Source organism: Gobius niger, assembly GCF_951799975.1.
Source record: "Gobius niger genome assembly, chromosome: 9".
NCBI lineage: Eukaryota > Metazoa > Chordata > Actinopteri > Gobiiformes > Gobiidae > Gobius > Gobius niger.
This window is the reverse complement of record NC_136860.1, coordinates 23649523-23791862: the sequence shown is the minus strand read 5'-3', so window position 1 is coordinate 23791862 and position 142340 is coordinate 23649523. Positions and strand designations below refer to the sequence as shown.

Sequence of the window (142340 nt, the reverse complement as noted above, 5' to 3'; positions counted from 1 at the left end):
ATTGGTGGGTACCTAAATCCAAACCTATTTGATACCAAATTGTGTTTTTTGTGTTTTCAAGCAGCATATGTCACAGTGCACAGACTTCGTTTCATATGCATGAGCCATGTGCTATAGGTTTTGGCATATGTTTACAGGCTTCGGTGTTGTTGTTTTTTGGGTATTGGCGACTACTCTGAACCCAAGTATCAGTATTGGATTGGATGGGAAAAATTGCATGGTGTTGGAGCCAGATGAGTGAGAGCTGCCTGAGGTGGGGCCCTCGACATGGAGGAGCTCTATCTTTGTAACTTAGAGAGGATGCACTTAAGCCTTGGGACACTATGCACCAGTATGAAACAAGGACAAACAGTACATTCTGCATTTTATTCACAAATCAAACTCTTAAACTCTTGCCCAGCACTCTGTAAGCCTTTTTTGGGGAAACAGGCACGGAAAATTACAAAATCATGAAATGCAGAAGGTTTGAACAAACTGCAGTTTACTGTTGAAAAGTTGGCAGCGGCCCATTTTCGATTACATGAAACTTCTCATTTGTCAACACTTTAGGAAGAAATAAAGTTTGATTTACCAATGGAGAAAATAACAGGGTCAGATAATAAGCACTTTACACTCTATATGACTTAATCATGAGAGTGTCATAAGTGGGAGTTTTTATTTTATTTAAGTTTCGGGTTGCATTTGTCAATGTCAAAATATATCACACTGTCATTAGTGGCCTTTGTCCCGTAATGCATCCAGGACTTACATAGTTGCTTTGATTCTATAGAAAGTTCCTCTGTTCTTGTGGAGTATTCTTTGTATACAAGGTATGTGCAAATAAGTGCCTGGCTGTTGGCGTGTCTTGGCAGAACAAGTGACATTTTTGAGTCTATTGCATTTCCTAGATTTCTCATACATGCAGAGTACATATCAGGTCATGCACTGTTGTGTGCTTTGCTTTACAGGCAAAAGAAAAGTAAAATGAGGAACAAAAGTTGACCAATCACACATCCCCAAATGCTTGTCTAAGACATTTGGAAATACAAAACCAAACCGGAAATAACTTAATATTGACTTCCCGCCTCAAGGTGCAATCATAAGTGCACTCATTAAAGACAACTGCCAAGGAATGTGCAATCTTGTAAAAATAAATTCCAGGATATGTTTTTTTCTTTTCTTGGATCAGGTTCAAAATGTACCAGACATTTTCAAGGAGGTATTATTTTAGTAAAGTAAATCTCTAGATTTGGTCCAACTAGTTTTTAACAACCATGTTTCTAAGGTTAGGGGCCTTAGGAATAATAACAATTGAAAAAAAGTGTTTCCATTGCTTAAGTAAACTAAATTGACAAAATGTTTACTTATTTCATAAAAAAGTATGGATTTCACTCTACATTTAACCTCCAAACCAGGGGCGGATCTAGAAAAAAAATCACAGGGTGGCAAGCAGGGTCAGGGATCATAGGGCGGCAACACATTTTTCAATGTCAAATGCTTACAGCAGGGGTAAGTTTTGCTTGTGTGCCAGGCATTTTTTTCTGTTTAGATGCAGGCTGAGCCTTCCGAAATAATATACAAAGAGTAGCATTGTCCACAGTATAAGTAGGAGGTTTCTAACAACTTTATAGCTAAATAAGGAGGTACATTTTGAATGTACCTCCTTATTTAGCTATAAAGTTGTTATAATTGTTTGTCCTGTCAAAAGAGTACTAACTGAGTGTGAGCCTCTGTAAGCTTCTAGAGCAGATGTGAGACATCACATTTGTTAAACAGACCAAAAAACTATTAAATGAATCAGGCTTTGAAGATCTGGATTGCAACTAGTCCTTGAAACAATGCATTTATGAAGTGCCAAGTTGATGACTATACTAGAATTTAGCAGCTGAGGTGCCAAGACCTTTACTAGATTTGCCCCTACTCCAAACCCAAGTTATGTATATACATATAGTCCAAGCCTCAATGCTATATTTGAATAAACATTGTTCTCTGAACTATAATGAAAAGTGATGTGGTTTTTTAGTGTGTTAAGTGTCGTAACAATTCACTAAAAGAGAGTCTTTTAATTCATTATCTGACTCTATAGGCAACACAACTCAAACAAATTGCATTACAATTCTCTTATCTCACAAATCTCATATTTCATATCTCATATTATATTGCATAAAATCTTTATCTTCAAGTTGAAGCAAAAATCTTTCAAAGCTTGGTAGACACACTGTCAAGCTTGTCTCCTAGACCTAGGTGCTGTAACATCATCAACCGCTCATACATCATTAGTCAATGTAATTTCATGTTAGAGTTTTAAATTTATTACAGCTGTGGAAAAACAGTCAACCGTGCGATATTAGCGTTATAGCTTAGTCCTTTTCAAACAGGCGTGACTTTGACGAGAAGCAGGACCGGTGCCCTGTGGGAAGACAGAACTGTGTGCGAACAACAGGAGGGCACTTTACAGACACACTCTCATGTAACCGGCCTATTACATTATTAACGCAACGAGCATCAGGCTGTATAAAACATGCTGTTCATTTACACAATGTGTGGCCACCAGTGCAATCGAGGTTAGTAAATGCCACATACTCATTGTGTAAGCAACGAATGGAGAAAACCACACAGAACCGCGTGTGATTCAAATGCTTGCAAAGTGCTCCAGTAGCAATCCAGCACAAAAACATAAACAGTAATTTTTGTATCCACAGAGGCAGTTATGACTCAGAGCTTTGTCAAAGAATGATTGAAGATTATTTGTGTTTCTTTTCAAGGAATAGCTTGATTTTTTTATGTGTGTGTTGGGAAAGAAGGATATTTAAGAAAGTCATGATGTCTTGATTTGTACCACCCAGAAAAGTTATGATCATAAGGAAAAGATTAACCCTAAACAAGGCTATATTGGCTCCATTGGTGATACACATTGTCCTTTACTTTTGGCCTATCCTTCAATGACAATCAAACGATTGGTCAGGAGCAGTGGAACATTCATCATTTATCCATTTTTGTGGACGTGCTGCCCCTATTTACCATTTGACATTGCGTTTATTACAGCATTAGGGCTCCGAATGTGTGAGGTAAAAAAAAGGTGATCCCCTTTTGCATGTGCTGCTCGTTTTGCACATGGTTGAATGAGCGCTCAGCGACCTATCTTATAAAGCTCTTTCCCAGGAGTACCTATAGCTGGAAGATGAGGTCACTGTGCATGTTTTAGGCAAATGGACGAAGTCCCAAAACGAAATAGTTAGGCCTTTAAAAGCTATACATTGAAAAACCCCACAAGGTTTTGGGTTTATTGAGTTCTTTGTACCAGAAATGTCAACCTTTATGACACAGTATTTAAAATTTCAGCTCCAATTTCACATAAAACCAGTCAACTCATAACCAAACCCAAATCAATAAGTTTCATGTGGAAAATCATACCTCTGTGAAGCCACTCTTTTACTCTCGACAAGTGACATTGTTTTCATTCACTCCATACGATGGTGATAAGCTACCTATGTCGACTGTCCTAATGGTTACACACTGACCACCACAAACCACACCACTAACCCCAAACTACTTCAAATTTCTGGCCTGGTTTGGTTTGGTTAGCTTTTTAGATGTGATGAGATCAAGCATTCGCAGGTGGTATGGCTAAATAGTGCTATTGTATACCGAAACAAATATTTAAAGCCTGAAAATCACTTGACATAATCATGAGTAGTTGACACCTTTTAAGTAAAGCTATAGAGCCCCTAGAATAGGCATGAAACAGTGTACCTACAGAACATAAAATTACCAAATCGTCAAAACTTTATGTATTTAAGTGAAGCCACACGGTGGTATTTTCGGTTGCCATGCTTTTTGAGTTGTTTTAATGATAAACAATGTGGGACTGCCCTCCTCCTCCCTGTTGGCATCCTTCAGGCCTTGTCCGAACTGCCGAGAAGTGAAATAAAAGCAGCAGTAAAACGGAGGGGAAATTTGGCAGCGGTTTTGCCAAACCCTTCGGCCGGCGCTCCAGTCGAGAGACCTGAGAGTGCAGTATTGTTGTTTTACTATTGACTAATTACTCTGGTTCCTGTTGGGTGTGTGCGCCTTTGTGTTCAGGAAAAAAGCTTGGACCTTATAAGTATTTGCCTGTAAATTTGTGTATTGCACACACATTTCCTTCATTATAGCATTTGAGTAAGACTGTATGGAAGAATGTGTAAGTCCACTTTGTATAAAGATTGGTAAAACACTCTAATGATTAAGAAAACATAGCATGCCAAGCCTTATGAATACATTAATGCAATATATTCAAGATCAGATTTCCTCACCGCATGCTATGCAATTGCAACACCCACAGACCAATGCATTTAAAACACTGCAAGTAGTATTGCAGAGTAAAATCCAGTTCTTATTTTTAAAACTCATTCTAATTTTCACAAATCTAACAAAACTAATAATCTGTTTTAAATATATGCGCCTGACTTAACAAGCACACACAAACAATACTGGGGCCAAGACATTTTATACTGTTTTGAATCTGAAAAACGTCACACAACAGTGGGAATGTGTAAAACTCACTAAGTGTTCATGTGATCACATAATTCTTGTGATGCTTCCTGCAGAGTGAATCCTGTTTGTTTCCATCACAAGCTGAATGGGCTTCAAGGGGCAACATTTAGGAACCATTGAGCTTGGAATTAGGGAAGTATCCCCTCGGTTCAAATGCACTACAGTGACCATTTTTCTATACAAACAAAAGCCAATGAAGTGTTGCCCAGTCTAACGGCGGTATCGCGTGCTAAACACGCAAAAATGTGTGGAGGAGGGCCACTCACTGTTCACTCACTTTTCATTATATTCAACACTTCACACTTATTATACAAAAACGTTAAAAGTGTTTCTGATGTTTGACTTTCACTTGGCTCAAAGTGAAGCATTAGTTTAACTTTTGAGTCATTGCCCTGGCTTCTCCAAATACAGGGTGTGCTGACAGCTACTGTAGATAGATGTGTATAGGGAACTTGCATAACCCCAATACACTGTTTTTTTCCCTTTAAAGCTGATTACATAACAGTTGCATGCTAAAATTGTTTTCAACTCACTTACAAAGCCATTTCGAGTTAAAAATATTTAGTTTGCTTTTGTAAAACTGTTTATGCTTTGACTCACAATCGACAGAAAGATGTTAGAACAATGCAGCGTCCGAGCCAAAGAGGAGTCAGTGGAAGCACTAGGGAAACAAAAAACAAATATGGTTATTGTTGGTGATCTGGATACTGTCTGGAATCATTTAATTGGGTTTGGATTTGCCAGCGGCTTCGTTAACGGCAGGACTGAGAGTGTGCAGCTGAAGCTCTCGTGCTTGCTCTAACTTCCCGGTGAAATATGAAGTGGTGGAGCTGACTGTCAAGCATGTTTACATTGGTGGTTTCCTAGTGAACGGAGGAAACAGGCCCTGAGTCAGACATGTACGTTGACAAGGCTGAAGGCGTTACTGTCTCGCAATTTCAGGTGTGAAAAGCAGTACTGACTTTGTGCTATACGAACGAAGTGAGAGTGTAAAGAAAATGGGTGATAGGAATTTAGATAAAGACAGCTGCAGAGTATTCAAAACAACACAGAAAACAGCACAAGGAGAATCTAAATGAGAGTAAGTAGCAAAGTTTCCTGGCCGCTGTTGCTGCTTGTTACAGTTAGTGCTATTACTACTGAAACTTAACAAAAGTAAATTAGGGTAGTCGATTTTTAACCGCATCACACAGCAAAGGATTCAAACATGATCCACTAAGTCAACTAGTTAAGGTAGCTGGGTGGGGGCTTGTTGTTTGAGGGTTACCGCCCAATCTCAACGGCCGACTTTACACCTTGTCTTTGTAACACACCACAGTATATAGGGCATAAAAATACAACATTGTAGAACATCGTAATGGAGATGGTAATGACAACAGGGTAGACAGATTACAGAATATAACATGCATATCTAATGTGCCTATGTAAAACTGGTATTAATTTATAATGACAATGAGGACATTGTTATGATTAACAACAATAATTATCCCCGCGGGAGGTGTTCCAGGCATGTCCTAGTGGGAAGAGGCCTCGTGGAAGACCCAGGACACGGTGGTGGGACTATGTCTCCGAGCTGGCCTGGTGTCGCCTCGGGGTCCCCCCAGAACAGCTGGAGGAGGTGTGTGTGGATCGGGAAGTTTGGGCGTCTCTGCTGAGACTGCTGCCCCCGCGACCCGGCCCCGGATAAAGCGGAAGAAAATGGATGGATGGATGGATGGACAATAATTATGATGATTATTAAACAGCATGAGGTGAAAATGCTGTGAAATGAAGCCAAATGCTACTCTTTTGTCAATACTGCTAAATGTAAGGTAAATTCTGCTGACTGTATGTTTGATAATTGGAATTGCAAAAGGATATAGCCTATAGGTAACTCATAAATATGTACAGATATATAATTCTGTGTTTATAACTCGTATAATTTACGTATAATCAATGTAATGTTTGACTCTATGTAGGGTAGGCGAACGTAAGCTTTCTTGTTTCAGCCTAATCCTTTTGAGCCTCCATAACTGTTTAATTGTGAATTTTGAAGTTAACAGCTCAAATATAGATAAATACAAATAAGGTTAAGGTAATAATAATAATAATAATAATAATAATAATAATAATAATAATAATAATAATAATAATAATAATAATAATAATAATAATAATAATAATAATAATAATAATAATAATAATAATGCATTGGTGGCAAGTTACTATTGCAGCAACTGCTGCCGTGGGGTAGACTGACAGAGGCGAGACAACCAGTCTGCGCCATCGGCCCCTCCGACCACCACCAACCACTCCCTCACTCACTACATTCACTAGGCTTCCTGGTGTTACCAAATGGTCTCCCATCCAAGCCGTTCCCTGCTTAGCTTCCGAGGTCTGACGGGATTGGGCATAGCAAAGGCCTCCATAACTGTTTAATTGTGAATTTTGAAGTTAACAGCTCAAATATAGATAAATACAAATAAGGTTAAGGTATACTTTATTAATCCCCGTAGGGAAATTCATTCTTTGCATTTGACCCATCCTCAATGCCGCTTGGGCGACCTGTAGGAGCAGTGAGCTGCCAGCATGGGCCGGCGCTCGGCCAGAGGATTCACCTATTGTACATGTTTTTATTATCTGGTTTACAACCCAGCTTAAACATAAATACATAATTTGGACACACACTGGACAGTAATTTGTAAAAAGTTTCACAGCTGTGGACACGGAATTGAGTGATAAAAGTATACAGTAATACAGAGTTATTATGTGCATCAGCTAAAACCTACACACAATGGCAATCTGATGGAGATGACCGGTAGGAATTTAACAAAAACTAAGGAAGTTTGAAAAGAAAAACAAAGCAATCATTTCCAGCTATGTTATCTTAAGAAAAGCACCACTTGGAGTCAAAGTAAAATTAAAGCATTGATGTAATTATTGGTTGGTTTCTAAATTTAAAATCCTTAGTATTTCATCCAATATGCAACAGACGATGTTGCATAAAGTTGTTGTTAATTTTAGACTGGAAAGAAACAAAAGCAGGAATAGGGGCTCGTCCTTTGTAGATTATGTAGAGCTGTAATCAGCCATCTCCACCAGAACCTGTTGTTGCTATATCGGGCTAATTATGAGTCTGTCCTAATGGTGAGTCATTACTGTGTATCAGTGCACAAAAGAGGTCACGTAATGTTCAATGCCCTGTTTACATTCCTGTTGGGATCACAAAGATTATGGCAACAGTCGACGTCTTTAATATTTTAGAAGAGGCAGGATGCAGGTTGACAAGTACAAGCCATGTTATTTTTTAGAAGATGGCTTAAAGAGTGGATGAATAAATTCCAAATCACAATAGAGCAATATTTAATAATAATAATAATAATAATAATAATAATAATAATAATAATAATAATAATAATGGTATACACTTGTATTGCACTTTTCAAGCCTGTGTTACCAAGTTTCTCAAAGCACTACATGTAGTCAGTATTCATTCACACCATAGCCTACTTGGTGGTGGTAAGCTACTATTGTAGTCAGTGGAACAATCATTCAGTATTTTGGCAAAAACTATTTAGGACATTTCAAGATTAGGCAACAGATGGGATGGCGAGTTACTGGTAACAAGTACAACATATGGGTCAACACAAGTCGGCCTACAACACAGGGTCTCTAAAGTTGTTAGAAACAAGAATAGAAACAAAGATGTTCCATACTTTGATGTTTTCCATAGCACTGAGGTTCTGGTATGTCAGTTTAACAGGAAATGCACATACTGTTCATCTAGTCTGTCTGTTTTGAAAATGTGGGGTTGTATCTGACCTTTGAGAGATGAGAAGGTTTGGATCACGAAACCATGAGGTTTGGTTTAAACGCCACCTACTGGTGAAAGAATAAAGACGCAATTAACTTGCATAGCAGATATGCCTTTAATGCGTAATCAAGACTTAATAAGACTAAAGCATGTAATTACCACCATGAATATAATCAATTAAGAAATTTGTATTAAATCTAATTTAGTTGCTTCAATTGATATCCCTTCAAATTGAAATAGTCTGGAATTATGGTGGATAATAAGCATCTTAGAAAAAAGCATAGTATACAGATCAATGTTATGCAAAGGGCCCATAGACAAAAAGGGGACAGGAAAGAAGTTTAATACAATAGATCCATGGGAAAGACCATTGATGGGAAAGACAGACGCTGTACTGGTCACGTGTTTTGTACGTGACGCATAATGTGAAGGACCCTCTGCGTGTGACGCACAAATCAGTCGACAGTGCCTCAGTTCAGGTCAGTTTAGAGAGGTTTTGGAGGACAGACAACCATGGCCCTGAGGGTGATCCGTACGGTTATCCCTACTGGGTCAGCTGCACTCAGTTCTGTAAACATTGTTCACAAGGTAAGGACCAGAAAATGTACTTATGTTTGCATGTCTGTCGCGCACCAAATCACAAGGACACGTTAGCCGCACGTAGCCACCAGCTAGCATCTCAGGCGCTACCATCACAACAACCAGGATCTGTCTCTTCTGTTTATCAAAAACAAATACACAGCAATACGACACGGACAACCGTTTGGACTCTGTAAAGACTCGGCGAGGGACGTTCGAAGGGAAATGGGCATTCTCCGATTTTATTTTAGTTGTTTGTTTTTTTAGAATGAATTGAACACATTGGACAAAAAAAACTCCGTGTATTGTTCTGCCTACTGTTCGCGTGGATAATCTTGGTATTATGTTCATAGGTTCTTAATACATCTCATTAATAAAATAAAAATAACACCAGTAATGATTGTTTATTTTGATCTTCTAGGCCGGTGTCCACACGAGTCCAGTCCGGAGCCTGCGTTATGGCTGGTGGGCGTATGCACTGGGTGAAAGGACCACACCGAGACTGAACCGTCTCAGTAAAATCTTTGCCATCGAAGGAAACTTGGCCTCGGGAAAAGGAGCATTTGCTCAAAAGTTGGCTGACAAACTGGGTAATTATGGTCTTTCGTCTGTTTAAAGCCACTATAAGCTATTCTCAATGATTTTTTTTTCATCAGTCAGTAGTGAACCCTGCTCTGCACCTCACCTCACCTGGATTGGCTCCACGTCCTTCACTCGCCTCCAGAAGCTGCACTTATAATGCATTCAAATGGAAATGTAACGCATTGATCAGCAGAATAAATAAAATATGTAACAAAAACAACATTTTGATTTTGCTGAACAATGCTTTGTTATGCACGTCTCTGTTTTTGGAATTTAAAACAATTGTTGGCATGTGAGACGTGTTTTGGTGGTGCACTGTGAGGCGAGGGGGGTGTGGAGCTCCCATCTACTTCTGCCAGACAAAGTTAGCTGTTTCGATTGTGGTGCACCTTGTGACGCTATGTGGGCTTACAACAGTGCAGGGCTGCCATATTAATTTGCTTACAGTGGCTTTAACATTAACAATTAAATTATAAGAATTGTACTTAACATATCTGCCACATATTCAGGGATGTTGTATATGCCTGAGGCTGACACGTTCTACATCGACAAGATGAGTGGTGATAAACATCCCCTTCCTGTTGCCTTCAATGGTATGTGCAGCCTGGAGAAGTTTTACACTGACCCAAAAGCTGCAGACGGGAACAGCTACAGGCTCCAGCACTGGATGTACCTCATGAGACTACTACAGTATTCAGATGCCATTGAACACATGCTCACCACAGGTAACAACAAACTGCATCTTCTGTGACATTGGATTTTACAAATCAGCTCTTGTATTTTTATTGTAAAATTGTTGTGTAGGATATAGACTGTATCAAAAGTGATCCATATTATAAATTGTAGTTTTGTATCATTCTTAAATGCTAAATGAATGTGTGGTTTTCTTAAAGGCCAGGGAGTAATCTTGGAACGATCTCCATTCAGTGACATGGTCTTCCTGGAGGCCATGTTCAAACAGGGATACATCAGAAAAGAGTGTAAGTGTCCCTGTTGTAAATGCCCAATATACAGAATGACATTATCATGAAATGGGTAAAACAGTTTTCACTGTTTTTTATTACACAATGGTTTCCCCTTTGTTTCTTATAGGTGTGCACCACTATGATGAGATCAAACATATTAGTATCTGTGAGTTCCTGCCCCCACATCTGGTCATTTATGTCGATCAGCCAGCAGAAGAGGTTCAGAAAAAGCTGAAACAGAGCAGCAAGGTTAGGAATCCTAAATATCAAAATGTAGATTTACTAAATCATTGGATTAGGTTTATTTGATTGTATTATTTATTGCTTGTCATTTTAAAATAATCAAAATTATATTGAGTTGATGTGTTTAACTGTAACCTTACTTTACTTTCTTAGCCGTATATCCAAAATATACCTCTTGCTTACCTGAAGAGCATTGAGGATAGTTACAAGAAGTCTTATCTGCCTACTGTTAGGTAAGCATCTCAACAATATGTTTTAACTTTCATGCCCCTTCCTTTTTAATATTTGAATGTGCCATTACAGTGAAACATCTGAACTACTTGCTTACGATGTCGTTCAAGCACAAGACATTGAAAAAGTGGCAGAAGACATTGAGTATTTGTCATTTGAGAAAGGGCCGTGGCTGGAGCAGGACGATGTCACCTACCATCACATGAGGATGCTGTGAGTTTTCATTTTTCACATTGAAATAACAACATGTAAATTATAAACAACAATAATGATAATTATTATGATTTGTGTTACTTTATTATAATGTTTTTTTATTATTAACAAAAAACGTCTTGGTCTTGTTGATGAAGCAGTTGAACAAGATTTTAACATTTTGTATAATTATTAATTCTAATGCCTTTTTTTTTTTTTTTTGACAGTGTTGAGGACAAAAACAGTGTGGCAGAACTGACAAACATACCCAAGTTTCTTCCAGAGATAACCATTGGAGCCCATGATTTTGATGAGAAATACTACGCCTATCGATCGGTATGGTTTAATTCTGTTAGAAAGACAAACTGTTTAAAGTGGAAAAGTTATGCATGGGGCTTAACGATAGACTTAAAAACATTATTTTGGGTGCCACAGCACTGATATTTTACGTTCTATATTTTTGGGAATTTTGTCTAAGAAGTAAATAGTAACAATGATGAAATACAGGCACCAGAGCTGGTGAAGACTTCGACTGTGGCTCCTCCTCTGGCTCAGAGCCGATTAAGTTGAATTTGTTGGGTTTGATAATGTGGAGGACATTTTGGGTTTTAAAGGAATAGGCCACCGTTTCTAGATACTGAGATTAGTTCTTACCTTAGATATGTTCTTACCTTCTTACCTTCTTTAGGATTTCGGACTACTCCTGGTATTATTTTTATATTTATCACAAGGTGTAAGCAAACCACAGTGATTAAGGGTTTTTGAAGATCCTGGGTTTCAGAACCAAGTGAGACATTTCTGTGTGGAGTTTGTGTTCTTCAGTTTCCCCTACCACTGAAAATATGTACAATAGTGTCCTTTCAGGGCCAGAACTCCCAAGATCGAGTGCTGTTTCTTTGACACATTTCTAATACTAATTAACACACTGTGGTCCACCAGTTCCTCATAGACACTGAAATCTGAATCCCCTTCCTCCAATCTGCACCAAAGATTTGAGAGAATGATATGTCCATTTCTCTGTTAATTATCCTATCTTAAATTATATTCTACCTGCAAAATTAACCTTATGCTAGCCGGCATCTTTGAACTTATTACCATCCCTCACATACAAGAAGGCAAATGCCAGATATTGTACAAGCCTGCTGCTATTATCAGTCTTGCAGAGAAACATCGCCTGACCTTTTCTGTTTATTGACCGGAGACTTTTTGATGCAAAAAAGTGAGAGAGTATCACACAAGGCTCTGGCCTGACATTTTGTTCTTGAATCTTGCTCCCGGTGGAGAGACACGAGGTTACAGTCAAAGACGTGGTGTAATCTCTATCAACACTGTGGAGTATAGGAAGAAAAGTCATGCAAGGGCAGTGTTTGTTATTCCTGAGGCTGATTTAATTGCACATCAAATAAAAAAGTATTTCTGTATTGATTCCAGAGTGTGATGTGTGACTTTAACCAAAGTTTCTTCTATTCTTACAGCTCCCAGGGAAGAGGTACAGCCCTGGTTATAACAGAGACATTGGAGACAAGAATGTCCTTTTCAAGTGAATACTAACCTCAATCAATCTATTTTAAGGTAGTTTGTGGAACACATATTTGACTATATAATTGACCTGTCCACTGATCATATGTTGTACATCTTATATGTAAATTAAATACAGTTTTGAAACTAGTATGTGTTTTTCGTTTTTCTCTCTAGATAAAAGTATTAATAATTATTGAATATCTATGGACAATGGCTGAGGACCAGCTAGTAAAAGTCATCAATACAGTCTGGCGCATTACAGAGCATAGGGAAGTTCCACTTTGTTTCAAGGTGATATTGTTCCGTCCCCTTAGGGTATTGAAGAGTTCAGCTCAAGTTTTGCAGCAGAGCTCATGGAGCATTCGGCTGTAGCAGACAGATAAGGCAAAGTGAGCAGACCAGAGTCTAACCTTAAAAAATGCAAGATTTTTTTTTATTTCAATCCTCCAATCCGTTTGGAAAGAATGCGAGAAACTGACTTTTGTAGCACAAGGATTCATGCTCATTTTGACTCTCCTCTGGGGAACTTCAAGCTTGTTGTAAAAGGATGTTGCTGTCTCCTCAACAAACCAGCTTCTCTCTTGTCCTGTTGTGAACTTGGACATGTTTGAGAGCTTCCTGACAGACCCTTGGGCATGTCTGTGACTCCAGGGAACCTTTAGTTTTGGAGGGGAAAAATATATAACAAGATCAATTCTGGGTCCAGCATCTTTCAACTTCTTCCAACATTGTTTGAAGCTACTCTCTATGGACAATGACTTCCCTGTGGGGCAGGATACTTGCTGCTTAGTGTTGGCTGGAACTGAAAGATTGAGAACGTCTGTCGCACTGGACAGTCTTGTGAGGCAGAATGAAAGTGTCCGTGTCATTGAGCATGTCGGGCCCCAGAGCTCTGAGCAGCATGCTTCAAACCACAGGCCATTGGGAGCACCGAGCCTCGCTGTGAAAATTAGTATCCACTCATTTCTACTGCCAGGAAATGAAGGACTTGTCATGGCTAATTGCTACTTCAAAATTATCTGACACCATGGGGCTCTAGTGTGCATATTTATAGATGTAATAACACATTGAAATGAGTGTTTTCTGTGGTCTTTTCTAGTCGGTCTTTTTGCTGGAACCTTCACTTCACACTTAGGTATTCTGTATGGAAAATATGTAGAAAATATTGACAAGTATCTGGGATTTAAAAAAAAAAAAAAAGATGGAACTGTGCTTTGGTTCATGTTAAATCCAATTCCTCAGCTCAGCCAGCAGATGGCAGTGTTGTCATCCAGCTCGGAGATCAAGCAGATACGAACAGCAGTCATGTGTTTGGGCAGAGCTGGCAAACGCGTCCAGTGCTTGACATTTGGCATCTATTGTGTCAGTTCATGCATTTCAAAGGGCATTAGGGATACTAGACTTAATTGTTTTAACTTTTCACAATCAAACAGAGGACTCTCATACCAAATAACAGGATGATGTCTAAGCTGTCCATACTTTACATATTTTAGTCGACCCGATGCCCTTTTTTTGATATCTTCGGCGCATGTGAACAAAAAATCCCAGCTAACCTTCTGCGCGCTCATGTTGCGGGAAAATGTCATGGCAATATGGTAATGACGTCCCCAAACTTTCAGACAAAGTGCGGCCGTGTCACAGGCCGAGAGGCTGCTCGCGGCGCGCAGAGGAGGGTTAGTTGTGCAGAATAAAAGCAGACTGAAGTTACAAATGAGCGCTTGATGTGACCTTTTGGAGCCGAGTCCCTGGACATAATAATGAGTGGACATTATGTAGCGAGCCAAAAGGTGAGGCTTGTGCCCAAAGAACATTGTGGCAGTTCAGTGAAAGTGTGGTGGGGTGTTTTTGAACGGACAGGAAAAAGTTGTTTTAATAAATGTGTTTATTGTTGTATATGGCCCACAATAGAAAATAGGCAGGGAGTAATTATGGTTTGTTTGAGAAGACCAACAATTCTTTATCAACAATCAGAATAGTAATTGATTCACTATACCCGGAGATTGTGTTGATACCATACTGGGCTGATGCAAAGTAATAAAGTTCAAATAAGGAAAAATGTTGCTTGCACATATATTTATACTCACTTTATTAGCAGACCATTTCCTTCTCTTAATTGTCGTTTAAAGTCTCCAAAGTTGTCGTTCTACTTCACTTCATGTCGTTGTTTGATTGCCAGGCTTCCTATATGGGAGGCATATTCCAAAATAAATTATAATCTTGCTAGCTTTTAGTAAACTAAATGTTTAACCTCCTAACCCCCACCAGAACCGAGCACATTTTCTCCAGTGTGGCATTAACCAAATCTAAAATGGTTTGAGAAAAAGGAAAAAAAAAAGGCATAAAAAAAGGAGGATGAAGACACAACAAAAATGCATCAAAAAAGTGAGAAAAACTTGGTGAAAACACGATAAGATAGCAATGAAAAAAGCGATAAAAACAAAAAAGGGTAGCACTTTGTTTTACAGTACCCTTGATACATTGTACCTAACTAAATTTAGTACAATAATGCGCTCTGTAACATTGTGTAATAATTGGTATCTGGGTTGGATACACAATGGAATAATATGTATTAGTACATTGATGGTACATAATGTTATTCCATTGTGTATCTAACCCATTACAGATGGTTACAGAGCACATTACATTGTAGCCCACTAAATTTAGCTAGTAAATGGTGATAACCAAAAAGGAAACAAAACGCTGAAAAAGCAACAAATAAGTGACAAAATAGAGATGCAGACAACATGACAAAAAAGTTTCTATCACTTTTGTAGGTCTTTCAAATGAGGCATTATTACCCTCTAGCCCTCCAGTTGAGAAGCTTCTAGATTTGGGTAAAGCACAACAGGAGAGAATGCGCTCGGTTCAGGCGAGGGGTAAGAGATTATGGACCCAATTGACTAACTGGGTTCTTCCAGGGACACCCTTGGACGAACCACAGCAGATGTTGAGTTTAACCTTCTGTTGTGTTTTTTATGCAGCATCTATATGAGTGTAACAAGTCCATATGGTATAATGAGCAGAGCATTTCAGTTTAGAGAGAAAATGCTGTAAAATAGTTTGCAAAGAAGAAAATGTTGTCAGTTTATCATGGGTAAAACAAATGCCATTCACATTGTTAAAAACAACCTATGGATCTTATTGATTTATGTATATTACCTAGAAACACACCTCCCACTCAGAATCCATACAATGTACCTATTTGTACAGTGTCAAGTCTTATTGATTTGAGCTGCGCGTTCTCAGATGTAAAGGTCACCGTGGGCTCTCAAGTTTACCAGGGCTGTTGACATTCAGATGAACCGACAGGGGAATTAAACTGTTCACCATTTTATTTCATATTACCATCTTCTAGTAAATATTCAGCACATAGTTGTCAGAGATTCGTGATTGAAGTTATCGTGCACAGAGGGCCTCGACCCTTCAGAGCAGTGGGCGACTGCAATGCAATGTCTGAGGACCCACCTCCAGATATCGATTAAAAAAAACGGGGGATTATTAATGCCGCATGGTATGGGAGGCGCGACTAGTTTGGTTTTGCTGTTCTCCGAAGTCTCCAATGTGCGGCGTGCGCGTTTGTGATGGCCAGTTTTTCCTTTTCAAACTGTGCATACAGGGAGGCGCTGAATGAGAGCATGGCGGGCATAAATGCATGTTTTGTTTTCCTCCCCTGCGCTCCCCTACATCAGGGCTGCTGCAATCCATTTTGGTGCCTTAAGCAGAAGTGTTTGATGGGGACGTCTCCAGCTCGTCTCCGTGGAGATGTCGACTAAAGGCAGCCAAATATGAGATTTAAATAGATTAGGTCCTCATCCAAATCCATTCTTTAATTACCCACTGCAGAAATAGCATTTTCTGTAACTGGTCATTAGGAGCATCTTTTGTATTGGAAACAGTAAAATCCAAAATGTTAAGCACTGTCCCTTTACAAGAAAGTTTGATTGCTATAATGATTATTGCTTTTTAATGTAGCAATAATTATTACCAGTTAATTATGTAACTTTTTAAATGTGGATATTCCGTCAAAGGCGCTCAGGAAAGAAGCAGCAGTTGTAAATCAGGACAACATGCTCAAAAATAGCACATGCTCATTCTACTTACTCAATTTAGCAATAAGAGTGCAGCCTACATACATTACCTTTACTAACTATTCAGCGACAGTATAGTGGTAGTAGTAACACACATAATTAATATTTGTAGCAGAATTATCTCCATACTGTATTTTTGCCAGCAAGCGGCACAAAAACAAACGAGTCTCAATCCAATGTTACTATTTTTGATTTCATCCAAAAGCCAAGATTCGAATGGTGTCAAATCTACTTCTCACACTGTTAATTACACGGCTTCTTATAAAACTTTTTTCTCTTATTATGTGAGACTGTGGGTTAACTGTCAAAGGTCTGATATTTCTTTGCGTTGAGAGTGGAGCCGAGATTCTCCTTCATGCTTCCCGACAGCTGCTATAATAGTACTATTGATAATGTGTCACCTCAGATGCTTTATGTGCTGGCGGGGATCAAGTGTGATCTCAAAGTGAAAGTACCACCTACACTACATGTACACCTCTAGAACTCTTGCAACTACTGCTTTCTGCGTTTTAGGGACTGCATTGTGCCCACAAGTACATACTGTACAAAGTGAATATTGAGGGACTTTACGCTATGGATATAACTAACAATAGGTGAAGATTACGTTGGCATCTTTTGAAATAGTAACATTACATCACAAAGAGTATTTGTTGTAATCTTTTCAATGGCTCAACAGCATAATCTCCAAATGGGAAACACCGTCTTTGTCACACTTGTAGTAAATGTTTTCTGACACATGTCTCAGTCGTGTATTTCTGATGAAAGCAGTGGGACTCATGTGGAGAATGATAATCCTCTGTTACATCTTCCTTTGACCTTTTCTCATTTGTGTGAGACTCAGATTTTTAAAGAAGGTTGTGGGCATGGACCTGCTCTTTGCATCATCCCAAAAGAACAAAGAGGTTCAATGTGTTTCTGACAAGAGACGGACTGCAGTCGTTTCACTTGTTTTCAGCTCGTACTACAGTCATGTGATACATATCGCCTGCGTAAAATACATTTATTTAAGACTCTTAATTAAATGGACTAAGCTTATTGCTCATATGCTTTACAGTAAGGAACCAGTCACCCTCTCATTCGTTCACCAATGTCCGCAGACACTGGAGGCAAGCTGGGTGAAGTGTCTTGCCCAAGATCACTACGACAGTGTGCATTTGTGGGAGCTGGGATTAGAACCCACGACCTTCCGATCACGAGACGACCCGCTCTACCAACTTCGCCACCGTCTCCCCAATTAAGTCAATCAGTAATTGTAATTATTGGGCAGTTAAGACAATGGAAATGGATGAATACATTTCTTTAATAATGAGTAAATTACATTTTTGTGTGAATACGTAAGCTTAATATTTGGTGAATAGTGATAAAGATCTGTATAAACAGTAAACTGCATAAATAAACAGTAAACTGTATACATTTGATTTCCGTCATTCTCCGCTGAACTGGATAAATTGAGCTAGATACCTGTTTGCCAATGAATCGTTTAAACAGTGCCTTTAAAACTACAGTAGTTTTAATTACAGAAGTGCTACTTTCTCCTCACAGTCATCCCGTCCAGAAACCACCAGACACATGACCCCAACCAAGTTCAACTTCAGTAAAAAAAAAAGTGAACAAAAGTATGACAGCATGCACTGCAAGGATTCATCAAAAAGCCAAATATAGGTTCCTGCAGTTTTCAGAAGGAATAGGTGAAAAATGTGAATCTCACTGAACCAAAAAGTGTGAACCATGTGCAAACTGCTGGATCTCTCACATATGTAGCTGAAGGTGTTTTCATACGTTCATACGTTACTATTTTTGTTCTTTTGTTCTTTTATAACTCTGAGTTTTAGGGTGACTCTGTGGCACAACAGTGTTACAATTGAACCAGAATGAGGACCCAAAAAGAGACCAGTGGAGTTTTAATAATTTCTGCAGAGCAGATTGTATTGGAGGGGCTGAACCAAACCGGCGACTGTTGCAGCTCCATGATTTTGCATGATCTTGTGTGGCTACTTTGGTGATATATTGTGTAAGTAAATAATCAAATGAATACATAAAACATCTCATTAACACTCATATTAGGCAAAAATAAAAGCATCCTGTGTTTTGTGGTATCAATGCCTGTAGTCCCTTGGGCGGTGTGGGAGTCTGAAGCAGGAGAGAGCGAGAGCGGATGATGTAATGCTGAAGAAGAGATGATTCTCATGCTGGTTTGTCAGTCGACAGCCTGTGAGAGTAAAAAGACATTTAGATTCTCTACATGGGGAGCAACAGTTGCTAAATGGGAGATATGTCAGGATGCGTGGGTGATTTCTGCCCCATTGAGTTGGATTGGTACAATTAATTATGTATTACACTGTTCTATAAGCGCAGATGGGGGGATTGGAGATTAGGCTGAAGAAACTGTCAACACAAGTATTTATGAAACAAGAATGAACAACACAAGTGTTGTCTTGTGGAGTGAAAATATATGTGTGTAAGACAAGAATGGGAAACCTATTCAAATGTTACTATCTTTAATATGTTTATATGTTGTATGTTTTTTCTTTTTGCTGTTGTTGCAAGATTTGTCCAAATAGCTCTATATGTGACTAAGAGTGCTACCCTTGTCAGATATAAAAGTGAGAACTAAAGCTTAATATTGTGTTTCTGCCTTCTTATCATTAACTAATTCATATTCTTGCACTAATTAATACTTGATCTGATTATCACCAGTGTGACTGGCACAATGAATCTCTGACACCTTCAGAATCCAGCTGGATTCACGCTGTGCGTTCCTCTTTTTAGTTCCATTTTCAGCTCGAGTGGGGGATTTGACTGTAATTACAGGTAATTTCAAATGGTAAATTATGTGCAACATGTCCACAAATAGCTATTTTCCAGTTGCATTGCCATTTGTTATTTAGCCTGTCTTGAAAAATGACCCCCTAAATGTAATTATGGCAGGTTGCTTTCCTGGTGAAAATAAGGGAGTCTTTTTTTTCCTTTTGCAAATACAGGCAGTATAAAAAATAGAACCGGTATATGTAAACGACTTATATGTTAAAGCAGTATAAACAATTTGTGTGTGAAGGCATTTTAAATGGTGCTTTCAGAAGACATTAGCCCATTTGCCGTCTCTTGTCTATATACTCACTTGCTACTTGCATTTACAGTAACACCAGATAATCACATCCATCACATTGTACCAACGCCATTCCTATTCCTGTACAATAATGAATGTAATTTATCTGTAACCTTATGCCATTGTTAAACCTGTCAGCGGCTCCAAGAAAACCATGCGTAAATTGGCATTTACTTGTGTAACACCAATAAAGCAGGCTAACAGAAAAATAATGTGAACCCTCCGTCCTCCCACATCAGCCAATAAAACATGATTGTGAATACAGTCACACCACACTGAACATTGTCAGTGCTATTTTCAACCAGATGTAAAGCCACTGTGCGTACTTATGACGACTCTGCTCTTTATGTTGCGTAAACTAGTGCGGTCTGTTTTCTAATAACTTTTGAATTTGCAAAGTGTCTAAAGGTCATCACCGTGTCTCCAAGGTGAGCTACTTTTACATACCAAATCTATCTGCGAGCTTTATGCTTTGAAGACACTTGTGTAAGTATGAGACAATGAGTTCACCAGTTCAACAGAATCAAAGATATTGACTTGAATTTTGTCCCTATCCTTTACTTTATTTGCCTAATTGATGCAGATTCTGTTCAAGATGTTCAGAACAAAAATGAAATACATCTAAAACGTGACTTTGCGCGTGTAGAAGTGTAGAAAGCTTTTGGCGAGCACCCAAAAACGGCTGGAGAGCTTCTTGTTGGAGATCCCTGATGTAGACTGTATCTTTAATAGATAATTTATTCACACTTCATTGTGATATATGTCGCTCCGGAGTATAAGTCACACCAGCCTTGGTAACTACCTGGGCAACTTTCTTTTTAGATCATAATCATTTTCAGTCATGAGTCATGGGTCATTTTCAGTCACGAGTCATGGAGAAAAATGGCATATTAATCACTGAATTTGTACAGCAGTGAAACCTTTCATGTTTTGAATAGTTACTATTCAAAGTAAAATCAAATTCAAAAGACTTTATTGTCCATTGGTATGATTCATTTCTCTCAAGTCCTTGGTGTGGGTCGGGGGGTGGAAGCACAGGGAGGCCAGGGAAGGGAGGGAATTCAGCCTCCTGATAGACTGGTGGATAGAACTGTTCTTCAGTCGACTGGACCTGGACCGTGGATTGCTTCTTTTGTCCAGTGATGTAGTGTTGATGGCAGGAGAAGTTCTCTGTGATGTGCACAGCTAGGAACTCAATGCTGGTCAAAGACTCCACAGCAGCACCGCTGATTGTTAGAGGAACATGCTGGACTCTTCGAGAGTCCACGACAATCTCTTTTGTCCTGTCCCCATTTAGAGAGAGATTTTCACTTCTGTAGTTTGTATCATGTGATGTCATGCCCTCCATTACTACCACCTATTACTTTTCTCCTAATTTGTCTTATTGTTTTTAACCAATTTCATTTTAATATGAAAAAAATAAATAGATAAGGTTCCTGCAGTTTAATTACCGCCTGGTGTAATGACTTAACCATTGAAAATAAGACTTGGCAAAACTCAGATCTATCAGTGTTTTAAGAGTAGTATTGTTGCTGCTTAAAAGATGTTCCAAAAAAAGCTAAACATTTCTTGTAACAAATTAACACTGGTTTGAGTATACCATGTGCGGCTTTCAGCAAATACTCTGGTCTGCACTGTATAAGCGACTGAAGTCAAGTCACTGACAAACACAGATAAACAATATGTTTTCTTTTATTAATAAATTATACATCTATACAATATATCCTTAATAAAACTGCAGCTATACAAATCATTGAGAAGTACCACATGTTAATACCCATTTCATTACAGCTAAAACACTCAAAGAGGTATGTTCATTCAGAGATAAGGGCCATGAGCTGACAATCCCTCTGTCAGATAGAAAGGACATGCTTAAGGAAAGATCCAAACCAGACTGCCTTTTGCGTGTGTTGTCCCATTCGATCCTCCGCGGTCTGTCCACTTCTGTAGTGCACTGCCAACATTATGAATGAAGAAAAAGAACTACAACATATAAGCAACTTAACCATCATGGCATCTTCTGCATACATCAATTCAAGAGAATATGGTGGAAAAGTCAGATTACTTAGGTTACTTAAGTAAGCAGTTTAGAGTCTGAAATAAATACAAATGCATTCAATTTTAGAGCTGAAAAACAGTAGACCTGGAAGGAACAGATGCTTTCATTATGATGTAGATAATCTATGGCAAGTGTGACATTTAGAGTTAGTTCGGAATTGACCAGTTCATCATATTCCTCCCAAAACATCTTCTTGTTCTTAAGTGTTTAAACGTGTCTTGTTTTCTAGAAGGCAGGGGAAACGTTGCATTACCGGTATATGCATCGAAAAGGGAGATTTTTCTGGACTGTACTCTTCAGCTCATCTGGTGGCAATGTGCTAATGGAATATAGAAATGAAAAAAGGCACTGACTCTTCATAGAAATACAAAAAAAAGTGATTTTTTAATTGTCTTGTCCCCCACACTTTAATGTATGTAAACGCCTCCTCTTCCCTCAAGTCTGTCTGATCCTTGTTCTGTTATTTTGTGATCTGTATTGTGTTATTACAATAAAGTATAAAAGAACAAAATGAAAAAGGCACTTTCACGCTTCTAATTCTGGGACGCTTGAGTGCCTCTACTTGTTATGGGCTTCATCAATAGGCCTGCATGACTACCAAAATTAAAACATTAGCACCGCTTTTTCCGATACGAGAGTCTTCAAGGACTGATGAAAAATAATGCTGTCTACAGAACACTGTGTTACTGCTCTCGTATCCTCGTGTCCTATCATAGCTGTGATTTCTATTTCTATTGAACCACAGTAAGGCAAAGTCGATGAGTGCAGCTTAGCATTAGGAGCCTTTGCTGTTGTGTAGATATGCATGTGTGTACAAATGCATGTACTGACAGTTGTAGTATTTTGGCGATATAGCATGGTAAAATAATTCAAGCCTAGTTTTTTAAAGTGAAGATTATGGAAGTAGTGTCCTATTTTCTTCAACTTTCTCTAACTCATAGGATACTGTAGTTATTTACATTGATATTTCACATAATGACTCAACACTCGGAAATCAAACGCACGCCTTTAATGATTATAACTATCTGAGCTAAAAAGACTTTTCCACAATATTCTGCATTGTATATTGACTGTGTACAGTATTTCTTTCCCCCCCTTTTAAGCATATTTTGTTATTTCTGACTTTTCCATGCTTCTTGAGCACTGCACTGAAAACAGCCTATTGAAATATATATCAGAGTGAACCATGGCTAATGCTTAACGGGCAGCTGTCGTGCATGGCTGCAAAATTCAAATTCCTTGTTTCGATGCTGTGTGGGTTGCACAACAGAATGACAATAAGCTTCTCTATATGTAAATCGGCACCGCCTTTGTGCAAATCACACCAATAAATTCAAAAAAAGTTGAAGTAAAAACTTTTATGCATATTAGGCACTCAGTATAGGCAGTTTCAACCCCGATTCTTCCATCTATCTTCTTACAGCCATCGTTGGAAAATCTGGGCACCTGGACTATATAGTACATTTCCTGACTTGCGATCCAACTTTGCAAAAACGAAAATCAGCACATTGAGGGGTTCAAACACAACACTAGATTTGTGCGCATTCAAATGTGATAGGTTATGAATACACCAAGCAAAACATTATGACCACTAACAGGTGGGATGAATGGTTATTCGCAGGCCAATGGGGCTTCAACGTCAAGTATGACAAAACAAAAATTGTGTGGGACTTGCATTTGATTCAAACAGGCACCCTGATTTTTTTTTCTTTTTTTAAACGAATGACATCGCTTGATTTCTTTGCTCCATAATCCCATTGAAATGACAAAAATGCCAATCAATCCGCTGTACGAAAAGATTTCCTCAAATAGTAACCTGTTACTATTCAATATCCACATTTGTAGCTCTGTCTCTGTGGAATGGTTAACGCACACACATGTTGCGTTTGAAGCCTTAAAATATTGTACATGGAGGTTACGGTGGCGTTTAATGTATTAAATACGAATGACTAATGAAATAAGGCGACTTCTGAGCGTGAATGAGGCTGCTGAGAAAACAATCGATGCGTGGTGGTCACAAAGTTATGCCTAGCTGGTTTCCAAGTATAACTATTTTTCGCTTGTTCAACCTTGAACATACAAAAACGAATTATACTTTGTACACAAACCTAACCCTTTCCACAACATTTTCCAAGCAACAAGTTTCATACGGACCGGAATCCTATAGCAGTTATGTTCACCAATGTCAGGGACACGCAATAGCTGTAGAGACCCTTCTTTCTTTATGGGAAATAGGAAATTGTAGGCCACGGACGTTGTGCAATGTTCCTGTGTTACTTGCAGGGCACATAGTATGTATCTAGTCTTGCGGGACGCATCAGGCACGCTGCATCCGTTTGTCAGTCCATTGAGGAGGTATTTTGGTGGATCCTGAAGTCATATGTAGTACTCCTTCATGCTGTCCCGTACCGCGGGGTGCAGGTGCGACTCTGTAGGGGCGTAGTCCGTGTACATGGTGTGTCTGTGCTCCTCCTTGATGCTCCTTTGGGCTCTCCTCTGCTGGTACAAGAGGCGGGTGACCACTGCTAAGGCGCACACGGCGATGAAGACCACGGCTGTGACCACACCTGGCGAACAGCAAGGAAAACGCATTAGCGGGTGTGAAAGCTGCAGGCGAAAACAACAAACAACGGGTCATCTTTGGGAATACATTTTGGCCCCGGGAGATTTACACAGAAGGATAGTGTAAGCTACATAGTGGTTTGTATATTTCTGCTTTGATGGCAAATGGGACAACAATACCTTGTATGAATGTGCTACAAATGGCCTGGCTATGTGTGAATCTGTCACTATAGTTATGGTTGGCAGTAGTTTGTTAGATTTACATGGCATTAACTAAAGAAGCTTCAAGAACTTGCTTTATTGACTTCTTCACAATTGCAAAATATTACCATGGCCAACCAGACAACGCGCTTTTACATTGTGTCATTGGCAGTGACAGGTGGGTTAACCATTGAGAGAAATGCACAGTCCATCAGTACCAAAGCAAACATGACTGCTTGCATACAAAGACATGAAAAAGTACAATGACAAATCACACAGCAGACTGACAAACAGCACTCATACTTGAGAAGTGATCAAGCTTTATGCATTAGTGATTGGATCAATAAAAAAACATATAGGGAAAAGGATTGGGGTCCCAGATGCTCCTGCTTTTGAACAGGAAATAGAAGTGGCTTACTGGCCAGGCAGGTGAAATATTTGAGCATGACAGGAGATAAAGATAAGATCCATAACGGTAGCACTTTATTTTACTGTACCCTTGATATTGCACCTGCCAAATTTAGTACAATGTAATGTTCTATGTAGCAATGTGTACTGCAATAACTTGTACTTATGGGTTACATACACACAATGGAGTGATGTGTATTTGTAGTTTGGATGTACATAATGTAATAAGACATGAGACCCTTAAGGTTAGGGTTGAGGTTAGGGTTTTATGTCTTATTACAAACTACAAATACACATTATTCCATTCCATTATTCCATTCCATAACTTTATTGTTATTCAAGGTACAGATAAAGAACTGAAAAAGGACCCCACATGCATGGTGCCTAAATTATGCTACATAAGTGCTAGCATATATAAATAAATACATTGAAAAACAGCCTTGGTAGATGTCTGTGCACTTAAAAAAAGAAAAGAAAAAAGTTGCATCTTTGTTTCATTCAAAAGTACTGAAAGAGCAACATAACACGTTGGCACTCACAATTATCCTCTTCCTACTTTGGAAATTGGACAACCACCATTAGCTTTGTCAGTCAAGCTTAAAACTATTTGTTACTTAATCCTAATAATATGGCTGGTCGTACAAGGAGCTTTATCATAAAAACAGTACAAATCACTTCAAAGCCAACGACTTAACGTGGGGGCCAATTCCCCGTTTCAAAAGCAGACTCGTATCCTTTTAAAAGATTAGCCTTAAATTCAATTCCACACATAATCGCCAAATGTGTCTGTAATGGAGATGAGGTAGAAGCAAATGAGTGGAATAAATTTTGCGGACTTACAAACAACATATAATTTCAATTAGGACCAAAACATAAAATGCAAAAATAGTGAAGGCAAAACAAACCTGCTATTACCGCCATATCCTTCTGGGTTCCATTACCATTCTGCATCTCTCCTTTATTGGCAGCGCCTTGATCTAAGTCAAACAGAAACACGGCAGTTCATTAACACATTATATAGGCAGAAGACACAATCAATTTTCACAATCAACTTCTTAAGCTTCTTCTGTCTTGTTTGAAAGCATATTTGTATTCCTTTAGCACTTCGGCACTTCTGAAAAAATCACGTTCCATAAATTTGCAGTTTTATCCCCAATATAAATGTCCGTCCACAAAATTCATCCGAGTCTGACCCGCAGTAAAGCCCATTGGGGAAGAGGGTAATGAAGTATGGATTTGAATTGAGTGGATCTGAATAAAGCGTGTTTTATGAGGGGAGAAGATAAGGCCTGGTGGTTTCATTGTTTTCTGTTTTTTTTTTTATTGGCAGCAAAAGTTCAGTGATGACAAAGCACTGAAATGATGACATTGAACTATAGAAATGAACTGTTTTTATATAACATGAACATTATTATTGTGTGTGACTGGAACAAATAAAGTGAACTGAACTAGACAAGATAAAAGACACTGCAACTTAGCATGCGCACAGTAAAATATGATAGAAATACTATTGTTCAAAATTACCTTAGTGACTAGTAAATTAGCATACTTTTCCTAATCCTCTGACTCATGGCTTAATTAAAGGGACATTATGTCACTTTTTATGTGGGGAAAAAACTGTTGAGTTGTGCGTATTTGACCTTGTAGTGACCCAGCGGCTGTATGTGTTGTTAGCATGACGCCTTTACTTTTGATAACGGTGGTCTTTACAACGCTCCAGGATCAAATTGTTTTGTAGGTTTCCTGGTGAGAGCAGTGAAAACCTTCCAAACAATTGATCCTGGAGCGTCCGAGAGACCACGTTGATAGAAAGTAAAGGTGCCATGCTGACCACTCGGCCTCTGGGTCACTACAAGGTCAAATACACACAAATATCAACTTTTTTTTCCATATTAAGAGTTACAAAATGCACCTTTAAGATATTTTTGGCTAAATTGAGATGTTTGTTTCATTCGACTTTCCAAACACTGCTGCATCTATAGATATCACCATATCCTAAGCTCATTTGAAAAGCTTGATAGAACTACAGTCATCTTTATGAGGGTCCTGGAGCAAACCTTAACCTCTTAACCCCCACCTGAACCGAGCAAATTTTCTCCAGTTCGGCTTTACCCAAATCTAAAAGCTTCTTGAACAAAGTGTCAACACAGCAAAGCAACAAAAGAGTGACAAAACTGCAGCATAAATGCAACAAAAACGTGCGGAAAAGCAACAATAACACAATGAAAAAGCGCCAAAAAGCAATGAAGAAAGCAACAAAAAATGACAAAAATACGACAAAAAAAGTGAAAACAAGACTAAAAAAAGAAACGAAAACACCTCAAAAATCGGACAAAAATGTGGCGACAATGCAGAAAAAAAGACACAATCAGTTTTCTTAGTCTTAGTTTTCAAACGAGCCTTACTCTGGCTTAGAAGTTGCAAGCTCCAGTCGAGCTTGCAACTTCTAAGCCAGATTTGAGTAAAGCCGAACTGGAGAAAATGCGCTCGGTTAAGGCAGGGGTTAAGAGGTTAAAATGTAATCAATTTTACTGGAGGAAAACAAAATGCAACACCTTAAATACTATGTGGCCACAACATTATCATGCCTGAACCGTCATTTCCAAGGCTTTGAACCAACAATGACTTGACAAGTATTAAACGGCTTCCTTTGAATTGCACAACTTGGGCTATAATAGCATAATGGCTAATATAAAATATGGTAAGAGTGGCCTCAGAGAAGCACTTGAAAACAGGGGCTAAGTGAGCGGGATCCATTAGTCAGGCAGGTCTGTGCCTACAGGTGGACACCAGGTGGAGGTCAGCCTTTGAAATGCTAAACAAACGGTGAGCTGTGCCACACAGCAGCTTTGGGACGAGAGGTGAGGGAGGAGAGGTGTGGACAAGCAGAGACTCAGCAGAGCACTCATCTTGAGTGCCTGCGTGTAGTTAGCGATGTGGTAAAGTGAGGAGGGATAAAGGGAACAGAACTGTCCTGAGTCTAAAGCTATGGATAAGTATATTAGTGAAAAGAAGTTGTAATATGTTATGGTCATAATCCATTTTAAGTGGACAATGATTAGAGGCAAAGTACTTTATTAATGAAAGAGGCTTATCCCAAATAATTGCACATTAAACGTGATAATGTGATGCCATAACCCCAGAAAGGGAAACAAAAATCAACCTTTGACAGTTAAAAAAGTCACACTGCAGAAAATTCAGGTTTACACTGATGCAACATGTAAAAACAGCAACTAAATTGCGGTAAAGCTCAAAGCATAAACCAAACATGTCAGCAATCCCAAACATGCTCAGCTAGACACCAACAAAACTATTATTGCAGTGGGTTGTAAAATGAAAGCATCATCTCCTACATGCAGGTGATATCTCATTCCCAGCCAAGTTAATAAAATAAACACTAGTATTTTATACTATTTATTGGAGTTTAAAAGGTTAAAATGATGTATTATGTATTTTTCCTCCCCCTACATGTTCCAGCAATGTCCTAATGTGTAGAATGTGCCCAGACCTATTCACCACAACCGCCACTAAAATCCTGCACCGTCACTCAAACAGTTGTTAATTCGGGTCCGAAGTGCCGTCATGCACGAGCTTAATATAGAAACTGCAGTTATGGGTGACACCTGAGGTGGCAGTAGTGAGTATAAAAATGCCTACTTCCATCTAATCCCTATAAGTCAGAGCGAATTTGGAGAGACATAAATTTCTACCTCTCATTGTATGAGACGCTGAATCTGCCAGTACCCCACAGTTGGACTGGACGAGCGGACCTCTGATAGTGACCAATGAGCTTCCTCTGTTGGTCAAGGCGGCCTTCAGCGGGGCCACGTGATTGAACTGAACCGAGGACAGACACCCCACGAACCCTCGGGACGCCGCCTGCCTCACCTCCTCGCTGAAGATCTCCTGTCCTGCACAGATGGAGGACACAGATATACACAGATAAGCACGGAGACAGGAAATTACCAATACTTCACACCGGGGGTAATAGGAGAACTTACTGATGACTTTGCCCAATGTCAGGGATCTGATTAGGAGGAGCTCTGCATCGGATGACAGCGTGTACTTTCTGTGCACGTCCTGGTCGATCTGGTTGAAATCAAATAACAAGTCGGTTACAAGAAACGCACGCCGAGATAACAGCTGCCGCGGCATTTCCGAGACGCTATAGATTAGGAATTGTGTTGATGGCGAAAACATATCCCCCCACAGTTAGCCATTAAGTGATTTAGAGCGTTCTCTTCGCATCGCGCACCGGCCCCTGATGCATCACTTGACACGATGACCCGCAATAAAGCGCGGCGTGATTACATGCGCTGATGTTTAATAAGCGCCGGCCGTGGTAACGCCTATAGATCAGCTTCTGTGGCGGCAAGGAATGGATTTCATTTCAGCGAGAAATTGATTTCAACCCGGGCTGCATACAATTCATTTAACTGTTTAGCTATTTATGCCGTTTGGATAACAAGCCTGAGATTGTAAACAGGTGGGATGTTTTTTTTTTTTTTTTTATTGCGCCAAATGAGATAATTCAATATAGGAAGGGTAACAAGATTTTTCTGAGGCATATATTTATGTGTTCTCTGCAATTTAAATGTGAATGACATTTTATTGCAATGAAATTATTTTGCTTGCCTTGACTCTCAGAGGTTATATTCGAGGCCTTGATCTGTCATGAATGGATAAATAAAACATATGGTATTTGAATGATTTTCTTCAATGTTCCTCCAGCTACCCTACAGCTAAATAAAACTGCTTAGGCACAATATAACAAGCATACCCGACTATAGTATTTCATTTAGCAATCCTGACCTTTTGCCTTCACAATGACCTTGAGGAGGTCCGGGATTTAACTTTTCAACTTGTCAACGGTTCTCCACTCAGATGACATTTACTTGGCCAATCATCGTAAATTCAAAAGCAGAACTAAGTGACTCATGCCCCTAGAGGCCATAAGTGCCGCTGCAGATGTCGGAGCAGGTTGCATTTTTATTACTCATTAATTAGGGATATTGTACATCCAATTACACAATGGAGATATTTTTTTTTTCACTCCAACTTGGCAAATACTGTTTAAGTGGTGCTAGCCCACAGTTAGCTTTGCCTCTTATCCTGTTAGCATCTTCTTCGTGATTCCATTAGTGTGTATTGCGCCTCCGACCCGGAGGCAGGGAAGTTGTAAGGGTGGTTTTCTGGCCAGAGACACTGGGGGAGATGAAAGACCCCCCAATCATTATTCCATCTACACTTTTATTACTCCCAGAGGGACTACGAAAAGGATTTATTAAGGTAAACAAGTTACTTAGTTCTTCTTTAACTAAATATGAAAATGATTGACCTAAGTTTTGCAGTTTTTTTAAATAATATTGTTGGTCTTTATAACAGGCTTTGAGACTAATCCAACCGATATCAGCCACAGGAGGGTCTGCTTTAACGGTTCTATTGCTTTGAATCTAATTTGTATCACAAGTGGTGAGTCAGCAACAGTAATGTCCGGTCCCTATTTTTCCCCAATTTTCCCTTTGTCTTTCCACTTTCAATGTGGTGCTTTTGAATTTACGCTGAACCGCTTTATAGCAGAACTTTTATTGACACATTATGAGTTTGGGAGAGTTGTTTCCCACCTGTACGTAAACATTGCTGCTGACTCTGTTGATGCGGATCCTGTGAAGTCGTCCGTCTGCCAAATTACTGGAGCTGGGGCTGAGCACGTCGGGATGCGGGCTCTTCTTCAGATGATACCAGATCTGCAGACTCCCTGGACATAAAGAAAGACAGCAACTCACATAAAGCTCTTCATAACCATCTGTTAGCTTCTTTAAAATAAGTTGATGATGAGACGTAAAGATAAAATTACTCCTGTCCTCATATGCTTCCAGCACTGCACAAGATCCCATCGACTGGCTGATAGTATACTGGAGCTCAGGATTGTGTTGTTGAAGATTTCTACTGGCACGTTTCATGATCAGAAGCCAATGAGATAAACCTCTTAACCCCGACCCCAAAACGCAAACAAAAGAGCGACGAAAACGTGACAACAAAGTGACAAAAACGGCACAAAAGAGCAACAAAAAAGCAATGAAAAGAAATGTCAAAAAAAGTGGTGACAACACAGCAACAACGCGAGGAGAAAGATCCGTTCAGATCAGTTTTAAGGTCTTGAGGAGTAACACTGGCCTATAGGCTGTAAACTTTTAGATATGTGTAAAGCTGAATTGGAGAAAATGCACAATATGTTATATTCAGACTAACATATAACATATTGTTGACTAGTGACACAAAGTTGAAAAAGAAAGAACAAGAACAAGAAATGTGGCAGATTTTGAACAAAATACTCTATTTGATCCTGATATCTATAGTATGATGAAAAAGTCTAGGCAGTTGAGAGCGGAAATCGCTTTATTTAAGGTAAAGTAAGGTAAGGCAAGGTGAGGTGCACAGTATTTATAGTCCATCAGCGTGGTGCTGCTTCACATAACATGCACACAGAGAAAACAGACGGAAATAAAACAGACAAGTAAAGACTTCAAAAATCTACTAAAACATATGGAGGAAGGAGTTCAGAATATCCTGTATTTGCTTAGACTGCGACTCCTACAAGGAAATGATGACAACAAAGACCTATCTGACCCCTAACACTTGTTATTCAATACAAAATAAATAATGTTTTTTTTTTACCAAACTATGTTACTATGTTGGATTATTGTGTCAAATACTAAAGGCACATCTCTACCCAAAGATATTCTTCATTTCATAACCAACCCTATGCACATTACTGTATGTCTGTGCCTCGTCCTTATAAATAGCCCTCCTTATTCACGCCACTAGGGTCCCTGCTTGAGATATAAAAATATTTATCTCCCCGCTCTTCACTCTCAAGTCAATATCTACCCAGCGTTCCTCCTACACACACTCAGAGGCAGATCAAAGAGTGTGAAAGCGCGCATTGTCAAGCGGCGATGGGTCAATATTCGAAATGCACAGTCAGTGTGTGCAACGCCGAGCCGCTTCTGTAGAGGTTTACGGAAACGTAGGTGGAGCTATTGAAGCATTATTGTACACTCACTGTCAGGATGTCTTGGTACTCTCTGGTTTATTTTAATAGATACATCGCAACCAACAGGAAATCTGACAAAAGGAGAATGGCTCCAAGGCAAGACACAGTTCACCTGGTGGCCTACTTGGCAATATCTATCCGTCTATCCGTCAAACTCAGACAGTAAAGATGAGTCAATCTGTGCTTCCATCAGAGTGTATTTGTGACTTGTGTGTTGGATAAGGTCAGTGTGGCTATAGTACAGTATAGCAAGCTTGTACTCTAACTGCAAAAGCAAATTCACTCCGTGCATAGCTTCAAATCATAACAACGCCGACCAAGAAGTGACTTCCTGTTTCGATCCAGCACACCAAAATAAAAGCACCATCTTATTCATTAGTACAGCAGTTCATTAGTTCAACTTTCTTTCTGCCAAACTATTAATAGACAAAACACTTAAAAATGTGTGTATTTAATTATATTCTTGTAATGTTGCTGAACTAATCAATGAGACGAGCTGTGTGCTTTTATTTTGGCGTGCTAGATCGAAACAGGAAGTCACTTCTTGGGCGGTGTAGTTATGATTTGAAGAGTCAATTACAGGCAATATTACAAACAATATGTATGCTGGTCCGTGGCATAAAACAGAAAAAGGTACAATGGGAGGCAAATCAATGTAAAACCAATTAAATTCATATGCAAAGTTTGCTATGTCTTATAAGCAACAAACATGCATCAATTCACATTTATTTATATATGTATTGAAAACAGATGGTAAGCATGCTGGTGTGACTATTATGCCCTGACACCCTGAACCACACCTGTGTTTTTGCATAATTTCAATCTCTAATTCCATCAACAGCTACAGTCATCTATGAGTCACCTATCAGAGCAACAGAGTATCACTAACAAAACCTCCAGAGGCATCAACGGCTTTAATTTTCATACACTAAATATTTGAAATGTCACTGTTCGCAATTGTGTTTGGCACTGACAGACAACTACCGGTGTATAAACAAATGCAAGAGTTCAAGGTCTCATTATTGAAGCCTGAACAAAAGAAAAAGCTGCAAATAAATGATTAATTGCAAATGCATAATCTGTTACTGTACAAACTGTAAACCTCTTTTCACATTTCAAATCCAAACACGAGATGAGTGAGTTGAATTCTGTATTAATTAACACTTTGAACAACTTTGTATGTTTCACCAACGCAGAACAATCTCAGCAAATCTTTATAATAAGGTCAAATAGAGTTGATGTGCGGTGTGCTCACATAAGCATTAATTAAACAATTCTTCCTCAGCAAGCCACTTACTTATGTTCTATTAGAAAGTGGTTGATTTCTGAAGGTTTCTATGAGCACCACTCTCAAGCATGTTTAAAACCATTCTTATGTGGACAAAATCTGAACCTCAGGCCAAAGAATCACACCAGCAACCTCTTGGAGAAGCAAAGACTACTCCACACAACTATGACAGGTTTGGAATTAATAATTTGTCAACCAACAAGCCAAATTACGGTACATTTCTGTTTTAGCAGCCGTTGTTAACAACTTTTTTCCTCTCCACTTTGGTAAGTTGAATTGAATTAGGTGTAATTTTGTAGCCAATAAGAGAAATATTGTAAGTTATACCAAGTTTTTGTTTTATTGTGTATTAATCTACATATATATGGGCTGCAGAATATTCCAGGTTATGTGTCTAGTGAGCAAGTCCTGGTGTGTACAGTGCAGTTAGTAGAGTCTGTGTACCGTTCTTAGCCAGTGTGACAGCGATGTACTGCTGGCTGTGTGTGCTGAGGGTGAGCAGCATGGCGGGAGTGTGCGTCGTGCTGAAGCTGAAGGCCATGTCCTCTCGGGCGCGGCTCAGGCTCTCCGTGGAAACGCTGGAGGCCGGGGAGTTGCCGTTCTGCATCACGGAGAAGGGCTCCTGGAAGGCGTAGGTGACGGAGGACTCGCGGTCAAAAGACACCGACACTTCTGTGCACATGAGAGCGGAGAAGTACAGTAAATCTGCAGCCAAGATTAGAATAAAAACATGGTTTTATAAGAAGAAAGTAAAACACTGAGGCTTTACACAGTGTATGGTCCCCAAATTATTATTACAATATTAGATGATGCAATATCTATATCGTAAAGTCCTTGAGGTCTGACTGAGATTTATCCTTATTTACGCCTAAAAATAAACAACATGGCAACTTCAAAATGTGTAAAAGTCAAGTTTTAGACATGATTGCCTGAAGTCACTTGCATGTTTTGTTTTTTAGTCTTCTCTTGACACAAGTTCAAGAGAAAAAGAAATCACAGTGAGTGTTTTTTAATGGAACATTATTGTGTTGAAACGTTTTAGGTCACCAGTGCAATAATTTAGTTTGCAATGTTTCAATATTCAAGAAGGTTGTCAAATATAACTATCTTATTTTGAATCTGTGTACCCTTAAACCATTGGTTATTCTGTTTCAAAATAAAATCTGAAAAGCAAAATTTCAGTTTTTTTTGTTTTTTCCTTTTCTAAACTTTAATAAAAAATAAATAAAAAAAAACTTAATTTGAAATCTCAATATTTGCATGTTGGCTCCAGTTGTTTTTAATTCCTAAGAAAATCGTGGCATGACTATGATTTAGTTTTACTATTTGCAACAATGCCTCCTATACACACCAGGCCACTGTGACTGAATGACATTGAACAGTATTTGCGCCGCTGTTTTGTTAATGTAATTGACACAAAACTACTTATATTCATTAAAGCCACACCGCGTAGAATTTTGCCCACAAATTAAAATTGAAATACGGGCATTTATTTTATCACATATATTTTCATAATTGAAAAATATCTCATAAATATACAAAGAAACATGAGCCTTTGCTGTGAGTGGCTCAGCTCTCTTAAGACATGACTGTAACTTTACCAGGAGTGGGTACGCCTCCAGCTTGTCTCCATGGAGATGTGACTAAAGTCAGCAGAATTTGACAATTAAACAGGTTAGGTTCACATCCAAATCCATTCTTTGATCACCCACCGCAGTAATAGAATTGTTTGTGTCGAGCTGCTCATTAAGAGCATGTTTTGTACTGATGGCAATAGTATGGTCCAAAATGTTACGCGGTGTACCTTTAAGAAAAGGACGAGGAGCAAAGGAAACATGTGCCAACGTGGCCAACGATCAGGGGAAAGTTCACACACACAGGCATTGTGCTGAAGTCTTTGTTCATCAGATAAAATATAAAACAATCATCAGCAAACATAAGTTCTGATGCCCCGACAGAGAGTTAGCAGCAGTGTTCCTGTAATGTTCTCTGGAGACAGTCACAGCGGAGAGAGAAAGAAAGACGGCACAGAGAGAGAGGGGGAAAGACATCTGCGACTTTGCAACGCTATTGACCAATGATCAGCAGCTCGATTCTACTCCGCACTTTCACTAACAGCGCTGTGGGGATGACAAGCCAGGGGTCGGGGACACGAGGAACGGACAAACGGTTTGGAGCAGAGTGCCCGATGCAACCCTCTGCACAGAGACAGCCAGATGTGCGTCCTGCATTCAAAGCCGCAGGCCCCGCAGCTGTCTCTGTCCTGGTAGAGGCAGTAAACACTAAATCATGCGGATCGTCGGACCCACCCAGGCCCACCCGTTAAGTCGCGTATGATCTGCCATAAATGGTAAAATGGTCTCAACTTATATAGCGCTTTCCTACCTTCATTAGGCCCAAAGCGCTTTACAGCAAGGAACCAGTCACCCACTCACACTCTCCTTCATACACCAATGTACGCATGACCAATGACCGAAGGTATACTTATCAAAAATATTTTTTCATATCGTACTGTCCTAACACTAGACATAGTGTAAACATTGACCAAACTGTATTTCGATTGTCAGCATGTTCAGGTAATTGCTACTGAGTATGTATTTCTGTTGTAATTACCTTAATAGCATATAATGACAGAAAATTGTTTGACCAAAAATATGCTCTTTATGGATAAATACATCTCGTTATCTGCAGCGAAAACATGTTACAACACAATAGAAATGGAACTGCGTGTTTGCTTTAGGAATAATATGTGACTGAGTTTGACAATTCCGTAGTTTTAATCAACGGCTTCACACATTTCTAAGTAGCACATGGACCTGCACATGAACAAGAAACAACTCCAAATTATGTGTTTATACTTACATCTTTTCAGCACCTCCTTTGACATCAAACTTTTATCTAAAGCTTTTATAGACTGTGGTGAGGTTCACTTTTTGAGAATAGTTTATTGATGATTTCTTACTTTAATTCAAGTAAAATTTTCAAAACTCTTAAGCTTTTTGACCTTGGTGATAGAGAGTCTTGAAGCAGTAAAAGCACTATAAATCCATATTATTATTTTTAATGGTCTGATTTAGCCTTTCAGGGTGATTTGACAAGATCTCGTGTAGCTGTCACTACCCACACCCTCTCCTACACAATCAACACATTTTTACAAAGTCATCTTCACTATTTTTTCCATTTTGCAGCCAGACTCTGGTGTGAAAGCTGTGTGTGTGTGTGTGTGTGTGTGTGTGTGCGTGCGTGCGTGCGTGCGTGTGTGTGGGTGTGGATTAGCCGTCCGCACGTTGTTCGCCGATAATCTGGTCTAATGCATTTTAAATGTTCTCCGAGTCTGGAGCCCGGACAAGTATTAATTGCCTCTTGCATTTCTCCCATTTCCCTCGGACAGGCCTAACTGAATGACCCAGACAGTGATCGATGCTTTGTTTGCCATAATCAGCATTAATCTGTTCAAATAATTATATGAAGTGTGAAGCTGGAGCAATGCCGCTGCCTACCTTGAACGCAGGTGGTCGCTTTATGTGCCAACTTGGCAAAAGCCAGCTTAAAGGAGGCTATGGATTATGGGTTGTGTGTGTTGACTTGCTGGACATGCATATAACATTTTCAATTACACGTGAAGTTATGGACTAAAAGACATTAATGCAACCTGGGATTAATTAAGAAATAAAATAGAAACTCTGTATTATTATCTGTATAGGGGTCAGCAAAGAAAAGTTGAGTTATTATTGCAAATTATTGCATCCTAGTTAAGTGAGCTAGTTCTTTGTGATTCAAACTGCACCTTAAGTAAATAGACCCCTAAATATTCCACAGAGATAAAGCCAGTGGGTCTCACCTTGATCGCAGGTGGTGCCTCCATATGCCGACTGGGAGCAATCACAGATGTAGCCGCTGCTCTTTTCAATACACCTCCCTCTGTTGTGACACAGGCTGCTGGAGCCGCTGCAGTAACCCGGGCAACCAGAGCTCACCCCGGGCGTCATTTTGGCTCTCTCCTCAAGGTCGAAGTTCACACCGTTGACGATAAGGGTCCGAATGCAGCCCAGAAACCCTCTCTGCTGCGACGCTGTTCCTCCTGAAAAATAAATGGTAGGAATCACATTTATATGGTGCGTTTCTACCACCATTGATTCCGCTCAGAGTGCACGTTTTAAACACACATGGGAGTTTAACATTTAAGAGAAGACTGAAATATATTAACAAATACAAGAATCACGTGCATTTGTGTGGACTGTTTGCAAGAGGTCTATACTACAGGGTCAGCATCTTTTAAACATAAGACCAGACCCCATGAAGTCAGGCTTTGTTGGTTGAAAAGGAAATTGTACGTAGAGAATTGCACCCCCTGTAATTTGCTAATTGCTACCATTGATACTGTGATTTTGCTTAAAGCAGTACTAAGTAACTTGTTTACCTTAATAAATACTTTTCGTAGTCCCTCTGGAGGTAATACAAGTGTTAATGGGACGATTGGGGGGTCTTTCATCTCCCCCGGTGTCTCTGGCCAGAAAACCACAATTACAGCTTTCCCTGCACCGGGTCGGAGGCCCCAATACACACATACGCACAAATGGAATTACGAAGAAGAAGCTAACAGGCTAACAGGCAAAGCTAACTGCGGGCTAGCGCCCTTTACACAGTATTGACAGCCCCGTTTCAGTGGAAAAAAAAGAAGCGCAAAATGCTACGATGTGGGGCTCTAGGGACACGAATTACTTAGTACTGCTTTAAATTGCAATTAATTGTTTGGCCCTGTTGCACACTAAAAGTGTTTTTATATCAAGACAGCATTCACTCAGTCACACACACGCATTCCTACACCAATGAATGGAACTAGTGATTTTTGGGTCATTGGGTTAGCACTCACCAACTGAGCGACTCATAGAAAACCTGATCTGCGTTCCTCCCACCAAGTGCAGCAGAGAAATATCTACAATAACTTGCACAGGATTAGGATTTATGTGAAGTGCTTATTTAATTTGATGGTGGATCTTGGGAGGAGCTGGCGAGACCTCATTAAAAATAAATGCACAATTTGGACTAATGGTAAGCTGAAGAGCTACACCAGTGTCACAAACTATCAACATGAGTGTAGCTTATGGGAAGATAAAGCAAGCGTAAATGCCTTGTGTGGTAAACTGCGCGCAAAGCAAAAGCAAAAATGGATGCCACGTATAACACTAAGGCTGTAATTAACTATATGCAGCTGTAGAATCCATCAATGTAGCAGGAACTGGAGACAAAAAGGCTGCTTGTCTGTGCTTTTCTGCCAAGTACTGCACTTTACACAAGAACCGAGCGCTGAAGTCATAAATAAGCTGTAACTACAGTGATTTGAGAACCACACAAAAGGATGGAAGTAGCCAAAAGGTATCACTGAAGCCCCTATAAATATAATTGTTCTGTTGCTAGGAATCTCGGGATGTGTGGATTTCGTAATGACAAGCGATAAAACCCACGGCTCTATGACAACTAGCAGCTTTTACATACAGTATAATAAGACCCGTTGAAGACAGGATATTTTGTTGTTTGCAAAGGATATTTTACAGCCTAAATGAACGCAGTCTTTTACCGTACTTTCAAATAGTGATTTTCATCTATTTTTTTTTACACTAGTTCATAATAATTTTTATATGAATACAAAATTAACAGATGACATTTACATGATTCCCAAAAGCTCCAGATTGCCCGACAGTTAATTGCAAACTAAATGTTCTAGCCTCTTCTATATGACAGTGACAGTAATTTGGTCATTTGCACATTTTAAAATACATTACGCACTGCCTAAAACTGCATTAACTTGAATTGATTCAATCCCACCCGAGGCTCGCTGTGACATATTCACACATGGATATTACATTTGCTTTGTGAGGAAATAGATCATCTTGATAGACTGGCACCTTAGCACTTCCCGCACACCAGAAGCAGATAACTATTAAGTTTCACTAAATTATACGTTACAGAGAGTATTTTCATTTGTCATATACATGCTCCTTATGAATTATTTTTCAATACCAATGAACTGGTTGAAAATTGCAATCACATGAAAAAAACAAGTCTTTTTACTTCGTATCTCTGTCCCTCCCAGTGTTTTATTAAGAAGACGCATTTAATCAAAGGGGAAGAGTGTGCTGCTAGAAAAGACACAAGAGACAGTGGAATAAATTAGTTTTAGCCAAAGGCATAAATGATGGCCATAGAGCATGTTTTGCATTGTATTAAAAACACATTTCATATCACGAATCCAGAAAATACAGTTGTACAATAATCTAAATACTGGCCACCATCAAAATCACCCCCAAACAGCTGCTAATATCTGTGAGAATCAGAATGCTGTAAGTCAATATGTTCATCTGATTGGTGTGTTTGTTAAAATAGGGAGTTTTTTTCTTGTGCTAAAACATAGTTGCTGCTGTCTTCAAAAAATATACAGATTTGATTCACTGTCTGTTTTTCAGTAATTGGCATAAGTAAAGAAAGCACAGACACATAGTAACAGATCAAAACAAGCGTTAGGACTTAAACAATGTAGATTCTCTGTCATCCAGGTAGCTATGTCAAACCATCTACCAATTAAAACAAAAACAATTGGACAAACATGAGAGTTGTTTCACGCCCCATCGAGGGAGCTACATTGTCAACTCAATGACAATGGTTTTGTTTTAATTGGTAGAAGTTTACAGTTATGCTTTATTATCTTCATGAAGTGCACGGTGTGACTGTGTTGTAATGAATAGTTAAGTGTGAAGCAATAAAGTACGGGTAGTACGGGTAGAAGATGTACATTTTGGTCAATTAAATTTAAAAAGCATAGTAGAAATTTTGATTGAAAATGGATGGTTTTATGTCACTAGATGAGTGGTCACCAATCAACAGCTCGGAAGCCACAAGAAGCTCTCCAGCCCCAGTAGCTGAACAAAAGCACATCATCTACTGTATACATAAGTTCCATGAAGCATATTCTTTCTTTTGCTTTTTTATCTGCAGGTATGCTAATCAAAGTCTGCAAACATTTGGGTGAATAAGCCGAATGCCCATCTCGACTGCGCATACGTGGGTCAATCAGGCTCCTAATTTCGGCTACCAAACAAACCGGGCATTTACGGGCATGTGCTTTAAGACTATGGGCCAGATCTTGTTGTTCATAGCGCAGGCTGTAGAGAAGACGAGTGCGCAGACAGGTGGCGCTCCTTGCAATCTCCAGTGTCATACCTGACGCACAAAGTGGGCAGGACAGGAGGGGGGACAGACTCGCAATTGCGATGTTGTGGTGCCGCCCCCTCCCCATGCTTTCCCCAGACCTGCGGAAGGCGGTGGGTTCTCCTGTACACGCATACCATGTATGATGCAGCGCGCAATGTTTAATAAAGATTAAAGAAATAAAACTGTTCCTCCGCTGCTGCAGCCACTCGCTGCAGATCATGATGAGCGGGCGGGGAAAGAGAGGCAGCAGCCTCGGTGTTGGACACCGTTCGAATGCGCAAAATTACGAAATGTACAGGATTTGGAGGCTGTGGAGGAATTGCAGAGTTATGCAGCAGTTGCAAGAAAACTGTAGCGTATTGGAACATTTGCGCTTCAGCTGCAGGATTCTTGGAGCGGCTGAATTGGAAAGAAAAAAAAGTTGTTATGCGCCCTGTAAAATGCACTTCTTTCTTTTGGACTGAGCTGTGGCTACACAAGGAGCATCATCAGGAGGTAAAGACTGACACACGATGGAAATGTGGCACTTGAAGGCGTGTGTGGTTTATTTATGGAAAACGGTTGTTGTTTTGGTGTTAGGGGTGTGCGCCTTGAGCAACTGTATCAAAGTAGGCCCATGCGTAACCTACGCTCAAACAGACTTTTCAAGGCAAAGGCAGCGCGATGTAAAGAGGAACATAATGTGAAGGTTGCCACAGAAGAGTAGCACAAGTGCTACTTGTAATGAACCACGCCTCAGACGGCCTCTCCCTAGAGCAAAACCTGCGCCACATGCAAGATCGCGCGTGTACCACGTTGCGTTTAGAGTTGTGCACGGACTGCGCCAGTCACAAGATCTGGCCCTATGAGTCTCAAGTGACATTTCTTGCAAATATTTATGTTGTCAATATCTTGAATGCGAGGGAAAAGTCAAGATGGCGGCTCCGTAGGCAGGAGCGGACCAGAGCGGACCATAGCGGACAGGGGGACGACAGGACCTGGGATCAACCTGACACTGACACAGCCACTTTTTAAATCATTAAATTCGTCTTGAAATCGCAGGGAAAAGTTTCAAAACAGTGTTGATGTTAAATGTAGTGGGTAAATTTCCGTCTGTCAAATTAGCGATCGATTACCCATGTTGTTCACCATCAGATCACTCGTAAAAAATACAAATAAAGTCAATTTAGACGGCATAGCCTATATGTGTACGTGGATTTCTAATTAAAAAAATAATATTTCATTTACTGTCCACCCCCTTATTGACATTTTAAATGTTCTGAATATCGGTGACATGAGGCCACAGTTTCAGACCCTGGACTTTGTCCAACAGTCGCCTTCAAGGGTCAGAAATGTTTTTCTATGTGAACAAGGACTGGTCGTCACTTTTGAATCTCTACTGTACATATGAACGGCCGTTCAGTTCTTTCAGTTTCTGTTTATCTCTGTACTCAGCCCTTGTTGTAAAAATAGACGTCATGCTAATATCGTAACAAGCTCCACGGCGACGCTAAAAGCACTTTATATCATCAACTTTCCAGCGGTTAAAACGGTTCAAATCAGAGCTTTCTTCGTTGCTTTACGCTAACTATCAATACTGTTTGGTAGCCGAAAGAAATTGCATTACCCACAATGAAACGGGTGACCCGAGATGGGCATTCGGCTTATAAAGTCAAGTATTACGAGAAGTTTTTAAAATTTTTGATTCCATTTTACATTTCAGGCTGCATGTTCAACCTTTTCAACATATAAGACTTTCTCTGTGTACAAAATCATCAAAGGCTTATATGTACGCTATGATATTCATATAAACGACTGTTATTCCACATGGCTTCACACTTGAAGCCCCTTAACTCTCGACAAATAGCCTTTCCAGTATCATTAACATGCAACATTTTGAAGTTTGACAGTCATCAGACATTTATGGACGCTTGACCAATGGCGCAGGACTAAATGGTGGAGTCTATTTGGGGAACAGTCATGGAACACACTGCCAGCTATTGAACTGTGGCACCTACAGTGCTCAACCTTTAAAATTTCTCTGAAAGATAGTTGAAAACTCACCAGACTTGCTCACAGCCTTAGGACCAGAGCTGTTTTTTTCTATACGCAGACTAGGCAAGTTGCGTAGGGCCCCAGCAGCCGCAAGGGCCCCATATCTCAGTCAAATTGCGGTATTATTCTTATTGGTAAGATACAAATAACTGTGAGTTGCAGGTTTTAGTTAATTTTAAATCAGTGGTTCCAAAAGTCGAGGTGAGAGAATGTGATTATTTGCCATTTTAAAAAGTTTGGGAAAATAGACTAGGGTTGTCCTAAATCTAAGTCTGACAGTGGTTAGTGGTGCTAACACAGTGGGGCAGGGCCTGAATTGAGGTCATTATGTTCCACTTCTGCCCTGCACTACTGCGTGTAACTGTTTTTGACCATAAATGGGATCACTCTTCGTCAAATAGCCTTGGGATCTGTACTGTAGGGCCCCCAGTGGATTTTTTGCATAGGGCCTCAGAAAGGCCAGCACTGGCTCTGCTTAGGACAACGTATTAACATTCACTACTGTGCTACTTTCTGCTGAGATGTTGATTAATATGTATGTCCTAATTCAAAATATGAAAATAAATAAATGTACTCCACCTAAGGCCTATTTACTGACGCTTCAGTATCCTCAAAACACAGTGAAAATAGCCCGCAAGAGAACGTTTTTTTGAAGACCCCTACATTAGATGCCCAGCTCTACCCAGCACTGAAGTCTATTTTCACACAAAACCTTTCGAAGGGGTTAACAGTGAGTAAGGAGTGAATTCTTGCTGAACAATGCAACATATTTCACCCCAATGCTTCTATCTACCATCAATCTTTTACCTGTCTGAAAAATCCGAGCAGACAAATCGATGTCAGACCCACCCACAAAGAGCTGGCTGCTGAGGCGGAGGCGCAGATATCCCTCGGCTGGAGCCTCCATGAAGCGCAGGGGCAGCTGGTCCACCTGCAGAGACGCCTCCTTCACGTTGCGCTCAGCCCTCACGTAGTGCCACTGTCTGTCGTTCAGAGGGAGGTGAGACTTTACTGACAACACTGCTGGGCCGTTTCCCACGTCAAAGGAGAAGGTCACCATGGAGGGGGCTGGAGAGAGAACTCAAATGTCACGATGATTGAGAAACATTTTGTATTTCAGTAGTGGAGCACTTTTATCACAACACACCTATTACCTATTCTTCTGTAGAGTGGTTATCGGTAACACAATTCTTACTTCAGTACTTAGCTATTCTTTCTCCAATTAAGAATAATATTGGGTCTTTTTTAAAGCAGCATGCAAACGTACAGCATTAAATTGGCACTTTAAAACAAAAGGCAAGCTGAGTTGTCATATTCCTTGGAATCAGGGCTTGACATTATGGTTTTGACTTTACTTTTAGTGTTTTGCATTGGGTTACATGCTTATATGAAATGTTCTCTATGATTAAAAGGTACAACAACAGCTATTATTACAGTATTATTATTATATATTGTATATTTTTTCAATGGATATTGTTAACTGGCCTTAGTCTTAAGATCTTGCAACCCAAATCGTGAATCGTGTCATGTGACAAGCACTATAGAAATAAGCCTCCCTTCCCTTTTCCATGCTCCTCCAACAGACCCATTGTTACAATGGGTGGGGGTTAATTAATTTTAAAAAGTGCTGCCTATGGAAATATTATGTAAAGTACTGAAAGATTGTTAAAAGTAAAATCAATATCTGATTTGAATATCTTTACTTCATATCTTCCAACACAGACGTGATGATATTTTGTAATGATGTTTTGTAAAAACTCACGCATATCTCGCCTTTAATATAAAACAATATGTTTAATTATATTGGTAATGTGTGGGTGAAACTTGTAGGTTCAATCAATAATTAATTACAGCATTGTTATAAGTCAAGTCTTCAAATTCAGTAGCTGAACAAGGTCTAGCATTTTATTTCTACTTTTTAAATTACTAGCCAGGAAACTTTTAACTTGGAAGTAAACTTTACAACACTTTTTACCAACTCTCTTCACCTGTGGTTTAAAGCCTTTTTTTCCCCTTTTGTCATCTCTTTTCTGATGCAATGTGATACAATGCTGCTGGGAGTCAGTGGATGACCTGAAAAAGATGTATGAGTGGGGTTGGCCCTGACAGCTTGTCAATATTACATGATGGCTGAGTAAAACACAAAAGGCTTTAAATATTCAAGGAAACTGACTGCTTCCTCATCGAACATATTAGCAAAGTCTCTGCGGCTATGAACACCCCAGACGATCAATATCATAATGCAGACGGGAATCTAAAGCAGTTAATCAATCCGCTTGTCTAAGTACATATTTACAAACTACAGGGAAATCATCGTATTATGACGTCCAACATTTTGGACACAATTTAAACATATCTGTAAGAAAAGGCTTGATAAGCCATTGAAAAAGGCAATTACTGTGTAGTGTACATCACTTACTCTTTTTTCAGATAAAAAAAAACAGGTAAAGTGTCAAGTGTTTGCTATCATTTTAATTGATTTTGTGATATGGAAAAATAAATGACATTAAAACAACATTAACATTTCAAGCATAAAGGTAGGCATTTAGGCATAGTATTTATTTTTGTCAGTCTCATGACAGTGTCAAGAATTATTATTATTTTTTAAGATTTCTTTGTTTTGTTTTTCTTTGTTTGTACTATGTTTCCAATAGTTCAAACGAGTCCGCGTAGGTTTCCTCTCCTACTGGTTGCCCTTTACCTGAGAGAAAAGATCTCGAGAGAAAAGCATTCTCGAGATCTTTTCAACAAAGATAAGAAATCTTTGTTGAAAAGATCTCGAGAGTGCTTTTCTTTGTACTGCTTTATGATATGTGCTAATTAAGGGTTTTTCCCCTGCTATTCCGCCGAAAGGAAACATATTTACTTCTCATATGACAGCACCGCAGCAGAGAGAAAGTCATTTGGATCAGAGTCATGAGACCACACTGTGTAAACCTGGCAGCTATTGGAAATTAAACTGTCAACTGCAACCCGAAACTTCAATCATAATGGGGAAGGGAGAGGAGTTCTTATGAAAACACAATGCACTTAATCTGTGAGTAATTATGTACAATTAGGACCATTGCCATAGCAAAAAACAAAAACCAAATCCAAACTACTCTATTGTATCCTTCGAATGCTGAAAAATCCTCAACATGATGCCAATAACAGCTAAAGTCAGCTGAAACCCAAGAATCGGAAAACAGTCAATAATGTGTGTGAAATGTGTTGCGCTGTCCAATGTGTTACTCACTGCTCAGCTCCACTCGGATGAAATGCTTGAGGCCCAGGTTTTCCAGAAAGACCCCAGATGGCGAGCTGGTCTTGAAGTAAAAGGAGATGTCCGAGGCCAGTTCAGCCTGAAGAGTGGGGAAGTACAGGTATGACGACTCCTGGTAGAATGAGGCGGCGTTCCACAGTGTCTCTGAGAGGAAAGGGGAGAGTCATATGGAGCTTCTGCACTCATAATGAATCTACAGGTATTATGCATATATAGGCTGTAACCGGTAGGATATCAAAGTGATTTTTTTTTTTCTTTTTAAATAAGTAAATTGTCTACACCAAGTCTCATGGGCTTCAGAGAATCACAGTAAACACGATGTTAACATAGAATTTTGATATATTAACAATGCAATTACAAAGAGAACAATTGGCAAATATGTACATTTAAATAAAACTGGTGGTTAGTTATCCAAGTCAAAGATGCTTAGCTCTAAAGTCAGTGTGCAGCTTTTTTTCTTACAGCGCAGATGTACTACAACTGGCCACCGATAAGCAGCTTGATATTCTTTGCCCATTGCTAGTGAAAAACTCTTCTCTTCTTTTGCCCTAAATGCCCCCATTTAAAGTCCCTTAGATAACATCATGTTGCACTTATTTTGTCATTATACCCAATACAGCAGTGTTAGAATACTGTTGAAATTATCCTGAATGAAGTCCATTTTATAAATGGCTAACATTATGCAAAGTGCAATGAAGCGAGTGTGTGCACAAAGACTATTTTATTTGTCCACATGGGAGCCAGGGCAAATAAGGGTTGTCTTTGTTTTTTTTTCTGGAGAGGACACAAACCCCTGAGCTACTCTTGGATACTGAAAGCAGAATAATTTGAGTGGCACTTCATGATTCAAGCAAAAAATATGAGTAGTCCCAATAGTGCTGGCTTTTTCAAGGACATGGTTACATCAAGAACAGTGTATAATGAATATGTATGTATGTAGTACTAGGGATATAGGTATCACTCAAAATGTGGCCTATGTTGAGAAATATAAAATGCAGAGCTACTTTGAGAGCTACTATGAGACTTAGGTGTAGTATTGATCTTCTTTTTTGTTTTGATCTTAATGGAAATTATGCGTCAACGTGAAATAAATGTAGTTCTTTGTTATTTTCAACTATTATTTACCTACACGTGGAAGGTATATTGTGTTCACAATTCAAACAAGCAAGAAGTGAAAAGGCATCTATAAATGTGACTTGACACATACATATTAGTTGTTTCATGTAGGTTTACTCAAAGCAGTGAGTAAACCTACATGTCAATCTGTAAATGTTGAACGCATTTGATTAACTCTTGGTGGAGTTTTACTGATGACTCTCAAATAACAGGTTGGAAACCCATCATTTACTGTAGATTCATGGGTTTGTTCTTCACATGCCAATCCAAATAATCACTTTCTCCCCCTGTCTTAGAGAATTTAACAACTATATATTGTATGTAACTATGTATTTAGTTTTATTTAATCTTTATTTATCCAGGAAAGTCCTACTGAGATTCAAAATGTCATTTCAGGGGAGTCTTGGTTCCAAAGGATACTTGTAAATATGTTTGGTGGTAGAGGAAACTGGAGCACCCACATGCTCTACAACACAATTTTACATAATGTCTCTACTTAGTTTTCCTCTCCTCTCTCAAAGCATCTCAGAAAATATTTAACATTCTACGGCACGGCAAGAGGAAGGAGGAGCCGATCAGTGCAGGACACCACGCTCTGAAACAGTGACAAACTCAAGAGGCGGTGCACCGTTTCAGAGGAGCACTGAAGGCAGCCAGCCAGGTTTCCTCCAGGTACTCCGGTTTCCTCTACCTTCAAAAACATGCTTGACTAAACCAGATTTAAAAAAAAAAACGTGTTACCACAAATATTAAATTATCTACACTGGGTGTCTATAACCTTCCACTCACTAACTAAAAAAAGCTTCTTTCTGCTTTGAAGCCACTCGTGTTAGTTGGAGTTAATGTTCATTGCCAAGAGGAAGATACAGTATTTCAACACTAGATATTGACATGAGATTCCTCTGTGTACTTTAAATGTTTGCAGATTGTGTTCAGCATGTTTACAAAATGTGCCTGTAACTGTTTATCTTTGTTCACTAACTCTCCATCTGATCGTGTCTTTATGCCTCAAGGACTGAGATGATCACCTACTGTCTCCATAGCACCTCAGCGGCTCGACGTGGAGGACGGCCTGCGCTCCGGTGCGGTTTGTGTCTCCAATCACTATCTGGGTCACAGGCAGGTGCTCCTTGTACGAGAGCACCCCTGAGTCGTTCGCCCTGTATGAGAGTAAGGATTAAAAAAATGGATGAGTATGTGAGGGAGACGCTTCAGGGCGCTGCGCTTTTATTATGAAAGTCCAGATAAACGTGCCCATTCCTCCACATTAGCCCCGAATGCTCCGTAAACACATTCAAATGAGCACAATCTATCACAAACAGACAAGAGCCGGTGGAAATATGCAAACGGAGCTGAATGGGGGGAAGCCGCACAGTGAATTATCATCCTCTCAATACAATACAGCCTTTGTTTTTTCATTCAATGCGATGAAAATGTGATTAGTTTAAATTGAGCCATAATGCACTGTATGTATAATTAAATTGACGGCAAACACAAGAATATAGAATTAAAGACATCATGGTCCGTGATGTGGGGTCCTTATGGCAGATTAGGAAAAATGTAGTCACTGCAACATCACACAAAAAACATGATTTTTGGGAGATAATATACTAAAGCTAAGAATGGACTGATTATTTGAATTTGCATGTGCCCACATATGTTATAAAATGTTATGAACTAACCAGTAATAACTAAGCTGTTACTGTCTTGATACAAAGAAGAGTTTTTGGATTTGTGCTTGGTGTACTTTTTTAGTGAGCAGTGTTGCCCAAATGTATGTGTAAAATGTAATGAATAAAAGGGTAGAGTCCTATAAGTTATTACTATCTGCTTCCTACCTGCTACTTTTAAGCAGCACCACACAGAATATTTCTGCTGTTCTGAGTATTGTTTGTCATTGATATGTATACTACACATGTATGCACATCTTCCTGTTGCTTTTTACAGTTTGCAAACGCACATGTAAAGACATTGTCAAAAATTGGAATTTGCCCCGTTATGTTGAGAAAAAAGACCAAGAAAAATGAAGCAAAGAATCTCCTTCGGGCTCTAAGAAATGCCTAGACTATTTAATATTCTGAACTCAGCCATTGTGTCCAGTGTGCTTGCAGTAAAAACCATGTAGTGTCAAAAGTGCCCGTGTTGTGCAGCCTGCAGTCTAATTGTTAAGGCCATGTACACGGAACAGTGTTCCAATCTTAGCCTTGTGGTTTTATGTCATGGCTCCAACAATTTGCAGAAAGTCTCTCCCCTCTCTTCACACCCTTTCGCCCTGTGCTGTCCAATCCAATAAATCCTACAGGCCAATTTAATAAAAGTACCATGTGTCTCTGTCGGCGTCGCAGTTGCAGAAGTAGTTCATGTCCACACAGTTCTCCTCCAGGCTGCAGGAGCACTGCTGCACTCCGGGCAGGAAGCCTCCCCAGTAGCTCCGCCTCTCCCCACTGCGGTCCAGCCACCAGGACAGAGGGCTGCCATCTGAACACAGCACGAAACAAAACCACATATAATCCAGAGAGCTGTGCCAGACATTCACTCCAACAAAAAAATAACAACAGCATCAACATCAACTGTCACTTCTGAAGTTGTGCAATTGGTTTCAGTAGAAAATCATGTTGTGTTGAAATTAATCATTAATAGGGAAAATAATAGTTGAACTGAGAAAGCCTGTCAGATGGGAGACGTAACACTTTCTATTTAAAGCAATCCTATAGATGACAACTCTTTTTCTACGATGGAAAATTACAGTGTGACTGAGAGCATACACAGACATTATGAAGAACAGCTCTCTAATACTGATGGCCTCGACATGACTCACAAAAACACCACAAAAGAAATGCTTGAGTGTGTATTTGTAAAAACAAATTGTTTTATAAGAAACTTATTCACACTCAATATTGAGATTTTACAGAAAATTCCACCCTCCATGTCTTCAATTAGTTGTTTATTTGATTGTAAGCCTTGCATGCATCTTTCTTTATTTTGGCTCTAGTCCCAGAACAGTAACGACAACTCATGAAAGATCTTTCTCAAATTTGGCAGGAATTGCAGGTGTGTGACGATAAACAAACTTGGCCTATGCCTCATCTCCTCATTCAGTGCTCGGCTTTGTCATAAAGTGGATTAATGTGGGTTTTCATAGCCACCTGTCACATACATTTACATGACATTTTCTATATATGTTAATTCTTTTGTTTTTGCTTCCTGTCCTCGTGACTGGTCGTGGGATTTGTTCTTTCAGAAGAACATGTTCAGTTAAAAAACAAATCTAGTGAATCCCAAAAATGATCCTATTAAGGCAAATGTGTGTGGTTGTGTCCTTCATGTATTGTGCCCTCCACCAGCGACCTCATTATAAATCATTTGTGATATTTTTCACTTACATCTGCGGGTCCTTGTAGTCAAAAATTCAGGCTTTACTGCACTCAAGCAAGATGAAGAAGGCCATATTGTAATTCATGTCGTTGACCTTTCGAATGAAGTTGTCGGAGTACATTAATTAAAACTGTAAATCTAAACACCAGTCACATGCAAAGAGGGCAAATACAGTCGACTTGGATAATAGCATTTGAATAGTAATTAACAAATAAACTCCGGATGATGATTAAAAGTCATCCCGCAACAGGAGAGCTGGTGCCGCCTTACAAAATCATTCCATTTGTGTTGAGCTGGGGGAGTGAATCGTAATGTGCAATTTTCACAACAGATGAAGTCTTTGTTTGTGGCTTGCGCGTGTCTGTGTGACGCCTGGCTGCCTGTAAGTGTCAATAAGGCTGCCGAGGAGCTATAAAGATACGATTCATTAGCTGCACTATGAGCTTAAGTAGCCTGGCCTCAATCATCTGTCACACCGCGTGCCCCTGCATCGCAGATGAGGCCGACGAGCAGGAAGAAAGCCATTACGCGACATGCCACTATACATAATCAAGTGTCATAGGGCTGCGTCTCTCTCTGTAGATGCCTCCCAGCATACATTACTGCTGCATTAGGGTAACTTTATGTATGGAAACGCATCTGCCTTATTATTGTTGTGCTCCGAGAGAAGGAACAATGACCCGTTTTTTCAATAATGAGCTATTTTAGATTCCGTCATATACAAAGTTATTTGGTGCACATCACACAGCGCGGTGTTCCTAAACAGAATCTGATAGCCGCCCACTAACAAGCAAACCTGTTTGAAATGAAGTGTATATTTTTGAAGACAGGTGCGATGACAGGGTATGTGTTAGCAAGAGAGGTTTGTTTTTTTCTAATTTGCACCACCATATCACAGGATTTACAGGTGGAGAAGGCTGTTCGGTTTGGATGAAAAGGACAGCATCATAATCGCACATGTCACATTTTTAATGAGCTGCACTGATTGTTATCGCTCCATTAACATATCGTAAACGGCCTCAATTTAAAAAGCGCTTCCACATCAGACACTCAAAGCACTTTTACAACTTATCATTTACAGAAGGCAGGCTGATTTGAATGAAATCAGCAGTATCATACAAGGTGCAATCTATAGTTTTATTGCAAATTCAGCCACGGAGAAATTGTTTCACCCTTAAAGGAATAGGCCATTGTTTTTGCATACTGAGATAAGTTCTTACCTGAGCTTAGATGAGTTGATGCGTACCTGTCTGGTCTTTACGCGTGCGCTCAGTCACGCAAAAACACCGAACATGTAGCCTCTCCTCCTATCCTCTATGGACCCAAACGGGGTGAAGTTAGAAGTGACCTTCCATATTTTCCCTATTTAAATACGGTTACGCGAGCGCTAACACGATCCACACAAAATTAAACATGTCGATTTTCTAAGCGGATAAAAAGGGGTACTATATAGGCGTAATAATACTTGAATGTCAGTGCGGTAAAATCGAAGTGCTCCTAAGGTATTATTACGCCTTACAATATAGTACCCCTTTACTGCAGAGGAGAGGCTAAATGCTAACAACATGGTCGGTGTTTTTAAATACCAGACAGGTACGCATCAACTCGTCTAAGCTAAGGTAAGAACATATCTCAGTATGCAAAAACGTTGGCCTGTTCCTTTAAACCTTTGGTGCAAGTTGAATGAAATCCCAAAATACATAGCGGTACATGAAGTAGACAGGTAGTTACCGCTGGATATTCCATGTGTATCTCAAGCTTCTATTATAGCATTCTGGGTAATGTAATAGGAAGGATTTGCTCCTGGTTTGCTTTGCCCGTGCAGGTGGATCAATAATTGGAAGAAGGTGGATGGCCCTTGCCAACATTTTAACCTGCCTTCTCTATGCATCCACGACAAACTGCTAGGAGAACTATTCAATCTAAATCAGCCTTAGTGAAAGGACGTGGGTTAATGGTCCCCAGTGTATACAGTATCTCTGTGTCAATTCTGTGACTAACTAGGCGTTGTTCAGGGTTACCTCGCATTGCGTTCTTTTATTTATTTTTTTGCATTTCACATATATATGTGCAGCAATTTCAAAACGTTTTGTTAATAAAATGTGCGATGAAAACAAAGCGGATTGGATTCTCGAACCTGACAAGGCCTCCCTTCGTCACATAATTATGGAAAATATGTTGGTGAAATTGTTCAAACGGTACTCTTTTTTTCTCCTAACAAAAAACAAATAAGACAAGCCCTTGAGTTGCCTTTCCCTCTTTCCTCTGTCCTTGCACCAGCCTCCTGCTCTTGTTTTAGGGCTCCACTCAGACGGCGCGTAGGTTTACAAATAAGAAATGTCAATCAATACTTTGCGAATTGGAGGCTGGTCCCAGTCTGTCCCTCAGATCGTCTAGATATTGGCAGAACCAACGAGAAAACAAATACCTCTCACTCTGGTGTCAATCTCCCCATTAAAAATCTGACATGGCCTGTTGTTTTATGGGCCCGCATTTTATCATTTCTGTCACGTCTTTAACGTAAGATTCAGGGGTAACCGGGGAAAAAACCCAGCCTCAACCCCAGCTCTCGAAGTGAAGCAAAGTCTTTGAAATATTAAATTGCTACACTACAACCACACTGTAGCATAGTTGCATCACTACTACCACATAGCATAACAGTATCAATTTTTACTGAACCTGGACCATTTTTTACACTATATTTTCTTTCTCTCTCTCATTGCCTCTCCCTTTATCACACATTTTCCTGAAAGTACCGTCTCTGTCTTTTATTCTTTTACTGGATGCCAAATTCTAGTTGTCATACCGTCAAGATCACAGCTTTTTAAGGCAAGACCTGAGCCGTAACAACCTGGGGCTGGAACGTCCTACATTTACCTCCCGATGTGCTTTTCAACTGCAACAAATGGTCACTTTTAGAGGTCCATGGAACTCAAATCACATAAAAGGATGACAAGGTGAACTGGAATCGGACGTGTTAAATCAATCAAAAAGACAGGCAGATAATCAAAGATGCTGGATTTTCTACCGCTGAGTGATACAAGAGGACGCTGTTCATCCATGTGTAAAATGCAATCCCAAATAAACTGTCAACTTACGGCATAATCACTGCCTCACGGAAAACTTAAAGTAGATCAATGCAAGTAATGTGAATAAGATGATACATAGGAAGATAACGTAGCGCCGTGGATCAAAGATTAACAGCCACAAAGAACTATTACCAAAGTACCAATGTATTTTTATGCTATGTTAGAACAGTTATAGCTTTCACAGGCAGCTTTGAGAAAATGGCAATGTAAAGCTGATGCCAGTGACACCCATTGTGACAAACTGACAAACTAAGGCTAAAAGTTGCAAAAGCTTTATACTAACACCGCCGTGTTCTCACTGTTGTGACAGCAAAGCAGATAAGAATACACTCAACATAGCAGGCTGGTTTAAGATCATTTAAAGTGTTTTGGCAAGTAATTGGCCCATTCCTAAATAATGAAGAGGACTCTGAGGTTTATTAGGCCTTGGTGAGATAAAAAAAAAAAAAAAAATCACGATTGTTTTCCTCATATTGATTGATTTTTCAATAAGATAACTATCTATATATGGCATTAATATCATGGTTCAAGTGACTGATGAATGACTAATTACTACAAATAATTAAACCCCACCTGAACCAAGTACATTTTCTTCAGTTTGGCTTTTCCCAAATCTAGACGCTTCTTGAACAAAGTGTCAAAACAGCGACTCCTGCGTTGCTGTTTTTAGAATGCTGCTTTTAGACTTTAGTTCAGTATTCAACACTATAATCTCACAGCAGCTAATACACAAACCTCCCCACCTGGGGATTAACACATCACTGTGCAACTGGCTGCTGGACTTTCTGACGGGGAGGCCACAGGATGTACGTGTTGGCGGCAAGTCCTCCAGAACCATCACACTGAACACAGGGGCTCCCCAAGGCTGTGTGCTGAGTCCCCTCCTGTTCACTCTGCTGACGCATGACTGCACTACAAAGTACGACTCAAACCTCTTCATCGAGTTTGCAAATGACACCACTGGGAGACGAGTCAAACTACAGGAGTGCGGTGAGCAGTCTGACCGTGGTGCACACAGAACAATCTCTCTCTAAATGTTGAGAAGACAAGAGAAATTGTTGTGGACTTGCGAAGAGCGTGGGTCCAGCATGCTCCTCTAACAATCAACGGTGCTGCAGTGGAGAGGGTGACCAGCACTAAGTTCCTGGGTGTGCACATCACAGAGAAGCTCTCCTGGACCATGCACACTACATCACTGGTCAAGAAAAGTCATCAGCGTCTCTACTTTCTCCGCAAGTTGAGAAGAGCCAGAGTCCCAGCCTCCGTTATGTGCAACTTCTACAGAGTGCCTATAGAGATCATCCTGACAAGCTCCATCACTGTGTGGCACAGCACCAGCACTGCATCCTGCCGAAGGAGCCTCCAGCGCATCGTGAGAGCAGCGCAGAAGATCTGCGGAGCCCCTCTCCCCTCCATTTAGGACATGTACTCCACCCGTCTCACCCGCAAAGCCTTCAGAATCACCAGGGACCCTATGCACCTATCACACAGTCTCTTCAAGGTAATGCCTTCAAGGAGGAGACTGCGAAATCCACGGGCCAGTTCCAGACGACTGAAGAACAGTTTCATACACCAGGCTATCAGGAAGCTGAACACCCTCCCTGTCCAGCCCACCCTTACTCCCCATCCCCCGCTCCATCCACAACAAGGACAAGAGAATTAACTATTTCGATTCATTGTGAAATTAATCTAATTGAAAACGAGGATGAAAACAACAACAAAAGTCACTCACAGCAAGGTTACGAGCGAGGTGTAAAGTGTAGGTTTTTTCCCCCCATAAAACACCTGCATGCACTTTATTCTTTTTAATGGGTGAAATGTTGCGCAATGGCTTTAATTGCACCACCCTACAATGAACAATGCCTTTTTAGTGGCCCGTGTGTCTTTGAACCTAATTCAAAGCGCTAAAAGATCATTTAAAACACCCTGACTGGCCTCTCCAGCACAATCTGACCCCAAACAAAACGATTAATCAACACACACAACAAAACAAAGCATCCATAGCTGATGTAACCGTTAAAACAAGCACATTTGCAGTGTTTCTGTTGCCTCTAAAACCGAACAAAGCCGGGATTTAGTATTTGCCTTTGGTCGATGAAGGTCATGAGCCACACCAAGGCAGCGGTCATTAAGAGTGACCACAGGGGCTGCAGCTATTTGTAGACATCAATCAATAGCATGTAAACCATCGTTAGCACAGACATCTCCTTCATTATAGTCTCACGTGTCAGTAACAGATGACCTCAGAACTGAAAAAAAGAAAATAATAATACATAGAGTGACCATGGCTTCCAATTGTAAAATCAAGGTGCACAAGTGGTGACTTGAACCAATGAGCTGCTTTAACACGAGCTACGATGCCCCACACCAATCAGAATCATGAGAATATACTACAAAGTAATATCATTTGTGGCCTTTACCTTTAGTGTTGAAGAGACGAGACCTCCTGCAGTTGTAGACGACTTCCTGCTGGCAGTGCTCGGAGCCCTCCACAATGGCCTGCAGTTGTGGAGAGGTGGTGCTGTAGTTGAGTTTCACAACGTGAGGTTTTAGGACAGAGGAGCCTTGGATGGTGAGAGGAGCAGTGCTGTTGTGGGTTATGACTGTCCACACTCTTTCCTCTGCAATACAAGTGAAAATGTCATTCTTCTCAGTTATTATTTAAAAACGTCAATGAAAAAACAACTTGGGCATACTCAAATAATATAGTATAGTATCATATAGTATAGTATAGAATAGTATTGACATAACACCGGAAGGTACAATGTCTGTATATTAGCTTATACAACACAAAGATGATGTTGCTTAGTGGATACTTTACTGAACAGAACATATAGGTAACCTCTTCTCAGGTCCTCTACCACTTTTCTGGACTGACATGTCTGATGCCTGGGATCTATTGTAGTCACTCCTTAGTTTGGGGATTACTGCCCCGAGTGCTTCAATGACCATGGCCACCACTGGTGGGTTAAATAAATGTAATGACATATACATATACTATAAGTAATTGTACTATAAAAACAAACAAGGATCACCTGTGCCACCATTGTTTCAGCATAAATCTACGGGCAACAAATCTATGGGTAAAGTGAAAAGAGCAGTCATAAAGAAAGTTTTCTTTTTTAGATTGAAGCACTAATGCTACAGGTTCGAAACATCAGAAAAACTTTGATCTGTTTTGCCCTGAGTCAAAACAAAACACAGCACTGAAAGTGATTTATTTATTTTTTAGCCTATATTTGATTTTGTGGTGTTCTTACTTGCACCTGTGGCCATGAGTGTACCCTTGACAATATCAAAAGTAGTTTGTTGCTGGGATTGAAGTAAGAGTTCAGACCGGTTGCACACTCACCACAAAAAATGCTTGGCTGATGTCTTTTGATGTGAACCCAATGACCTATTTTGCCAGTACAGTTTGCTAAACTGTCTTTTTACACTCCGTGGCATTAAACGTATGATGCAGTTACACTGATATCTGTTGTCTGTTCTAAGCTTTACAGAACAGAAGATTGAGAGGATTCTATAATGAAGAAAAAACAAATAAATTCATACTAAGAATAATAAGAAGGCTCTGGGTTTGATTCCCAGATATGTGAAATACTTTTTCAACCTGTGTGCGTGGTTGCTCCAGTAGCTTTGAAGAAAAGGTCAAATGCAGAGGTCAAATCTTCTAACGGGAATAATTAGGATTACCTTAAACCTCCAGACTAGTACTACATGCCTCTGCACTTGCTATAAATTGATAACGGAAAATTCTAAGCCGGTTTTGAAAATAGTCTACAATGCTACAGCAACACGCAGCAAAGAAGACCCTTATTGAAAGTGCTCACATCCATTTTAAAGTTTGGTCATTGTGGTGAAGAGTCCTCCACTTTGAAAAGAGCGATTTGATGAGACTTCCCATTTCCTCTTGTCCTTGGGGTGTCACTGAGTAAATCCTGCCTTTACACCTCAATGCCACCATCACTTTTCCTCCCCGCATCAACTTTTTAGCACTTTTTGAAATTGGATGGCAGTGAATGGCGTGGGTTGGAAATATAGAACAGTATGGACGCTGTCAAAAGTTATCAAGTTCACACGTCATGGAGCATATCATTGCTAAGAAACCATGAGCGCCGGGGAATATAATGATTCCTCAGTGGACGGGAAATTGTCAGCAAGCTGTTGTGGCCGTGGATCAATGCGGCTCATGGTGTAAGTGAACGGACAGAGGACTTTGAACTCCCTGAACTTTATAATGAGGAAAAAAATAAGTGACAACCCCAGTGGTAAAGTTGTCTCACCCGTCATGTTGCAGTACACCTGTGTGGGGCCCAGGGGCCCGCTCCCATCAGGATCAATGGAGTAGAAGCCAGATGAACTGCCGATCAGTTTGTACGCCTCACATGACGCTTCATAGATAGCTGTAAAACAAAGTGAAAAAACAAAAAAAACAAAAGGAAACTACATTAGGTGTGTACACCTAAGTGTGGGCACTTATTGGCAAATAGGAATAGTGTGCAGATTTGAGAGCTATTGTTGACAACAAACTCATTTAACCCCTTAACCCCCACCTTGATCAGCACACTTTCTCCAGTTTGGCATTACTCAAATCTAAAGACAAAAATGTGTCGGAAAAGCAACAAAAGCACAACAAAAAAGAGTCTAAAGAGTAGGGCTGAACGAAATGGACAAAATTTCATGTCTTGATATTCATGCCAGATATCTCGATATCAATGCAATACGATATAGCTATGGGTTAGGTGAAAATCAAGCATTTTTCAGAAAAATGAAAACATCATACAAAAGAGTGCAGTTTCATTGATGAAAATCTATGTTTATATCTCGATATCAATACGATAACAATATATCGAGGGTAAAAAATGGATAAAAAAGTAATGTGTTCATTGTTTGGATGTATTTGCCCGTCTAATTTATGTTGATGAGACAGATTACACACAAAAAAGAAAAGCATGTGTATTTTCCCCCCAAATACATTTTCTCCTCCAGTATTTGGATGACTTTTTAAAATGCTTGCGTTGTAATGATACTCTTGGGTACAGTGTCTGGCTTCTGTGGAATAAAAAATCAATCTGCTCTTATGCTGCTTACAGAACATAATGACTGCAAAAATGTTCCCATTCACAAAAGTAAGAGCTAGCTCTTTTTCAGAGACATTCTGTTAAGTACAGATGATTGCTCAAAAGCAGAATCAGTCACACATAAAAAGGTAAAATTGAGCTTGTCTGCAAGTTAAAAACGCAGCAACATATTTTAATCAGGGCAGTTTTTTGGAAATTGCCTGTACTCAATTCAAGAGACACTCGTGATACGTCTCTGACTTGCAAATGGGAGTGTGTTTGGAAGCCTATAAACAAGAAATCAGTATTCTGGGGCACCCGAATCCAGCAGCTGTCTCCACCGTGCATATCAAGGAGAGGCGGGGTACATAAGTCACAAAAATGACACCCGCAAGGAAAAAACCGACTGCACGCAAAGTCAGTGGAAAGTCATGGTAAAAAATAGATTTGAAAATTTTATAGCAAGAAATCTGATGATGTTGAGGCCGTGTCAGGTGAAAAAGCAGGGACACGATGTTTTGCCTCGGAGAGTAAAAAAGCGTGTCTTTGAGGGAAGACAGGTGAAGCTGCGCGACGCTGAATCGAGTTACACGGAGGCAGAGCGGAGTCGGCGATGTGTGGGGAAGAGCGCAGCGGGTTTGAGACGAGGTGACGAAGTGCAGTGCTCACAGTTATGACAGGTGGCGCCGGAGTAACCAGTTCCAGAGCAGTCGCAGGAGAAGGAGCTCCACGTCTGAGAGCATCGGCCGCCATGTTCACACAGATTTGGGAGGCACCTGCAGGACGGAGTTAAAGAGAGAGTTATATGACTGTAATAGAAGAGCTAATACAAAGTCCTCAAATGTGATTACTGCGGAAAGGTCTATAGTTTTAAGGAACGGAAAATAGAAATGAGCCAAATTAAATACCACTTTATATACATGGTACATTTTAAAGCAGTACTAAGTAACTCTTGCCCCTAGAGGCCATAAGCGCCACTGCAGGTGTCGTAGCATATTGTTTTATGTTTCATGTTGTGGTTTTTTACTCATTAATTGTCTGGGAAAGTAAACACTACGCTGACAGAAAAGACAAAGGGAGAGAGGGATATTGTACATCCATTTACACAATGGAGATAATTGTTTTTCACTCAAACTTGGCTGTAAATACCGTTTAAGTGGCGCTAACCCACAATTAGCTTTGCCCGTTGGCCTGTTAGCTTCTTCTGCGTGATTCCATTAAAGTGTATTGGTGGCTCCGACCCGAAGACAGCAAAGTTGCAATTGTGGTTTTCTGGCCAGAGACACCATGAGGAGATGAAAGACCCCCCAATCATCCCATTAACACTCATATTACCCCCAGAGGAACTACGGAAAGGATTTAAGGTAAACAAGTTACTTAGTACTGCTTTGACAACTAAAGCATTTTCCAAAGTGACGCACAGAGAAGGAATCACATTTAAACAGTGAAAAGAACTCCTAAATAAACAGTAGCCCTAAAAAATAGCAATGGAGGCACATAGTCCCAAGCTAAACCACTTGTGGTCAGCTTTTTTATGAGATGTGTAAAAAGGCTGTACCAAAAAAAGTAAGTAGTTCCTCTCACTGCTTTAGTTTCAATCCCCTGTAGCTCCCTGAAGCTAATTTAGTTTTGAATTTGCTAACACCCAAGAAACGTCTGACTGCCAGCAGCACAGAATGAAATTAATTTAGTATTTGTAAACACTTGTTTTGTGAAGATATGAGACAACTCATAAATTGTGTGCTGCGATGTTGGAAATATTTGTAAAGCATAAATTACCACAATAAAGATGATTAAATCTAAATTGCTAGTTCACGTGAAAGCTCTTAAAAGTGTTGATTAAGAACTTCTGACATATTATGCACGCTCTGTAAAATGTATTTTCCGACCTTTTCCTCTGGGTTCATTGGTTGCATTGATCATTTATTCATGAAGGCTGCTGCTTTCTCTTGTTTTCTGCGCTGACATAAACCCCGGCTTGGACCCTCATTGTTAAAAAAAAAAGCCATTTGTTGTTTATTATGTTTTGTGAAGCTGCCTCCCCCAAAAAGCATGGAAAATGGCGTTTTATACTTGCGTTGCCCTTGTCACCATTTGAAATAGCTGACAAATCTGTCTCTGTCCCGCTAAAAATAGTCTTCACTGTCACCTTCAGCCTGTTTATGGGAGATTCGCCACAATAAGCGTTTCGCAGAAAGTCCACACCACACTCGGCTGATTAATAGTCCCTTCCTCGAGCCTACTTGAGTTACACATAATTGCCGGCCTTTCAAGCGTGCATCTATAATTTCATACACTTTGGGATCTCACCTATTAACTGCAGCCGAGCCCGCAAAACACGGATAAGGTTGCAGTCACCAGTTTAATTACCATCAACGCTATTCTGTGTTGTGTTGCGTTCACGGGTCAGATTTGTGGGTCGTAAAATACCAGCGCCATCCACCATAAAGACAGTAATTGAACAAAGGCAATATATTTCTATGAATCTATAAATACACGCTCGCATTGTGGTCATTGGCATTCATAGTTTGGAGATTTGTGGCTTGATCAATTGGCTATATGGAGCGGAAAATGCCATGGAAACTGGTGGGACCCCCGCTAAGATTGGTGGGGTGTTTTCACAGTGTGAAGGGTGAATGCGTCGGGGTGTGAAATTTTAATTCACTTTACATAACACAATTAGCCTCAAGTTAATTTATTTTCAACTTAATGAAAAGGTGATAATTGCTTTCCAATAGTGACTCTACATTCCGAGCAATGATTAGTCAGAAGTATTTAAGCCCCATAAAAGTACGCGCCGGACCTGTACGTAGTGGGATATTGTTTAAATCATATGGCTGTGTTTGTACAAATTGCAGGGCTGCTGTTTTGTCTTCCGTAAAGGCATGTTGGCACCAAACCATTCAAATGGACAGCACCTGTGACTCCCCGCCCTCCTCTACTCATGTTCGCACCGAAAAACATTGGCAATAGTACAGTGGCTCGACAACCTGCCGCTCTGCTCGGTGAAAATAACTTTTGGAGCTTTAGGGGTTCACAGACGTTCGTTTATATGACTGCACAAAGAGGTTCACCATATTTTAAAATATATTTAAAAAAAAGTAGAGTTGAAATGGTTGTAAAATCAGCAACCTGAACATGGCGAATAAAATTGAAATGTAATCATGAGGTTCTTCGAGCTGCCTTTCCTCTGTTTTATGTAAACATGCCACCGAAGTGTCTCAGACTGGACCCAGCAATCCCAATACTCTACTGTCTGAAAGTGCATTAAGGGGCTTGCTATAAAACAACTATAAGAATGGCAAAATGTTCCTGGGATGCCAAAAAGCTACAGGCTGCAGTATACTGACAGCTTTAGATCATGAATTTAAGAACATTTCTTTCCCAACTATCTGACCTTGATCTTGCCTGAGAGTGAATTTCATACTGAAGAACCCTTTCTCCTTATTCCTGTTTTTGACAAAGCACGAAGCGTTCACTATAGCATGCATTTAGAAAACCTACCACTTCTAAAAATATAGATAGTTTTCCAATGTGTCACACCAGTTGCAGCAATCAAACTAGGACCACTCAACATAAGGTACAGAGGGTTTTAGAGACTTTCCTAATAGGGCTGTCTCTGAAGTGCCCTTCAAAGCCTCAGATCCATATGCTACTTCATTTATCTGTTTTCAGCACTACTTCAAAAAGTGAAACAGAACCCCCAGTTGCCATGGTGATGAAATTATTGACTCATCACGTGCCAGAAAATTATAGCCCCTTCATTCAAAGCATTAATTTCAGATTCTCTTTTCTGGGGTGGCCACAGCAAAAACAAACAACTTCCAATGTGCATCAATCTAAATATTGGCGTGTTACCGATTTTACCCTGACTGTCCATTCTGAGTATTTCTATTTATCCAGGTTTACAGCTGGCAAAAACTGTAAACAAGAGCCTGGTTACCTGGAAAAAAAAACTGTACAATGTAACAATATAACAAGATAAGCTGAAGCATTTCTGTGACTATCACTCAAGCCTGAGTTCAGAGACGGAAATAAAACTGTATCTTTTCCCCTGCATCAGTGCTGTTTAGCCCAGTGACAGGACAGCTGTTGTGTTACACTGACAGTGAGCCGTCTGTGCTGTAAACAGCCAATGTTGATATGACAACAGAGCAGTGGCCTGCAGGCACATACAACAGGCCGTCTGCTCTGCTCCCTCTCCATGTGACACAGACACTGTATGGAGATTGCAGCTCTGTCAGTTGTGTTTACAATGCCCAAAGCTGTGCAGGGTAATGAGGGTTAGCATGGCATGCAGGACAGTGGGGAGCAGCTTGTTAGCATAGTCCTCTGCCAGGGTTGGTGTTACCAAGTTTCTGTTGCAATTTAATTGGACGATCCTGTCAGTGTGTTATTCTCTCTAGGACAAGTTGTCAGTGACTTTTAGGCGGCTGTGCAGACAACACACTGTCATCTCCGAATTAACAATGTGACCACAATGACTTTCTGCTGCCGGCTCAAACACAGCTCTACAGACATCTATTTTTGACACCGTGACTGTTTGACTGAATGGGAAAACCTTCACTACGTTTTCTTTCATTCTTCAAATAAAAGTTAATCCGACTTACCTGTCTCGGATATTGCATGTGTGAAACTGAAGCTCATTATAATTTCCCAGCAGCCCTTGCTGTACGTGACTGAGGTCCATTGTCTGGTTGTTGATGAATATGAGCTGCATACAGCCCTGAAAGGCTGGAGTGGAGCGCTGACACTCCACAGCGGGGCAGCCTGAGAGAAGAAAAATGTACAAATGTAAATTCACCAGATGATTATAATTTGTACATTACCATTTACAAACGGAAACACAGAGAGCTAATTACTTTACACTTTGCATGGAATGAACAGTGCTGAACAGACACACACGCTCAAACAATCACTTTAAAATAACCTAACACCTAAAAAAACACACCTAAAAACACCGTCTTGAAAATAAATGTTTATATGAATGCTCAACATTCATCAAAACACTTTGAAAAGCTATCGAATGACTTAATAATTATTATAGTAGTTTAAAAACTGCACATTAGTCAGATATTCACTAACCTCCAATGTATGCATTGCCCTTGATTTCGAGTTTTTCCCACAATTCCACTGTGGAGGGGGTCTCCTTGTCCACTGATAACGTGATCTGCAGGTTCTTGGTGTCCAGACGTACAGCGTGCCAGAGTCCGTCGTTGAGCGCGTGACCTACAGGAGAAACAACATAAAACGACTGAGGTGTGTGGGATAATTCAAAGCGCTTGAAGCCATGATGAAGTGCTCTTTTGCCAAGTATCGTTCAACTGCATGTGGAATCATTTATAATTTTTTTAATTACTGCTACTCCTTAATCGACAACTCCACAACCTCTTGTGGCAATACCAGTTCATTGTTTTAACTGCGGAGGTATAAAATGGGTTCTAATTTGTCCTAAATGGTATTGGGAGGAAAGCATTTATTAAAGTTTAAGATGAAGGGCCCGATCTTGTGTTTCAAAACACAGACTATAGTGTAGCATTTTGCGCTAAGTAGGAGCGCACTTTGTGATCTTGCAGCTTCAGACTTTAGCATTTAAGTGGGAAATACGTTGGGTGGAGAAACGTTTTTCCCTCCAATCAGACTCCTGGGAGAGAGAGGGGTTGTGGGGGAGTGGGGAATGAACATGTGCATTTGTTTTGTTTTGCGTCTTTCTCTCAAGAACATTGTTTAGCGAGAGGCCTGACCCGAAATGTCCAGCATCTCATTAACTATAATAAGAGATAAATTCAAATCAAATAGATAACAAATATTGATACAGGAAAATACTTTCTTTCCATATCGCCAGGCCCTATTTTACATCATATAAATATAGTATTCGCCACCTGCTCCCTGTGATCACTTCTTTTGTCAACAACACAGAAACGGCTTCCGGGCGTGTAAAGGTTGTCGTACTAAACAAGCGTTGGAGTCATTTCAGAAAGTTTGCTTTTGAATAAACTTTTGAAAGTGCAATGTACTCTACAGACATAATTAATGTTTTGCTTCCTCCGCTGTGAAACGATGTATAGAGTAATTTCCATTTGAGATGTGCGGCACGTATCCGAGCACTTAACCTGCGGCCTGGGTGTTTTATATCTTTACACATACAAATAAAATCATAATGATGCATAATGGAATGGATTGCAGATCTGTGATTTGAATTCCGATGGTAACTTTTTCCATTGACTGTGTTACTGCTGCATGTCGTCATACCACTTGCTTTTAAGTCCAGCCAATCGTCCTCTGTTAATCCCTGTGGAGCAATATAGCTCAAGGATTCTCTTACAAATTGTTTAAAGCTATCCTATTCAGTACGATTCAGTAAAAAGCCCAAAACAATAAAGTCTAGAAGCTCAATTCATCTGAGCCAAAAGGCATTTATTTTTAATCAACGCTGACAACTAACCTCGCAGCTATCAAGAGGACAACGGCATGATAAAAAACCTGAGCCACACTTGTGCACAGACTAAATTAGCATCTAAATGAGGTCAGGCTGTAGCTCCCAGACTGCACACACTGGACATTTTTTACCTAAAAAAAAAGCTCCAAAGCTCCAGGGAAAACTTGGGATTCTCACTCAGACAGCGCTGATGCCTGTCGCTTACAGCAAACTCTTTTATCCCAGGAGGATGTTAGTGCCAAAGGCATTTCTTACACAGCTCATTGACTGTTTCATGGAATAACTACAGAAGCCTCAAGGGACGACTGCCAGGCGTTGCTCGGAGATCCTCGCCTTCTTAAGGTCATGGATCTCTCGCCTCTGTCCAAACTTGTCAAATCAACATGCCTAATTTGCTTTTCAAAAACGATCCCCCCAGTATTGCATGTAAATGTCTAACACAAGCTACAACACATTCATCTCGTCTGCTGCCTCCAGGAAATTCACATCTGACAGTCTGTGTGCTGAGATGTTAAGTTTTTATACCTCAACAATCATATCTGTGACTGTTGATTCTAGTTTATTTGAAGCAATCAACTCTTGTCTAGTGATTCTCAAACAATGCAGCTTCTTAAGACACAGACAAAATCCTAACCTGAAAAGCTTCAGATTCCTAAACTTTTAAAAATGATTTTATCTTGTGCAGTGCCCGTTCAACACAACAAATAAAGGGTCAAGAGAGAGCTTTCCAAACGCAGACTACTGTAGACTAGATGATTGTGCAGACAGGTGGCCAACTTCAGCTTCATACCTGGCACAGTAAGTACCTGGCGAAGCTACTGCGAGGGTCGCATGTGCCGGTGAATTGCAGACAGAGTGGAAGGAGTGCAGGCCGCTCGTTGCAAAGTCAGATCCAAGAAAAGCGTGAGGCGGGCAGGGAGAGAGAGACAGCAGCCCTCGCTGAGACCTCACTTCAGGCTGAACCAGCGGAGCCGACACCGCTCGAATGCACAAATTTAACACATAAAAAGGATTTAATTCTTCACTGTATTTGATTTAATTGGAAACTGTCACTTTAGTTGGGGAGAAGTTGTATAGTTATGCAGTAGTTGCAAGGAAAATATAGCTTATGAGAACAGTTGCGCTGCAGGATTCTTGGAGGGGATTCTTTGTGTTTTCGAAATGCACTCTAATCTTGGATTTTGGATTGAGCTGTACACGAGAAGCAGCAATGCAGAAAGGAAACACGAGGCTTATTACGATGACCGCCGCTGATTCTCTCCATTCAAATAAAAAAAGTAAAAAACCTAAAATAAATGAATAAATAAATAAATGAAAAAAGAGCTGGACCAGAGCACAGTCTGATTGCGCTCACACTACACAAACGAACCGCACTGAATGGGCTTTCTGTGCTTGGCTACAGTTCGGTACAAATCAATGGAAGGCTAAACACTTTGGAATTAATTGATTTGAGAGGGCTCGAGGTTATGTGTTGCCATGATTGATGTGTCCTTGGTAATTGATTTGAGGTTTGTGAGATCCAGTTGCTTTAACGTGACAATTTGACACTCTTTAATTAGGCTTCAATTACAATTCCCACACTCCAGTTTCAAATAAACGCTTGAAATAATCACAATTTGAAAAGACACTGCAATAATGACTATTACTATGGCTTATTATGGTTTTATCACCGACATAAAACACTTTATCTAATGTCCTTTCTGACAGCTGCAACTGTCCAAAAGTGCTGGTCAAAACAATCCAATCTGTTACAAATCCTTCTATTTGTAAGCTGATATGAGTACAAATAACTGTATATCCTGTGTGCCAGATTTCCATCCTCCGCCTTCCCCATCTATTGTTGTATGTGTTGTATTGTGCTTTGAGGTGGATCAGAGGATGAGATCTACCACCTGCTACTTGGACATTATTCCATTCCATTATTTGTACATTTTTCAACAGCTCCATAAGTTTAGGGTCTGTCCCAACTGTTTAAGCAGGCCTTTCCACTAATCAAACAGCCAGTTCTGCTATTTTCTGGTCAATATAACATTTTCAAAACAATCCAATTTGGCTTTAGAACCTGTCAGTCAGGAGTTATGAACAACGATTTCTACTCATGTCCAACTTTCTGTCCTCTGGTGTGCCACAAGGTTTCATCTTGGGCTCTGTTTTGTTTTCCTTTAACATGTTGCCTTTGGGTTCAGTTATTTCAAAATTCAATGTGTCTTTTCATTTGTATGCCAATGATTTACAAATGTAAATTATGTTTAGAATTACTTATAAAGTTGCTTTATAATAAAATGTGCCTCTGGGCTCACAAAGGAAAACGAAATAGAAAACAAAATTGTGGTGTTCTTAAGGATAATAAAAAAATGCAGCGCACTCTTATGTGTAGGCCATGCGCTTGTTAAGTTTTTGGTTTTGCTTTCCATAGACGGTCGTTAAAACCTGCACAGAGCAGTGCAATTCATTTGAGGCTCGTGTCTGGGCTGTTCCTGGACATTATGCTCGGACTATTTTGGAAAAAAAACTTATGATGGCAGGATTATGACAAAGATTTGTGCAGCGGAGCTTATAAATGATAAAAAATACAGGGTAAAACTTGCATCGTCACTTTAGTACAATGCATATCGTGAGATTTGAGCACCGCGATGCATCATGGCACGGTGCATTGTTACACCTCTCGTCCATCCATATGGGTATAAGGACACTTTGCTCTGACAGACTAAATTAAACCTGATTCTAATCATCTGGTCCCTCACCTCAGTGGTTAGAAAGTTGGGAGTGAAATGAAGACACTAAACTCAAATTCAACATTTAAAGGAACTTTGTGGAAAGCTAGCATGTTTCAGTTTCACCTCTTGTCCAAACCCTTTCTTTCCCAGAAAGCCATCCACACCTTCTTTAGCTCACATCTATATTATTTTACCACCCTGTACATTGGACTGAATCAGGCCTTAGTGCACTGCTTGTAAATTAAGCAAAATGCTGCTGCCTGCCTCCACACCACAACTCGCAAACATGACCATGTCACACCTGTACTGTATTTTCTCTGCTTTCTATTCTACATCAAATGTATTTGAAACTCCTGCTGTTTGTCTCCAAGTTAATCCATGATTTTGTCTCCGTCCAACCAAAGTAACATTCTGACCCTTCAGCACCCCCGTATAGAGCCAAGTGTGCCAATCTAATCAATACTTGCTAGTGGTCCTACAGCCAAGGTGCAAGAACTGGGGTGATTGTGCTTTTGCAGTAACAGGGTTCAACCCTAGAACTGTCTGCCGCTTGAGTTGCTGTTACCGCTCAAAGCCCAACTAAAGACTCACCTTTTCGTAATGGCTTTTACACACTTGTACTGAGACTTTTTGTATTGACAACTGCACTCTATGGGGGTCATTTATGAAGACAGGTGCTAAAAAGCAAGTGCAAGCTGGAAAGCATGTAGCATGTAGCAATTTGTGGGCACGTTGCACCTAATTTACCATTTGAAATGGCATGTGTCGCAGTATTAGGGCCCCAAATAGAAAGATATACATTTCAATAATAAATACTGGTCAGATTAAACTAATGAAACTTTCCACCCCAGTACTTTGTAACACAAAATATTCCATTCCACAAAGTTCAAACAATGAGCTGTAGGTGTCACTGGACAGATCTGTCCGTTAAAAACCACCATGCCAATAGCTGTGACTGATCATAGACTTAATCACTGTTTGATTAAAGTTTGATTAATTGGATAGTCCCACTCTCTCACATAGTATATTGAGCTATATCGAATAAGTCTGGGCTCCATTTGAGAAAAGTGCTGCACTCAGATTAACCTTACACTTTGGTTTTGTCACTTTTCTAACATAATACCAAATTATCCACTGAATGTCAATTACAATGCATAAAATAAAACCATTTACAGCCAATAAATATTTGATAGCATACCATTAGAGGCACTCATCGTCGGAATATATGAGTGTTGGCATGCATTATTAAAGCCTACAAGTGTCCATGAAGCCACAGAGTGTACTGACCAGTGAAGATTTCTGACTTCTGCTGCACAGACGTCTGCAGGGTCAAATGGAGGCGAGAGTCACTCAGGCGCAGGCCCAGTCTTAGGGGCTCTGGGTTCAGGGGCACAGACAAGAGCAGTCCGTCTGCATTCCAGGTCCTGAAGTGGAACCGCACTGAGAAGTCTCCCGGAGGAGCTGTTGCCGCGGGTGACGGGAGCGACAGGAAGCTGCTGGTGGAGCTCAGGAAAGTGCAGGCGCCCAGCTGAGGCAGAGAGCACTGGAAGGTGACGTTTCCCTGAGGAGAGAACACCAAACCAAGCACACCAAGTTTTGAGTGAGGGTTTAGGGCAGGGGTCTCCAACTGGCAGACCTGGGTCCAGATCTGGATATCCAGAGGCTTGAGTCTGGACCCTAAAGCCTTTCCATCCTCTCTATATACTTAATATCTCAGGCTGAATAAACAATCATTTAAACAATATTAATAACATTGAAATAAAATAGAAAAATGATTCATTCATTGGTCATCTCTGCTATGTAAAAAGACAAACTGCTCATGTTTTACATTTTCAAGAGCAACTACTGCACGGACCCTGAACATATGTTGAAAGTTAAGAAAGTAAAGTTTGCGGACCTCGAGCCGATTTAGTTGGGGACCCCTGGTTTAGGGGATCTATCAGATGAACATGTCTGAGATTCACTGATGGTGCATGTGGAGAATAGAGGGCTAACTAACCAGTTACTTTGTTGAAGTGTTACAAAAAAAATCAAAGCTCTTCAATAATCTGAAAAAAGAAGTCCTCCTCAATTGAAATCCTCTACATGTTGAAAAAGTCTTACTTAATTTACTTCAGCTAATTGTTTCAGCCAGTGCTGCAGTGCCCGTTGGTCTAAAAGTTTAAGCACAACAAAAAACTACTACAAGACCTGTTTAAAGTTTATCCTGCTTTATACAGCTCAGTTTGGCCATTCAGGTACAGGCTTGGTTAATAAAGTTTTGTCCAATTTGTCCAACGTTGACTCATGAAATTTCATTGGATTTGATTTTCTACTTCATTAATAACAGAAAACATGTTTTTGTATTCTAAATTTGGTGTGATGCTCAATATTATTGTCACAGGCACACGTCACTCAGCAATTTTGTTTCTAAAATAGGACTTTGAAAACAGCATTTTATACATGAATAATGAGCAAAATGTACCACAGTGGACTTTTGCTTTTTGCTGTACTTGGACTCCCCTGACAATGGCATGAAGGTTGTACCTGACACACTCAAACTAAATCAAGCCTTTCTTGTGGTTACATTTGTCCTAAACTAACACATTCACTTTAAAAGGTAATAAAACTTTCATTCAGATGTCTCCGTTTAATTTAGCGCAGAGCAGAGGTGGTATTAGGTGTACATGTGCCAAAGGCTGAGGTCACAGTCCTATCAGTGCGAGGCCTAGGGCAGCACGAAGCAATCACCACTGTGTGCCTCTCAATCGGACTCCCTTCCTCTCCACCTCAGGGAAAGTGTCCCATTGAAATTCCATTACAGCCTCCATCATGGCCGCCGCCCGCGCCCCACCTCCTCTTGCAGCTGTCTGTAAAAGTCCTTTTTACGCAGCAATCAGACCGGGAGAGGTAGGGAGGTGTCTCTGTGATTAGATGTGGCTTGTGGCACTTTGAATGGTCCCTGTGATTTTTGTGGGCTGCTTAAACCAATCCATTTTCACAGTTAGTGTTAATGTTTCTGCTTGAATCACTTTGGGCTCTTGTCTTTTGTGTTTGTCATAAGTTTCAAAAATAGAGCAAATATTAACATAATATAATACGGAGTTAAGTGGATGCTTCATAACCTGAGCCACTCCACAGAAACAAAATACACCCAATATTAGAAACCTCCGGAATATAGCATTTTTCCATAAATACATCATACGTTTACTTGTGCTGAGAAATCTATATCATACAGTGGAGGTCTATTTAATACACTTGGACCTTCGAGGCACAGCTTTAAAAAGAAGCTTGGCTGAATTTCAGATGTGCACACAATGTGATACGTAACCCTGTTTGGACGATGGAGATGTTATCATGTGGAGTTCAACTCACCACACTGTGTATCTGTGGCTTGCGTCTCTTGGCCAGATCGATGATGTTGATTCCATTGTAGTATAGGTTCTCCATACAACCGTGAAAGTTCTTTCGGAGGAAAGTACCAGGCTTGCCGGGAAGAGGGATGCCACCAAAACTCAGCTGAGAACAGAGAAATGCAGGAATGCATCAATGTAAGACACAATCGAAACCAAGAATGTACCTGTACCCGTATATGAATACAATCTAAATTCACAGTTAAAGGGACTAGATGCAAGTTTGTCATTTTTATTCTCACTACTGCCAACTCTTATGCGTAACTGCAGATTCTATATTAAGCTCGTGCATGACGGCATTTCGGACCCAAATTAACACCTTTTTTGAGTGACAGTGCAGGATTTCATTCAGGAGGCATTTTTAAACCCCGTATAGTCCCTTTAACAGATGATTGCAGTGTATTAATATTCAAAAGATGACAGTACACACACGCAGAGAGCAGTGTTAAAATTGCTATCAGCTTTATGTCACAAGGAAGTGTTTTTGCTGTGAAATTATGCTCTGGAAGTGGAAGAATTTTAATCCTCACAACTGATTGCATCCATCACAGGACTGCATATTCAGTATTAGGTAATATACACAGTATATACCACATGTGTCAAGGTCAAGGCCCGTGGGCCACATGCGGCTGTCGAGATGATTTAATGTGGCCCTTTGAAGAGCATGAATTCCTGAGCATGTCAAAAAAAAAAAAAAAAAAGTCAGTCTCTAGCCCATTCTTGTGCGGAGTTATGGATTTTTAAAGACATAACCAGTTTGTTCACTTCAGCCACTAGGGGGCAGCTTAAATTAAAAAAAGGAAAGAATTCCACCTGTGTCCAGCAGAGGGCACTGACATAATAAGAGATCAGGATATAAACAGCATATAATAGCCACGTGGTAAATGGCCAGTCTGCCCCAAGGACGGCTGTGGCTACAATAGTAACTTAATGCCATCATATATGGAGTGAATGAATAATGACTTTATGCAGCACTTTGAGAAGCATGTGACACAGGCTGATGAAGCACAATAAGTGTGAGCTCTTATTTATGAGGCCAGTCCTTTACAATATATGCGGCCCGCGACCCGCCGTGGGGGCTGAATTTTGAATTTATACGGTAAATAGTGTTAAGACAATATTTAGTCCTTATTGTATGGAATTTTTTGCTGTGAATGTGTGACTTGATTATGATTATTATGTTGTATTGCACAAACTGAACCTCACAAATCAAATGACACAAATTAAATTACAAATTGAATTGAATTGAGTACAAAATCAACCTAAACCTCTTCAAACATGTGCTACATGTAATTCAGGCTTAGTCAGTCTTCCTAGTGATGTTGAGAAATGTAAATGAGTTCAGATGTGCTTCCAGAGTGCATGAACTCAATCCTGGTTGTAAAAAATGAAGTAAAAAAATCAGAGAGACCAGAATGAGCCAATTTGCACAGAGGAGTGATAGGGATGCTTTGAATGATATAGTATGAGGATGCTGAGGTCAGAGCAGGCATGTGGGGTGGCACGGTGACTGAGTGGTTTGCGCTCTTGCCTCACAGCTAGGAAGTCCAGGGTTCAATCCCCGGCCTTTCTGTGTGCTGTTTGCATGCTCCGATTTCCCTTACCACTAAAAACATGTTGGTCAGGTTGTCCCTACATCTGATCTCCACAATTCCATGGTACAACTGTATAATGACAAATAAAGTGCTTCTTTTCTTATGCTTTGTATGTGCAAGACCTACATTAATGACCTTAGTGAGAGACCACAAGCAATCAGTTGATGGAGGAAAAATGCAGAGGCTGTGACTAAATGGAGGCCATGTACCTACTGTAGATGGAATGTAATCATACGCGTTTTCCCTTTAACCCTGAAAATTCAATGCTGTTGTGCATTGGATTAAGCTACACAACCCTGTATTTCAAACATCACCAGAACAAACAAGCAGCCATACTAGTGTTTTACCCTTTCCTCAAGGCGCAAACGACTGAGAGAACACACAGTGGGAGGTGATCTTAAATGTTTGACCAAAGCCTGTTTTGGCTTGAGTTAAAATCTAAATGCTACAGTAGACCCCAGTATTTACCCTGCATGCAGCGCAGCGGGGAACAGCAAAGAAAAAGTCTGTCAGTCTGTCTGCACCAGCTCTCCGCAAACTGCACCTACTGTAGATGCTAAGGAAAACGACCCATGGCTGCCTTGCCCTTACAAAATTAAGAATCTGCGTAATAGACAAAGATGAGCCACAGCAGGTAATTTGTGTCCTCATATTGAAAGATTTGCAACAAACTAGCTCAGTTTATTATGGTTTAGGGAAAAAAAATGCATCACTGATAATTTTTGTAGGCCAATTTGTCCTTGAAATAGACAACTTAGGGAACACACAGAGGAGTAACACACTCCATAGGGACATTTGTTCTACATCATATTCATTCAAAGCATAGAAAATTGCATTGCCACAAGTATTCCTTCCAGTAAGCTATTTATAATATCATGGACAAAAGCAGGTCTAATCTGTTACGACCAGTTGTGTCCTGATTTGAATTGAGAGCGGCTGAATGCCCTGAGCCCCCCACCCACACACTCCGCCTGGACCTGAACACCCTCTGTCCTTAACACCAGCTCCGCCTCATTAATGCCTCGGAGGCCAAACGGGAACGAATCCCAGCAGGCAGCATCCTTCTCCAGTGTCCTACAGGAGAAATGCAGCCTCTACTTGCAGCACTTGAAACTGCCCTTTAGATGGTCAGTCTGCTCTGCTCTGAGTGTTTCAGCATTAAGGTTAATAACAATTCTGAAGAAGCTGTGGGACTACACCATGATTGTTTGCATATCCCTGACACAGACAATTATAAGATATACATAACAATGCTAAAAGTAAGGATTCCCGTATATTAAATGTCAGCAACACATCTCAAATCGCGCAAATGGTTCAAACAAACGGGAATCTTTAGACATCCAGGTCGATTTACGATTACAAAGTCTGATCAATCGAAACAGCAGGACTTTTCTGCCTTTTAAAAGCAGACGCTCCATTAGATCGCACTGTGGGTAGCGAGTGACACATGACGGCATATTGGGTCAGGAAAGTCCAGCTGTTTGAATCGACTGGCCTTTAGAATTGCAAATGTACCGAGATGTCTTAGGATTCCTGTCTATTTGGTTCAATTAGGTTCGATTTGGTAGAAATGGCCTAATTCTAAACATCTGTGCGCTGCCAGCTGTCATCACCCGCGGGTAAATCTGGTGCAGCTTCAGTCGTCAACACAGCCTTGAGGAAGCTGTTTGGATGGGCAACAAGTGGTCAGGAAAGTCCAGCTGTTTCAATTTGATCGAACTTTATCATCTCATTGCATTCTCAACAAATGCACAAAGAATCTTCATCCAAAAAATAACAGAAGGAAAAATGAATAGAAAAATTGTGGGCAGCCATTTGTGATATTTCAGGTGTGCCACCCGCTTTACCTGAGTCAGTCATTACTGAACTTGAATCACTGAACTTGATAACCACTAAGATCTAAGGGAAGCTTAATAGATGGAGCAGACCTGTCAGTGCCTCCGACAGATAAAGGGGAACAGCATGAAAACAACAGTCTCTGGATTCATAGGTTCTTCCTTGTCTGGGATTGCAAACAAAACACAACATTCAATAACAGACCATCCACCACTTCTTCAATCTCTACTTCACCAAAACATGTTTACCAGGTGGCTTGGGACATCAATGTCTTCTGTGTGACCCAACGCTCCCCACAAAATGCTATCCAATGCTCTCCACTCAGCCATTTTAGATTTTTTTCCCCACCTCCAGCCAAAAATACATGGCATTTAGTCCATAATGAAGATCTACATAGTCTTTAGATTATGCCTATTCATCCTAAATTATGATAGATGAAAGTCTAGTCCTCCAGTGTGAAAGCTGACTCGCACTTCAGTTTACAAAAGTTGTTATGTTTTGTTGTCTGTTTGTTAATTAAACCAGGTAAGTAAACCAGGGCAGGTTTACTCATCTTTCAGGCAGCTGCCATCTAGCATCCATCTGTGACCATGACCTCTCACTTTAGCTTCTCTCTTATTAGCTCTAAAACGCTGTGAGACCCAGCCCTCCCCATGACCCAACCCACTCCACTCGCCCCTACCGCTTTCTATCTTACTGCACTGAATACTTCCTTGCACTCACTTTCAATTGTATTGTCTGAAACGATACGAGTCATTGACACGGCATCATGGGGTCAGTTTGCGCGCGTCTTCTCCTGTAAGTGATTCTCTCTGCTTGATAAAAATCTCAATACAGGCTAATTGAAGAGCTTTTGTGTCTATTGACTCAACATGCCAACTCTTTCTGTAGGAATATTAGGTTTCAGGTTGAACGCTCTACCGAGGATTGTATTGTTGAAGAGCAACCTCCTTTTCCAGTAAAGGATGACTGTGTTCTTGGCAGTCGACTGGTCCTCAGAGACTTCAAAAATAACTTTACTTCAAGGTTCAGACTCCCCTTTGTTCTACGGTAAAAGGTTCTCTTCCCATGAACTGAAACATTAATTGCTACATGCACATCTTTAAACAGGTTTTGTAGGTCGAAGCCTGAGGTTATGTAACTCCACTCGCATGTACCGTACTAACCAAAGGTGAAAGACTGAGTCCAGACCTATACCGGCAAAGTACGACATACTGCGCTTTATAACCTTAAAGCCACACCGCGTAGAATTTTACACAACAATTGAAATTAAAGCATTTATTTTCATCATTGAAAAAACACCTCATAAATTTACCAACAAACATGTGCTTTTGCTCAGCTCTCCTAAGACATGACTGTAACTTTGCCGGGAGGGGGTATGTCTCCAGCTCGTATCCATGGAGATTGCCCACTGCAGCAATATAATTTTTTGTGTTGAGCCGGTCATTAGCAGCATGTTTTGTATTTATGGCAACAGTATAGTCCAAAATGCCTTCAAAAACCTCTTACCCCGCCTTCACCAAGCACATTTTCTCCAGTTCTGTTTCAACCAAACCCAAAGCTTCTCGACTGGAGTTTACAGCCTACAGGCCAGAGTAATCCCTCATTTGAAAGCGAAGACCAACAAAACTGAGCTAAGACTTTTCCTCACATTGTTGCTGCATCGTTGCCACTTTTTCAGCTTATTTTTGTCGCCTGACTTGCTGCGTTTTTGTAGCTTTTTTTGCTGTGTTTTTATCCTTATGTATGTCTTGCTTTTGTTGCTATCTCAACGCTTTTTCCAAGCTTTCATATTTGATTAAAGTCAAACTGGAGAAAATGTGCTCGGTTCAGGCGGGGGTTAAGAGGTTAAATGAAAAACATTTAAGATAAAGTTACGGCTTCCAGTTTCAATTACAATGCAATTACTGTTATACTACTACTATGAACAACCTATCACTCTGTAAACTCTAACAAACAGAGCTATTAACGTCCTGATTAAGTATGCATGGAAATGAGACGGACAGGACGGAGCAGCACTGTGCTGTATTTACAATGTAATTAGCTAGCTACAGACTTTCTATGTCATTACAAATTTTGTTGTGACGTCAGTGTGGAAAATCTGCTTTGTGTGGACGACAAGCAAGACTGTCAGCAACAATGACAAACTGTGTCCAGCAAAATGGATGTGTGTCAAGCAAAAATCAATTTTTAATGCAGGCTACTAGTTACAATGGACATGCGCTAGCACCACTAAACTCTTCAAATAAAAGGACAGCATAAATAAAAATAAAAAATCTCCAGAAATCAACAACACTCTGGATAACTTGGAAATGAGACCCTATGTCAAAAATCCTGAAGCATCCCTATAATAAAAAGCTATTACTACAACAACAATAACTTTTTTTGTTAAATCGACTATGACTAAGCTATTACTGCTACTCCTAGTATAGCCCAAATCACATTGCACCAGCCCCTTATGGCTCCTCCTGCAGGTGGTGGGTCCACGGGAGGACGGCCTGGTTCTAACCCGGGCCTGTTGGTCTCTCATAAGGAGCTTCTGAACCACTCTTTGTCTGACCCGTCACCGAGGACCAGTTTGCCATGGGAGACCCTACCAGGGGCAAGAAGCCCCGGACAACAGAGCCCCCAGGATCATTCGGGCGCTCAAACCCCTCCACCACGTTAAGGTGGTGGTTCCAGGAGGGGGCTTCTGCTACAAGCATTTCTAAATTATACTGTAATAAAATGATCGAACATCAAGAATATGCCACAACAACTGCAATCACCACGACTGCGCACTATACCTACTTGGTACATAATTCATGTTCTCACCTCATAGTCCACCTCTAGAGACTGTCCCTCCCCCCTGGTGGCGAAGTGGTGTGTGTGCGAGTCCACGCTGAGGTTGACTTGTTTGTTGAAGCGCTCAATCACAACCGTGTGCCAGTGCTGGTCGTCCAGGAGACTGCCCACTGTCACAGCGACACGTCTGCTACTGCTGAACCGCTGCCTGCCACTGCTGCTGTCATCTGGAGAGCGAGGGGGAAAAAAAAAAGAACACACCCAGTGAGGCCTGGACATCACAGAGGACGAGCAACACACATACCGAGGTGTGAGAGAGCAGCTGTCCTCACAAATGATGTACAGTGAAGTGTCAGATAGACCTAGGCGCGACCATATGGGGAACGCTATGGTGGAATACAGTGGAATTATTATTATGTGCTTTCTGTAGACAAGAAAATGAGCATCAAGCCGTCAATCAAACAAGTAACTGCTAAATAGTCACATAGTCGTATCTGCCGGTGTGTTTAGGGTGTCTGTTTGCAACCATGTTTATTTTCTGAAGCAAAATATATCACAAGTGGTAGCTATAGTGACACTGGGTTTGATTTGTAACATAAATGATTGTGCTGAAAGTACTTTTAATTTGCCTCAACAAATGGATATGAGCATTTCTATTTTTCAGTTTCTGTCAATGTCAACACAAAAGCAGAATAATGTTTTTTGTCTCTCTATGTTTTCAATCATCTCCCTTTCATATGACTTGAGAACAGACAGACAAAGGAAAACATATCCCTAAAGATAGAGTGCCACTAAGAGTAACAAACAGAAGGATCCTTGTTGTAGTGTTGAACTGAATCATTTAAACTTGTATGCATAATGAGTAAACAAACACGAAAGCAGCAATAGCTTAGTTTTTGCAGCTCCACAGTATAGAGACAATGGTTACTTTTTTACTTCCACAGAGTCTAGCTTAAGTACCTAAGTTGAGGTAGAAGTCGAGGCGTCCGCGGTGCAGCTCCAGGGTGATGTAGTCTCCTCTCTGCCCCTCTCCATGCAGCAGCACGCCCTCGGCCTGCTGGCTCTTGAAGCGCAGAGAGATCACGTCCTTCACAGTCGACATGGACTTCTGGTTGAACCGATACAGCAGCGAGCTCCTTCCATCAAAGTCGGCCACGTACGACTCTGCAACAGTACAGTTTGTGGCTAAGATCAATAATCTCGAAATGTTCTCTGCAGGTGTCAGCGGTTTTTACGGTCGATTACGAGACATGTAGCAAAGATCATTTATTCAGAATACAAATCAGGAATAAGCCATGTTACATTTATATTTTTCCAGCCGTAGCAGTAACTTTGCATTAATATATTATCATTATTTTTTACAGAAGATTTCTACAGAAGTTGATACTACTACAGAAACTAAGTTATAATAAGTTCAATCAATGTTTCATCGAGTTGGCGTTCTAAGTAAAGCTACAGGATCATCATTGATGGCTTAAGTTAACACAACATTTTTGCTGTTGGCTTTCAGATATTTTGTACTGAAATGGGAACTTGTTTTGCCAAAGCTGTGGGCAGAAAGATCTGGCAATGAAGATGCCAACAAACAAGTAACTGTATGCTGAACAGTGATAGGACAAAGCATAGAGAAAGCATTAAATCTTGTCATTTCGAGCCAAAAAATCTGGGTTTGTTGCCAACAATGAAATGTTGAGGCACAGATTGCAATGTACAGACTCAAAGGAGAATGCGGCGTGTTCAGCTTGTGTCAAGAAAGACCTTGCACAAGTGACATGCTAACAAATCCAACAATCTATATATTGTGTATTTTGAACGGCGGCCAAATCGCCATGAATAATAACAGACTAAGGCAGGCTAGGCTGACTCCCAGATGCAGAATCTTGATGAAAATTATTCGAACTCTGCTTCCTCCAAGTATTTGACAAGTATTTTACTCTGAGGAGGCATTGGCAAATATTCACTTTCTAAAACTTGACATTTGTTTATAAAGGTTTATTACTGCTGCAACTTGAATATATCTTTCCTAACAAAAATATAAATATTCATGTCAGAATGCTAAATGTATTGTTCTCTCCTGGGGCATGACACTTTGCTGCCTTACTTTGCTTTGCTTTCGGCGCGGTGTGTGAGTGAATAGTTAATGGTGGTCCGAGGGGTCTGTTGGTGCAGATGTGCGCAGGCAAGATTCTGTGCAAAGCGCAATACAAACGCGTTTTTTTGTTGTTGGCATTATTGGAGGAATGAAAATACATTTGATCGATTATTTGAACATGTTTAGAAAGTATAATTTTACTGTCTGAACAAACACTGCTCAGAACACAGCACCAATCACAGCATTTAATTGAGCGCTGTCTGTTCCCTGCTGTTGCATAAAGCTTGCAAGTACTCCTTTTCATAGAGACTTCCAGCAAACAGTCAATCCCTTCTGGTAACTCTTTGACTGAAATGAGATTTTTCTATTCACGACAATCAAACAAAGCAAGCCTGTTTAACCCAGTGCCTCTGACTCCTGCCTGGGGAAGCTGCAGGAGCATCCATCTCTATCCCAGTCTGCTGTGGCTGCGCTAATCGAATGTGTTCACACTGCGGCAGGTCTGAGAGCCAGACCTGTTCTCCGGGCACAACCAGGAGGGCCGTCTATTTACTGTCTTTGCACTACTCGCGGCACACAGCAGCACATCTCCCTGTCAGACTGGAGCCGATATCAACCGCCGCCTATTACTGTCCCCTTTTTCACCGTCTCCTCATTTAAGGACAATTGATCCAGAGGAGAGATGGTATTAGTGTGGCGCCTTTTAGCTTCAACTTTATGTAATCCGACTGGAGAGCATCGATTTCAAAACAATGGCAGACTGAGTTACAAGCATAGCAAGAATTTATCATCATTAGTCGTGTTGCTTCAATTAATAATAGCACCACTGCTGAAACCGAAACATACTACTTCAACATGATCCATTTTGCTCAGAAAATAGAATAATCTGCAGGCTTTTGCTTCATCACTAGTGTTTTTATTGGTGTTTTTATACCTCAAAAACAGGCATCCAAACACTCCAAATGCTTTATTTTGATAACCCATTGCAAAAGATAGCATTGTCCGTGTCTATTTGAGCGTTGGGGGCACGGTCAGTATTTCAGTTTAGTTGCTGTTGTGACATTGCAGTAACATTGTGATCTGGATTGTTCTGTGATGAGGCTGCAGAATACAATTCAACTCTACAATTCAATCAAAATGTACCATATTCACAATGTGAACAGTGAACATAAATGAAATAAATAAATAAACAAATAAATAACTACAATACAAAAATATGTAATGTTTTGACAGTGTAAAAGCATTTCAAAATACTTTAGTCACATGGCAATGCTCATCCAGGTAGAATCATAATAAAGAGTCCGGTGAATCAATACAGCTGGATATTTCTAGTCATATGCTTATTAGAATTTTCAGCTTTTGGTGCAGGGCTGTTATATTTATCGTATTTATTCATCCTTTTTTCTTTCTTTTTTTTTGGAAAGACTACACTTCAGCAGTTATGAGTTATGAATATCACTCGTCACACGGAAATGAAGAACTGCGTGTTTTTATCTTGCAAATTTAGCAGCCGTCTTAAGAAAAAGAAAACCATTTTCAATGGTCCCCTGCAACATTGTCACAGGGCTTCAGAGTGAGAGTCAGGCCTCATAAAACCTTGCACCGTGGGGTATTTGGGATGGTCTTTTATAGAACATTAATTCAGCCGCTCTTCAGTTAGTGCTGCTTTACAATGTGTGAGAGCTGTTCCACTCACTCCCCATTAAGCATACTTTATTCACTATTGTTCTGAATATAATGCTGGACATACCACGCTGCCAGCACCTCAGGATCCCATACATAGAGCAATATAATTACACTTAAATCCCTTTGTGAATAAGCTATTAATACATATCCTGAGTTCCAGCATTAGGGACATGTGTCACGCCTCCGCATATTGTTACGGCGAGAAAGCTCACCCGCTGAACACACTGGGCGATACGTGGCTAGGTTCAGCTGAAGACAGCACTTCCAGAAGTGGGTGGATAATAACAGAGAAGAAGTTTGTATATGCAATACAGATAATGAGTGAGTTTAATGCAATTCTATATAGCTTATGTTTGTGAAGGACAACAATGATTACATTTCTTCAAATCTATTGTTATTGTATTTGTTATTATCAAACAAGTAGGGCTAGGTAATATGGCAAAAGTAATCACTATTTTTTTTCCTAATTGGTCCATCTTCATTTTCAATTCAATTTGTTCTTACTGTAAATGTGTAGGTTTTACAAATAGAATTGGGTTGGAAAACCTAAAAAACATGACACTATTTGTCAATATTATCAGGTTCCATCTCTGTGGCTTGTGTGCATTTGTCTACCCATGAGTAAATAACACGGCTGGATTATGTTAACATGAATGGTCAAACGCTCATAAACCAATGCAATACTCTTGATGAAAAGGGCACTTATGTTGTGATGGAACCCAGAATATTACTGTTTTGGACACATCCAACAACTGGCCCATTTTACTAATGATCAATCCCAGCAGCACAAAACAGTACAGGAAGTGTACACATGGACGCAGCTGAAGTGTGCTCTCAGCTCATTGACAAGCCTGAGCATCATTATTGTGCAAACACAGCAGATGGTCATCGGCGTATCCAGAAAGTTCCATTATGAAACTCCCTCTCCGCTTCTGTAAACTACAATGTCTGTTTTAGAGTGGATTTAACCTGTACTGTATGAGTGGCAGAGTAGAACTTAGACGTGTTAGCTCTTGTTTTATTCTCATTACGAGTGGAGCATGACCCAATAACAATGGGCTTTGATGGACATGAACTTTACATTAGATTAAATGTGCAATAATCAAGTATAAATAAGCAATGGAATGGCGATTAGTTGCTGACAAAGCTTCTTGAGGTGAGAGCCAAAACAAAAATTAAAATTATGAAGAAAAACAAAAGCTATAATCACTACCTACCTCCTTTAAATAAGCAACAGTCTAGTCAGCAGCTGAATTTCAACGCCACTGCTCGTGCTTTCAGCTGTCATGCTCTGCTGAGATTTTGTAACTAACGAGAGCTTTGAAGTCTGAGTGGGATTTGACTGATGTGTGATAGACAGCTCCTCTGTGTGCAGCCAGAATCAGGATGTCAGCAAGCAACCACTTTTAAAACTGCGCTCTTGTGACAACACATGGTGCTTCAGCACATCCAAATTTGTGAGCAAGAAAGCTAATGATGTCTTTTCCAATATATATATATATATATAGAGGCCATAAGCGCCACCGCAGGTGTCGTAGCATGTTGCGTTTTTTTGACTCATTAATTGTCCGGGAGAGTAAATACTTTCACTCAAACCTGGCTGTAAATACTGCTAAAGTGGTGCTAGTCTGCAGTTACCTTTTCCTGTTAGCCTGTTAGCTTCTTCTTTGTGATTCTATTAGTGTGTATTGCGCCACCGGGCCGGTGCATGGAAGGTTGCAAGAGTGGAATTCTGGCCAGGGACACCAGGGGGAGATGAAAGACCCCCAATCATCCCCTTAACACTTGTATTACCCCCAGAGGGACTGCAAAAAGGATTAATTAAGGTAAACAAGTTGCTTAGTTCTTCTGTAAGTGCTGTCAATCAATGATATATAAAAAAAAAAAGTCTGATTATTCTTTTGAAATTTGATTAATCACTACTTAGCCCCTTAATGCGTGTGTTGCTAATTCACGACATACCACTTCCTGCATGACTCTGTCGCTTTAAAAAAAACTTTTTGAATAAAAGTGCCCCATCATTTAAAAAGGCTGGAGACCCCTAGCTTACAATATGTAGTTCATAATGTAGTTAATGTAATGTGTGTGCTCAGATCCAGGAGTGTGTCTGGTCACAACATATATGAAGCAATTAATTCATGATTAATGCACTAATTATTATTTTTTGATTAATCATGAGTTAAAGCTTTAACTTTGAAAGCCCTAAGTATTAATTCCTAATTACGTCCTACATTTTACTGAGCAGTGCTGTATAAATTAATCACTGTAAATCACTGTAAACTTATTCAAATGTGTCAATCAATTCAAATCAAAGTTAATTTAGTCGAAGCGTCGAGTGTTACTCACTGTATGCGCAGCCGTACACCTCCACTCTGAGGCCCATCCAGCCACTGGGGTTCCAGTTGAAAGGAACGAAGCGTAGAAATCGAGTTTTTATGGAGTTGGTCAGCTTGTTCACCACCACTGCCTCTGAATTCACGTTCCCGGAAAATCTCTGCAGGAGAGACAGAAAGACACACGGTAATGATACAGTTAAACTAATGTGAGCTAATGCAACGTGGCCAAGGCTGCAGCCAGACACCACCAATCATCAGATATCTACAAAATTCACGTTCATATTTTCTCCTGAGAGCGAGGGAGTGAGCGTTATTCGGCCAAATGCTTGAAACATAAGAAGATAGAATACACTAAATCCTTGAAAAGCACATGAGAAGCCATAATGTGCTGACAGGGCAAACCCAAGGGCACTATCTTTCCCCTATTTCTTACCATACTATTGGTTTAACGTGATAAGAATCGGTGTGTGTGGTGGAAATATGAGCAGGTAGCAGGCAGACAGAGGAGATATACAGTACGAAGTGGACAAATAAAGCTGCAGTCTATTCTCACAGTAAAAAATAAGTACATTTGTGAGCCGTGTATCCACCTACAACAAGGAGAAAAGAGCCTCATTTCAGCCACAATTTGAGGTTAGAGCAAATATGGGTCTTAAGGGGAGTGCATCCATGGAAGGAAGAGACATTCAATCTCCAACACAGTCACTATTCACAATACAGATATACACAGGCGCATTGGTGTAACAAATTGACTGTCTGTCTTACTGCAATTGGTGTTCATAATGCTGATGAACCACCAGCAAATAATTGTCAGTTGGCAATAATTCAGTTCTTTGTGAAAGAAGAATTAACACTTCAGAGAAATTACTGCTGAACTAATAAGAATCATGCAAATCTGTTGCTCGAAATCTTGAATATTTTGTTCATAATAAAAGAAAATCAGCGTGAACAAAGACAGGATGACTATAATATCATCAGGAGGATAGTGACCTATCTCCCCAGATCAGCTTCCAAAACTACACAGGCCTATGATGATATGAAAACGATGCTAATATTAGTGAGAGCACTCAACATTTTGAAGGGACATTGGCTGGTGTGTTATTTACTACTAAAGCCAGAGGTTTGCATCTATTGTCCAAGCCATTGTACAAGCATCATGCAAAAAAAAAAAGCTCTGAGCTAAAACCGCAAAATGGTGATGTGGCATTTCTGTCGTTCTCTCCCCAACAACAGGAAAACTCATGTTCTAAGCCACTGCGTGACTGATGAGCACACTCTTAATAATGGATTCCTGGCAGGTGACCGCAGCACAAGGAGTTGCAAGGAGCATCACTGACAGCGACGCTTCAAACCTCGACGCATATAAAACAAAGACAGACATAAGGCCCATAACTCCAGCAGTTCCCCATAAGCAACGGAAACGCATTTACAGTACAGCAGGGAGAGGCGGAACAAAGGCTGTCCAATGTATTTGTAACAAGGCAGCAGGGGCGTCATTAAAAAACACCGGGACAGTGCTTCTTGGTAGATAATCAAGGGAGCAGTGCGACTGTTAAAGCTATAATTGTGATTTATGCCACCACTTTCCTGTTTCCAGCATTTTAACAAGAGCTGTGTGGATGAATCTTATAACAAGTACAAGCTACAGTATAAGCTAATTTATAATTCACATCTGCCACAGAGGTGTCCCCAACCCTACTGGGATTTTCAGTTTAGGGCAAATCCGATGCACGCTGCTAAATTCAATGCCTTCAACCAAAGCATGAATAAATCCCTTATTTTTGCTTTACAAGACTAGCTGTACAATCCAGATCTTGTGCCTGGAACAAGGACAGCGCGAGCTTCAAACGCTATGGTTATCTTCCATGTAGCGCAGCTGTTGCGCTATGTGCCTGCGCCGCTTTCGGGGTTTATTACAAGCAGCACTGAGAGCGGTGCTCTGATGGCAGCCTCACATTCTTTTCCTTGTTTAGATCGTGCTGCCTTGTGTCTTCCTTAAGCGTCATAGGCTCTCACAGGTCAAACTAAAAACTTTATTAACCCCACTGTTAGCTGAACAATGTTCGTGTCCCGAGAGAAAGAGATGTCGCCTACAGTCGGTCCCGCTGTGATGTGGGTCAGCACCTCCTCGGCCGTAATTGCGTTAACGCGACCAAAACAAAAGCACATGTTCACCCCCCACTCCCCCACAACCCCTCTACCTCGCCCCTTCCCAGCCAAGGAAGTCTGGTTGGAGGAAAAGGCTGTTGTACATAACATCACCATTGCCCATGGGTGCTTCTCCGTCCCGTGTACTTCCCACTTAAAAGCGCTAAGTTTGGAGTGGCATAATCTTAAAGTGCGCACCTACTAAGCGCAAAATGTTACACTATAGTCTGCGTTTAGAAATACAAGATCGGGCCAAACGTGTCTCATTTTTGTAACCACATTATAGTCTGTGGTTAAAAATGGTTGTCCTGAAAACAAAAGGCACAGTCAACATGAATATTTGATTTGGTTCTGCCGTAGCTGTATTATGTAATAGTGGAGCTGCAAACATGTATCACTGCAGTGTTGTGTTCCTCTATGATTTCATAATGTTACCCCAATTACAAAACAATTATTTGGGGCTATGTGTTTTGCAATTCTAATTGTATCTAATCCTGTTGTTCATCTGAAAGCCACAAAAAGCCAATGACCCGGGACAGCTTACTTTATCCCACGGATGTTCATAACTAGCAAGCATTTTCTTGGTTTTAATGTTGGCTTGGAGCAGACGCGCATCATTTAGCACAGTGGTTCTCAATTGCTCTGGCCTTTGGGTCCCACCTACAGCCTTTCATGACAAGCTGTGACCTAAAAAAGTATATTAATTTTGACTTATAATAAAAACATTACTCAGATTGACCTCATTGTAGTATTTAAAGCTACACAGCGTAACATTTCACCCAATAAACAGAATAAAACACAAGTATTTATTTGAGAGAATATGTTTTTTATAGAAGAAAATAAAATAATAAGCAAGCATGCGTCTTTGTTGTGAGCAGCAGATCTCTCCTAAGTCCTGACTTTACTGAGAGCGGGATGTCTCCAGTTTGTCTCCATGGAGATGCTGACTAAAGACAGCCGAATCCTTTCTTTGATTACCCATTGCAAAAATACAATTTTTTATGTCGAGCAAGTCATTAACATGTGGATCAGAAAACGTCACTGCATTAAATGGTCTAATCAAGTCTTTGTGGCTTAACTTCAGCATCATTGAAGTATAACTTGCTCAAAATGAAGTCAGATCTTCTTTACCGTAATGTGCTACTGTGTGTGCTACTTTGTATGTGCAGAGCGAATGTTCCACATATCAACATTAAACATTTACCACTTCACCTGCAGCTGCATTCTCCTCTGTATGTTGTTTTTCTGAAGCCTAATCCCAATGTGCGTCTGGAACATGATCAATTAGGACTATTACAGTGTTCAAAAGTTTGAACTCTGTGCTTTCTATAATAGGTTTTGGAGTTGAGTCACTGACTTTAATTCTGCTTGTTTTTTTGTTATGTTTTTTTGACTGCTTTGGAAGAAAAAAAAACTAGCAGCTGAACATCTTGTGTGTTCCAGACGAGAGACGCGGCTCTAAATAAAGACCTGAGGGTGCTGAGGATTTTCCATTATGTATCCTGCAGCGGGCCGAGGTCTTGGTCCCTTATCCACGCAAGCAGGCCTAACCCCATCGTGACTTCATTATGTGTCTGCTGTCGCTTTGCAGGCTGCTTCCCCTCCTCATTCATTAGGACTCTTTACTCTTCCTCTGCGGTGATGAGCTCCCCTGTGTCACTTTTCCTTTCTGTTGCATGCGGCGAACAAGCCACAGAGGTTTATTCTAATCTATCCGCTGGAGAATAAATCCAGCTCCGAGCGATACAGAGGCAGCACTTTGTTCCAGAAGGTCAGAGTAACAGCCTAAAGGTACAAATAATGAAGCTATGGCTGAGGGAGCAGCGCTGTGAAGAGTGGACCATGGAGCAGGGGGCGATGACCGGGCGCTACTCAACAGAGCACACAGAAAGAGACAGAAAGAGAAGCTTTTGTCAGCATGGACAGTATCGGCTAGTTAGTTCATGTTCACACAAAGCAACACAATGTTGGACAGTGTTGTTATTTTTAATATGGGGAGTATAGAAAAATGTAAAGAGAGACCTGATGAAATGATGATGTTTTTTTCCAGTATAAATCAGACTTTTCACACAGAGTACATGAATAATTTTCAAGTCCGGATATGGAGCACAACCATACCTGGTGGGCAGCCATACCACAGATACAGAAATGCTATTATAAACAAGACTTTTGGTGTTGTAACTTCATTGTAACATGCTAAATAGAGCATGAGCAGTATTTGACATAAAAGTATGTTAATGTTATTCATTTTGCTTCTAAATAAACAGTTCACAGCAGGCCAAAAATGGCTGCCGATAAATTGTTTTGACAGTTTTTCACAGTTAGCATAATGATCAAAGCTTGAATTAACACAATCCTGTGAGGAAATTCGGTATTTTCATTTTATACATAAAACTGGGTCTTACTGCCATTAATAGTTTTATTTGGGGAATGGATGGTCAGGAATTCCTCTGAATGAGGAAAAGACAACAACAACAAAAATCAACAAAAGACTGTTAAATAGTCTTTACCATTTTGGAAACAGCTGGGAAAAATGTTGCTGTAATTTGGGATTGACTGTATGCATTTCTTTCTTTTTTTTTACATTTAACACTGGATTGTTATGTCATCCAGAGCTTCCAGCCCTACATTAGGATCATATTTCCAGTTGCCTGACTTCTTTTCGATGCCATTTCCTTATTCCTTGGTTTTATATTAAAAGTCTGGGTGCTACTTTGAATAAGGTTTTTAATCCAGTCAAGACTATAGGTGGTTTATTAGTGGGTGAAACTTCAAGGCTTTGTTTGATCTGTGAATAAAGCCAGCACAGCGAGTCAGACAGCGTGTGGGAGCTTTTTATTTCTATGTTTTCATGAGCGTAGCCTCTCTCTTTCTAATAAAAAGACACATGAGCAAAGGGTTCCTGTATTGACTTATTCCAGAATATAATTTTTTATCTTATCCACATGTCCGCACAAAACTGCCTTCCGCAATAAAAAAAAATCGATAATAACAATCATCATCATAATGATAATAACTTTTCTGTACAGTCAAAGGCTTCACATAATTCTTGCATAATTAATTTCCTCCATTCCCCGTGGTGGGAAGCTAATATCGTAGCCATCGCTGCCCTAGGTTAGAAGCAAGGCTGCCAATCTGCGCCATTGACAAATGATCTGATATCATCCAAATCAGAGTGATTTACCACATGTCTGATTCTGACTATGTTCAAATGTTTCTTCAGGAGTTTTCTCTCCGGGTGTTAGTTTATAGCAATATTCATTAAGAATAGAAGTTTTGTTGTCGTCTCTTTGGATAAGAAGGACTTTTTGCAGATAGACTTTAGAAAAGTAGTGCATGGAGGTGAGCATCCAATCACAACACCTACAGTCTCTTTTCTCCCCTCTTTTCCAGGCTTGCAACCTACACCAATAGATCACATAACACTTTTTGAAAAGGAAAATTTGTGAACCAATATGCAAACCAACGGGTGGAATTCATAGTCATCCCTCATAATAAACCCCTCTTAAAGCCCATAGTTGCTGGGAAAACCGGGAATAAGTGGAAGCATTACTTTGTCCATTTTTAACCACTTTCGATCTTTGGTACTGTGCACAAGTCCTAATTAAATCATGGGACTAGTATCTTTCAGTCTGAAGCCATTTCATAGTTACTCATTGAGTGCCATCAGGGAGCCCAGTGGGCTTGGTGATCATTATCTGTATTTGCAGCGAGCCAATTTTGCCTCTTCGCCAATTTGGTCTGGGCACTGGCTCTGGTTGGCTCCGTGCTGCAGCGGCTGCTCTGTCATTACACCCTCTCAGCGAACACTTACCTTTGAGCTTCACTTGTAGCAAAGCCAAAAGATGGATGCGCCCCTCCCAATAAAAGCCAGTCTTAGTGAATGAGAGCCAGTTTCATTAGACGTGCTTGATATATTAGCTGCCATCCATCCAGCGCCATCTATAAATCCACATAAGGAGGAACTGCTACAATCTATAGTTGCAGCCAATAAATTGTGTGTGATTTAGAGGTAAATAAAATCCAGTCGGATCGGGTTTGAAAACGTTACCCACAGGTGGGTTTCACAAATTGTCTAGCAGGGCAGCCCACAGAAAATGTATGTGAATCTACAATAACAACATGAACTGTCACATTTAGCAAATTACAAAGACAGAACTTTACAATATCCTCGGCAAACAATGAAATATCCAATCTCCGTCTTCTTAAGTATAAAACTTATTAAACCTGTAGACCTCTACAAACATGCTTTGAAATGCATGGGGTTATTGTACTGTATAATTGTATTAGTTTAACAGCTCATATCTTCACAAAAATGTTACTGCGCTTAGAAGTGTTTAAAATATGGCACTCTGAACTGATTATTGATTTTAAAACATATATTGCATTTTGTTTGTTTTCCAACGTGATTTAAGGTTTTATATCATCAACTAGACTGGGTTGTTTGCTGCCAGGTTTGTTACTTGTCAAGTAAACCGGTAAAACGTCCTCAATGCACATGTTTGAGTCGATAGCATTTGAAAACCTATGAATTGTGTATGATTTAGAGGTAAATGAAAAACTGTCAAATCCGATTTGAAGAGGTTGTTTCCACTGGTGGGTTTTACATATTGTCTAGTTCTCTGCCTCGGTCTCCCTGGGGAGGGTAACTATGGGATATGGGTGCAATGAGGAGTCGAGGGTCCTGTCTAAGCGCAGGAAGAGTGCGTAATGCACCAGACTAACACCTGCACACTGGTGTATCCTCCCGGGGCTCCATACATGCAAGCCACTTGGAATACATGAAATGATTTTCCTCAACAGCACGACTTGTATAAGCCCTAGAGCATTGCAAAGATAACAAATAACCAGATGGGGACGGGGAGAGAGGAAAGTAGGGCTCGCAATATTATGGAAGCAGTAAATGCATCTCATAATAAAAAGCAGGTGAGTAAAAATTAAACCAACTTAATAATAACAGTGCTGTGGACGCCCAGACCGTACAGCGTGGATGAATCCTTCCCAACCCTGTCCTGAAGATCCAACAAGAACTGAACGTTAGCTCAGCCTTGGATCTATCTATAGCCCGTTTGTTGGATTACTCCTCCTCCGATGTGGTTCTCCTCAAAGTTTCTTTTTGAGGTTCTCCTTGCCGTGAAGGAGAGTCTAAGAGCAGATGACCCTCAAGGAAACAATTCATCTCAACTATCCATCTCACAACCCAGTCTAGTTGATGATTTTAGAAAATCTCTACAGCTCTCTACTGCTACACATTGCTGGATGACTGAGCGCGCGAACACAAAATGATTTCAACAACAGAACTTGAAGTGGTGTGACCACTACACTTGCGTTGTTTTCTTTATATTTTTGCACGCTGTAATGCTGTTCCATCACTGTCTCTGTGCAACTTTCATGTTTTGCCTTTTTTTTTTTGCCATTGCACTGTTACTGTCCATGTACTGTATTAAAATGTGCATTTGTAATTATATTTCCAGCCACAAAGAAACACAGGTAAGCTCTGCAAGTGTAAAAAGTCACAACAAGCCTCTTTCATGAGACCTAACACATCTAGTCTCTGGTTCCACACTTGCATCTAAAAGTCTCGTTAGTGTTTAATGCTCTGTTTCACAGCCCCGGCTTTGTGCCAACACATACTTTAATATCTGAAGAAACACCACTCAAAACACCATACACAAAGCAAACTCACCCCTACTCCGTCTTCCTGCCGGTACTGCTTCCAGCCCCGCCCCGTGTCACTGTACAGGAGGACGTAACTGCTGACCCAGTCCCAGCTGTCATAGCGGCCCTGCGTAGCGACCGCCGTCACCTCCATCTGCTCCCGAAGGTCCACCTGAAGCCACGGCTCTTGGTCCGTCACCAATGGAGACCAGCCCCCTGCCCCTGCATGAGAGGAGGTGGTTCATTTGTAAATATCAACTGTTTTATCACACAGGGTCCACCTGCTCTGGAAACCTAACACGGAACCCTCTTTACATGAGGCTACAGGGTTAACCACTCGAGTGATGTGCAGCTGCCCTGCCCACCACCACTCCACCAGTGCCATACTGATCGCTTTTTTTGATTTGCATCTCAAATCAACAAGTTCGGTCATTTGAAAGTTAAGAGAACAAAGCAATGTTATCAAGATTCTGAACGTTCTCCCCAAGTTTTTCAGTTAGCTAAACTTTTGGAGCCCCCATGTATAATTTCTGAAGCGTGTTTCTGTAACCTTCTTTTATATGAACTGCCAAATATATTATTGACGAATGTTCCAAACACAAGCTCGAAAACAAAACTTTGAAGTTGGATTTCAAATTCCTATTTCTGAGAAGACAGTTCAACAAAATATGGTTAAATTGCTAGTTTTAAAAATTTAAGGCAAGAACGTTACATGTGATCTTGCTACTTTTTTCATGAGGCGATAAATTGGCTAACCATGCATGCAGTTGGACAGTATAGGCCAGTTATGTATCCAAAGTGAACTCCAAGGCCACTGGCAGCCATCCAACACATTGATGGAGCCAGAGGCAGGTAGTGTTCCCTGATTCACATAATGTATAAAATATGTTATTCATGTCAATTATTCATATTCTACAGGGGGCGGTGTATTGTAGGATATGTGTATGTGTGTTTTGAGGCATGTGAAAGAGCAGAGGAAGCTCACTCACTGACCTTAGTGCTTTAAATCCCCATGAAATGAGATAAACCTTGCATTACAAATGACCTCATGAAACTCTGAATAGAAGGTTGCACATTTTAGTACTCACCATCTCTTCGGTTCAGTTTGGCATTGTGTGCGGCGTAACTGTTGGAGGAATGGGAGGAGCTCTGGAATGAGGAGTGGGGTAACGTGGACACCAGAGGGCCATTGCAATTATCTGTGGGTGAAAAAAAGGGAGAACAAAGTGTTTATTTTTAATGCGAGGCGGAAGTTTTGCAGTCAGTCATTTCCTTAATTATTAGAAAGTTTGCAAATTGAGAAGTGTAATTCTTCTGTGGCAACAAGCCTCATCAAGTGTTGACAACAGCAATAAAAGTATTACTAAATGTAATCGCATCCCAACCTTCACTATAGTAAGTCACACATATCGGCATAGATTTTTTTTTCTGATCGACACGACTGAGCTCCAATCCATGGCGGAAACAGCACCTAGTTTGAACTTGGAGAAATAGAACGAAAAGTCTGATTTTGTCTTTGTTGTGAAAGCTATATGTATTTATTTCACTTCAAAAACATCTATAGACCGTAATCACATAGCCCTAAATAAAGTATGTAAAAGAAATATGCCAGTTTAAGTGTATAGTGTATATCTTAAAATTGCATGATCTTGATGATGTTTACACAGCAGTGGTGATGTACAAAGCTCACAATGTCATGCTCCCTCAGTGTTTACAGGAGACGTTTCAAACTAGAGAATCTATGTACAACCTTAGAGGAACTGATCTGCTACAAAAACCTATGGCGCACAGTAATACTAAGAGTAGGTGTTTATCAGTTAAAGGCGTTGATCTATGGAACGGTTTATCTATTCAACTTAAGGGCTCCAAAACTATTAAAGCATTTAAGAAAATGTATAAGTTAAACATGATAGAGAAGTATAGAACACTTGAATGAAGACCATTAGAAAAGAAGTCGATCGCGGATACATAGCATAATTTCTGATTGTTGAAGTTTAAGTTTTGTGTTTAAGTGTTACCATCGTTGGTATTAGAGAAAGTGTATAGTGTGTCATCTTTGGACACAGAGTCACAGTTGTAAAAGGGGTTAGGCAGAATAAGTCTCGGCTTCAGCCTAAACCCCTTTCGGTCAGGCATCATTTAGATTAAATTCTTAATGTATGTGGTTTCTTATTGTATAATGTCTAAGATCTTTGGAAAACATGTGACATGTGATTTAACTGTTCATAATGACTGAAGAAAATAAATTAACTAACTAAAAAAAACTATAGCTCAAGAGAACAATGAGCGGGAATCTCTCATCTGGCTTTTGGGCTGAAAAATGTACCGGCAATTATCCAATTTGCACACAATGCACATATTTCACACAGCATCCCAAATGTGGCTGCGCAAATTTGAATACACTTCCTTCTACCACTTGTGAGCCGGTCTAAATTTAGACGTTCTCTTATGACAGAAATATGAAAATGCACCCTTTACGCAGCCCAAAATGCACCTTTACCTGTCAGCGGTGGGGTTGTTAAAGCTACAACTGGGTGAAAATAACAGGGGCGCCTCACTTATCCACTTCTGAGATGCTTCAAACAGTCTATTAACCCATGCAGTGACCCATGAAAACGGCACAGGGCTGTATGCGCAGGTCCCCCTCCCTGCTCGCTCTTTTCTGTCCGGGATTACAGCACTTCCAACAGGCGAATGGGGCAGATTAGCAGCCCGCTGATCTGAACCTGTCCACCTGAAGTGATAGAGAAGACACTTGCACTACGGTAGCCTCTGCGCGCACGGGTAGAGCGCTGTATTAAGGCTGGTATCGGGGAAGGTAATGAAAACTGGCACTGGAGTGATTGCAATTATCCCTGCGCTCTCTCCATCACAGTCAGTTTTGGTGAGAGGCAGTTTCTGCTGTTGGAGCTCTCTTAAACTTCAGAGCACACCTGTATGTACTTGACAAGACTGACAACAGTGAGTTTTTTTTCTTTCTTTTTTTTTTTTTCTCCTGCTCCAGGGCTGAATTTTGCCTGACCTGATTTGCCTCCCTTCAGATGAGTTGCCAAGCAGTTTTTCCTAATCCCGATTTCAAGTGTGACTAAAGTGGATCAAGCTGCTTGTTTCTTTGGGGTTTTTTTTTGTTCAAGGCTCAAATTACTATGTCGCTGCTAGCACTTGTTCGCCCGGGAAATCAGAACTTTTGGCAAGACGAGTGATACCGAGAAACAGGGTTGGCTATGCAACGCAGCAATCTTAATCTGTCACAATCGCTCAGCATCCTGACCCTAGCCCTCGCTCCCTGTGTCCGTTACCAGAGGAGCGATCATCCATCATTGTGTAGGCCTGACATAACATTCCTAATCTGCTTCTGAAACAAAAAAGAAGACAACAAGTAGGCAGCGTAAGAAAATAGAAATGTAAGTTGTCAATATTAAATCATGGATAATTAGGATGCATGAGGAAGCGTGCTGCACAATACAACAAGTAATTATGGTTTTCCTGACTAAGCGATATATGTTTTGAAGTAAAGATAGTTCATAGGGAACATTTTAAACATGTAGAGGGGCAATTTGAGAGAAGCCTGAAATACGGACTGCTAAACCTATTAGAATTACATCCATTTAAGCATATGGACATGATCAATTCTTAAGGGTCATGACAGATGTTTTTTGTTGTTTACAAAGGGCATTATTGTTTCTTTTTTTGCAACCTGTACCAGTATAATGGACAAATTACTTCAAAATCCCAGCCTTACCCCTATTGGGAAGATTAATTCAGTGATATATATGCTGTATATATATATATATATATATATATATATATATATATATATATATATATATATATTTTTTTTTTAACGGCATACTTATTTCCTTGCAAATATGATCTACTCAAGCAGTTTACATCCTTCATTTCATTTTACTTTTTAAGTACCTGTCCCCATGTTCTACAGTCAGTGTTTATGAGCGTAACATCATTTATATCATATCCCCAACGATGTAAAAAATGACAATATCAAGAAGTTGTATCGCAAAAACAATGTGCGATACAATATGGCCCACCCCAATACAGTGCAACACATAAAGTACTGCAATATAATGAAATTGCAGTATGAAACGCAACCGCCTCTCATCATGACAAAAGCGTATGTAAAACTGAATGCATTCGAATTCAATGACGCTAAATTATACAGTTTGTCTCAAACCTTTCACACAAATTACCAGCTCAGGAAAATTTTCACCTTCCAAGTCCCAGCAGGCCGAGATCAAACACCTAACTTTTCAACATTTAGCATTAGTAAAGCGTAATTGAAATGATGAATGAGTGAATGTAGCCTAAAAGTACAGATGAGCCTTTGTACCAGCAAACCCAGCCCAAGCATACCACAGTTTGAGAACCACTGCCTGAGAGAGTCGATGAGAATCTTTTTTTGTGTGTGCCAGCTCCGCATTTACGGTCTGTCCAGACTCTATGCTGTGTAGTCCGTTTAAAGAAGAAGAATGAACATATCGCATGTTATTTTTTCCAATATTGTACAGCCCATTTGGAAATGCAAAACAAAGCAGCCATATTTCACTATAGCACATGTCCATAAGTGACACAGCAGCCGTAACTCACGCAGCATGTCCAGGGCAGAAGCTCTCTCCTGGTGCACGTGCTACAGTCGCCTGTTGTTGTTTACCGCCAGACCCCCGGAGCCCTGCTGTCGAGCCCACGGCCTGCCTGTCGCTCACACAGACTTATGGATGAAGAATGATTTGGTCTGAATAAGCTGCTCCTCTGCCGGTGGGATAGAGCAGCAAATCGCCTCAAGCTGAGTCACGATCTCCATGTGTAAATGTGGGCTTCTGGGGGTGGGGGGGGGGGGAGGGGATGCAGCCGGAAGTCAAATAAACCTGAACCTGAACATATTCGAGGGGGCATAAGTTGAGCGGAGAGTGAGGTAATCTTCCACGAAATCATAAGTACCTGTAGTGAGGACTCAAGGGTGTTATTGGGTAAACATCTCAAAGTTTTCTTTTTTAAATTACTATTTTTACATAAAAGTAAAGCACTAATCCTTCTAAGTTGGGTGCAATCCACAAATATTTAGGCATGCTGATCCTGAAAGTCCTGTCTGAGCTGAGGAAAGACTGAACAGGCAGCATCAGCGGAAAAAGGCTATTTAGTTTGCGCAGTTTAAATCTCTATACTGATGAAAACAAAGCTGCATTATATTGTTAGTGATGCAAGAGATACAAACACAAAGGACATGAAACTCAAATTTGATGAGAACACTCATTTTGAAATTCTAAGTTCTTTCTCTATACGATAAACACATTTTCTTTTTCATTTCCAAATCCACACAGTGAGAAAACATTTTACAAAAGGAGATTCTTGTGCTTGTTGGCAACAGTTCAGCCACAAAACTGCACTCTGGCCCCAACATAAAGTGAATGGCTCAAACTGCTGAGTCACAGTGAGACCACACTGAGTCGTGTGCAATTCTGTACAATGTGTTTTTCATTACTGTTACTGCACTGCATCAGTGAATTAGAAAATGGATATCAGGACAGTTTTAAATGTAGTCTCTGTTATGATTCAGTTACAGTTCGCTTTTTGTTTAAGTTATTTAAATCAGGGTTTCCCAACCCTTTTGAGCAAAGGCACCTTTTTTCACTGTGACATCTGTGTGTGGCCAGGTTCAGTTTAGTTCATATATGCAGTATTATATTAGCTAATCATATTTCAATCAATCACTCAAACTTTATTTATAAAGCGCTTTTAATACCGAAAGGTATTACAAAGTGCTTTACAGATTACAACATTTAAAACAATGTGCCTGGCACAACCTGCCATATATATATTTTATATATTAGGATTATAAATAGATTAGTCAGTTAAAAGCTAACTATAAGTAGATTAGCTAATAGCTAGTTATAAATAAAAAAGTCAGTTAAAAGCTAAGCTAAAAAGGTGGGTCTTGAGCCTGCTCTTAAAAACATGAACGTTCTCTGCAGCCCTGAGCTCCTCCGGCAGGTGGTTCCAGAGGTGAGGGCCGTAATATTGGAAAGACGCCTCACCGTGAGTCTTTTTGTTGACTTTAGGAATAACTAGGAGACTCCTGCCGGAGGAGCGAAGGGGCCGTGAAGGTTCGTAAGGTAAAAGCAGTTCTGAAAGATAAGAAGGACCAAGACCATTAAGACGTTTAAAAAACTTTAAAAGAACTTTAAAATCGATCCTGAAACACACGGGGAGCTAATGCAGCGATTCTAAAACCGGTGTAATATGGTCCCGCCTCCTGGTCTTCGTCAGGACACGAGCTGCTGCATTTTGTAAAAGTTGTAGACCTGAGATACTCTTTTTGGGAAGACCAGAGAGCAGGGCATTACAGTAGTCGATACGACTGGTGATAAAAGCATGCATTAGCGTCCCCGTGTTGGCCCGAGAGAGAAGGGGGCGGACTCTGGCTATGTTCTTTAGATGGTAAAAACCTAATTTTGTGATATTCTTAATGTGTGGAATAAACGCCAGCTCAGAGTCAAAGATCACACCCAGGTTCTTCACCTGTGAGGAAGGATTAATAGACAGTGACTGTAGTTTGGGTAAAAGTCTCTCTGGGCCTCAGGGCCGATGATTAACATTTCAGTTTTATTTATTTTGTTCATTTGATAATTTAATAATGTGAGTAAGTTTTAAGAGCTAGTTTGTAGTTCAAACACTCCGCATTGTGGCTTTATGCAAATGCGCATCGTGATATAGAGCAGAGAAAGAGAAAGGGGTTTTGAGCCGACGCGAAGCTCTGACACACGTTTGATCATTTTTGAGGAGCTTAGGTCTGATGCTCCGATGAACTTCAACAAACTGTGGAACAAACGTTGTTGGTTTTTTACATTTACATTGGAGTCCTGGATTTTTTTCCTCATGGACCAGACACGAGTTATAAAAGGGAAATTAGCTTTGTGGCCTCACACTGTGCCTGTTTAGTTGAACACAGCACATGTGGACCTCGCGGGGACCCTTGACCATAAACAGCCGATTACCTCCACTCATCATCGCTCGGGCTGGGAACTGTTCCGTTTTTTGCGATCCTACTTTAACTCCACGCCATTCAGGTAAAGTCTCCACTCCAGATGATTTCTCACAGCACCCTGGTTGGGAAACATTGATTTAATGATATGATCAATTCAGCCACACAAATTTTTGGTGATTTGTGTTTTATTTGACTTCATTTTCCAACCTGGTTATATAGCGAACCCTGCCACTGGAGTTGAGTCGTCTGTGGCACTGCTACAGGAATGATGATTCCTGATGATGATTTCAAAATAAGAAATTCATACACTGACTCACTCTTTATCTTTAAAAAAAAGGTACAGATTTAACATTAAGTTCAAGCACACGCACTTTTGTCTCAATAATCATAACGTGTTTTCTTTACGCTGCCTTAACACATTTCTCTCAGGCCTTGGTTGATACTTTCTTTTTTATATTCATAAATATTTTTAAACCTATTCATTACTTAAATGAATAAGCTTGTATGCTTGGATTCTTTCACTCAGTTTTCATTTGACTGTCTCATAAAGAAGAAAAGTAATCAAGCAGCATTCAAATCTTTTCAAGGGCATCTCTCATTTGCACTGGCAGTTTCATCTCGACTCTACGGTATTACCGTAGTACACCTGACCAGAATTGATAGTGCAAGTACTTTTCAAATCCTGCCTTCTTCTTTGCTAATTTAAAAGCGTTCCTTCATGCTGAACTCCTCTTGCCCCACTAAAATCACATCCCATTATCGCGAGCAGCCGGCTGCAGCTACAGCAGGATCAAATGCACAGCTATGAGGAAGCCTGTATCAGATATTAGGTCTCAGGAAATGCACAAACAGTTGGTTATGGAAAATGCCGGAGAGATTTCCTAAAATAGAGCGTTCACTGGAGACATCTGTGGTGGAGAAGGATTGAGGGTTCCGCAGTGTGACCCCATCCTGCCCCCCCTGAGGTTAGCATTACATCGGCACCAATCAAAGTCAACCTGTTCTTCACACAGGCAGCATAGAGGATGTCTCAGTGAACTCAAGCCTGAAGGAAATAAATATGTATCAACAGATATTCTGATTTAATATTTACATTAAAGCTAGATGGTGACACAGTGACACAGCGGTTAGCACTTGAGCGTCATAGCTGGAGGGTCCCGGGTTCAATGCCCTCCTACTGTGTGGAATTTACACAGTAGGAGCCTGCGTAGTTTCCTCTGGTTAATCCAGTTTCCCCTATAGAAACATGTACTCTAGCACAGTGTTTTTCAACCACTGTCCCGTGGCACACTAGTGTGCCGTGAGATATTGTCTGGTGTGCCTTGGGAAATTATCCAATCTTACCTAGTTGGGTTTTTTTTTTAAGCAAATGCGTTATTATCCACAAATAATGTACCGTTTTCGAGCGTCTGTGCTGTCTAGTGATCGGCAGAGTAACCATATAATACTCTTCCATATCAGGTAGTTAATTTCTTTGAGACAAGAGAATTAGTGAGGCATTGTGGCATTGTGGCTAGCGAGACTATACGGTGGTCCTATTCAAGACACTTTGATGAGAACGACTGAATATAGGCTACAGAGTCACATTTTTGAACATTTTCTGCTGGTGGTGTGCCTCGTGATTTTTTCAATGAAAAAAATGTGCCTTGGCTTAAAAACGGTTGAAAAACACTGCTCTAGCATGTATGTGAGAGTGAGTGGTTAGTGGTGGTCAGATGGCACAGATTGGCAGCCTTGCTTCTATCAGTCTGCCCCAGGGCAGCTGTGGCTAGGAGGGTAGCAACCAAGTAGTGAATGTAAACACTTTGTGACCATGTATGTGAAAGGTGCTATAGAAATAAAGTCCTGGACACATTTTAAAAGGGGAACAACACGGAACTCTGAATCCTCTGGTTCAGGGGTATATTCACTCTCCTCTCAGTCACGAAGCTCATATCTCATAAAGGCATAGACCTTCAAATTAAACATGGTCAAATTAAATATACAGTGCTTCTTCAGGCAATCAAGAGCCTTACGTTAAATATGCCAAAGAACACAGAATTCTCCACCAAGTGAATCAGTGCTGAACTACCCCTTGGTTCTGTTGTCCTAAATGTTATGGACCATGAACCTAAAATATCATCTGCATTTATAGTAAAGTAACGGCACTTGCAAACAACACTATTTTTGATGACAAGAAATGGAACACACCTTGTTATTCTCCTATGGGCTCATGGTAAAGATAATTGGCATGTAAATAGTAACACTGGAAGAAATTCTCATTTAATCAGATCATAGCTGGTACATGAGCATCATAACAATGACACACTCATACATTTGTGAGCTTTGCACGTTCACACTGTGTGAGAGCGAGATTTAACACAGTCTTTAAACATGGTCCAATATTGACCTGCACCAATGGGATTGTAACATAATGCACCATATGAGCACAACAGTTAGATCGTTTGGGGAAAATACATAAACTCGCTAATATCATCACCCTGGGATTTAAGCAATTGGGTAATAAAACAGTACCCTTCATTCAAATCTATCAGCCCAAAGTTGCTAGCAACATATAAACTATTGATAATCAAGGAAAAGCACACACGTTTTCACTGATTCCGCACATTGCTCACAATAATACCAAATCCCAGAGCACCTATAACACCTCTAATAGTGAAAAATGATATTAAAATAAATCTCGGTGTGGAGTCATAAAATGAGGTTTTAGTAAATGATAGTGTGCCTCTCCAACTACAAATTTAATTACTCTGTTAAATATGAGTGTTTGCGGGGCAGCCTGTGGAGAAGATGGTAATAATCCCCTTACCTTGAACAATGTGCTGTAATCTGTCTTCATATTCAGTTAAGTTTCTATAAGATAGAAGAATGCACAGCACAATAACCACACTCGCATGCATCTATATGAAAAGTATCTTTGTTTAATTTATTTCAATGTCTTGCAAGGCTCACTCAATATTTGATTTAGCCCTACTAAACCTTTCTTTTTGGCTTCCATGATGGGATTTGGACTGTGCCACATTGTGCGGAAAAGTAGTATGAGCAAAACAAATGGACTAAATTTAACAAGTTCAGAAAATGATCGGAGAAAGAACAACGACAAGTGAGACAGAGCCAACTCCACAACATATTGTAAATGCCAATGATATTGTAATATTGTAAATAACCAAGTCTTTGCCTGAGTGGTTATCCAAGTTTGGCATGAGGGCATCTCAAATGCTACACACAGATGCAAATTACATATAGTGTATTTAAAGATACGATGATTCCTTGGCAAAACTTGGTACTGGTTACTCAAAAAGTTGCCAGAGCATGCCAAGTAGTTGCAATTTTCTGTGTATTGTTTGCTAACAGGATCCCGTACAGGCCATGCCTCTCTCAATACTAGCTACAGTGCCAAACCCCGGCGGAGCAAGCCGAGCTGATTGGAGGGTGCAGAAGTCCAGTCGATGGTGACCACAGCGTCAATAATATCAAAGGGTACAATGATGGTATCTGGTAACAGCGCCGCCTCAGACCTCTGCGTGGTATTGATAAGGACTAATATGATCCTCCTTCACAACAGCACTAACAGGCTCGGGATATGTGGCCTTTGGCTTTTTAGATTCCCCCTTGTCTAGAGCAGCCCGTATTGTTTGACAATCAACTTCCAAATGCAAACTGAATTCGAGAATAGCATAGATAATGGAAAAAGTAGTGGTCAGGTAGTGGAGCGGGGTTTAAAGGGTACACTTCCATAGCTATGCATCAAGCATGTGATACAAATAGCTTTACTGACACTTTCTTGTGACACTCAATTCAATAATTTCAATGCAAACATTGGCTTCACAACAGCGAGCTAACAATACAGTAATAAGTTCTAACACATTAGGTCGATACACAGAAACACAATACTTGTGGGTTGATGTTTTCGCAAAGGATAATTAGAGAAATAATATAACATGGGGCTGATGGGAGGATGACAATATGCAATAGAAAGTCTCTGAAGTGAAGGGACTACAATTTTAAACAACGCAACTAAGCAGGGACTTGCATTAGCTAGACACTTCTAATAACAAGCCACCAGCCGCCATTGAAAGACACTGCCTAAAAAAATAAAAATAAATGACACACTTTGAAAAATGCTCTAATATTTTGTTGGACTGCCTTCAGCTTTGATTACAGCACGCATTGGCTGTGGTTTTGTTTCAGTAAGTCTCTGCAATCACTGTCAAAAGTGTTGCACTATTGATGATAGGAGAGTGTGATCACTGCACAAAGCCTTCTCCAGCACATCCCAAATATTCTCCATGGGGTTAAGATCTGGACTCATGCTTCCTGAACCACTGTTTCACCATGTGGCCATGTATTATCTTGGTATACATTAATGGAATACATAATGTGGCTGAACCTAGACCTGACCAACTGCAGCAACCCTAGATCAAAACAAACCGTTGAATTAAATTCACGTCACAGCAGCACGTCAGAAATCCCACTGTGGCAATATTTCAATTGAAAACAAAAGTAATAGCAAAGCAAGTCTCCTTTCGGTTAAATCATATTTCATCAGGAAAAAGTTGAATGGCTTCTTTGTGACTGAATGAGGGCATTATGGCTCAATGGAGTTCAAAAGTTCCAGACCTCAAAACCCGCTCTAGTTTCCAATATAAAAAGCCTCATTCAAAGTCCCCATACACTTTAGCTTCAGTAGTGAGACTTAAAAGTCACGGCAGACACTAATCACCTATTGTTAAATATTGACCCATAGTGCGATTATTATTCTGTAGCTTTTCGGGTTGCAGTACGTAATATTTTCAGTTTGTTTTAGTGCAACAGTCAATGGCATTTGTCTGTGTTTGTTTTCGGACATAACGTTGTGTCCCTGGTTGAGATACTAACCCCTGATTGGCCGCTCCAATGAGGCTGGTTGCAAAAGGAAGTGCAGCTGGCTTGAAAACTTGCCTACGGGTTCATGGATGCCTTTTTTTGAATTGGTCTATGTCAACGCTTCAAATATCATTCTTAGTCTATAATCGGGATCAGAGTTTCAAGTATTGGCTTCACATATTTTCTATTTTTTGACATCACTGCCATAGTCCCAGACAGTTCATTGTTAAAAAAAAAATATGACGGTTGAGAAAACCTTCAAAAAGCTTGCAAAAAAAACATGAAAAAAAAAGGACGCTTAAGAGTCTCAAGCTATTCCAAGCGTATTCATTGCATTCTATAGATTGCGAATCGCCGCAGAATCATTGTGATGGAAATGGAAAGTCCTCCACTGGCGCCGCATTTATCACAATAGATTTTTTTCCCTCCCCAAGAGACCGGGCAAAATTATTTCTCTAAATAGTCTTATATCATGTATCTCTTTGTGTGCGCTTTCCCTGCAGTGGCATTGTTCGGCTCAGCACACTGCAGAGGACACGCGCTCTCTGATCCCTCAAGATTGTCGCCAGGGCTATTGCCATACAAGTGCAATCACTGGCAAACACTTGGAGGGCATACGCACTCCAGAATGAAGACTTCAAAAGGTCAGGAACACAAATAATTTAAAAAATCACCGGCAAGAACATGAGACGTATACGTAACGTGCAGCAGTGAACAAACATCATCATAGTTTCAATATAGAGCCCTGATATAGCACAGCAGGGTTGCACTTTACTCTAGGGCTGAAAGATATATCGTTATCATATCAATATCGAGGAAATGAGCATTCAAGATATTAATATCGACAAAGCAACGATATATCGTTATCGTATTGATATCGAGATATGAACATTCAAAATATTAAAATTGAAAATGGAAGATATAAACAATATAGATTTTTATCAATAAAAGTGCACTCTGTGTTTTAATTTTTTGGAAAAATACTTGATTTTCACCTGATCCATAGTTATATCGTATCGCTATCGCTATCGAGATATCTGGCATGAATATTGAGATAGCCCTACTTTACTCCATGTGAAAGCATGTGGGAGTGGGTCTTATTGCTTATGAAGTTACATCTGCTGCAGCTGCTTGTTTTCTCTTAGCCCAGAAGGCATTAAGGGGATGTGATGAGTCTTTTATGACGGGATTTTTACATGTTGTCTGTTTATGTGGATAATAAATCAGTGTTAACAGAAGCTGAGTAGGAGATTTAGTATTTAATATTTAACCTGTGATATTTAACCATGAATTAGCAACACAAAGATGGGTTTTAGTTGCATGACAATGTCCTGGTATGTATGCCATTTTGAGGACTTTACCAAAATATAACACATGTTTGGAATTATTATTTAATCGATATTTTTGCTGCTCTCCGAACAAGACCAAAACATGGACTAAATCAAGTATGGAATATCATTTTAAATACATTAAGGCTGAAGTTGTAGCTGACCCTGTCTGAGTATCTCTGAGTATCTCCAAAACTGGTGGAGGGGCTTGGGGGCTGTTTTTGATTGTATGAGGCCAAAGATCCTCCAGCAACAATGCGTGATTATAAATGTGGCATTATAAAATCTCCCGAGATCCTGGTCTGGGCACATTAACAATACAGATCTTTGGCCCGATCTTCCGCCTGGCCCATGGACAGCGTTGCTCCAGATGTGAAGGTCATCTTGCCTCAGCGCAGCTGTTGCTCCACTAGAGGGCGTTACTTATTAAAAAAAGAGACATCGACTGAGGCATGGTTTATTACAGTACAAACAGCACTGAACGCTGCTCTCCTCTGGCAGCCTCACATTCTTTCCTCATTTACATCGTGCTGCCTCATGTTCTTCCTTTTGCATTATAGGCTTTTATAAGCTCTCACAGGTCAAACTAAAAACTTTATTTATCCCACTGTGAGTTAAACACTGTCGTGTCCGGTGTCCTGAGTGAAAGAGGTGCTGCTGTGGTGCGGGTCAAAGGTCAGCACTCGGCCAAAACATGAAATCTAAGTAATAAAAGCACACATTCACCCCCACTCCTCCACCACCGCAGAAAGAGTTCGGTTGGAGGAACATAACATCGCCATTGGCCATGGGCGTTTGTCCAGCCCACTCAATACACCAGATCTGGAGCTGGAAGATTGCGCCCCTCTTCGGCATCGCATCCCGCCATCGCTGCGTTTAGAAACACAAGAGCAGGCCCCTGATGCTTACTTTTTGGCATTAAAGGTAAAATAAATTGGAAATAGGACATAGGACATAGCGAGAGAGCTGTTTCACACTGCTTTTTCTAAACCTGTTCAATAATACTTTTATTTAATCATTTTTAAGGATACAGCAGCTTTTGGAGTATAGACAAGGCTGAAACAAACTCAAATGGTGATATAGTTATTTTCTGAAGTCACACAAGTGAAAAAGTAGTCATACAATCTTTACAAGTAGACCATTGCGCCTATGGTCAATATCTCTGTAGCGAGTATGCAAATGGGAAAAATAGCGATAATGAAATGGGGAAACGTTACAGATAAATAGAATGAAACTGCATGTGTCCAAACAGAGCGGGCGTCTGGTGTGTCCTTGTATTTACAGACCTATATCACACAGGCGCAGCCCTCTAGAGCACTGTCTTTTATCCAACTTCACTTTAAAAAATCCTTCTGATGCAATCAAGTGAAAATGAATAGAGGGCAATAGATAATCCTTTTCCAAAGCCAGCTCCAAACACCACACATCACCACAGTGTAGACGCTATCCTCGCTCTGACGCAAGCACTCAAATGTGAACAATAGCTAAAACTTGACCGTCTAAAACGCCTGAGACCTCTAGAAAGAGAACATGCATCATTAGTATGAAATGACTGCAAGTGATCAATATCATAGTTTTGCTATATCGATACAATTTTGGTATTGATACAAAATGCTGAACAAAAAAAAAAAAATAACTTACTAGAAACTTACACTATTATCTGTGATGAAAATGTAGTTAATCTCTTAAACTTAGACTAAGATGACGACTATTCAACTGTTATCAGTATATATGCTGCAATTACATGGACAATATGCCAAGAACTAAATGATGCCTTTGAAAAGTGAATGTACAGTAGAGGGTTACAAATTTACACACGCCTCAGAACATGAGGGCGTCGCTGTCTGTGGTGCTGAAATGGGCAGTTCTTGTTGACCCCTATGCCAAGAAGAAGTTCAATTCCAAGAAATGTGAAATTGCCCCTCACTATCAGGAGGTTTAGAGAACTCAACTCATGGATACAATCAACAAGAGCAGTTTAAATTGGTGTTATTTCCATTCCCGTGTCTAATGTGGCATGTCTCTTTGTGGTTAGCTGCTGTTAAAAGTGTTGCTGAGACGTAGCTTTTAAGGGACTCAAAGCCATGCAATACAATGTCAACATAACAGACTAATTAGTCATAGAAAAAGGATTGACATCGTTAATATTTACTGCAATATTTCCTTCATGTTGTGCTGCCACGTCAGCATATGTTTGTATTGAGTGTGTATGCATATTATTTTCTTAGTAAATTTGTCCATAAAAAAATCCATCCACAATCTTCACCGACATTAGCTTTTCTCTTGAGGGGCTTGTGTGGTCCTCTGTTGTCCTGTTTTAAAGGTTTTATTAATTGTATTCTTTTATACTTATTTATTTTCTATTGTGTTGATTTATTTGGTAAATGGATTCAACTTATATCGTGCTTTTCTACCTTTATCAGGCCCAGAGTGCTTTGCAGTAAGGATTCACTCTCTCATTCATACACCAATGTACACAGACACTGGAGCCAACTAGGGTGAAGTGTCTTGCCCAAAGACACAACAACAGTGTGCAATTTGCTGGAGCTGGGATACGCACCCACAGCCTTCCGATCACAAGACGACCCAATGATGATTTAGAGTTTGCTTTTTGCTTCGGCGTTTCAACATGTGCAGCACTTTGGGCGTTGTCTTGTTTATACATTTGCAAGAGGAATAATTTGACTGTTTGAATAACGGATGAAGCCAATCCCAACTACTTAAGGTTCTAACTATTTAGTCTCAGCATAGCCACTTCTCATTCTTCTACTAAGAGCAAAACAGCCAGTTTACAACTTCTATTATTATGAACAGGCCATGACTATTCAGGGAGAGTTTAGTACAAAGATGTTGACTTTAGGACGTCGTGTATTACATAATTCAAACATCATCATGTGATGTGAGAGGCTGTCAGTTGTGGCTCCAATATCGCCTTGTCAGGACGATAGCTTAAATGTTTAAAATGTGGTAAATGCCTAGTCTGTCACACCACGTTTCTGCCTCATTTACCATGTGATAAGCTCACCAGGGTTTGAAAGAGCAGCAGCAGGAGTTCCCAGAATGCTTCACTCTCATTAACAGCTGCTGCACTGTCTCCGTCTCTCTTACTATCACCAACCATCACATCTCCTCAGACACTTCTCCTCTGTGTGACGCTCGTCCATGGAAATAATTACTCGTGAAGTGTCTGCAAGTTGGGACATGAAATTGCGAGTAAATATATGGAGTGCATCGGAAATGGGGAGAAGCGGGTGCACCTGCTGTGTGGAGATCAGGCACGGAGCGGCGCAGTTCCTCCCACAGTGAAGAGTGTCATTTCATCTGATAATGACAGCTTCCACTCGCTGCCAAAACTAAACTTATGCCCCTGTGAGAGGGGGAGGATCACGGCAGAGAATGAAGAGCAGTCTAGTGGGCACTACACTTAACAGATTATGGGCTTATTCAATGTGTAGGTGGCAACCATGAAGGAAATACCTAATTTAAGCTGTGAAAGTAAAGCCAATGTGATTAATGTGTTATTAAGAGACAACAAAATAGCATGATTTCTAGTATGAGTAACTTTAACGTATTTATGGTTAAGCAACAAAAACTATAGGTGGCAAAACTATGCATCCAAGTCAAGTCAAATGCTTTGAGTTCCTGCTTTGAGTCTGATTGTACCATTTTTCACTGCGAATGAATACATTGATAATTCTATAGTTTGATTGGTTCGTGCAGGCAACATGTCTATGTCTATGTTAAAGGGACTATAAGGAGTTTAAAAATGTTAAAATTAAGTATTTTCCTTACCCCTACATGCTTCAACATTGTCCTAAGGTGTAGAATGAGGCCAGACATATTCACCACAACTGCCTCTAAAATCCTGCATCCTGAGTATAAAATGGCTAACTTGCATCTAGCCCCTTTAATGTGAATTTTAAAAAAAATTGTATAATGAGATTTGTTTTTGAGCAGAGGCAAACAGTCCTCTGAAGTCACAGGGCCCAAGTCCCAGTCATGTCCCACGTCATTGGTGTTCAAGTTGAGTCCCAACTTAGTGTAATTGATCAAGTTCAGTGTCAAGTAGGGGTTGGCCATATCGTATCGCATATTGTTATCGAGATATAATTTTGTTTTCGTTGGAATTTTTTTAGATCGTTGTGGACACAATATAATTTATGTTACGCTCAGCTCCATCACAGCAGCATAAAGACTGGGGGGACCGGTGCTGAAAAAGTAATGAAGGATGTAAACTGCTTGATTACATCATATTTGTGAGGAAATTAGTATGACTTAAAAAAAAAAAAAGGATAAAATATCACTGAATAAATCTTCCCTATAGGCGTAAGGCTGGGATTTTGAAGTCGTTAGTCCATTGTCAGTAATATCGTCAAATATATCGTTATCGTGATATTTCTTTTCTATATCGTGATATAGATTTTAGGCCATATCGCCCTTCCCTACTGTCAAGTATTCAAATTAGTGACTTACTGTAAGAAAAGCAGCACAGAATGTAGGCTTAGGATAGTGTGTTAGATTCACTGATTGATTTTTTAATGGTTATTTCATCAGGGAAATACAAAAGCAAATGGCACTCTCGAATGAAAGTAACAATCACTGAAAATAAAGTGTAGTCAGGTTGAAAAGGGCAGGATACACCTCGAAAAAACAGACACAAAACACTGAAGTTTCAATTGTTTGCATCGGAATTGCAATGTAATGTAATGTCTTTTACGGACAAACGGTCTACATTGCTTGCTATTGTCATTGGAACCCTTTTTGTAGTTTGATGTCTATTTTTAATCTGACAGCGCATGTGTGTTGGTTGTAGTGGCCGCTGTTGCAGTAGTGCTTCCTGACATTTAAACGTCTTGTCTCGGGCAGCTCCCCAGAGACCTGCTCAGCCTGAAAAACTTCACCGCGGCTGCTTCGCTGGGGAAGCCCTGACTGTTTATGTCAATAAAACTCAGCTTTGACCTCAAACTTCAACTTGTTTTGCAGAGGCTTAATCTACTGGTTGAAAAGCCAGTACTCATAAACACTCCTCAGTACTGTTGGACCAAAAGTAAGTACCATTTTTTAATAAAAAAAAAAAAGGTATTTTACTCATCGGGTTCATGAGAAAGACATTTCACAATAAACATGTTTACGTCAACAAACTCTCAGTTCTCAGTCCAGTATTCCATTTCCATTCTCATTCTTTCCCCACTACAAACAATGGGCCCCAGACTGGGAGCTGGGATCCAACCCTCAACCTCTGCATTTATGGGCGAACGCTCTACCACTGCGTTCCTCCGACCTCCATCTCTGAAGGATTTTGAGTACATTTCTCAAGCATGAACATTTCTTTGCTGTTTTGTAAGTATTTCTTACTCCTGCCAGAGGCCACACAAAGTGATCATGACACATCGCCGTGGTTCATTTTCTGTGGTAACTATAGGAGCACTTCTCTGACCTCCGCGACCCTCTCAGCACCTCATCTGATCGCAGCGTGTCATCCCCCATCACTGCGGACATTTGGAAAACCGCACCACTGCCATCAATGAGTAATGCACCTGTCAGTTTAGCCGGATTTCTCCCCATAACATCACATACTTACAGTCGAACAAAGGCCCAGTGTCAGCCAGCCCTCAAGAGCAGCCAGATCAAATGGCTTCACCATGAACTGAGGATCTTTTTGGAGTTTGGGGGGAAACAAGGTAGAGAGCAGAGGCAAATTAATCTTTTGCCAATGTTTTGGGGGATGTTGATGTTTTATATTTCATAAGTAAATGCTATTGATCATGTGGAATTTATGAGAAAAATTCTGTAAATAATAAGTCTGTGCCTTCCTTTCAAACCTCATACGAATCTACATAGAAGTCCATGAAAGGCTCCTGCATAGATTCAATGGCTTAAAGCATTAGTTTTCATACTAGTGCTGCTTTTTTTTTTTGCTTCCATTGCTTCCATTTTCATATTCAACGTTTGCAGAATCAGATGCATATTTCCTTAAATTTAGAGCAAAACGACATTGTGACAACTTCAAAACTGGTAACATTCCACTTATTCACAGACACCATAATAAAAAATTAAGCCTTTAAGAGCACCACACTCGACTTTTTCTTTCTTTTGTACACCTTCAGTTGTTACTTCATTGCACACAGGAATAGCGAGTCCTCATCTCCAGGTCGAAATGAGTGATACTTTACAATCGCCCAGGCGCAGCAGACTGTACAGTATAGAGCTCTATCCACTCAGCAATTTCTGTCCGTCCTGCTGCACACAGCAGCGTCCCCTGACTTCAAGAAGAGCTCAATAAAACCTTTAATAACCTGCGCTGCCATACGCACCGACCACACGCCTAAACGGATATTGAATTGCTAGAGCTTGAGGGTACATCAAACAAAAACTCAAGGAAGAAAAAGGCCAACTTCTGTCACACAGAAACTAGAAAGATTTGCCATTGGTGAGTCTAAATCGCGGTAATTCTCCGAGTGCAACAAGCACAGAGCCCTGTCCAGACGCACTCTTCCTCTGCACATGGTCACTGCCTCCTCGTGACGATGACAGACGGAACTTGTAGGTAAGCTGTGGGTGATAAACTTACAGTTAGTGGCCGCGGACGCTCCGCTGACAGCGCTCAAAGTGCACAGACCGACCACGCACAGCAGCCACACCATCTTTCCCGTCCAACTCCACTTGTATTATCCGAATCAAAGAGAGACAACAGAGCGTTGGCGCGCACAGGTTCCTCCTCGCGCCTCCAGCGTGGAGGGATACAGGAGACTGAGCTGATGTGGAGCAGAGCACCGCGGCGACGTCACGTACGTCCCACAAGCTATCTCTCTCTCTCTCTCTCTCTCTCTCTCTCTCTCTCTCTCTCTCTCTCTCTCTTTCTCTCTCTCTCTCTCTCTCTCCCTCTCTCTCTTTCTGGTCTCATTCATTGGCTAAACAAAGGAGCGGTGCTCTAATGGAGACTCACAAAACAGTCTACAAATATTATAGCTTTTCCAATTGGGATTAAACAGTTATGATAATGATATTGAATTGCACTTGTATTGCGCTTTTCAAGCCTGTGTTCTCAAAGCGTAACACTCTAGTCATTATTCATTCATGCCACGCTCAGCCACAGCTGCCCCTGGGGTAGACTGACAGAAGTGAGGCTGCCAATCAGCGCCATTGGCTCCGCTGATTTAAAGATTTAAAGAAGTAACTTGTTTGCGTTAATAAATCCTTTTCATAGTTCGTTTGGGGGTAATACACGTGTTAATGGGATGATTGGGGGGTCTTTCATCTCCCCCTGGTGTCTCTGGCCAGAAAACCACAATGGCAACTTGGCCTGCACCGGGTCAGAGGCCCCAATACACACTAATGGAATCGCGAATAAGAAGCAAACGGGCAAAGCTAACTGTGGGCTTGCTCCACTTATACAATATTTACAGCCTAGTTTGAGTGAAAAAAAATATCTCCATTGTGTAATTGAATGTACAATATCCCTCTCTCCCTTTGTCTCTTCTGTCAGCGTAGTATTTACTCTCACAGACAGTTAATGAGTGAACTACGCTGTTTTTGGTACATTTTTTTACACACAAGCATTTTCAGTGCATTGACTGTCAATCAGGCTCTGGAGCAGAATACAGGAAGCACTTTTCATGGACAGCCTACAATAAGTTTAAACTGCAGATCAATCATGAAATTGATAATGAGCCAAAAAAAAAAAATACTAAGGTACACATGGCTATAGACTACAAGTGGTTATTTAGGTGGGTTTGATATTAAAATAACACACAAAAAAGATATTATAACACAATAAAAACCCACAATGCTTTTTCTGGGAGGAAGCTACGATTATGATCTCACTGTGAAGAAGATGTTTCTAATGAGTAAATGAAGAGCTTTCTGGAGACAGCGTTAATAATGTGAGACAGTCACTATTATTTCCAGATCTGTAGTCTAAAGTGAGATTTTTATTATAACTTAGAGACACTTCATCATCAAACCTTCGAAACTCAACTATATTATGCATCTATTCCCCCAGAGAAAGAAAACTTTAGGAATGAGAAAACTGCATTGATCTGCATTGTGAGTTCAATATATCATCTTGTCACCAGCCTTCTGTATGGGGTATTATCAACAAGAAAAGAGGGACGCAAGTCTGCATTACAATTAGCAACCCAAAGGAAAAATTAAGTCTCAATGGTTATCATCCTCTAGGTCAGGCAGAGTGAAACTGAAACCTGAAAAAGCTGCTAATGAATGTGTCTAAACTTTGGTGTAATTTTATCTACTGCTCACTACTGTTATTCAATCATGCTCTCTTGGATCAACCAAAACTATCAATATTGTTTACTTGACTACTCAATATATGTTTTTGTTCTTTTAAAAAAAACATTTGCTTATGAGTTTCCCCAAATCATGCTATCATTTTTGCTGTTTTCGTTGTGTTAAGTTTTCATAACACACAATCATTTTATATTGTCCTGTCCTGTCCTGTTTAGAGTGTCAGCTTGCTCCAGAAACAATGGGTCCCTTAAGTAAGGTGCGCCCAGGACAATAGATGCTCGGCTCATTCACAGGGTACAACTAGAAATTTTTGCCACCATGTCTCTCTTGTTTTCATCCAGTGTAAACATTTGTAATTCATTCTGTATATTCTGCTATACCCATCGTTGTGCATATTCAGCATCTCTAAGGACGCAGTTAAAATAGTTTAGTTTTGTCTGTAATTGCTTCTCTGCACATTATACCTTTTGCCACATGTAATGTTTTTTGTGCATTTGGTACCTCTCTGTCTCCTCTGTCTCTTCTGTAAAACGGTAAAAGTCCAATTTAGCTTACAGTCAGAGAGTATATCCACGAGGACGGCAAATCCCAGTCAACGCACATGAAACGGGTTTTATTGGACAGACAACAATGGTTTTGATGAAAAAAGCTGTTAATTATTGCACAAAGGGAACGTTGGTATTATCATCGAGCATCAGTAATTATATTTTCCATTTGGACGTGTTTGTAGTGAGCGACAGAGCTGTCCCATGATGCAATTGAAAGCGCAAAAGGCTTGAATTTTAAAACTAAAAGCACCAAACCACTGATGTGCCAAAAAAAAAAAAAAAAAACACAAATATTAGAGTTGGAAATAAACAGCAACATCTTTTCAGAGATAATTGTATTCTCTTTGTGAGGCATGAAGCAGCTTCGGGCATTTAAGCATCAAATGTTTGTGAATTTAAGAAACGAGTGAGATAAGGAAAGCATTTAGGGCATAAATGAAGAGTACTGCTGTTGTCAATTTATATCATTGGTTCACTTTCAAACATCAAATGAACTTTGTTTTGCTGTTAACTGCTCTCAGATGAATAACATTTGGATGAAAATCACAGAATATCTGATCCAAAAAAATGTAAGATTTGTCCTTGTTTTCTCCTTGTTCCATACAGTCCCAAGACTTACTATACTGTAGCGTTTAATTTAGTTCATTATCATGATCTTAAAAAAAAAAAAATAGTACAGTATAAATCCCTAAAATGCTTTACACTTTGGGCTCTAATTTGAAGATCTTAAAGCATCCGGAATCTGTGACGTCTGTCTTTTTCACAGACCTGCGTGGATGGCCCTGCGGTGGAGGAGGTAATTTGGGAAACAGAGACACTGCGGAGAGTTTTACACTCGCACATGATGGATGAGCAGCAGTTTTCAGATGCAAAAGCAGCCCACATGTACAGTAGGTCTTCTGTTCTGGTGTGCCTTCTCAAAGTGTCCTTGCTCAAGATTACTTTTCCCCTCTTAACATTAAGAGGATGTACCTAATTCAATCTTTTTGGCATCATACTCCTTTATGTAAAATACTTCTGCACTGAAAAGAAGGGTTGTTGTTTTATTGTCTCTCTGCTTTTCACAAAGTAACCTTGTGAGGCAGTAAACATTTTTTCTCAGCCTGAGATTGAATTGACATGAACCTCACACGTTCTAGGGGCAGAATAGACTTTAGAGCATCAAGTCAGAATGCCATGTACCTAATTCACTATTGAACATATTCAGATTTTCACCTCTAAATTGCTTTGTAGTCGACTGTAAAAGCAGACCATTGTGCACTGTGCATCTACTGTATATCTATAAAACATTTTCATTGATCCAGCAGTGAAACATCAGGCTTGTTCTTGTTGGCATTAGTATGGGATGCTAGAAATGAGTTTGGACTACAAAAAACAAAACAGAAAAACATTTGTGCACTCCCTGTTTCATCGTTTGTAAAGAAAAAAACACATCATTGGGCCTCTCTCTTAAATGATTATATGAAGACTCCTTTCCATATTGCCTTTGCCGTGCACAATCTCATCAGATCATGGAAGCGAGATTGGGCTCCGAAATATAAGTTACATATTCAAAAGTTCAAACATATATTCTGATATTGTAAACATTTCTCACTGAATGGTAACCCATTTGTTTGCAGATCCATTCATAAATCCTTTCTCCTTTAGGAGAGGCAGGTATTTTTAGACATGAGTGGTCAAGTGGAGCAGTGATGGAGCGATGTGATTGACAGTCTCCTCTTGTGCCCAGGGCTTTGAAGTTGTTCTTTCAAAGCATTATTGAAACGTCTGCATTGATTTTTATTGAAGACAGACCTTTTACTAATGACAGACTCTATAGGAGCTCTATTGTGTGTCTATACAATGAGGACTTGGGTTCAGAAATGTCACCAGCTATATGTGTATGTGTGTTCTTAAGAATTTCAACATTCTGGATTACAAGGATAGGAGATGGCAGAAACAAACTGTAAAGGTCAAGGTCAAGTTTATGTATAAGGCACATTTAATCAGTAAAATGAAATGGATGAAATGAATAAACCAAAATGCCTTTGTTTTAAAAAAGGTACCTCTGTGGTTATTGTTCAGATGAAATTATTTTAAAATAATGTAGTAAAGATTTTCTAATATTTGGTTCAACTCTGGGTCCATCAGTCCACTGAATATTTTTCCAGTAGTGCTGGAGCTCTTTCGCGAACCAAAGATGAATAGTTTGGGAGGAACACACAACGTCATGTGTGGAGGACAAATGGAACAGCACATCAACATCAAAACCCTATGCTCACTTTGAAGTATGGTGCAGGGAGAATCACGGTGTGGGGCTGTTTTGTTGCCTCAGGGCCTGGACAACGTGCTGTCATCAATAGAAAAATTAATTCACAAGTTTGACATGATATTTTGCAGAAAAACCCGAGACATTCACAACATGCATGGAATAAGTAAGTGAACACCTGTATAAAATAACTGGCTGATCCTTCTTTTACAGCAATAACCGTTTTTCCTGTATTTGCAGATAGATGCTCTCAATGATCATGAAAAATCTGGGACCATTCCTCTTTATAAAACTGCTGCAGTTCAGTCAGATTCAGGCGGTGTACTCACTTATTCCACGCTCTCCTGTGAATGTTTACATGTTGTGGCCAATAAAAATACGATAAAATGTAAATGTTTGGGTGGTGTTAGTTTAAGCAGTAATACGCTGTAATGATTTCTGTGATTTTGATGAAGATCAGACCACATTTAGTGACCAATTTAGGCACAAATTACAAACGGTGTACTTACTTTTTCTCGCCACTGTATATTGAGTTGAGGACATTTCGCTAATGTATCTTCAGAAGCTCCTCATCGCTGTTATAGTCAATGTAGGACTGATTCTACTCACACGCAAAAGATGTATTTAACCTCTGGCCACTTCTGGGAGGAGCGATCAGGACCGCCATGACGTAGGTATTTGAAAAGCTCTGCGATGGATGAGAAAAGCTCTAACATATGGCTTTTAATATACTAGTACTCTTAGCACTACTTTGGTCTTGAGTCTGTGTTTTTTGGCACTGTTTTTTTTGACTAAATGAAATGTAAAAATACTGAAAGAATGGCCATTGCCAAGTTAAGCCTTCCTGTAGACTAATCCCTACCTTAGGAATCTCAGGGGGGAAAGTTCTGCTGCTGTGTATCGCAATTCGATTCAGGGGAAGTGTCATCGTCTTAAGTAGATAATAGAGGAGGCAGGTGGGATTCATTCTGGCCCACAAGGATCCTATTCTGCAGACTAATATATTGCAGCGTACTCTCATTTTGAGGGAGATTTGTCATAATACAGAGTTGGCCAGATGCGTTCCCCTGGTTGTAGGAGCTTTTCATGCCCAGTGGGTCACCCTGTCAAACACACAGAAGTATGCCCTTTGTCACACTGCAGCCTCTCCTGGTCTCTACGTTTACACACACAGAGAGAGGGAAAACTAAGACCTTGGCTTAAAATGAAAGCTGGAAAAGGTGGGTGTGGAGTGTTTGCATGACTGTGTGGTCTACAGAAAGAAAAATGCTAAAATGGCTGGAATAGATGTACGCATATGTGACACGGTTATTATCAGCCCGGATATTTTAACATTATATACAGGGGAACCATGCTCTCAACTAACAAACATGTCCACACTCCAAAGGAGAAAGTATTATTTCTCTAAAGTGAGAGTAATAAAGATGATATCGAGATTTAATGCATGATTTTGGTCTCTGTAAAGTAGATATGTTCCTCTATGTAGGTTCACTGATGATGATTCAATGATTATGGTTATTCCTCTCCTCTCAAAGCCCCAAGCTAGCACTGCAGAAGTCTATATAGCAGCAGTCTATATATTTATTTTTAGCCTAATGGTTTATTGGATTGTGCTCCAAGACTTACAATATCTCAATCTTTGGACACACAAAGCCACAGTGTCGAACCATTTATTATCTCCAATGAAAATGCCCCATGCCCTCGTCTTCTGATTGTCCTCAAAGCCCTCTCTCTCTCTCTGGAGTTTACTGTTGTAGCGAGCATTGTCCTTGTGTCACTCCCAGTCACCAAATCCTCTCACTTTGCATTTGGAGGCAGATCATTTACTTTATGTGAAATGTGCAGTAGCCGCAGTAGTCTTCTTAACCCTGAACATTCTCTGCTGAAAATGCTCTACCTAAAGTAATATTAAGAGTATGAGTGGGCGGAGTCGGTGTGCCGCTGAGTGCCTCCCAGAGGAGACAGTAGGAGAATGAGCGTCTGGATACTTCTCGTTTGACACCGCATGAACGTGGCACATGTTGCATTCACATCCCGCAAATATGGATAGATGCTGTGCAAAGAGTATTGGCATTCATCACAGATGACTTCATTTTGTCTTCATTTTCACAACACAGCATGTCATAACCCCATGTGTTGTTGCTGCGAGCTGTACAATAAGCACACAATGTTATCTGAGAAACGTGTGCAAGAAGCATTCCTGAATAAATGTATGAAAATGGCGATGGTTCACAGTGATTCCCATACATGCAGAAATATATTGCATTCAATTCAGTCTGCTTTAACTTCTTTAGTTCGTCACTATCACTCATTATGAAAGAGATTTCCGTTAAATTTAATATGTCTTTGCTTCAGAGTGACCAGAGGTGAGGGAAAGGTCTTTGTGCCGGCAGCAAAGCTACAAAGCCTCAGATCAAGGCTGATTCACGGGGAACCCCTCCATTGTCGAATACAGCTGTGGGATTAATTGAGAGGATAAAGGTTTCAACTGGGAATGTTCCCTCCAAATCATTTCAGTCAAACCTCCTGGGATATGTATTAGTGCAGCTTACGGGGCCACAAACATCTCACTTATATATTAGTGACACTGTTTGCAAATGGATGAAGTAGCAGTAATTCTCCTCTTAGTTTGTCATGATGAATGCATATCTGTGCTGAGCTATGCTATCACAGGTAGACCTCACTATCCCTGTATATAAATCCACCCTGTGCATCTTTCATTTACAGTGAGCTCTAGATCTAGATCAGAGGTGCACAAACTTTTTGTCTCTGAGGGCCAAAATGAAAAAGTGCCTTTCTTAAGTCTCGGGCCAAACACGGCGATGTCAAGCGTGAAACACATATAACTGAAAAAATAATTGTTACTTTATTTTCTTTTTCGGCAGCCTATACATTTGCATATGATTTTATATATGCAAATAACATGCTCCATTAAAACAAGTGTTAACTAGTTTTAGTAGAACAAAATGAACAATTGCAGCAATATAGTGCAAAATGTAAACAACAACACATGTCTCTACAGTGTGACATTACCTCATTCATTTAGCTCAAAGAAAATGCCATATTAAATCATTTTGAAAGTGTCAGTTCAGCATCACTTCTTGTATAAGTCAATTTTTAACAGGTACCTTTGTTGATGTCAACAATCTTTGCAACAAAAGTTGGAAAACTGGGAGTTGATGCTACAACGCTCTGTGATTGATAAACACCAAGACCAAGTGTTTCCTTCACTTTGCAAAAGGAGTGAAACAGCGCCCCCAATTTGAATCTGGTGGCCAAACAGTGTATTGCATCCATATTTACCATTGAGAATGAATGGGAGAGAGTTGGTATTAATCATATGCGGCGCAAAAGTAGGTCACTCTCTGGCGGGCCAATGGAATTGTTCCGGCCCCACTTTGGTCGGTCGGAATGTGCATGTTTTAGACTGAAGAGTTAACGGAGGAACTCCACCCGACAAGGGGCCGCATGCAGGACATAACTATTTCCGTTGATCCAGGCTCGGTGTTGGCAGTCCATTTGCTTATAACCCAGAACAAAATAGATGGGAATAAAACAGTATGTGTGTGTCATGCACAAACATTATAGTCACCCATAGAGCGCTCTTACAGTATGACACTAGTTTTTGGGAGAAATTTCACTTTGCAGATAGCAGTCTCAACCCAGATGCAGCGAGAAGAAAGCAATCAGACGCGGGGTATGAGGCAAGTTGTAACAAGTAACAATCCTCAGCGATGCCTCTCTGGGCTCTTGTGCAGGAGGCGCTGAGAGAAATCACAAGGATGCTCCAGTCCTTTTGATGTCTCCTGTGATGAGATATAAGCCCTGATGGCAATAACAGACCTCTTTGAACAATGAAAAATCGAATCTCGCAGTAACAACACCAAAGGCTCACGGAGGCACTGGGTTTGTAAACAAGCCGCTCCCTCAAGTGCAGGTGGCTATACGTCTGCGGGGCCTAGAGCCGAGGAGCCCGGGAAAAAAAAACCTCTATAGGAGAAAGGAAGAGGTGGAGTCCTTATTAGTGCTGAAGAATACACTTGTATGTATGAGCGCCTAGCACTATATTTTAATATCCTGAGTTTGTGTCACGTGCATGGGACTTATTGATGTATTTTTCCATTTCAGATGTAGAAACGTGCACCATTTATCAAGGCTTGAAGCGTGTCAGGGAATTGTGATTAAATGAGCAATTATAAAAGGTACACACATTTAAATTTATAGTTTAAATCTAGTTCTGTAAAGCAATCATTTGTCGGGCTCTGCGTTGTTTTCTGGCTGTGGACCTGAAGTGTCACACTGTTTAATTTGTGTAAATAGATACCCAATCACACATCACGGATGGCGTGTGAATAAAATTTAGTTTTACACTTTGAAATGATTATAACCCATTTCATCAAGTGAAGTATCTAATTGAAAACTGCATTCAGCGCCATTCATTTTAGCATGTCCTGCTCTGAATCAATGGAAGAGCTCGTGATTCGTCATAGCCGCTGAAACAAAAAGCTATTAATAGTTTTATTGATTCAATTTATCCAAGTGCTTTGTGTCGAATGGCAGTGTGACAGTGGGCAGCGTGCAGAATGCGACTAGAATGAAGGAAAATTGACAGAAGATGATTAGCATTGATTTGTGGACACATCTATACTGAAGTCAGCAGAGCAATCACCATCAGGCAACACAGTCACAATGCCTATTCTTTTATTAATTGAATTCTTCTTATTCAATAACAAGAATGAAGAGTATTAAACATGAAAAGAAAATACAAAAAGGGAGTAATGTGGTGGTCAGGCAGTGTACTACCTTAACAGCATAAGTTCAGCAAACCATTGTAAATATACATTTGGTGTTGAGGAACACATTGAGGAGCCTCACATTGCAGATGCAGCATAGGATACCTGTACATATCCATCTGTTGTTAATCAAGCACCAGGTCACTTAAATCCATACTGTGCAACTTTTCTAATAGTAAATAGAATAAAATACAAGCATTCTTTTGATATCGTTTTATCGATGAAAAATGTACCTCAAAATAACCACAAACAACAGTAGGCTTGCCTCTCCTCAAAACTATCTTTGCAGGGAGTGGGAAATCACCAGGTTATCATTATGGAGATCATGCATCTTTGCTTTAACTACAGGCAACCTGAGGTTTCAATCCATTATTTTCTTCAACTTCCTTTGACCAACCATAGACAAACATGTGCTGGGCGAATTGGCAACTCGGCTGGTCATAATGGAAATGAGAGAGAAAAGAAGAAAAAAAGTTGATTAGCAATTTCTTCATGTCTGTTATTTTCACCCAGGAAAACACAGCTCTTTATATGTTGGAGCCAAGCCAGGCCATAACTAAAATGCTCCCTATTTCTGAGGGCGCAATGTACTAAAACAGAGCCTATGTTGATAAGAGTAAGTTATCAGCTCTCCCATGGATCACTGGGGAGTCGTGTATATGTGTTTTGTGTAAATACTTGATTTTGTTCAGAGGCAAAGCTATTTCCTTGCTCCCTATCACTTAAACACATGCTGCGCACTGCTTAAATTGCTGTTCAGTGAAAATTTGTATCACCTGGTGTGTTGCATGTGCAGCATATAGAGTTCACTGCAAAACAAACAATGGAGAGTTGATTATGTGTTCCAGTGATCTGATAGCAGAATGGTTGCACAGCGCAGCAGATCCAGACTTCATTGAGAGTGATGAGTGCCGAGGGTGCAGCCGTCTCCAGTGTAACTGTGTCAGCGACTTATCGTGTCAACAGACCTTCCTCAAACCATCAATATTTATCACAGTGCACACAGAGAAGATGGCTATATCTTCAACAGTGGTGCTATGAGACATTGGGGATGGGACAGGCGCAAGAGCTGGTGGACAGTAGCCACACTTGTATCTTATAGTGTAGGTTTGAGTATAATTTGAAATAGACCATGAGGAGACATTGGAGATGTTTTCTGATTGGTTTATAAATGGGCTCACGGTTGAGGAATTCTAGCCTGATGTTGAGCCTACATTCTTAAGGTTTTGGCTAGATGGCCACTATTTGTCATGGCACCCCTTTGTGTGCGTGTATGTGTGTGAGGTGTCAGTGTGATTCTTGTTACAGCTCCTGTCGCATTATTTTGTATCCAAGTTTTCACTTCTGCTAATTTGTGTCTCTCTCTCAGGCTTCAGTCATGATGCTGCCCTTGTTTTGACTTAAGTACTTGTGCTTCCACTAAAACACGCACATCATACAAGATTTAATATTTCACAATATCATACCGCTGTTGAAAAGGGGATTTTTGCGATGATAGCATTTAGCTTGTGTAGCATAACATCTGCACATAGCTTACCTTCATAGTTTGTCTTTAGCCAATTCTTTCCTCTAGTTCTTGCCTTGGTACCTCTGAATAATTCCATAAACCCTACCAAAAGGAATTTGCCCACATTGTTCTCATTGCGGCTTACAATCATCATTCTGTTGTTCCTTCAGTAATGTGTATACCAGCGTGCGCATCCGTGGGACGGATAATGGAAATGGTAAACATGTAAAACCATGCTGTGCCGCAGATATAACTTGGATAATTGCCTTCCCGACTGAGATGTACCAATTCGGTGTTGCAATCATAAATGGTATATGTGGGGGTTTTTTTGCCTATAGGCTTTATTTGACAAGAATGAGACTAAAAGACTAGAATAAGGTGAAAGGAGGTCAAGATTAGTGAGAGACCTTCAGCGAATGGTCAGAACTCCAACACTAAGGACAGAACAGTTTTCCACTGTTTGTTCAACACCCTTAATGACTAGACTATCAGTTATAAGTACAAATTACCATGATGTCAACAAGTTAAACTGTTATCTTTACACCCAGAATAATTAAACCCCTAGGATGCGTTCCTGGGGTACATTTTCTATGTAAAAAATGGTTGAATTTAGCCGTGCCTTAACCTGTTTCTGCTCCCAGTTTGAGATAAGAAGGTCAGCTGTGCATATACCTTATTCGTGACTTTATAAAAACTCCACTGTCAGAGTAGATCGGCGCTGCTCGCTTCATGTGCAGAGTGTCCTGGAAGGAGCTGGCGCTGCTGCACCAATGAGCAGATGTCAGGGAGAATAAATTGGCTGCAGGAAGTTTGGCAGGCACCTGTTCAATCCAGCGTGTTGGAGACATCAGACAAGACTGTGCACGACTGCTACATTTGCCAGACAGTCGCAAATCTTCAGCCGCAAGATGGAGGAATTTTTACAATCAGCTCCAGCTATAGTTGAATATAAACTACTACTTCAGGTGCTATAAGGCGCGTGGAAGGGGTGGAAATGCAGGCAAGTCAATCAGACTCCTGCATATGTCACTATGTGGCCTATGTGCAAACTTATGAAACATTTGAAAATAGATAACACGTATAATGTGATAAGGAACATAAAACTTAATTTTTTAAAGACAAAATAAGAATGTTTGTTCCACAGTGGGGAAGTAGAATATTTGGCAAAGCAAACTACAAAAGAGCAGCGCTAAAGAACAAGCAACAAGTGGCTATAAGGATTTATAGATAAGATATTATATAACTTATCTATTTTACAAAATTGCTATGTACTAAACTTAATCTGTTCATGACTGAGTATATTAATAACATAATGAACCAAGTATTGGTTTCTTAGTTAATAACAGCACTTATTCCTCCATGTTTTTGTTCTCTGGCCATCCAACATCATCAATGAACAGGGCCGTTACTTTTACTAGAACTATGTATGGGTGCAATGGTGTGATTCATATGATTTCAATGTAGTATTTTTTTTAAACAGCACATAATACTACATTTCTCTGCCTGCACCCTGCGATCTTCCAGCGCTGGCTCCTTCAGATCCTGTCCCATAGGCTCCGAACCATGAAGGATAGAGCGTTTTGTTGAGCCGCACCCCGGATCTGGAACAGCCTCCCTGGAGAGCAGAGTCTTGACTGGTTTGAAACTGAACTAAAGACATCCTTGTTAGGGAAAGCTTTTCATTGCTAAAATACTAAATACTAAAAATTCCTCCACAAAACATTCATTATCGTTCATTTGAACACCAATGAAATGACAACTTTTTATGCAAGCTCTTGACACCCCATGACCAAGATAACTTCTTGAATATTAATCCTTGAAGAGATCAGAACCAGTGGAATTATCCTTCTGACAGTGTATAGAGAAAGGTTAGACACACGTCCTTTGACAGGTTGTTTCATAGAAAATATGGCCTAATCGTGACCTCATGAATAAAACCCTATAAAAAAAAAAAGAAGTGATGAATTCCAGCCGCCCAGGAGTTAATACTTTGAGTGGGTAGACAGTAAGACATTTTCTGACATTGTTCCTTTGTAATATCTACCAGGGGTGCCAACATTTCTTGTGGGCACTGTAAGCCGGTCAGTTTTACCTGTGGACCTGCGCTCACACTGTCCGCGCATTACTCTCATTGTTGTGCACCTCCAGAGAACGAAACAGGCGCCTCATGTTCCTGTCATGACTCTGCCCATTACCAGAGCCATCTACCACAGCTGCCCTTCATCTCCGTTTGAGCCTCCGCTGTAGCATCCAGCCATGAATAATGCACTGCTGTCAGAGCCACAGCCGCACCATCGCACTTTGTTTTAAACGCAGCGCCCATTTTCAAAGTCAGATATGAAGTATGTATTATTTATTTGGCTGTTTGTTTTGCTTTCGTCCAGAGCTGCTGTGAGCTGTGGGCAGGGGTTTGACTCATATCAAACTTCTTTAACTTCACTGTGACGTTCATTTTCATTATCATCTTAATATGTATGGCACTTTTTGGTGTTGTTATTATTTTCCCTTAAAGAAATAGGCTAAATAAATGAATGAATAATAATAGTGTAATTAGTAAAAGGTCAATAAGGAGACTAGGTTGAGTATATACAGATAGCAGAAACTATATTTTTTCAACACTGTTACAGATGATTGACCTTTTCGATAATGTGTGCCCAGAGGCATGTTCCTAAAACCCACTAATTTCAATTCAATTTGCATGAGGTTGTGATTTGCAGCTGTCACCAGGATGTTATCAAAATCCTGAATTGACACAATATAGTACAGACAACATGCATGTCTTTTGTTAATCCAATCCATCCATTAAGTATATTGCTGAAAACATGATGATATTGTTGACGTTGTCTATTTTTTTTATTTATTTGATTTATTTAAACATTTAAACAAAAAGAAATAAAATGAAAATCCTTGTCAATCTGTTAATTGCACCTAAAACATTGCAGATCTAAAATCTCAGATACAAACTTAACACTGAACGTTTAAAAACTGTGATTAAAGTCCTCTTACGTCATATTGTTATCCTGGAAGATCGCCTGAATTCATTGTTTTCTATAGTGAGACGCTCCTGCTCTCCCGTCTTTTACCATGAACACTGTTTATGCCAGGTAGAAAAAAACAAAACAAAAACCAAGTCTGTGTTGTTACATTTTCTCTTTTGATCAGAAATAACCTTTTGACACCAGCAACATCTCCTTTCTCCCGTCTTTACTTCTTTATCCTTAAAGAGCTCTGACCCCTTTGTTTGTGTCACCTTTGCTGCCTCCTTGTCCTTCACCTGTTACACCTTCTGATGAATGAAAGCACACAAGGGAGAATCTGGCAGTATTAAATGGGCTGGGTTGACTGTCATGACACAATGTCTCTCAATATGATCTGTCACATTTTCAATACGCTGCGTGTAGATAAGTGTAAGATTGAGAAAGCACGGTGCAGGCTGAGGCTGTATCTAATATCACACCTCTGAAGCTGGCGGAGCTCTGTTGTGGTGGCCTCTAAGACCCTATTGTCACCTGAAGCGGAGCGTTGTATAGCATGTTCCATTTTTTCTGCACACATCCTGGGAGTATGGCGTAAACACAGCAGACTAATATGGTTTTAAAGGAACAGGCCACCGTTTTTGCATACTGAGATATGTTCTTATCTGAGCTTAGACGAGTTGATGTGTACCTGTCTGTTGTTAGCATTTCGCCTCTCCTCCTCTCCTCTATTGGGCCAAACGGGGGTGACGTCAGAAGGGACCAAGCTCTTCTACGTTTTCCCTTCGGTTATGTGAGTAGTTACACAATCCAAGTATAGTCACACAAAATTAAACATGTCGATTTTCTAAGCGGATAAAAGAGGTACTATATTGTAAGGTGTAATAACACCTTAGGAGCACTTTGACGTCTGCGCAGTAAAGTAAAAGGTATCTGCTTCGATTATCTTGCTATGTGGATTGGCATGTTCATTTTTTGCTTAAAATCTCTATCAACCTTTTTTATTCTTTTCACTAGTTCCTCGTCTTCTTCAGTTGTGTCACCACCACACAATAATGTCGGGTAAGGAGGCAGCTGAAATCAATCTTGCTTAGGAAGACCAGCTGCTATAGAGGTCGAAACAAGTTCAGCGAAACTCTGAGCAAAAGAATCAAAAAGAGCTTACTCTCTGTTTGGACTTGATCTCATGTATGCTATTTGTAAACCTCGGTGAGCATTGTCTTACTGGGAAGTTATCAGCTAAACTAAATGGTGACCGAACAAGTATCTGTTGACATTGGCAAAAAGGCCCACTTTCTGAATCAGACCTGCTGTAATGTTTGTGAGTCATTGGCTAAACCCAAAGTCAAATTGATACTGTTCCCCCCGTGGTTCCGACATTGGCCATCAACTCATGGCTCCAGGATAGGAGTGAATACGTCTGTATGGGCTGCAGGATGTCCCTGACCCCAGAGGCAGTGGCAACGGAGGACAGCTCACAGCAGATGCACACCAGTCATTTATCTCACTTGCTCTCTGATCTGTGCCGTTACTGCCTGGCTCTGGCACAGAACCACTCATCCTCATCACAGCTGCAACAATCTATTATGAATCAGGCCATTTTCATATCTGTGTAATTTATAGCTTCAGTCCCACACAAAGAGCCAGAGCATATTAAGCTGTCAGTTTCAGGGTCTTTGTTTGGTTGTAAAAGTGCCAGAAGTTGAAAGAGTTAAGCGATTACAAGTAAGTATGTAAAGTGGCAAAGTTCGAGTTGCGAGACATGTTGCTTTGTGGTTTTAGTGTCCTTTTTCCATATGTTACACTTGTCATCAAAGAAGAAGCAACTTGTCGATTTTCAGTGGGTTTATTGTCTACAGACAACAGCAGACATCGCTCTTTGGTCACGTTCACACAGCGCATCATTCAAAATACAACTTCTCTTGCTCGCGAGACTTCTACCACCCCTATTGAACGACTAGCGCCCACTGGTGGCGCAACAGCGCTATTGCTTCTACAAATTACTTGCAACATACTTTTATAATTATGTATGCTATTCACAAGAAATTTTATGGGGCTGTGTATAATTTTACTCATTCCTACACTCTCCCCTCAAAAATGTAATGTCGACCCGACATTATAAAACTTCTCTCCAAAGGCACTTAAATTTCAACAGTCCACAGTTAGTATCTCTGCATTACATGTGAGTAGGATATTACTAAGTAGGAGTCAGAATTTACAGTCCATAAAGATGCAAAACTGGAAATAGTCCATAGTACAGCATGTATCTCCTATTCCATGCAATACATCTGCAGAAGAGGTCTTTGTGCACGATAACCGTCAACTGCGTCATCCACTGTAGTGAGTATCTGCATCTTTCCTGAGAGTAAGGTACTCATCATAGTTATAGCCTACTACATTAACCAGTATGTGGATTATTTGCCTGTGTTAACCACTGAAAATCTTTTATTTTTTATATATATATTCAGTATATAACAAAATAAGGGTAACTTGCTAATGAGTTTAACACAACTACTCATTCACCTTTTAAATCTTTTACCTTAGAACAATAACTTTTTCTAGATATTACAAATCTTTGACTTATTCTTTAAACATGTGAAGAGCTAGGCTGGCCTAACCTATCATAAGTAAAAATCAATCTCTGCTTTCTTATTCTGGAAGGATACGTTCTCGCAGGGGTGTAGACAGGACCCTCCTGGTCACTGGAGCCGGCCTCGGACGACACATCACCCTGGTCCTGGTCTGTCTCAGCCGGGTCTGGCACCACCATGTTGTCGGCCTCTGGTGCCAGCTGCGCCTGTGTGTCGTCATCTGAGTCTTGGTCCTCATCCTCTATAGTTATGTCATTATCAGGGTAAAACTCAGGTGCATCAGCTCTCAGTGGACTGTGACCTTGATTCCTTCTTGCTTGCAGTCCAACTATGGCGCTCCAGCCATCTTCATCCTCATCAGCAGTGCTGTTTTGTGTGTCCACTTGTCTTCGCTTTTTAGTGTCTCTTTTCTCTCTTGTCTCTTTTGAGGGAGGCTCTACTGTTTCCACGGGGAGAAAGTCACAAGGTAGCAATAGGTTTCTGTGCATAATCCGAATGCGTCCTTTGCCATTTTCAGGTTTGATTTCATACACTGGGCTGTCTGGATATTTCTTTTGAGTCACTACATGCACTTTATCTTCCCAGAAAGATCTTAGTTTTCCTGGTCCACCTTTCTCTGTTAGATTTCTCACAAGTACTCTGGATCCAGGAAGTAACTCAGCTACACCGTAGGTCTTTCTGTCATAAAGAGCTTTACTTCTCACTCCTTCTTTGTTAGCTGCATTTGAGGCCAGTTTGTAAGCTTCGGTCATTTTAGCCCTCCACTTTTCAGCATAGTCCTGGTGAGATGGGCTCTGCTCTTTTGTTGTGAGGCCGAACATTAAATCAATAGGCAGCTTCGGACTACGGCCAAATAGAAGAAAATACGGCGCATACCCCGTAGCCTCACTGCGCGTGCAGTTGTAGGAATGAACCACTTTCGCCAGAGAAGATTTCCAGTCTGCCTTGGCTGCTTCGGGCAAGTTTCTGAGCATTGCCAACAGGGTACGATTGAACCGTTCCACCTGCCCATTCCCTTGTGGATGGTAGGGCGTTGTTCGGGACCCTTGCACCCCACTGTACTTCTGTAGTTTGGCAAACAGTTTATTTTGAAACTCCTTGCCCTGGTCATGGTGGAGACGTGTGGGGAAACCAAATTTTAGGGCAAAATCCCCAAATATCTTCTCGGCAGCAGTGTGGGAAGCTTTGTTGCGACAGGGATAAGCCTGGGCGAAGCGAGTGAAGTGGTCCATTATCACCAGGATATACTCATATCCTCCTTTGCATCGCTCCAAGTGTAGGAAATCAATGGACACTAGTTCAAATGGATAGGTGGTGACGATGTTAGTCAGGGGTGCTCTTGTAGGTCGGTTAGGACGTTTATTTTTCAAACAGCTGCAAACTTTGGTGATGTAGTGCTCAACATCTCTTTGCATGTGAGCCCAGTAAAAGCGCTCTCTTATCAGACTCATCACTCGCTCTACCCCTAAATGGCCCATGTCTTCGTGTAGCTCTTTATACACCAACTTGTGAAACTTGTGGGGCAGGAGTAGCTGGTCATGGGATGCTGTTGTTCTGTACAAAAGTTTGTCATCACCAATGTACAGTTTGTGTTTTTGTCTGACCAGAGCTGCAATTTTACTGTTCAGCTGTTTTCCACCTTTTGGCCATTGCTTTGACACCACATAACGCAACACCTCTCCAATCACAGTGTCTTCTTCTTGAGCTGCTTTTAGCACAGTCTTTGGTATTTCAGCTACAGAGCTCACTTCCTGATCTGCTTCAGTAATGAGAGTGGAAATGGTGACTGGGCAGAACCATGGCTCATTCTCTTGTGACTTTACATGAACAGCCTGTGCCATACAGTGCATTACGCCAGGTTCAACATCACATGTGCATTTGTTCATGTACTGCTCCATATCTAGGGGCATGCGTGAGAGACCGTCTGCATCTCCATTGGCTTTCCCAGGGCGGTACTTAATCACAAACTGGAAGTCAGCTAGCTCTGCTACCCACCTCTGTGTGGTGGCATTTAACTTTGCGGTGGTGAGCACATATGTGAGGGGGTTATTGTCTGTATAGACGGTGAATGCCGGGGAATAGTAAAGATAATCCCGAAACCTCTCACATATGGCCCACTTCAGGGCAAGGAACTCCAGCTTCCCTGAATGAAGGTGGTAGTTTTTCTCTGGGTTTGTGAGTGTCCTGGAGCCATAAGCTATCACCACCAGTTTGCCTTGTTGCCGCTGGTATAGCACTGCCCCTAGCCCCTCTTGTGATGCGTCACAGTGCAGAATGAACGGCTCTTCATAGTTGGGGTAACCTAGCACTGGGGGCTGCAAGAGAAAGTCAATGAGTTGACAGAGCACTGCATGATGTTCAGGGTGCCACTTGATCGTATGAGATGAGGGCAGTTGGCCTACACCACTTCCTTTCTTTTTGAGCTGTCTTTTTGAGTTTTGTTTTGCTTTGTCTGTGTGGTCATTAGCCAGGAGGTCGTAAAGAGGCTTCGCTATACGGGAGAAGTTTGGGATATAGCTGCGGTAGTATGATATAAAGCCTAGCAGCCTTCTCAGCTCTCCGACAGTGGTAGGTTGCTGCTGTTTTAGGGCCTGTACAGGGGCAATGTCAGCAGGGTCCATAGTATAGCCTTCTTTTGTGACTAGTTTGCCAAGGAAACGTACCTTCTGCTTGAATAACTCACACTTTCGGGGAGTCAGCTTTACACCATGGTTCTGGTAGCGATGCAGGATGTTCCTCAGGTCACGCAAGTGGTCTTCAAAAGTCTGTGAATGAACAAGGTTATCATCGAGGTAAGGCAGAGAAACATCATCCCTCAACCCCCACAAACACTCTTCCATAGATCTCTGGAAAACAGCTGGTGCTGAGGACAAGCCAAATGGAATTCTTACCCATTCGAACAGGCCCCAGGGTGTGATAAATGCCGTGAGGGGGCGGCTCGACTCTTCCAGGAAGCCCTGGTGATACGCCTTCCCTTGGTCGAGGACTGAAAACCAGGCACTTCCCTTCAGACTGTTCAGCATGTCCTGTATGCGGGGGATTGGGTGTCGGTCGGGTATACTCTTTTTGTTCAGCTCTCTAAAGTCACAACACAGACGCAGTCCTCCATCTTTTTTACGGACACAGACTATTGGACTAGAGTATGGTGACTTAGATTTGGTTATCCAGCCCCTGTTTAACAAGTCCTCTAAATATTCTTTTACTTCTTTATGAAGAGGCCTGGGGACAGAGATGTAAGTCTTTTTAACAGGAGTGGGATCATTCAGTCTTATTTTTAATTGCAAAGAGGGAATTGTCCCTACGTCATACTCATCACGGGAAAACGCTTGCCTTTCCTCCCTTAACAGCTGCCGAACCTTCTCTTGCTGTGCAGGAGGGAGGTGATCAAGTAGAACAGGGGGATCCCAAATGTCCATAGTCTCATTGACAGCACAGTCCATTTCTGTCTGTTCTTTTTCATTTATCACCTGGTCTGTGGCTACCTGGCTTACAGTAGTGGGTCTGATGTCTGCGGGGTAGATAGTCTTAACTCTCTGTGTCTGTCCCAAAATAGTTTTAGCAGACAGTTGGATATCCCGAGTAGTACTGTTTGTGACTGGTATTTTGAACATGGACCGACTTCCCTTCTGTAACTGTACTACCCCACCCTGCATCTGCAAACCGTCCGGTAGTTGGGTGTGCTGACTTGGCTCAAACAGTACCTCTTGTCTGTCTGCGAGTGTGCCTGCTCTGACAAAGCACTTAACTGCTTTGGTTTGGCCTGCGGGAATGGTGATTAACTCACTGCCAACTTTAACCATGCCTTCCCCCAGCCTGTCCTCCTCACTCTGCATGACCTTCAGAAATACTTCTGTTCTCTTACAATCAAATGAGAAGGCTGCACTGACAGCTTCACTGATAGCACAAGGGGGTTCAATACCCATTTTAAGGACATGCTCAATCACGTTAAACCCAATAATAGGTTGCTCTGCCACCCCATCTTCATTTGCTACTAATACAGGAACCAGGAGCTCCACCTGTTGGCCACTATCTGTCGGGAGCTTGAAGGTAACCTCGACCCACCCTGAGAATGGAATTGGCGTCTGGTTTACTGCCCTCCCATCCAGAATACTTGGGCCCACTAACTCAGCTAAGTCCCTGACTGTGGTGTGCGGCATGTGTTCTTGTCTCCAAGTGTCATTCATCAAGCAGACCTGTGACCCCGTGTCCCACAAAACTTTTGTCTCCACGTCATTGAGAGAGCATGTTATGACGTACTTTTTCCCAATCAGATTAAGCAACTGTGATCTGCGATTAGGTGAAAGTAGACTGACACTGACTGTTTCTTTTTCCTGAGGCCCCTCTGCTTTAACTGCTAGCCTTGCCTCCAACTTCTGAATACTGTCAGTGACCAGCGTGTACAGGTCTTGTGGGTTTGCGTGTTTGGGCGTAGTTGTGACCGTACTGGCAGCCATGTCTACTTGTCCAGTCTTTTTAGCAGGTTTCTTCCCAGTCTGGCAATCTCTTGACATGTGGCCACTCCTCCCGCATTTAAAGCAGTGGTCACACTGATCTCCATTGTTGGCGGACTGACAGCTTTTGCAGCCTCGTTTCCTGTTGCCACGCGGGATGTAGGTGGCTTTGGGAGACTCACGTATGGCCTTCTTAATTTCCTCCATTTCACCCTTCAGTTGTGTGACAATGTCCAGGAGCTCAGATTCAGTACGGGAAACTGTGCTTTGAGGTTTAGTGGCTTTACCTTTTGTCGAAGGACGTTCTTGGCCTTCCACACTTCCCACCGTCGCCTCTGAGCCGGCCTGAATGTCTACTTGGAGTTCGCGGACTTTGGGTTCTTTTGTGTGCTTTTTGAACTTTTGGTGTCGTTCCCACTCAAGGCTGGCTGCTGCGTTTGTTTTAGCTATTAGTAGCTCATCTGTGACTGCAGGATCCTCCAGATAGCGCTTAAGTTGGTACTTGACATCAGCACTTATCAGTCCCGTTTCTACAGCCCTCAGAAACTTCCTCTGAATTAAGTCAGGGCTGTATTGCTCCTCAGCTCCAGGCTCTCTCGATGCCACCAAAAGTCTTTCTTTTAACTCCATGGCACGAAACAGGAAATTCTGAGGTGACTCGTTACTTTCTTGTGTGAGGTTTATCAGGCGATTGTACAAGTCTGTGGAACTGTCCTCTTTGTAATGCCCTCGCAGAATTGTGCGCAACTGTGACAGGGTGAGATCTGACTTAATCTCCAGCATATCACGCAAACTCAGTCCGGGACTCACTGCTCTGACGACAGCCTCAATTATCTCAACCTCACTGTGATTTTTCTTTAGGCCCATGTCAATCTGGTGAATGAGGTTGGAATAGGACAATTTATCCTTTTGACCCCTCTCTCCTATCTGACCGTTGATCCTAAACTCTCGTTTAATGGTCACTTCAGGTAGCCGGGGCGTTGGGGGGACAACGGGCTGTGCCAGAGGGGGGGGACTTTGTAGCTGATTTGTCACTTTTGTGGTAAGTTTTGCCATTTCCTCTTCCAGCTTTTTAGTAGAATCCAGGAAACTTTCTTGCAGGGCCGCATATTGCTTTTGTAAACTTGCGAGCGCCTCCGCATCCCGATTTGCCGCTGCCTGTGACGGTTCACTTTGTTTTGAAATAGCTTCGGTAGCACATGTGATTAACTTTTGCAGAAACGTGCGTGCTACATCCACTTCTTCATTTACAATGACATCATCAATCTTTTCATCTATCTTTCTTATCAGCGTGTACTTTTTGGACGGCTTGACTGTGTCTATTTTTGCAACCAAACAGACCTCTTGTAGCTCTTCAGGCTGTAGCTGCACCAGCGCCTCACCTAGCTTGTCTTGCAGTAGCTCGAGCTCCAACATGTTCGCTTGTCTTTCTTTCAGGCTCACCATCTTCTGAAGCACAGCTGAACCATCCTCTGCTACCAAATTTTGTTACACTTGTCATCAAAGAAGAAGCAACTTGTCGATTTTCAGTGGGTTTATTGTCTACAGACAACAGCAGACATCGCTCTTTGGTCACGTTCACACAGCGCATCATTCAAAATACAACTTCTCTTGCTCGCGAGACTTCTACCACCCCTATTGAACGACTAGCGCCCACTGGTGGCGCAACAGCGCTATTGCTTCTACAAATTACTTGCAACATACTTTTATAATTATGTATGCTATTCACAAGAAATTTTATGGGGCTGTGTATAATTTTACTCATTCCTACACATACAGAGTTCATGCAACACCTATGCATAGAGAATCTTCAGAATAAACTGGACAAAAACAGGTAATTCCAGTCACAATCAGGAAAAACTTCTCTGGACCCCACACCTGAGGCCAGTGGCTTGATTCCACCATTGAGCGAACAGTGACATGAAAAGGTTCAAGCAAATGTGACAGCCATTCCAGGGTCAGGGCACCAGCTGCTCATGGATTGGCTTCAGGTCCAATAAAAGGTCCTGGTTTGCCCGTGGTCTCTTGGAGTAAATGGGTATTTAACGCTGTGCTGGGATATTGTGATGAGTGGAGATTTCATTTGTGCTGGTGCCAGTGTTTCTGGTTGTTCAAACTGTGGACAATCGAGCTGTAAAGGAGCAGCAAACCAGAACAAATGTGTGGTGTCAGCACCGGCTTTCCACTCTTCAAACAATCATACCCACCGCAGCATTCATTATTTATAGACGGAATTACTATGTCTCTGATTGCTTCACTTCATTGTAGGAGTTGAACGAGACCTCAGAGTGTCTCATCTCCAAAGTGTTCTGTACATTTCGACTCAATAATGGGTGTTGTATTGATTCTGCATAAAGGAAAAAAAACAACAAAACATAAACAAAAATGCTGTGATGTCACATGAACGCAACCTATTCCTGTTTGCTTTCGCATTTTGTCTCGTCTTTTTCTCGCTCTTCTTCAATAGCGCCACAGAGTCACCCCAAACTTGAACGTACAGTCTTCCCTTATCACACGATGTCTTCTGCCATTTCACAAACACTCAACCACTGCAGGAAACATGTCCCAGCAGCACGGAACCTTGCCACAGCCTTGGACTCCTTGCACTTTTCTAACAGCCGCTGACAAATGACCCGTCAACGTAAAATGGAGCAAATTTCTTGGTGACAGAGGGTTTTAAAAGTGTCCGATGGCTGAGGTGAGGATGGGCCTGACTGGGCTGCTGTAATTGGATAAGCCTTGGCCCTCCTCCAGCCGGGTCCCTTCGGTTTATAAATCACATGAATGTCTGTGTTACACTGTAGTCATTGGTCATTCCTTCTGCCGGTCTTTAATTCTCAGCAGTCCAATATCTACGTCCACTTGCCAGCTAATAATTCATAACTTCCATCAATCGTGCCATCCAATAATCTTCCATGTGATCGATTTGGAGCTGTGCCACTGGATCACAACTTTCACTTGATAGGGTCAACAAACAAATCTGTGTTATGTTTGTTTCTTTATTTTTTATTTGGTCGGGACAGTACGTTTTTATGAACACATGAGACATGCAAGTAAACACATGGGTTTACAATCTACAATTTGGCTGCAATCCAGCATGTACAATTGTAGCCAAGCATGGTTCCACTAACTAACTAAATCTGCTTCATCCCCACTGGGACATAAGGCAACAATGAGCTCTTTCCACTTGGTCCAGTCCACGAGGCAGGGGCACTAACCACAGGACAACAGAATGGAGCTTTAACTGTCTACACCTCTGTGCATCCACCATCCATCTATAGTTATATCTAATATTGTGAACCATAAACCTTAGAGGTTGTTGATATGGCAACAGATCTATATCAAAGTTTACTTCACCCCACACACCGATCAGACAGTCTCTTCAGTGCACTACCATAACGGAGGAGACTGCGGAGTCTATGGGCCAGGTCCAGCCGACTGGGCCCCAGGCTGTCAGAAAGATGAACTCTCTTCCTTCCCTGCCTTCCCGCCCCCTCAAGGACATTGAACTCCGAACAAAAAAGTATATATGTACATTCAATCATGTTTAATCATTTTTTTATTCTGAACGGAGAGTTTTGGAGTTCATTCATTTCGATTCCATATAACAAAATTCACCCATATGACTTTCATAGGACATTCTCCTCATGTCAGGTTTTTGGAAAATCGACTGACATTTTCCCGAAAATGTGGAGGAGGGAACCTGCATGTGAATTTGGCTATGTATTTTTTACAGGAGGTGAATGAAAATAAGATTGAAACATAAATTACAATCTTTCCAAATTGGGAGATAACAATTTGATATCTTTATTTCATTATACATGTTGCCCATTCTTAATCCTTTATTCACAGGTTGGTTCTTACTAGTGTCATCAATCGATACATTTTTAAAATCACGATTAATCACACACACACATTAACCAAATATTTACATTTTCATAATTCTGTGTGCTCAAATACAGGAGTGTGTTTGGTCAAATATATATATGATGAGATTATTTTTTGATTAATCATGTGTTAAAGCTTTAATTTTTATAGCCCTATAGTTTGTCATTTGCAAGAAAGGCCTGTTTTAATAATTATATTAACAATAAATAAATTACAGAAACTTTCTCAAGATACAAAATGACAATTCCAAGTTAAAATGATTTCCTAGACACGTTCTCCAGTTCTTTTAATTAAACTTTCATAAAAATTCCTCGAGTGTGACCAGGCTGAGGAGGGGAATGGTCCGCTCTGCGCGTTCAGTAACTTGATGATGGCACCAAGTGGGGAATGGATTTATACATGAACAAATACCAATATAAGAGTCTGCACATGTGTAATAAGGGACAGGGTGCAGTGGTGCTGAGTTTAGTAATACACAATTTTATTTTATTTTGGCTTCTTACTAATTTCAAACATGTTTTATGCCAAATACAAAACCCATAGGCTTGGGACCGCTACAACAACAAACCTGTTGAGCAGAGTCAATGGCAGTGATGGTTATGAAAGCGTGGCAATGGAGGTTACTGATGGTCAGGGGAAAGCAATGAGATGTCTCCTCTCATCACTGGACTTCACACGCGCTGTCAGGAGGTGCCACATGAATTTCACACATGTCGTAATGAGCATCGCTCAGCCTATTTTTATCACACCAAAACAAACTCAAACACTCAGAGCAATTGAGCAGAGCAATACTAGCACTACAGTGTCATTTGAAAGTTGACCCTTAGTGTCACTGTCTTGAACTTTCATATCATTTATTTGTTACAACACAGCTCTGCTAGGGTAAGGGAAGTAACAAAAAACAAGGCATAAAATGGATAAATAAAGTTGTAATTTCAAAAAAGGAAAGTAAAGGGTAAATTTGAACAAAGTAGAACCAAAAATAACCAAACAAAGCTATTTACAAAAAGCCTATTTAAGTTTACAGAAGATAACTACACCAAAGGAAAAAAAGGCGGAGCTGGATTGTTTCACTTATTAAAGCACATAAATGCCACTTTTTCAGAAAAAATACATGGTTTGACTCGTTTTATGGTTCTGTAGCCCATGTTCATTTTAGTTGCAGTCTTTTTTACAAAAAAGGATTTTTTTGTCTTTTTAGTCAATAATAGAAAACACTTTATTGTTTTACTAGAAATGTATTTATTTGATTCAAACATTCAAGCAAATGAAACATATCTTCCTTTTTTATTTTGTGACATCACTTCTTCTACCTCTGAAGTGTGCTCCAATAGCAGCCCTTTTTGGTCCAAGGTAGGACACCTGCCTTTGAAGGAAGTGAGTTTGGAGGCACTGCCTTCAACATCAAGGCAAGGGAAGGTACCGAGGCTTTGGGAAACTGTCTAAACAAGGGCTAGGATTGGAGCACGAAGTATAAAAAAACAAAAAACAAAACAAAAACAAAACAAACAACCAAACCCACAACACTCTATGAGATTCACAATCAAAGGAAAACCAAAGAATTAAAATAGGCCAAAGTTGAAAGGAATCAAAGCAAAATCATTGGCACAGATACAAACTAGAAATAAATACTCAGAATTTGAGTGGACTAACATTTTATTTTTAACTCAGATTTCAAGTCATTTCCTTATATAACACAGAATTTCAAAGAAAAAAGTGTAGCTTGTGGCAAACAACTACATGTCAATGTGTTGCCTGATCAGCCATCCACTCCTATTCCCTGTTCTAAAGCAGGAGTATCTGGGACCCTGCTCGCAGCCAATCATGTATCAGATTCAATCACAGATGCATTTTTCTCACACATCACATATTTAAATGGTGCAATTGCTTTTTTCCCAGAGAAAACTATTTCACTTCAACTCAACTCGCAACAATTTAAGTAGGTTCACTTAATGTCTCATATTAGCTTTGGAGACTGAATGTTTTATTTTATTCCTAATACAGCATGGCCGGTAAAGAAATGTTGTATTGAAGCTGTTTTCTATCCAGATAATGAGGTGTCAAGCTAATCTCAACAAAAATACGCTGCAGAAATTAACCCGTATGTCCTTCAAAAAGTTGCGTATTGAAAAACCAAATAATGAAAAATGGAAGCAAGTACACTATGCATTTGGACAGAACAATAATAATAATATTTAATTGTATGTTTTGTTTTTTCTGAACGATTATGCCATACACCATTGACAAATAATGTCTTCATTTCTCCTACTGCTGTATTTTATGATGAAAATACTTTGTGCAGTGTAATTCGGCGGGCGGATGAAGTCAAGGACTGTGTGTTTTCAGCCTGATGTGTTTTGATCAATGTTATAAATCTATGGGCTGCACCATTCATCTTTTCATGATGCACCTGACCATGGGAGATGGCGCTTCCAAATGAAGAGATACGAGGGCCAGCCAGACTGTGACCCCAGCTAATGCTCTCCCTCCTAGCTCTGGACCTTACAAAATAAAACAAAAGCTTCAGTGGTTCTTGTGATTGGGACGCAGCATCTAACTAAAGTAACCTATTTTACTCTGACTGGATTTCTAACATAGAGAAAAAGTTCTATGTTTTAAAAAAAGAATAAATATTGAGACTTAGCAGCATGTTTCACTGCCTGACCAAAAAAACAAAAAAGGTCCTGCGGTTTATAATTTGCCATGTCAAAAGATCCAGTGTTGTAGTAATTCTAACCAAGATCTTGTATTGATGATGGGAGAGTGTGACCACTGTGCAAGGCCTTCTCCAGCACATCCTAAAGATTCTCAGTGGAGTTAAGATCTGGACTCTGTGACGGCCAATCCATGTATGAAAATGATGTCTCATGCTCCCTGATCCACTCTTTTCCACTGATGGAATAGCCTGGTCATTCAAGGTGCTCAGGTAGTCAGCTAATCTCACTCTTTGGGCACATATTTGCTGGACCTTGTCTGACCAACTGCAACCCCAGATCAGAACAGATGATGGGTGCTTCTTACCCACAGGCAATATGAATGACTTGTGAATATATTATGTATTATGAACACATTTGTATTTTTTCTTTACAAAATAATTTTCAAAATCTGGCATTTCCATCACCATTTTCTGGCGCAATAAACTGAAACCCACAAACTTGCAAAACCGACAGAAAAATAAAGTGTCAGACAGCCACTTATGAAAAGTCCAGTGTTACATTTGATTTTCGTAAATTGCAGCCCCTCAAATAATGCATAGTGCATAAGGCCCACACTCTGACATACATCCCTTAGCCAACCTTTGATTCTCCTTATGCCTTTGTATTCGGTGTGTTTTGAGTGACTGCTGCATGCTGGGTTGAAAGGCCAGCATTCAATCCAATGAGGTGAACACAGCACCATAATAAAAAGAAATGAGCCATGAATGGACATGAAGGCATGTACCAACCTAAAACACTCAACTACATCTGATAACTATGCACATCTAGTACAAGACATTTCTTATCAAAAATTTGAATACAGCGACTACAAGGATTATAACTGTTAACAGGATAATAACTTTTACAGCGAAGAGGATCCTACATGTCTGTATATCACAATATAATAAGGACATTGATCATCATGGCAAATGATCTATCATACATATAAATAGCAGAAGCCTGTATGCTAATTGCAATACCATACAAGAATATTTGGACCAGTTTACCCAGCATTTCGACATAATAGCTATCTCGGAAACATGGATTAATGAGGACAGAGGGGGCGGCCTTTGGGTTGGAAGGATATGAGCTGCAGTACATCAGCAGAAAAAATAAGTCTGGAGGAGGAGTGGCAATGTTTATAGACAATTGCTTACGATTTAAGGTCATTGACAACATAACATGTGCTATGGACAATATACTTGAATGTCTGACAATAGAAATATGTCTAGATAATAAACAAAATGCATTAATAAGTGTTGCTTACAGAGCACCAGGCTCTGACATACCGCAGTTCAATGAATGGGTTGGGGAAACATTTTCCAAAGTCAGAAACAAAGCCATATTCATTTGTGGTGACTTTAATATTGACTTGGTCAATCCCAATGGGAATACATTAACAGATGACTTTATAAATACAATGTTTAGTTTAAGCCTCTATCCTTTAATTACCCGACCTAATAGGATTACTACACACTGTGCAACGTTGATAGATAATATTTTTTACAAACAATATTAAAACAACGGCAGTCAGCGGATTACTGATTACTGACATTAGTGATCACTTACCTGTTTTTACTGTTTATGGAAATAGCTATAACATTAAAACAACAGCCTATATTATTGCGTACTGAAGAATAAAAACTGAACAATCAATTACTGCCTTGAATCAAGATTTACTTGCACAGGACTGGAGTGATATTTAAAAAGTAAATGATGTTAATGTTGCCTATGACACTTTTTTGAATGTGTTTGTGTCACTATATAACAAATATTGCCCAAACAAAAAAGTGAATGAAAGATTCTAAATGCCCATGGATCACCCCTGGTCTACAAAATGCTTGTAAGAAAAAAAACACACTCTACAAAGAATGTATTAAATTAAGGACTAAAGAGGCCAAAGGTAGATATACAAAGTATAAGAATAAACTGATTAATAGTCTTAGGAAAAGTAAGAAAGAATACTATAGAAATATTCTAACAGCAAAGAAAGCAAATGTAAAAGGAATATGGAATATACTTAACTCAGTAATAAAAAATGGAGTAAATAAGAAAACCTATCCTGAATATTTTATGGATGATACAACCAAAATTGATGATCGAGAGTTGATGGTTAATTGTTTTAATGAATTCTTTGTGGGTGTTGGACCAAAGCTTGCAGAAAGCATTCCCCAACTTGCTTGCAAGGATGGTAATGAAACATTAATAGATAGAAATGACTATTCCATGCTGCTCTCCCCTGTAGATGAAAAAGAATGATTTCCTAAAGTCAAATCTACTTAAACTGAAGGATCTAATCTATTACCTCACCGCAATAATGATGTTTAAAGCTAAAAATGATCTATTACCAGTCAGTATTCAGGATTTCTTTCGACAACAGGAGGAAGGGTATAGATCAGGGGGTCACATGAATTTCAAAACTCCAGTTGTCCAATCCACTAGGAGGAGTTTCTGCCTTGCTGTTTGCGGCGTAAAACTATGGAATAGCTTAGATGTATCTCTCAAGAAATGTACCACAGTTTGCCAATTTAAATCTATGTATAAAAACATGGTCTTCACAAACTATAGAGCTGGATATTAATTACAATTTAAACAACAATTTAAACAATCAGTAACATTATTGTCGCTGGATTTCTATGGCCGGATGTGTATATTGTGGAAAGACATTCATAGTTTGTAAAACAATTGTTGTAAATATTGAGTTGTGCAGGTTGTTGTAAAAGAAGAATGATTTGAGCTTCTTTTGCACCTGTATAAATATCAAGTAGAAAGGGGGTGGGACTAAATAAGGTCACACTTGAACCCACTCCTTTTTGAACAATTGCTGTATTGGTATCCATTACTTGTATTATCATTGTTTTTAAATTGTTCAAAATAAACAAAACTAAAAAAAAACTTTAAGAAAACGACCTGTTCAAAAGAACATAGGAGCAGATACCACCTCCTCTGTGGTCATGAGTTTGATCTAATTTTGTTAAATTTACTGATGTTCGTGTATGAAGGACACAAAAGTTCATGCGCTATCAATCCATTTATTTATGGAGCAAAAATGTACAGATTTGAGGAAAGTAGGTCTTTGTCGAGTATAATAAAATCCTTTGATCATTTGCTGTGGTATGGTAGCATGAACTACACCTGTGTTCCAACTCTTGGGGCTCTTATCCTTGGAGCCGAGATCATGAGGTGTTAAAGAGTTCCAGTGATGTGTTTGGAGAACGCGTGTTTAATGCAATCGCCCGTAGGCCTAGTTGCACGGTTAGTATAATTGAAGTGGTTGACAAAACAAATCTATATGATATTTGTATTCATTTTTGACAGCTATCCAAACCCTGTGTCTTTCTTTGTTCTCTGTTTATAAGAATTCTCTTCAGCTCCGACTCTTGCCTAAAACTGTTGAATTTGGTGAAGGTTGCAGAGGGTGACCGTCTGCCGTGTCAGCATATTCATCGGCCCATTTCCCAAGGGCACAGCGTCTGCCTCCAATCTTGCTCAGTCATGGAGCTTATGTGGCTGTTCAATCCCCCCGTTATGTAAGGCCTGAGTGTCTCTCTTCTTTCGGCAACAGATCTTTTGTTTTTTGTTTTTTTTTCATGTTTACAGCAGCTCTGACATTGTGTTGTCAAAGCAAGAGATCACCTTTGCATTTTCCTCCGTTCATGGCAGAATTTTGTATGCGTGTCTACAATAAAACATTGCACACATTCAAAGTCAGGCAAGTAAATTGGAGACTGTAGCCTATAGTGAATAAAACTATAGCTAAAAGTCTAGTTGGCTAATTGATCAGAGTAAAAAGCACTGGAGTCACAGTGGAAATAAACTCACTCATCAACAACAAGACTAACTCAGTGACCCCCTGACCTTAACAAGTGTACGAAATGACTCACTCACGATTCTATCTAACAGCAGACGAGTGGAAAGGCAGTGAAGATACCATTATTTTCCCCTTCCCCTCGAGCTTTCACAGTTTCCGGGTGTTATTGCCTG

At 40.4% G+C, this 142340-nt stretch overlaps 2 protein-coding genes across 2 annotated transcripts; one reads left to right on the top strand and one right to left on the bottom strand.

Annotated features, from left to right (window-relative positions):
* The first annotated feature begins 8746 nt into the window (after positions 1 to 8746).
* ndufa10 (NADH:ubiquinone oxidoreductase subunit A10) lies at positions 8747 to 12760 on the top strand. Its single transcript, XM_079563188.1, has 9 exons — positions 8747 to 8896; positions 9309 to 9477; positions 9979 to 10194; positions 10363 to 10449; positions 10562 to 10683; positions 10831 to 10910; positions 10981 to 11121; positions 11328 to 11436; positions 12576 to 12760. The coding sequence occupies exons 1-9, from the start codon at positions 8822 to 8824 to the stop codon at positions 12642 to 12644; spliced, it is 1068 nt and encodes a 355-aa protein (XP_079419314.1). The 5' UTR covers positions 8747 to 8821; the 3' UTR covers positions 12645 to 12760.
* An 11185-nt stretch (positions 12761 to 23945) lies between these two features.
* On the bottom strand, positions 23946 to 111176 carry LOC306967924 (contactin-associated protein-like 5). The gene is made up of 24 exons (XM_079563126.1): positions 110984 to 111176; positions 92307 to 92417; positions 91247 to 91440; positions 83423 to 83570; positions 78259 to 78462; positions 77329 to 77525; positions 71046 to 71189; positions 68979 to 69252; positions 63621 to 63764; positions 63146 to 63305; positions 59205 to 59311; positions 57759 to 57878; positions 55896 to 56096; positions 49333 to 49489; positions 48044 to 48171; positions 45869 to 46039; positions 43483 to 43701; positions 37232 to 37471; positions 33835 to 34062; positions 30670 to 30803; positions 29047 to 29134; positions 28756 to 28956; positions 25951 to 26022; positions 23946 to 24441 (listed from the first exon to the last, which is right to left on the bottom strand). The coding sequence occupies exons 1-24, from the start codon at positions 111054 to 111056 to the stop codon at positions 24251 to 24253; spliced, it is 3906 nt and encodes a 1301-aa protein (XP_079419252.1). The 5' UTR covers positions 111057 to 111176; the 3' UTR covers positions 23946 to 24250.
* Between the last annotated feature and the right edge of the window lie 31164 nt (positions 111177 to 142340).

Excerpts from the sequence above, each read along its gene's own strand:
- ndufa10 (XM_079563188.1), top strand. The coding sequence starts at position 8,822 with ATGGCCCTGAGGGTGATCCGTACGGTTATCCCTACTGGGTCAGCTGCA. Across the intron at positions 8,897-9,308 it reads CTGTAAACATTGTTCACAAG|GCCGGTGTCCACACGAGTCC; the intron begins GTAAGGACCAGA and ends TTGATCTTCTAG. Across the intron at positions 11,437-12,575 it reads AATACTACGCCTATCGATCG|CTCCCAGGGAAGAGGTACAG; the intron begins GTATGGTTTAAT and ends CTATTCTTACAG.
- LOC306967924 (XM_079563126.1), bottom strand. The coding sequence starts at position 111,056 with ATGGTGTGGCTGCTGTGCGTGGTCGGTCTGTGCACTTTGAGCGCTGTC. Across the intron at positions 78,463-83,422 it reads GGTGTACGGCTGCGCATACA|AGTCGTACGTGGCCGACTTT; the intron begins GTGAGTAACACT and ends GTACTGTTGCAG. Across the intron at positions 28,957-29,046 it reads GACATTGGGCAAAGTCATCA|GACAGGAGATCTTCAGCGAG; the intron begins GTAAGTTCTCCT and ends CCATCTGTGCAG.